We start from the raw sequence: 140,805 nt of genomic DNA, 5'->3' as shown, positions 1-140,805 counted from the left end.
CTGATCTCAGTCAGCATCCGTGCAGCACCTGGACCAAGGCAGGTTGGAGCTTGGTGCCTCTGGGGGCTACTGTGATGCAGATGATAATGCTAGGAATGGAGACTAGCGTCCAGCCAGCCAGGCCAAGATGCAGCAGGGAAGAAAAATCAGAGAGAGGCCAGTGTAATGGGGCTGGTTTCAGCACTTCAGCCTGCTAGGAGAGAGAGAGAGCAAGTGCTGCTCTTATCTCTCAGTTCCCTAAAAGGATGTAAATTGGAGGCCATTGTGCTCCTTTCAGCCACAATTGAGGGTAAAAGAATGTTCTAAAAGGGACACAAAAGGAAGGAGACTGCACTGAAGTGATCCCTGCGCCTCGATTAAGATTTTGAAGCAGGCTCTGGAGCTGACAAGGATCTTTGCAGAGGCCAAATGGGATCATTTGAAGAAGTGAGAAATTGGAAATAAGCTGTTAGTTTCTAGATCAGATGAGTCTGTTATATGACATTAGCACAGACACATCTGTACAGACAGCAAAGCAACTAGGGACCTTATCAATCCCCCACAACTCCCTCCGTGCCTGGCAAAGTAAACCACTTGCTGTATTCCAAAGGGAAAACATCCAAAACAGACCTTGCAGCCTCCAGATGCTGGAAAATAATTTGGGGGAAAGTGTTGTACGGACTCCTTGAGACAGAGTTGTATAAAGAATGAATGACACAGACGGCGCCATGTATACTGCATGAGAGATGAGACTGCAGAGTTGTTTGGGTGAAGAATAAATGCGTAGGAGGGCAGGAGTGTGTGATACTGAGGATGTGGTGCCAGAGAGTGAGGTTTCACATGCTGGCTGATCAAACCCTGCCAGCAGAGATGCGGGGGTCTAGAGTAATACAGACCAGGGCTCCCCTTTCAGATCTGTTCGGAAAACTCTAAGGCAGCGTGATAACAGAGTGGGGCTTGCTCACAGCTGGATTTGCCTCTGTCTCCAAATCTGCTGTTTGCCCAGGCACTGTGATAACTCTACAGACAGCCCCCCGCCCCTCTGCATTTCAATCCCTTTGAATTTCAGCATTCAGTGAAAATGCCCCATGTTCGGGGCCAACACCGAGTGACTTCAGAACAAGCTCCCGTCTTTCTTTAAGCTCAGCAATGCCATGGCTAGTGTTGGACACAGGTTGAGCTACACGTATTGTGCGCATGGCTCTGTAAGGCTGGGTGATGGTGCAGTAGAGTCCTCGGGAATAATATGTTACAGTAGCACATCCGGGCCCCAGCTGCGAGAAAGGCCCCTGGGTGCTGCACAGACAGGGAGAGCGTCCCGGCTCCAAAGAGCTGATAGTCGAAATAGCCAACGGAAGGACCATTACCCCCGTTTTACAGATGGGGAAGTGAAGGCCGGTGAGAGGAAGTGACTCCCCCAAGGCTACACAGGAAGTTGGAGTCAGGGATTGAAGGCAGAGTCCTATCCCCCTGCTTTAGCCACAAGGCCACCCTTCCTCTCAATGCTGCTCAATAGCTAGCGCAGGCTGGTGCAGCCCTTCAGGGACGCCTGTTAAAGAGTTCATTGGTCTCAGTTCCATTGCGAGGGAATGGGCATCCCAGCACTAACCAGCCCCTGCTAGGCAGCCCCAGCAGAGAGGCCCAGGGCTGCCTGGCCAGTCCAGACTGACTCCCCTGTCACTCCAGTGGGGTGGGGACGCTGTGCGTGTCTGCTGCGCTCTATGCTGACAGAGCCGGCTCCAGGCACCAGGGAAGGAAGCAGGTGCCTGGGGCGGCCAATAGAAAAGGGCGGCATGTCCAGGTCTTCGGCGGCGGGTCCTTCACTCCCCTTCTTCTTCTTCGGCGGCACTTCGGCGGCGGGTCCTTCACTCCCCTTCTTCTTCTTCGGCGGCACTTCGGCGGCAGCTCAACCGGGTTTTTCTTTTTCTTTTCTTTTCTTTTTTCTTCGCCGCTTGGGGCGGCAAAAAAGCTGGAGCCGGCCCTGATGCTGAGACTAACTCCAGGCCTGCGTTTTCTAGTGCTGCCAGCGTGGGACCGTTCACCAATATTAAAACCCGTCCTGAATTACTGGGAGCCTCTCCTCCCACTTTAATAGCCTTTTCCACAGTCAGGCCCTGATCTCCACATGGGGGTGGGAGAAAGGGAGAAACATGCATCTGCCATATTTTGCTGAAAGAGATTCCTGGTCTCTTGCAAGGTTTGCGAAAGGGCTTGCAAATGAGACCAGATGGTTTTGTAAGCATGCAAGGGAATGAGAGCAGACAGCAGGAGTCCCAGAAAACACCTTTCAGTGCCAGGAAGATGCTCAAGAGCTGGGGAGGGGAGGAATAAAAGGAAACTCATTCATTCTATGGAGCTAAATTATAGAAAACCTGATCTCCTGCTCCGCTACATTGTCTGTCATTATCCCTGGTTTAATTTTTAGCCATATGTTCCATGGAGGAGGTGAACATTGCCTGGCCCTAGAGTTCAGGTAATTCATAAATTTATCCCAAAAAATACCATAGCTGTTTTCTTCCCATTAAGGTTTCCCCTAAGGAGCACAACATGGCTCTAGCTTTGCTGATTTACAGCTGCTGGAGATGGATAAAAATGCTTCTTTTATGCCAAGTACTCCCGCTAGGAATCCTTGTTGTTGGGGTAATTTTGTTCTCTGTGCACCAAGGGCCCTTTTGCTGATGGCTCTTTCTTTTGGCTGGGAGCTTGCTTATTTACTGACTGCTGTATTTTACCCCTTCACTCTGAATGGATGCTTGCAACGCACTGGAACGGTGCAAAGCCAACAAGCAGTGCCCCATTCTTCTCATGGTTACAGTGGCACCCCCCTGCACTGAGTGCTGCTCAGACCTGTCCCTGCTCAAAGAGTTCACAATCTAGACAGACACAGGGTGGGCGAAAGGGAGCTTTATTCCGGTAGCGACTGGGAGCCACGCTCATGGACCAGGAACTCGCTGGGCGAGGCGCTGCACAAACACAGATCAAAACGACAGCCCCTGCGCCGAAGAGCTCACCTGCAGCACAGGCTGGACAAGAGCGTGGGTCTTCTGCCCCCCAGCCCGGTGCCCTATTCACTGGGCCACATTTCATCGCCTAATGGCAGGATGGCCTCTGAAGGTGAGCTATTCAGCAGGTGTCTTTGCACACTCATATTTGCACACCTGCTAGACTGCACATCCGAAAGGCTGTCACATGCCTGAGCACTCAGTGGTGTGCGGTAGGCGCACAAGCAGCTGGCAAGAGCACGCCGCCCCAGTGCTCGGCTCTCTGAATGCACAGTCTAGCTCAGGGGTCGGCAGCCTTTCAGAAGTGCTGGGCCGAGTCTTCATTTATTCACTCTAATTTAAGGTTTTGCGTGCCAGTCATACATTTTAACGTTTTTAGAAGGTCTCTTTCTAAGGTTTTAAAAATGTTTAAGAAGCTTCATTTAAAATTAAATTAAAATGCAGAGCCCCCCGGACCGGTGGCCAGGACCCGGGCAATGTGAGTGCCACTGAAAATCAGCTCGCGTGCCGCCTTCGGCACGTGTGCCATAGGTTGCCTACCCCTGGTCTAGCTCCTCACCCTCAAAGCTTTCCATGCACTTCTCCCCAGCAGCCAGAGGAACTGGCTTTCCCTGCACAATCAGCAGCTACGTCCCACCAGGGCCATGGAAGAATCAGACACCAGAGCGAGACTCCCATGCACAGCGCTTGTGACCAGCTGGAACGCACTCCCAGGAGAAACAAGACTGGCCCCGAAGCTCAGAGACTTTTCACATCAAAATGTGAAACCCCTTTTCATGAGTCAGGCTTCCTGCCATTCAAATATATAAGTAAGAAAAACCCACCTGGACTATGGCGAGTGGAGGATAAGACAGAGCGTGTCAGTGAGTTTGTCTTACCACGTATATAGAGCTGAACTAATGGGGTGATACTTACACGCAATATAAATGGTAGCTAGACAGTCACAAACCACCCCACTTCCTGCTCCAAGTGCCAGGTACACTTCTTCACACTTGCCTTCTCCAACATAAACACAGAGCAGTGTGGACTTATTTAAAAAAAAATCCCCCAATACAAAACCCTTCCAAAACAAAGGCTCCACTGAACATCTTGGGGGGAGGATGAGAGACAGAACAAACCTCATGTGACAAATGTTACGATGCTTAATGCACGACTGGAAGGCACTCAGAGTCATTACAGTGATTAGGATAATGTAAGAAGCTATACCCAATAGAATAGCACCGGGCAGGCTCAGTTCAGCAGGTAGATAAATAGATTGATTAGATGATGAATGCGTATGGAGTCAGTAGATCGACAGTGACAGTACTGTAGATAGATGTGTGACAGATATTGCAGCACCATGCAGTACCTCTGGGGGCCATTGTAGTCAATTTACAAATGGTTTATGTATGATTATGTTCTACTCCATGGAGGAGGGTTATCACAGCTCATATAAGACCTAAAAACAGTAAGGAGCGATTAAGGTGAATCACTGAGACTGCGCAGCTCGGGAGAGGTACCAGCGCCTGGAGTGGTTTGCATAAATTGGGTTTAAGTGGGTTTTCCGGGGACAAAGAAAGGGCTTTTGGTGTAAAAGGATGAGCTGGAATTGATGCATTGATCCAGCAAACAGACAGGCCCTTCTGTCCAAGGGGGCCCCTAATACTTGCAGAAGGATGAAAAGGCTGTGACGTTGTGCAGTCTATATGGTTTTATAAAAACTTGATAATAAGTCAATATAATGTAACTGGGATAGTTTTAGAGAAAATACGGTAATAAGTGAATGTAACGTAACTGAGATATGCTTCATGCAAAAGGTCTCTTGTAAGGTATCATTACAAAGCTTATAATCTACTGAGTATGATCATCTGATATGTATAAATGTATCACTCTTGTATCTAAAACTAGAACTATAAAATGTAACTCTGAGGGCCTATTGTAATTATGTAAAGTGTGGGCCATTAATGATGGTTTGGAATCTTGATGACTCCCATTGTCTGCAGATGGCTGTTTACCTGTGAGTCTCCCTGTATATGTGTGTGCTGGCAAGTGAGTAATGAAGTCTTGCAGTGACATGTGATCATGTCACCTGAACTGGAATCCATCTTTAACCTGGTGCTTTTCCAGTGAGGGGGGTGGAAACCCAGAGGGACAAAGGGTTCCCGCCTTATGCAAAAGATATATAAAGGGGTGGAACAGAAGAGAGGAGAGAGGAGCCATCATGGAGAATCCCCTAGCTAACACCTAAGCTGGACCAAGAGCTGTACCAGGGGAAAGAATTGTGCCCAGGCCTGGAAGGTGTCCAGTCTGAGAAAAACTTACTGAAGCATCTCTGAGGGTGAGATTATCTGTATTTAGTTTGATTAGACATAGTTTTGCGCATTTTATTTTATTTTGCTTGGTGACTTACTTTGTTCTGTCTGTTACTACTTGGAACCACTTAAATCCTACTGTCTGTATTTAATAAAATCACTTTTTATTTAGTAATTTACTCAGAGTATGTATTAATACCTGGGGGAGCAAACAACTGTGCATATCTCTCTATCAGTGTTATAGAGGGCGAACAATTTATGAGTTTGCCCTGCATAAACTTTATGCAGGGTAAAACGGATTTATCTGGGTTTAGACCCCATTGGGAGTTGGGCATCTGAGTGCTAAAGACAAGCACACTACTGAGAGCTGTTTTCAGGTAAACTTGCAGCTTTGGGACAAGTGATTCAGACCCTGGGTTTGTGTCTGGAGCCAGACGGGAGTGTTTGGTTCAGCAAGACAGGGTGCTGGAGTCCTGAGCTGGCAGGGAAAACAGAAGCAGGGGTAGTCTTTGCACACTGGGTGGCAGCTCCCAAGGAGGTTTCTGTGATCCAACCCGTCACAAAGGCTTTGGTCTACCTGGGCCCCATAAGACGGATGGGTGACTGCTGGTGTGTTTAGTGTGTGTTTGAATCTGTTTATTGTTTTTATATGTTTCCTCTGTGATGCTTTTGCCTTAAGAATAAAGGTGCTTGTTTAGAAGGAGCAGGGTGGTTACTGGTAACTGCTGACAATGCATTGTTCATAGTCCTGAGAGAGAAGGCAAAGCACTGACCATCAGGCAGACTGGCTGTAAGGCAGGGAGCTGTGCAGACTTTAAAAACCCCCAAGTCAGAAGGGAGCGGGACAAGGGTCCCTGCCCAGAGACAGGTGACAGCTGGAGACCTGACTGGGATCTCTAGAGGGGACCACGAAGCGGTGGCGGATACAGTGCATTTACCCTGAAGCTGTGACGAGACAGTTATGGCTTTTTGCACATGCAAAGTGTCTGTGCCTCTGTGTTTGCTGACACAATTAGATTGTTCAGTAATCCCATTCCTGAGGCTGAAAATTTGCCCCATGACTTTGTCTAAAAGGCACAAAATCGCAGCCTTTCCCTTTGAGCAGTGAGAGGGGCCAAGTGGAGCAACAAGAGAAAATACAATCCTGAGTTCCCAGGGATGCTGCTCTGGCCTGCACAGCCTGGAATCCAGAGCCCACATCCTGCCTTTCTCTAGAGCTCTCATTCTGCATGGACAGCGCACTCCCTGGCAGTGATAATAGCCCCACCGGTCATTAATATGGAAATGTATTCCTGCTCCATGGCAGCGAGATGCTCGAGATGCTCGTGCAGATTGGAAGCAGCTTGCTGAGATTTGCCTCTGAATGTGTGGACATTAAAGGCTCCCATTACAATGTGGATGATTTCTTCCCTTTTGATGAATAGCCTGCCATAAATAGACTCTGATTAATTACGGCTGCACTTGGTGGGCTGGAAATGCATCATATCATTTGCAGCTCGGATTGGGATAATGGTCGTCATTTGCCTTTGAGTGCCGCTCAGCAGGAAGGGGGCTCAGACTGCACCGGAAGCCAGGTGGCTGCTTCAAAGTTTTTGCTGCCAACTCCTCATCCCTCACAGCTTTGTGACAAAGGACACGGCCTCCTTGTTGCAGACTCTCTCTCTGAGCTAATTGCCTGCTATTTCCTCTGGCTGGTCGTTCCAGATCATCTATCGTCTCCAATTAGGCTGGAACAGCCAGTGTGAACCAGAGAGGGACCATGCATCCTAATGGGAATATAGAGGATTCTGAGACTGAAACTTGGGAGAGGTTTGGGGAGTGGGGAAAATCTGGCCTTATCACCTCCTACAATACACATCCCTGGGGCAGATCCTTGCCTGGTGGAAATGGGAACAGCTCCTCTGCCCTCGCTGGGGCTCGAAGTTGGTCTAGTGGTTAGGGCCCTGGCCAAAGATGCAGGAGACCAATGTTCTGTTTCCTGCTCTACCAGAATTTCCTTGGCCAGGTCATTTGGTCTCTCTGTGCCTCACTTCCCCATCTGTAAAGTGGGGGTTAATACTCCTGCCCTGCCTTGCAGGGAAGTTGTGAGGCTAACTCCATTAAAGATTGTGATGTACTTAGATACTGCAGTGACAAGAGCTGTGTAGGTATGACAGACACTGTGGTGGCCTTAATTCATCAGGAGAGCTGAACCGTGGCTAGAGCAGGCTAGGAAATTACCTTTTTCCCCCCTTCTGTAAAATTTCAACAAAAACATTTTGTTTTCATTGCAATTTTCCTTTGAACATTTTTGGGTTTTCATAAAAAAAACCCCAAAAGTTTCCATTTTGGGGGCAGCGTTCGACAATCATCTCCAAAAGTGGATGTTTTTCAAAACATGTTGTTATGTCGAAATAAAGAAAAAATCGTTTGCATGGACATTTTCTGAGCAGGTCTCATCATAACCCCTCCTGGGAAGTCTCCCATCCGAGTATGCACCAAAATGGCTGCTGCTTAGTTTGGGAGAACTAGCCAGAGTTAGCTAATGTCACCAGCATTAGGTGACAACTGTAGGCCACCCCCAAGACTCCTCATCCATGGGGAGGCAGGAAATGCAGATCTTTGCTGCAGGCCAGGGCAGTGTCTGGACCTAGGGCGAACCCTTGTCCCCGCTGCCATCTCTGCTCCCCCATCCCCATCCTTGTCGCAGAGAATGGCGGCCAAATGCTGTGGTGAGGCACAATACGGCAACTGCCCTTTGGCTGACAAGGTTCATCTGCAGCCACTCAAGATCCCTCATGCTCTTCCTCAAAACTAGACGCCTCCCACCTTGGAGGGATAAAAGGTGCCAGGGATGGTGCAAGCGACCAGAGCAAATCGGCGACTTGCAGTGAAAAGACAACCTTGCCGATTTGTCCCGTTCTCCACTTCCCCTTTGAACTCGGGGGCAGGGTCTGGGTGTGAGGGGGGAGCCTTTTGTGCGGAATCTCCTCCCCCTTGCTTCTCGAACAGCGGGAAGGAGCCAGGGCCATTGACACCATGGAAGTTGCTATGGAAACCACTGGGCCTGTCAGGACTTTGGGGAAGGACGGCGCCTTGGGCCGGGCTGAGTTAAATCAGTCTGTGCAGCAACGGGGAGAGTGTCTCCCAGCACAGGTAGACAGACATGCACCAGCTCTGCTCCAGCTGGCCTGTTAAAAACAGCCGTGTGGCCACGGCGGCATGGCCAGCAGCTTGAGCTAGCTATCCAAGCACTAACCTGCCCGACCTCCCGGGTGCGTCCCTGCGTGGCTAGCCCGAGCGGCTGCCCATGCTACTGTGGGCCACACGGCTGTTTTTCACACGCTAACTCTAGCGGAGCTAGTGCATGTCCATCTACCCACCCTGGGAAGCCCCTCCCAGCGTCTGTGTAGGCACAGCCTGAGCGTGGTTGGAACTGGTTTATGTGGCTCTCCATGAGGGTTTACACTGGCGCGTAACCGAGTCAATTCAGTTTTGCACATGCGCAGGCCAGCCCCAGTGCTAGCCCCCAGCTCTCTGCTGCCCTGACCCACACGCAAGCTGCCAGGAGGGGAGAGCTGGGCCCCTTTCCTGCTGATCAGATGGTTCGAAGGCACTCGCCATCTGTGTGGCCTCTGCCTTGTGCTCAGGCTGGGATGGCAGCTTCCTCACCTGCTGCGTTTATTTATTTCTTGTTTGTTTCCTCAGCTGAAATGCTCATTGCCTGATTCCACAGGGTTTGCATTTAGTGTATTAATAGCCGCCTGTATCCCTGGGAGACTGTGCTGAGATGCCAGCACAGGAAACTGCTGATGGGACCGGAGCAGGTTCACTTCCCAGCAGGTCAGCTGTGGGCAGGGCACCTGTCCTGTCCTGTCCTGGGGTGTTTGGGGAGGAGAGGGAATATATGGAGGGGTAGGATAGGTATAAAACCCTTTCATGACTCGGTGGGGGAATGCAGTGTTTCGATGATTAATCTATGAGGAGAGGCTAAGGCAGGAAGGTGCTGTGGGCTGGGACTGAGAGGGATCAGCTGAACGGGCGGGGAAGTTCTAGCATTGGGATAACAGAGGGGCTGCAGGTTGGGACTGAGGGACACTGGCAGAGTTGGGGTGGAGAGCCCAGGCCTGTGAGTCCAGACTGATGGAAATCAGCTGGGAGGGGACACCAAGGCTGGACCAGTAAGACGTATTGCGTGGCAGAGCACAGGGTGTGTGTAAAGCGTATCCAGTACCTGCCTTCTGTATACCAGGCTCAAGCTGGTGTTGCTAACTCAGTTCCACACTTTCACAAGCACTAAAATTCACTTTGACTTTTTTTCAAGAATGTAAGAATGGCCATACTGGAGCAGACCAATGGTCCATCTAGTCCAGAATCCTGTCTTCCAACAGTGGCTAGTGCCAGGTGCCCCAGAGGGAATGAACAGAACAGGGAATCATCAAGTGATCCAGCCCCTGTCGCCCAATCCCAGCTTCTGGCAAACAGAGGCTCGGGACACCATCCCTGCCCATCCTGGCTAGTAGCCATTGACGGACCTATCCTCCATGAACTGATCTAGTTCTTTTTTGAACCCTGTTATAGTCTTGGCCTTCACAATATCCTCTGGCAACAAGTTCCACAAGCTGACTGTGTGTTGTGTGAAAAAATACTTCCTTTTGTTTGTTTTAAAACTGCTGCCTATTAATTTCATTGGGTGACCCCTAGTTCTTCTGTTATATGAAGGAGTAAATAACATTTCCTTATTCACTTTCTCCACAATAGTCAAGATTTTATAGACTTCTATCATATCCCCTCTTAGTCATCTCTTTTCCAAGCTGAAAAGTCCCAGTCTTTTTAATCTCTACTCATACGGAAGCTGTTCCAGACCCTAATCATTTTTGTTGCCCTTCTCTGTACCTTTTGCAATTCTAATATATCTTTTTTGAGATGGGGTGACCAGATATGCATGCAGTATTCAAGAGGTGGGCGTCCCATGGATTTATATAGAGGCAATATGATATTTTCTGTCTTATTATCTATCCCTTTGCTAATGGTTCCTAACATCCTGTTACCTTTTTTGACTGCTGCTGCATTTTTAAAGGGGACTGAGGAAGCGAAAAGGCGAATGACCAGGACAGAGGCATGTATCAGAGACACCAGGAGGGCACGTGAGCAGAGGGCCTTGTACAGAAGCAGGCTCATTTATCTTCCAGGCATTGCTGACCTGAGAGAAAGCAACGTTGCGTTGTTTTCTGGGGCCTCTCATTTCTATAAAGCATCTCACAGAAACTTCCTGCTCTTTGTCTCATGCACACATAGGGTAGCCACTGACATCCCCAAAACCTTGGACGAGAACGGCGTGGGCCCGCCCCATCTGCATGACTCACACAGTCACGCTGGCAAGGGCAGAGTGGCATGCTCTTCAAAATGGCATCCTCCATCCCAGGTGGTGCGATACCGGACATACCACATCCTGTTTTATCATCTGCACCGGACAGGGGACGAACCTTGAAAAAACAGACCAGACAAATGGCCTGCCTCTGCACAGAACCTGCAGCCCACTGTAGACATATGCAGAGGGACCAGTGCAAAGCCCAGGGCTGATGCAGAACTTCATTATGTCTAGGCCTCGGGCTGGGACTCTGCACAGACCCTAGCACACAACTCAACAAGCCGCGGATGCCTCGCAGAACCACAGACTTTAAGGCCAGAAGGGACCATTGTAGTCTGACCTCCTGCATCACACAGACCAAGGCGTTTCACCCAATGATTCCTGCATCAGGCCCCGACATTCTGCCTGAGCTAGAGCGAACCTCTCAGAAAGAGACAACCACTCTCCATCCACAGGCACCAAGTGACGGAGAATCCACCACTACCCTTGGTACGCTGCGCCCATGGGTAATGATCCTCCTGTAACAAAACTGCCCCTTATTTACCATCTAGATTCAGCTTCTAACCATTCAATCTTGTTCTGCCTTTGTCTTCTAGAGCAGTGCTTCCCACGGGGGTGCTGTATGCACCGCTGGAGCGCCTCCTTGGGGCCACCCTGGGGATTAGTTCTGCCAATCTGATGCCCCTTCCTGCGGGTACTTACTCCATCCCTCTCTTGGGACTCAACGGCTCCCTCTTTGTGGCTTGGCCCTCTGGCCAGGTCACTGTAGTTTTCCCCTTCTGGGACGGGAGTGAGGGGCTGTGTACCAAAGTCTCACTGCACCAACCGTACCAGGCAGTCTTCCAATTCACTGCCCCTCAATGGTGCCACTTCCCCAGGGGCTGGTAGGGGAACCCAGACCCACCCTCTTCTCCAGGTTCCAGTCCAGGGACCCTACAACTAGCAGCTAAGAGCTGCACAGTCCTATGCCTTGCTGCTGGTTTCCCTGGTCTGCTTCCTACCTTGCCTCTGTCAGGCTCCTTCTTCACCCTCCTCCAGGTACACCCTGCCCTGCCCTCCGGGCCAAGCTGCCTTCTCTCTCTAGCCTCAGGGAGAGTGACTGTAGCCTCCTCCCTGCAGCTCCTTTCTGCCCTCAGCCACCTGGCTCTGTACAAGCCCCACCTGTCCTGTCCAGGTGAGCTTCATCTTTTAATTAGTCCTCCTCCAGGTGCAGCCTCGGGGGCTAATTGGCCCATCTGGCCACCTTTACCCCTTCAGGGCCGGTGTGGGGTGAATGCCCAACACAGGGGTTGCAAGGCATTGACCATGTATTACACTCTAAAGCAAAGATCCCTTCCCTCCGCACACCTTCCCCTTCAAGTACCCTCTGTCAGCCACTCACAACACACACATACACAAATAAATTATGTTGGCTGATCATTACTATCATCACCACATTTCTTACTCTGACTTTTATAGCCAATCTAAGGGGGTCCTGATCCGAAAAAGTGGAGAAACGCTGAGCTGGAGCATCTCTTTTAGAAAGCGACAGGATGGGATTTGGAATCCACCTAATCCCTTGGTAAATTGTTCCAGTGATTAACAGCCTCACTAGGTAAAAAACCTGCCTCTTATTTCCTGTTTGTCTCGCTTCTGTCTCCAGCCATTGGCTCCCGTTACGCCTGTGCCAGATTCAAAGATCTCATATGAGAATGACCACGCATGGAGTTTATACACAACTGCCAGAACATACCCGTTTCTAAAATCCCGTGTTTCCCTTTACATTCATTACCCAGCATAGCTCTTCATTAGCCACAAGGCAGGCAAGGCCTCTCACCAGCGTGCTTCTCCCCTTCCTGAGTTCTGCAAGGTCTCCAAGAGGATGCAGCGGTACAGAGCACAGATTCACCACGTCTCTGACAGGCAAGCAAAGCTGCAATCCACTCCGAAGGGAAGGACCCTTCCCAGTACGTTTTCATTGCCACAGACTTTGAATTATTTGTTTGAAGGCAGCAGGTTTAATGGGCCAATTGAAAACCATAAAAACAGGCACTAATTGGCTGAGTGAAAGGTAAAACAGCCAGAGTTCTGACGATGGAGGTTCCACATCACCCATCACTCTTATCAATTTACAGGAGCTGACAGGCAGGTATAATATGCAGAGTGAGCGGTGATTAATCACTACAGTCAGTACTTTGGAAATGATAAATAAATAAAAAACAGCTCGCCAGGCAAATCTGCTGGAAGCTGGAAAACTTTATGACTTATTTATCTGTAATGAACCAGGCACGTCTCGTTCTCTGCCTCCTGGCATGTGGGAAGGAAGGGAACTCACACAGTGCTCTGCCTCGCTGCCATTATGAATCGGCTGCTGCTGGGTAACCTGCATAGATCAAAGCTTGGGAGTCCCAGGCATTACACCACAGGGTCTGAGCCAGTCAGCAGCAGAGCCAGGAAGAGAGCCCAACAAGACAAGCCTCCTTGCAAGAAGCATGTCGTGTTTTAACGGCAAGGCGATGGTTTTAATATTAGTTTCTAATCCAGTGCTTCGTTCTGTCACGAAAAGAACGTTGCGCCTGGAGCCTGGCCTGGATCTCAGCCACTTACGGCACTGGCGCGGCAGCCAAGCAGCACTAATCTAAAGTAACTTTTCTATAATTAGCCAACACAAGCTGCATTCCAGACCTCAGCCCTTCTCAGCGCCTGCCCTGCTCCATGCCGCTGAGCTTGGGAACGTTTTGCTACAGAGAGCCTGGAGAAATCCTTCCCGGCAGAATGCAGTTTGGATGCGGGGCTGCATTTGTGAACATGCTTTGGACAATGTCATGGCAAGAGTATCTGCATCTGCCCAGGCACTGGTGGGGATCACAGCTCCAGCTTCAGGGGCAGGAGGGAATTACCCAACTGTCCAGGTGCATTATGGGTTTTTTTGGCTTTCCTCTGCAACATCAGGTGGGATACTGGGCTGGACTAATGCATCCTGCCAGCTCCCTTCTTTCTAACCCACATGGGGCAAAGCTCCAGCCCCTAAAATCTCCTCCTCTATAAGTTACACGGGGAGGGCTCTGTAACAAACCTGGATCCCACTGAGCACTTTTTGGCGCTCTCTTTGCTGCATACCGGGGCGATTCAGACCTTCACAGCAACAGAAGGGCCAGAGCTCAGATACTTCTGCTCCATTGGCACTGTCTCTACCACATGCACTAAAGCAGAATCTCCACTGGCTAGCAGCACTACAGAGCCTATGTCACACAGCAGAGGACAGTGGTGACACACATAAATCAGCGAGCTCCTTACTGTATTAAGGAAATTAAATGGAACAGAACTGCAGTAAAATGCCAACTCTATCACCTTCCACCCTCTCACTTTTCCTGTGGCCTGGAGACACCTGGTCAGTGGGCCAGGTACCGGAGACAGCAAGAACACTGAAGATGTGAGTATCCGGCTGTTCTGTTTCCTTGCCTGCATCCCCGGGGCATGGACGGGGAAGCGGCCACGAGACAAATCCTCGTGCCTGGAAGCAGAAATACACGAGGGGCAAGTGGCTGAGACCCAAACCCCTGTGTCAGGGAGCGAAAAGCCGCTGCTCAAAATCCATCTAAAAGCTAAATTGGCAGGTCCAATGGCCTCGTCTACCTAAAGCAACGGTCCTTAAGTGCAGCCTCTTGAAGCTGCCCCAGAGGCTGCATTCAGAGCTCTTTATTAGGCCTGACAACCTGCTCTGCCTGCCCCCCCCATCTCTGGATGACAACAAGGGGAGAGAGACCCCGGTGGAGAGGAGAGGGCCCTTACTCGGATGGAGAGAAACCCAGCAGAATCCCTGGCACTGCATCTCATTTAAACATTCTCCAAGCCCGAGACCTTTCACAGCAATGGTGACCTAAATACCAGCCTGCCCCAGCAACATGAATAAAGCATGTTCACCCATCTATTACAGAGGAACTGACAGGCACGGATGGCTGAGCCTCCCCTGCTCAGGTGGTCTCCCTTAGCGCTGACACACAGCCCGTTCCGGACCACTGGCTGGGTTCGGAGCCAGGGGACGTCCATGGGAATGATCCTTTAGCAGCGTTTTTAAGACCAAGTTTATTTCCCTGCTCAGGCATCCTGACACGTGAGAGCCCGCTCTGCAGTTCCCTCCAACTTACCTGTGCGCTAATACTTTGCTACTGCAGCCATGTGGCTAGAGACTGCAAAAGGAGGGCAGCCCATGTGGGGGCCTGGGGAAGTCACAATCACTTAGAATTTACTGTGACACTGATACCTGCCTCTCCACCTTTATATCAAGCGGAGGAAAAGCTTAACTCCCTTGGTACCGGGCTTCCAACACACTTGCTGCACTGCCAGGGCCCCAGCAATGTCTCAGGGAAAGACAATGGGACACTGGGCACCAGCACCGCAGGTGCCACCTATCTGGGCATCCCTGGGACATGGGGCAGCACAATGGGCCCGTTTTACACAGAGGCAGCAGGGAACCTCAGGCTGCTGTTTGTATACATGGGGGACACTGTCAGGATGAGAACAAGAGGGGGTGTCACTTACGGGTGGGGCAGGCTCGAGGGGCAAGGACTCCTGAGCCCTATTCCTGGCTCTGACACTGCTTTGCAGCATGCGACCTTGGGTGAGTCACTTCAACATTCCATATCTTTGCTTCTCCATCTGTAAAATGAGAATAAATGTTGCCTGTTTCCTGGGGGGGAAGGGGGAGGGCTGTAAGGCTCGGTGAAGTCTGAGACACTCAGATATAAGGTTTCAGAGTAGCAGCCGTGTTATAAGGGTCTCCAAAAGGACAATGATAATGATTACAGGTGTCTCCGTAAATGAGCAGATCAAATCATCTCCCACTTGACGTTACCTGCTCTGGATCAGCCAGTGAACATTGCTGGTTAGGAGCTTCCTCTGAGGTTTAGTCCTTTTAAAATAATGGACGTTTGCATTTCCCCAGGTAATTCTGTGGCCACGACCATTGCAACATCCAAACAGAGAGCACAGTCCTGTGGTATTAATGGGAGGGTAATTTGTGTTCCTGGTTCTTGTTCCAAACCTGGCCATCTCCAGACGTTGTCTTAATTATTATGATGAATGTCACAGTCAAGATCAGGGCCCCATTGTGATGGTGCTGCACAGACACATGGTGAGAGACTCTCCCTGCCCCAAATTAGACAGGATAGACAAAGAGTGGGAGGGGAAACAGAGGCACAGAGAGAGGAAGTTGTGGTGTGTTAAAACTGTGTTAAAATTGTAAGTTGTCACTTTAAATGTCAGGGGGTTTCCTGCTTGCAGGCTAGTGGGCGCTGCAGAGAAGCATGCGAGCTGGGCAGGCAGCCCACCTAAAGTGAGGCAGGTGAATTATGCCTCTCTGTTGTGGGGAGCAGCCTGCTTTGCCTCTCTTTTTTTTAATTTTGTGTCATTGTTCTGCATTCTAAGCTATAGTGTTAGGTTGCAACCTTCCAGCAAGAGTATTTATGTTTTTACCCAACTTTTCTGTGTGTACACCATGACCATAAGGGAGATGACTTTACAGCGGGACACAGGCAGAGCTGTGAATAGCACCGCAATCTCCTGAGTCCCAGCCCACTGCCCTACCCACTGGACCATGCTGTCTTGAAGAGCGATAAGAGCAAAGTGAATGGGGACAGTAACTGATGGAGCTGATTCCTCCCAGACTCAGCCCTGTAGAGGGGAAATGGTGCCAGAGATGATGCACTGCCTTGTACAAAAAATAAACTCTATGTCTAGAGTAGCCTGAAAGCAAACACCTCTCAGACACAGCACATTAGCAGCTCATTTATCCCCATTACTGGTTGCCGGACAGGGCCTCTGCCAGGATCGATAGGACAGACACTGGGAGCTGCCACTCTCCTTCATTCTTCATACTGAGTGAAAAGGAGCCCAGATTGGAGCGGCATGTTGGGAGTTAGTTTGCCACAGGAATCGAGGCTGAAAAGGAGACGGTGACCTTGACTTAGGGTTTGTCTGTGCTGAAGGCCTGATTCTCCGTCCCCGGGCACCACGCACGGTCGTTTATGTCAGTGCTGAGTGGGTGTAAATGCTGCTGTTCTGACTTTCACCCTCTTTGCTTTGGTGCAACAACTGCACGAGGACTACGAGGCCACACCTTGGGGTGTTCCAGGAGAATCAAGCCGCTCGTCTAGACATGCTGCATTGGGGTAAAAAGTGAATTGTCCCAGTGCAGTTTACCCCAGTTCCTAACGGTGTCGACGCAAGAAGTTTGCGCTGATGCAGTTATACCTCTGCAGCAGGCAGGGCTGTCGATTCCCCAGCTGAGGCCTGCAAAAGGGATTTGCATCCCGTTCCCATTAGTTTTATCCTCCCTGCCCTATGAAAACCTCAGCCTCCAGCATTTCCATACTCCGGTGACTGGGTGCTACAGAAACCCCGGCCTAAGGCAAAGAAACCACGAGGCAGCCCGGGAATAATTCTGGGATTTTCTTGCATTTCTGTCCCTGCAGAGCAAGGCGGAGTTCCCCATTTCCTACCACCACCACCACAGGTGGCAGAAATACCCCTGCTGCTCCGCCTGCCTGGATGTGGGGGTGGGGTCCTCTATATGGCAGAGAAACCAGGCTCAGAGGAATGAGGCATCAACCTTCTTAATGGGTCCTTTTGTACACCATCTTCCCGCCCCCCAAAACCCTCTTTCTGATCCAAAGGGGCCAGGACTGGGCACTAAGGGGCAATTTCATCCAGGGCCCAGCACCAGTCCTAGGCCTCATCCAACCTCGCACCCCTGGGCAGTGCCCAGCAGGAGGCCTAGCCCCCACCCAACCCCTCACCAAGGACCCCAGCACAGAACGCAGCTCCCTGGCCCCTCCCAGCCAGACTGATTTACAGTGCGAGATGGCTCTGATTAAACCCATCCGTGCACACAGACCATTAGCGGCAAAGTTCATTATGCCAGAGCTAAATGCTCTACAGTCCGTCCTCCAAAGCCGCCAGCCGCTCTGTCACAGCTGGCAGTGCCATGCCTGGTGCACAGCTGCCCAAACCATAATGAGGCATGGAGGGAGACGCATGCTCTGTAAAGTAGATCCAGTTATGATCCAATTAAGGCTATGTTTGCAGAACCACGGGAAGCAATAGGTAGTCCTGCAGTGAACAAGTGGTAAGATACTTATTATTATTGATTATTTGCATGGCGGTAGCGCCTAGAGGCCAGGGCCCCACTGAGCTAAGCGCTGTACAAACATGTGTGACAGAGACCGTCCCTTTCCCAGAGGTTTTACAAACTAAGGCCTGGTCTACACTATGACTTTAATTCGGATTTAGCTGCTTTAATTCGAATTAACGCTTGACCCGTCCACACAACGAAGCCATTTAATTCGAATTAAAGAGCCCTTTAATTTGATTTCTGTACTCCTCCTCGACGAGAGGAGTAGCGTCAAAATCGGTATTGTTAATCCGAATTAAGGTTAGTGTGGCCGCAATTCGAAGTTATTGGCAATTCAATGTTATTGGCTACCCACAATGCAACGCTCTGGAAATCGATGCTACTACGGTAGCTTGGACGCACACCACCGAATTAATGGTGCCTAGTGTGGCCGAATACATTCGAATTTATAAAATCGGTTTCGTAAATTCGAATTATATAAATTCGGATTAATCCTGTAGTGTAGACATACCCTAAGAGCCGTGCTCAGCCATCCCACACAGCTCTGCCTCCCACGCCCCCCAGCACTACGGGGCTCCAATCCTGGCCACTGTGTGTCTGGGCAGCACCTACCATAGTGGGGCTCCCATCTCATGGGAACCCCTGAGGTGCTGCCATAACACAAATAAGAATAACTGACTCTGGGAGCGGATGGGAAGGGGTTTGCTGGGTGCATGGGTGGGCATGTGAGACCCCCAATGAAAGGGCTTTTTGTACCATGTCTTCCTCCAGTATAAATCTCCCAGGTAGTGACAGAGTATGAGAGACAGCTATTTGGTGCAAGGAGAGAACAAGCATCAACTATTACATACAAGAGACTAGTCCGGCCAGTCAGCTTAGCCTAAGTGCTGTTTGAATTCAAATAGCTGTTAGGCAGTGAGATCAAGTGACGGGAGCAGGGCTTCTGCAAATGTGGAGTGAGTGCCCTTGTGAATGGACTTGCTGCGACCCTGGTATTTTATGACACATCCTGAGTTTAAACGTGATCTAAATGTACAAGAGGTTAGAGAGGCCACATGCTCTGAAACACGAGTGCAACAAGAATGAGAGAAAACCATATTCCCCCTCCCCCTCCCATAATAAAATCTCTGAGTGCATGACAGTTTCTGGCAAGGACAGCAGCATTCATCCCCCCCCCAATTCCAATTCAGGGAATTCCAGTTGCCCTCCCTAGAATCCCCCACATTATCAATAGGCTGAAGCTTTTCCCTTCACTTCCTGCCTGGGACTGTTCTACAGCTTTGCTGCACCCTGTTAAACACCCGCCACCCTCCCCTCAGACGCAGCTGCATTGCTGGGTGAAGTATTAGTTGTTATAATTATTGCAATGCAGGACCAGGGCTGGGCTGAGATATGGACCCTGGCCCGGAGAGAGATTAAATTGATATTGTCCTTCATGGCTTAGAAGCCAAAACCACCTTGCTTTGCCAGCGGGACGGCTCAGCTCTGCCCAGCATCTTGACTGAAGGACAGCCAGCCAGGCCTGTTATGTTTGCACAGCCAGGGGCTGGATTGTGCCTCACAAATAGGACTCAGAAGCCCCTGCGCCCATCATCAAATGTCTCTGCGAATAGCAGCGTGTTGCTTGAGAACACCTCACTGGATACTCCGCCCCCTCCCCGCAAACAGCTCTGAACCCCAACAATGCTTTCTTGGGTGGAGAAGACTTAGGGCAAGAGCGTCCCCAGCCTGGCAACTGAGGCAGAAGCCAGAAGCTCAGGGGCTGGCAGGGCCATAAAAGACACTTGCTGCATTGCCGGGTGCGGCCTGGTAGCAGGGCTGCATTTGCCACCTAATGGCTTATTTGTGTTTACCACACAGCTTATCCCAGAGAAAGGAAACCACCAGCTCTCTGGGGTTATAGGTGTCTATGGGGTCCTCACTACAGCAGTGGTTCTCAAACTTTTCTACTGGTGACCCCTTTCACATAGCAAGCCTCTGAGTGCGACCCCCCGTATACATTAAAAACACTTTTTTATATATTTAACACCATTATAAATGCTGGAGGCAAAGCGGGTTTAGGGTGGAGGCTGACAGCTCGCAACCCCCCATGTAATAACCACACGACCCCCTGAAGGGTCCCGACCCCCAGTTTGAGAACCCTGCACTACAGGATCTAGAACACATCAGCACTAGTGAATTTACAACACCCCCTGGGGGAGAGAAGTATCAATATTCCCATTTGTACTGAGAAGGGAGAGGAAGGGATGTTTCACAAGGCCATGGCAGAGAAGGAACAAAACCCAGGAGTACTGACTTCCCACCCCTATTCTAATGCACTAGGCCCCACTTCCCTCCCAGAGCTGGCTCTATCTCCCTGTTTGAACATGACAGAACTGGATTTTAATGGGACTCTGACAAGAATTTATTTCCCCACCTCCCCGTGCGGGCTGTGGGCTGGGCAGCTGCAGTGTTGCAGACCTGAGCGCAGGAGTCCTGAGGCTCACAGCCTCAGCTTAATAACGGCGCTGACAGAGATGGATGTGATCTCATGTAGCACAGCAGTATCCAGTCAGAGCGTGCTGCACCCTCAGTGGGTTTGCATAATCCAGAGCGGATTCACTAGGCATATAAAATGGAAAGGGCTAAAGCCAGCCCTGGGGTAGCTCCACATCCTGGGAAGAGCTTGGCCCAGTGAGCATGAGCGGTGTATGCCGGGAAATGTGTGTGTACATCTATAATGTGTGTGCACATTTGTCTATAGCTAGCAGGGAGTGCAGCATGACGCGGGGGATAAGAAACAAGGGTGCTAAGCAGCTTCGTTCCTCCACCTCGTAATGCTTGCTCAGACAACGGGGGCTGAGATTTATCCAGGTGTGACCATTTAATCAGAAGCACCCATCCCTGGTGACCAGGGCTACTTCATTGCTGCAGGTGAATTATTGCCATGAAACCCCAAGGGGAGGAAGCAAAGGGGGATTCATGGGATTAACCCTTCCTGTTCAGAGCCCCTGTTGCACCAGGGACCTCCAGAGCAGGAAAAGCCCAAGCAGCTATCGCTTGAGCGAAAGGGCCTGAACTTTGTTTGGGGGGGACTAGAACAACCCCTTGGCACAGAGGGGAACCTGTCATGCACCTTCGTCCATGGTTTACATATGCAAAGTGGCCCTCTTGATACAGCTAAGACCTGCCACACACCAAGCAGCTCCGAGGCAGCAACCAGCCAAAGGGAGGATGGTCTTGTGGTGAAGGAACCGGGCTGCAGGAATCACCTTGATTGCAGTCCTAGCTCTAGGAGAGGAAACAGGCACAGAGGGTAAAGTCACTGGGACAGCCTAAGAGCGGAGCACAGGTGTCCTCATGTGCGGTCCCGTGATCCCTCCACTGGCCTCTACTGCCTCTCAGGTCACTGCTGCTAACGCGGAGCTAGTCTGCTTTTGGTGGGCAAGCGGCCACACACAAGCTTCAGGATTCCAAAGTCTGTGTCATTCATGTGTGTTTCTCCCCCCTAAACAAGGGTCTCCCTTAGAGGCCTATGCGTTCCCTGCCCTGAGCCCTATTTCCCTCTCCCTGGAGAGGGCCCGTTTCATAGGTCTATGGCTTGGCATGTGAGCCCAAGCACCCCCTGCAGATGTGAGGGCCGGGCCCATCCTTACTCCCAGGAGAAGGAGGCAGAGTTTGCTTTCCTAATAGCCTGGGATCAGCCCTGACACTAGCCTCTGATCAGACGCCTGAGCGTTCCTGATGTGACAGCCGCCTCCTCCGGCCTGGAGAGAAACCAGAAGAAATCCCTTAAATGATTGGTCTGTAGAAGTGAAGGCTGCAGACATGATATGGTCAGAAGCAGTTACCGTCCCCGTCATCGCTTCACCTAGTCAGACTCCAGGGCCTTATACAGCCCCTGAATAAAAACCCAGGGTCCCCTGCAGGTCCAGCGCTGGCCTGGGATCTCCGTGCTACTAACCCACAACTCCCCTAGGGATGGCCCCCGGAAAGGCAAGAGACCCAGGCTAGGTCTACACTACAGCGGGGGGTCGACCTAAGATACGCAACTTCAGCTACGTGAATAGCGTAGCTGAAGTGGCGTATTTTAGGTCGACTTACCTGGCTGTGAGGACAGCGGCAAGTCGACCGCAGCTGCGCCGCCGTCGACTCCGCTACCGCCTCTTGCCGCGGTGGATTTCCGGAGTCGACGGCAGAGCCATCGGGGATCGATTTTATCGCGTCTTCACTAGATGCGATAAGTCGATCCCCGATAGACCGATTGCTACCCGCCGATCCGGCGGGTAGTGAAGACGTGCCCCCAGATGTAGGCTAGCAGGACTTACCGTGCCTCAGACGCTCCCTGCTCGGAGGGAGTTTTGCAGCAGTGAGCATGTTTTACCAGGTGCTAGGACAGGATACCGAACCCAGTTCTGAGCAAGGGGGGATTAAAAGAGATGGGGCCTGGGATCCGCACCCATTCAGAAGCACCGAGTGGCCCATGGTGCCAGGTGCATCACAGAAGAGAGATCATCACTAGAGAGGAAGGGTGGTGGCCTGGTAGCCTAAGGCCCTAGGCTAGGCCTCAGAAGATCTGGATTCAATGTCAGGCTGTCTGTGTGACATTGGACAAGTCATTAGTCCTCCCTTCCCTGTACGCTATAGCCCTTCGGTCAGGGTGGTCTAGGTAGCTCTCAGAGGACTGTCACTCGGTGCAGCGCCCTGAGCTCAGATAGGCGCTCTTATCGTAACTCCTACTCACGTGAGGGGAGGCTCTCTGGCTTCCCTCTTTGTGCTCAGCTCTTTTCCCAGGAGAGGAGAGCTCCCAAGAGTACCAAGAGCCAGCTGCTCTGGCTCTAGATTTCACCCTCAGGGGCCCAACGCTCCACCTGGGAACAGGAGTGTGGAGGTGTGGCTGAGGCGGGCAGCCGAGCCATGCTGAGGGCATACCCACTGTTTTCAGGCAGGTCTGTACTCTGCCTATTGAGCTACCATGAGTGTATACAAATAGGTGAATCATACCCCTAGTTCGTAGTGTAAATATGGCCTAAGTGAGCCCCTGGCACAGCTCAGCATGAGCTCACGCTACAGGTGCACCACCGTGCGAGGGCAGGGTTATGGTGAGGGACTCTGGCTGTAGTAGGCAATTGCTCTGCACTGGAGAGGGAGGAAAGGGAGCGCTGATCAAACCCCTGCATCCTGCTCGAATGACACTAGCTGAAGATCACTCATCGTGCACGTGAGCTGCTGTGGTGTGTGGGCCTTGCCCCATTAGGTGCTTTTCCCCTCTCAGCTGGGCCAGGACAACTGTTCCCCTCTGTAAAATCCTTATGAAAATGGAGCTGTTTGAATTCGGTGCAGCAGCTCCACTGCTGTAGATCCCACACTCCTAAAAGGCATGGGCCAAAGCTTTGCAGAAAGGAACAGTGATTCTGGATGGACACCTGAGAGGGGCCTGGTTTTGAGAGGGCAGGTGGCCCAGCACGTTTTAAAAACCTGGTCTTACTGTGCAAGTTTAGGCCCATATTCCTCAGACAGCCCCTGACCAGTAGATAGCCAGGGCACCCGAGGGTATGGTTTCCAGTCCCAGGGAGCCGGGAGCCATGCTGCCCGTTGAGAGGCAGATGCAGAGAGCTGAGGAGACTTCAGTGGAATAGGTACACGATGCTAGGCTATGGCAAAGGACAGGAGCAACATCAAATCTCTTTCCCTGCCAACAGAGATAGCAGATCCTTCAGCCGAGGGGCACGAACTCCCAGTCACTCCCTGTGCCCTTGCTCAATTAGCATCTCCCAGCCGGCTGTGCATCCTACACACACATCCCAAGCAAAAGACAGTGTGAGCAGGAACTGAGGAGACATGACAATTAACCACAGCTGAAGGACCGGCGCGCGGAAATGCTGTGCCTGCATGCAAAGGACTCTGGATTGCAGTGCCAAGATCCTGAGAGCACACTGCCATGAGAGTGAGTAGGGAAGGGATGTTAGCAATGGCTTACCTACCTCACCTGCACCCAAAACAGCTTCAGGATGTAACTGCAAAGCAGGGCATATTTACCCCACAATAAAATCCTTTCAGCAGAGCCCCACTGCATGCTAATGGAGGAGTCCCGCATGCAGAGGCAGCAGGAGTCCCAGGGCTTGAGTCACTGCTGCAGGTAGGGTAATGTCAGTGTGAAAGCTAATAGGGCTCCCTGCGGTTCAACACACCTCAGCTCTGTCCACAAAAACAAACTGGGCAAGGAGACTTTCACATTCACTCCGGCCACCACCACATGCTACAGCAAGGTTTCTAAGGACAGAGACTCAAACTCCAAGATAACAGACAGAACAGGCCCCCAGGCAGAACCCCACCACCACTGCCAGGGAAGAAATTTCTGTTCTCAGACACTTCAGAGCATTTGTTTTTGCTGCTAATGCCACAGCAGGGTCTCAGTGGCAGGAAAGGGGAAGGGCTGGGTCAGATGGTATTTCTGGCTATAGCACCAGGCAATTCAATGCTTCTGCTTTGGAGGCCATGTCTCAGAATTCCCTTCTCCACATACAGCTGAGATCCAGATCAGCAAGACATGAGGGCCCAGCTGGATGAACTCAAAGGAACAGCCAGAGCAGTTCAGGCCAGCAGATCATTTAGCTCAGTGGTTTGAGCATTGGCCTGCTAAACCCAGGGTTGTGAGTTCAATCCCTGAGGGGGCCACTTAGGGATCTGGGGCAAAATCAGTACTTGGTCCTGCTAATGAAGGCAGGGGGCTGGACTCGATGACCTTTCAAGGTCCCTTCCAGCTCTAGGAGATGGATATCTCTATCTCTAGGAGATGGCCATTACCAACTGCAAGAAACTCTGTAATGGACAAGTAGGGAATAATGTGCCTGGGGGGAGGCTTCACCCCAAACACCCACTCAGTTAGTAGTTGGTTTGGATAGCTGCCCTGAAGCACCCAGGTTCTTTATCCCTTCCCTGTATGGCTGGGAAGCTCTTTGGGGCAGGCCCTATGCATGCAGTATTCCTAGCACTAGGGGGGCAGAAACCCAATCATAACAAACAACCTCCTACCTACTTTACCTGTGGGTGTTCTCATTATCCATATAAAACCTCAAATGCTTTTTGGAACCCCACTAAACTCAATATCTTGTGGCAGAGTTCCACAGGTCAATACTATGTTTCAAATTCTTTACCAGCTTGCAATCCAGTGCGTGTGTTTCATTAACTATCCCCTCACTCCAATATTACCAAAAAGGGTGGGGGTTTTTTTAAATAAAAGAGCACCTGATTTGGCCTGCCCTCCTGCCCCCTCTTTTTGGTGTACTTTCTAAAACTGTCCTGATCTTTTCAGCCACTCCCACCTCCCAACTGCTGCTTTTGTTGCTCTATCTTTTGAAAAGGAGAGGACAGAGTTGAACTGAGTATTGAGACCATGTAATTCAGGCTTAAACCTATTACAATTTGGAAACAAAAATCATGACCAAGTCCAGCTTCCGAAAGCATTCAGCTGCCAATACTTCAGCTAGTTCACCACATTTTAAGAGGTATCTCCACTTCCCATTTACGTTTGATCCTGTTTTCATGATATTGCAGTGATTTGGGGTAATTTTCCTTTTCTAAGTTCTCACCTGATTGTCACCCCACAACAGGGAGGGTATTTTTTTAAATATGTTGCTATGGAGACTAACTGTCATCTGATACGCAAGAGCCTTCCATTTCCCCAGAATGACTAGCAAGGGAAAGAGCAGAGGCAGAAATGCAAGAAATATTCATTTTCAGATGCCTCTTGGTTTAGGTGATCATCTTAATTGGCTGGAGCTTTTGGGAGATGTTGCCTTTCGTCATTTTAAAACAAGATAGGAATCTTTAAATCACACCAAGGAGTCAGTGTCTGTAATGGCTGGTTTGATATAAAGAAAACCTCTGTAGATTTGCAGAACTGAGAGAATTTGGCAAACAGTTACTGAATTAGACACTACAGAGCCTGATGTAGCACTCTTACGCACATGGAGTCGCACCTAACTCCATGATTCCAACAGAACTATGCCCTGGGCAAGGCCCTACTCAACACAGCCACAAGTGGCAGAATCAGGGCCCCTGTTATTTGGCGGCTGTTTGATTTTCTTTCAAGACCCAGAAAGAACAGCTTTGTTTAATATCACCGGCGTTATATTTCCATTTTAAGATCAAACTGGCCAAAGCTGCCTTTACACATGCTGCACAGGGATTTAAAAGAGACCAAAGAGATCTGTACAATCCAGGGAGGAAGGGGAGAAATAATCAATGCCAGAGCTTTGGAAATGTTCAACTGGAGAGGGCTTTATTTTCTGCTTAAGAGAACTGGAACTATACAGCATCTTTGCACTGGACCGAAGCTGGGAACTTTATCTGGTTTTGTTTGGTCTAAACATAAGCAATGCAGTGTAACTGGAAACAGTGACATACAAACGATTAAACCACAAGTGGATAAAGAGAAGCTCTGAGAAAACAGCACTCTCTCCACACTGCAGTCCCTCCTACTGAATGGCACCGTCATGTCTTAACGGAGTGACCTCATGCTGGAATAGTTAACACACAGTATTCTACATACCGCTACACAGCTTAATTGGCTACTGATCTTTCTGTACTGGGAACTACTGCCCATTAACCCCCCTTTGTTTATACTCATCACAAACCAAAAGGCATCTTCAAGTTTTAAGTCCATGCAACGGCAGAGGTGGAAGCTCCAGTTACCATTGTCTGGCAGGACCAACAACCAACAATCTGCACTGAGCCAGCTACATGAAGGGAAGTTACACACAGGCACCAGTGACAGGCCTTATCAGCATGGCTCTTTATGTGGTATCTTAACATCAGTTTATAAATGGCGTTGACAGATCGGTTCTACAAACAAACAAACTGGGGTGCAGACCGAATGCTGTTTATTCTAGATAAAACCTTTTTTTTTTTTTTAAAGCAGTGCAGGGATGCGGGGGTGGGACAGAGATTCATTCCATCTTAAACACCAGAGCTCACGAGTCATTTTCACCATCAGTGCAGTTCTGTAATAAATACTCTATCTTTAATAAGGTGGATGTGGGAAGCATTGAAGTGTGACCTTTAGCATCGACACGTCTCCTAAACGGAGGAATTGTCAATATAAAACTCAAGCGGCTGGGGCATGCCTGAGAATTTTAACATTCTCTCTGCTTATGGAAGATGCTACCGTCTGTTAGTTTGATTGCATTCTCATCCTTGGCTAACCATGCATCTCTACAGGTGGAAAACGTGTCAGGTGCCACGGAAGGTATTGAAATATGAAATGAGGTTTTTTAACTAGATCTATGAAGTTCATTCGGGAGAGTGCAGGGCTGGAGTAGGGTTTTTCCCCCCCTTTCTTCCCCTCGCCCTTTCCTTTCTACAGGTCACCAGGCACTTCACTCCGTACGTAGAATGATGTGGATCCCTGAATCTGTGAAAACTGGTCCGCTCATCTCACCAGCCCGCAGCGCAAAGGAGGCATCTTCAAAAGGTTTCTGCATCTGACCTGCAGAAAGCAGCAATGAGAGAGAGTTCAATTAAGTCAGCAGAGAGTGGAAGACCTTTCTGAGCGCGCCAGCCTCAAACAAAGGCAGCCTCCAGGCAAGCAACGAAGTCACCAATTAATAGCTTGCAGGGGGTGTTTGTTTTCATCTGTTCCCAGCAGACACTCCACCAACACACATGACTCAGATTCAGAGCTTTCACTCACACCTCATAAACATCACTGCTGCCAGGAAAAGTGTTTCAGCAAGCCGGGAATTCAAAGGGCAGAGGAAATCTCCTCAGCAGCTTCACTGGCACAAGAGGGTGTTAGTCTTTCAGTCTCAGATGCCCTTAAGGCACAGAGAGGGGAGAGATGCGGTGTGCATTACAAGCTGCACTAAATAATTTACAGGATGCATCTGGGTAATGTCATGACCTAGATAGTCAGCATGCTTAATGCTCTGGTCTCCATGTCACCAAGCTCCTGATGGTTTATCAATGGAGACCTAAGAAAGCCACAGGTGACGCTGGGATGGCCCCTGCATGAGACAGAATGAGCGGGCGGCCTAGGGCAGTTCTGCAGTGGGCTACAAAGGTTCGGTTAGAAGGATTTCAGCCGTGAGGGGAGTTACCGGTTCAAGAGGGAACAGGATTTTTGCCCAATTTCCTGTGACAGTTTGGAAGTTATAGCAGAGAAACTGCATCTCCCAGCTGAAATAACGAGGCTCCACTCTGCCAGCAAATCACAGTCTCACTGTGGGACTTGCACACCAGATGCCTGCAAAAGGGCAGAGAGCCTCCTGGCACGTAAGGAAGCTTCATTCCCTGCACTTAGCACTTTGCAGTGTTTGCCTTGAGATGCCTGAAGAGGGATAGATCATCTGCTCGCCAGGAACACAACATAAATCTCCTGTAAGTTTATGACCCTTGTCTCAGAGTTTCAAGACAATGCTGTAGCTTTGGACTCCTCAGCACATTAGGAGATGGCTGCAGAAAGCATTAGACAGCATGACAGATGGATCATCAGCAGGCGCTTTCTTCCCCTAAAGAGACATTTCGGTGATATACTAATCTCTCTGGGAACTAAAGCTTTCCAGCCCCACATAGGCCATACATCGTGGATGCATCACATGTAGCTGAGGAGCTGCTACAGAATTCATATATTTTACTTTCGGGTCTAAATCCATCCATAGTCATTGCTCTAGCAAGGCAGCAAGATGCCATGAAGGCTAGATTCCTCCTTTCAGGATTAGTCATAATCGCTTCAGCCTGATGTCTTACCCTTCAGAAGAACACTGGTTTTATTACTGAAGTAACTTGATACATAGGACTTCTCAGAGTTCTGCTTCTCTCAATTTAGTGTTTAGAATTTAGATTAATTGGTAGGAGAGGCAAACTGTTCGCCTGTCTCACTAATTCTTATTCTAACGACACATTCACACAGGATTCAAACAGCATTATCTCGCCTAGAACTGCGTACTGAAAACCCTTCATCTTAGATTTTAGTTAATTCTGCTACTAGCACAGGACCTTTACTTCAGACGAGGAAAGAGCCCTTGTGTGCCACACCAGAATAATTTTCCTAAAGCAAAAAGCATCAATTACTTGCAGTTTTTCAAGAAGATAAATTGGAATGTTTTAGCAGTTTCACCTCTGAAGTAACCAGTATTCACAGTTCTAATAAATTATGTTTGCAGCCCAAATGACAGCAAGAGACAAAGATGGAGACTAAGTGTGGCATCTCGAGAGTGCAGCAGCCACTTGCAGTTCTACTGTCATCTAGTGGAGACAGAGTCTTGCAACATTTCTTTACTTTCTGATTAAACCAGGAGAAATCTTTTTCTGTAAGTCACCAAGAACTACAATGAACGGACGGTCTCCAAATGAGCCAAAACTAGCAATCACAGCATCCCAAGATTCATGGGTATTTCACGGACTCCATAAAATGCCAGTGTTATGCACTAAAAGGAAATATTTGTCTGAGGAAGGAGGAATAACTGGAATTCTTTGAGATGCGTGCCCCTGTGGGTGCTCCACTTTAGCGGTGCATGAGCCCTACATCTTTGATCAGAGATTTTTGGTAACCGTGCCTGTTCTGCTTGCACATGCGCCCTACACACCCCATGCCCTGTACCAAGGCTATATAAATAGGGGCCTACCAAATTCACAGCCATGAAAAACGCATCACAGACCATGAAATCTGGTCTCCCCCTGTGAAATCTGGTCTTTCATATGCTTTTACTCTATACTATACAGATTTCATGGGGGAGATGAGTGTTTCTCAAATTGGGGGTCTTGACCCAAAAGGGAATTGCAGGGGGGGGTCGCAAGGTTATTTTAGGGGAGGGGGGTCGCGGTATTGCCACCCTTACTTCTGCACTGCCTTCAGAGCTGGGTGGTTGGAGAACGGTGGCTGTTGACCTGGCAGCCAGCTCTGAAGGCGGCGCCCCGCCAGCGCAGTGCAGAAGTAAGGGTAGCAGTACCGTACAATGCCACCCTTATTTCTGGGCTGCTGATTTCAGAGCTGGGCGGCCGGACAGCGGTGGCTGCTGACTGAGAGCCCAGCTCTACAAGCAGTAGTACAGAAGTAAGGGTGGCAATACCATACCATGCCATCCTATCCTATCCTATCCTTTCTTCTGCACTGCAGCTCATGGCGGCTCTGCCGTCAGAGCTCGGCTCCCGGCTTGCAGCCGCAGCTCTCCAGCCGCCCAGCGCCACCGCCAGCACCAGCAGTGCAGAAGTAAGGGTAGCAGCACCCCCCCACACACAATAACCTTGCAACCCCCACACAACTCCTTTTAGGGTCATGACCCCTACAATTACAACACCATGAAATTTCAGATCTAAGCTGAAATCATGAAATTTACAATTTTTTAAATCCTGTGACCGTAAAATTGACCAAAATGGAAAGTGAATTTGGTAGGGCCCTATATATAAGGCTGTGGGGGAGAACCATCCTCAGTTCCTTCTCTACTGGAAAGCCCACAGAGGCAGCTCTGATGCAGAGGGGAGGAGGGAGGGTAGCGAAGCACCCACAGGGCACACATCTTAAAGAACTCCAGTTACTGCTCAAGGTGAGTAATTTCTTCTTTGAGTAGCGTCCCTGTGGGTGCTCCATTTCAGGTGACCCCCTAGCACAGTGGTCCCCAACCTTTTTCGTCTGGCGGGCACCAGATGACGAGCCACGGAGGACCGCCAACGTCAATAGGCGTCGCCGCCGCCGAAATGCCGCCAACATCAATAGGCGTCGCCGCCGCCGAAATGCCGCCAACAAGCAGTATCATCCAGAGGCGTCGCCGCAGAAATGCCACCGATTTTCAGCGGCGACGCCTCTGGATGCTGCTGCTTGTCGGTGGCATTTCAGCGGATGCTCATCCGCCAGCCAGTACGCGGGCACACTTAGACGCCCTGGCGCCCACGGGCACCGCGTTGGGGACCCCTGCCCTAGCAGTAACACTTCTGGGAGATGGGAATTTTGGAAAAGAGTCCATCACTAAAGAAAGAACTGCACTGCCTACTGCGGCATTCATTAGGGAACGGTGGTTGGAAAAATGTGTGCCCTGAGGACCATATCGCAGCCCCGCAGATTTCAGCAACCGGAATGTCTTTGAGTAGAGCTACAGATGTAGAACGTAGTAGAGCATGCAGTCACTCTCAGAAGAGGTATAACCTCAGCGAAACCGTAACAGGCAATAATACATCCAGAGATCCATTTAGAAAGTCAGATACTCCCTTAGCCGTGGTCACAATAGAAACAAAGAGTCTAGGGAGTCTGCCTGAATAGTTTCCTCTTAACATCTAATGTAGGAGAAGCCGACTCCTCTGTAGACTGATGCAGCTTAGAAACAAAACGAAAGGTGAGTAATTTGGTGGATATAAAATTCAGGACACCATAAGAACGTTGGCTGAGGTCCTAAAGATCCCTTGTTTTCCACAGAGAAGGTAAAGCCCGTCTCCCCAACCTTTCAAGCAGAAGTGTTGACCACTGAGGCAGCCATCTTCAGACAGATGTCGCACGTAGCTAATGGCACAAAGGATTGTTTCATGAGACAGTTAAGAACCAGGCTGAGATCCCAAAGCAGTGTAGGGGCTCTAATCTGCAGAAAAAGATTGATAAGTCCTTTCAGGAATCTCGCTGCACTCAGATGTGCAAATACCAAGAAACCACCTATTTGCACACAGAAAGCTGTTATTGCCACTAAATGAACCTTGATGGAACTCATAGAAAGGCCAGAATTTTTCAATTCCAACAAGTAATCCAAGACTGAGGAAAGAGGCGACTGGATGGAGAAAGATGGCGCTGGTTACACCAAAGGTTGTAATCTTCTGGGAATGGACAATCATCACTTGACAATTACTTGCTCTGTTCATTCCCTCTGGGGCACCTGGCATTGGCCACTGTCGGAAGACAGGATACTGGGCTTGATGGACCTTTGGTCTGACCCAGTATGGCCACTCTTATGTACTTCTCAATTTCTGAAGGGAAGTATGTTGAGTAGATTCCTTTTGGCTATTTAACCAATCTTTTGTACTTCTGTGACGAAGTGGGACTGTTCTTAATGTCTCCTCTCAATACTGTGTGGGTGCCTCAGTTTCCCCTATGCATGTCTCAAGTCTCTAGGGGTGGGATAAAGGCCAGTATGCATAAATGGCCGACACTCTGTCTCCTAGAAACAAATGGCCGGGGCCCTTCCCCCCGCTGCAAGGGGATAGCTAAAGGTGAACAAAAAGATCAGGTGACCTCCTGGCCCGGGAAAGAGACAAAGGCCAGAGGAGGGGCTGGAGGAGGTTTCAGTTTGGGGCTGGTTGGGGACGGGAAGTGAGTGCAGACGGGGTTGTCTGGCTCGCTGGGCCCCAGAATGGACCCGGCTGAGGGGTCCCGTTCTCTGTACCTACAAGCTCTGTTTTAGACCGTGTTCCTGTCATTTAATAAACCTCTATTTTACTGGCTGGCTAAGAGTCACATCTGACTGCAAAGTGGGGGGTGCGTGCAGGACCTCTGGCTTCCCCAGGACCCCGCCTGGGTGGACCCACTGTGGGAAGCGCACGGAGGGGCATATGCTGAATGCTCCAAGGTCAGACCCAGGAAGGTGAAGCCGTGTGAGCTTCTTGCCCTGAAGACAGTCTGCTCCAAGGGAGAGGAGGCTCCCCGAAGTCCTGACTGGCTTTGTGGGGAGCAGTTCCAGAGCATCGCCCAGGGACTCCGTGACAACTTCCAATGAACGTGTGGTCTCTTGTCCAGAGAATCATTGAGGAGCCAAGCTTGTCATTGCAGAATGTTCAGATTAGGGTGAAGCGTCTGACCCGCATCCTGAGACAATGGTCGAGGTTTGATTGGGAGCCGCCGCGGAGGATGAGAGAGGAGTTCGATGAGGTAAGGAAACCAAACTTGTCTTGGCCAAGTTGGTGCAAAACAATTTTGGCTTGGTCCTCTCTGATCTTGATAAGGACCTTTAACAGCAATGAAGTTGAAAGATATACATAAAAAAGACCCCCAAGTTAGGAATATTTTGTTGAGGATTTGAGAGTCCAGCTCCCATTCATAATTTAGGGAGAAATGTCTGCTCAGGTCATCCACCACGGTGTTTTGTATACACGGGAGGTAAGCCACCGAGATGACTATCCGATTGGGTACACATGAGTTTCAAAGCTTTATCACTTTGCTACAGACGGAGGGGGAAAAAGCACTCCACCCTGACAATTGATAGAATACATACATGCTATGTTGTCCATCATGATCTTGATGGAGTTGTTTTTGAGTAGGGGAAGAAAGTGAAAGCAAGCGTTTCTGACCCCTTTAATGCCAACAGATTGATGTGCAAACACTGTTCCTGTTGTGACCATTTTCCTTGGACTATGTGAGGACCCAAATATGCTCGCCATCCCAAGAGGGAAGCATCCAATGTTAACATGACTGCAGGAGGATTCTGGCTGAACAGGATTTCTGCACAAACTTTGGGTGGATCCATCTACCAGGTGAGTGACTGTAGGACCTGACTGGATACAGATACCTGCTTATTGAGACTGCATTTATTGGATACCTAAACAGTCCTGAGCCACCCCTAGAGACACTGAAGATGGCATTGTGTGTCACAAAAACACAAGCTGCCATGTGCTCCAGCAGTTGTAGACACGTCTGTGCTACAGCTTGAGGTGCACTCTTTGTATAAGGGTTGTTTTTTTTTTTTTTTATAAACACAGCAAGGAACCTGTTGAGAGAGAGAGAGATCAATCCTCTGCCGGTTATCAAATCCAGAAGCGCTCCTATAAAAATCAATTTACTGAGATGTGTCAGTGACGCAACCGACCTCAGCACCAAGTGACATCCAGAGGTTGCAAGGAGCAGAGACCTTGGCTCATTCAGTACCAGAATTCCTGCAGTACCAACAGAACTCAGTACCATCACCAATGATGTTGAAGAGGCTGTTGTGCGAGGCACTGATGTTGATACTGAGTGGGGTCACGGATTCCATTGAAGCTGGTCTCTCGGTGCTAGCAGTCTTTGTTACCAAGCCCTGTATCACTGAGGTATTGGACTTAGTTGAAGCCTTAACGTGCTTCATGGTATCTGAAGTACTTGGCGCGTCACTAGCTCTCTTCTTGGGACCGGTGACTGGGTCTTCTTTGATGAGGAACTCTGTTGTTTTGCTTCCCTTATACTTTGAACGGGAAGCTCTTGGTACCAGCGGTGCAGTTATAGGTACCTCAGTCAACGAGAATGCCAGAAACTGGGGTTTTGGTGCCATCTTCCTTTTGGAAGCTCTCGGTGACGGTGCTCTCGATGATGATGATGAGGCACTGACAGATGCGGAGGGTACCTGTACAGCGGAGTTCTCTGTACCCAGTTCTCTGAAGCTGGTCGTAAGGCTTTCTCCATCGTTAACTGTCTATGCTTAACTTCCCTGTTCTTACAGGACTTTCCCTTAAAAGAAGAGCATATTTCACAGGTGCTGGGAAAGGGCTGGGACCACGAGAGTCTCCGAGGCAACGAATGCAGTGGGAGTGCCCATCACCAATAGGTCTCAACAAGAGAATCACCTTTTAAATCTTAGGGAGACTGGCATCCCCGACAAAAGAAAAAGTTGTTCAAACCCTTCACTGGGGGGTTATATATATATATTTTCTTAAATAAAAAAAAAAAAAGGGAGGGGAGAACAGAAGTTCCAACTATAAGATGCTAAAGCTACTACTACGAAGCACTAATTATGTAGCTAAAAGACTAACAAGGGGGGTAAATAGTCAGACACCAAACAGGCACATACTAGACTCCATCTCTGGCCGAAGGCAGCTGAGAAGGAACTGAGGGCGGTTCACCCGCACAGCCCTTTATAGCCTTGGTACAAGGATGTGTAGGGCACATGCACAGACAGAACGGGCACTGCTACCAAAAATCTCCAATCAAAGGCACAGTGGCGCATGCGTGCCTGGAGTGGAGCACTCACAGGGACAATACTTGAAGAATCTCTGATTTAACTGCAATATTAATTAGATCCGTATGTGGATATAAAACAATACTTTTTTATTCTGATACAACTATGCAGACTGTCCTGTGCACTATCTGCTCTCTAACATACCCTTGCAGCATTGTGCATCAGCATAGATTTCTGCTGCAAAATTTGTATAGTTGCAGCAGGGCAAAAATTCAAAGTGTTCAGGAACTTGCCTTAAGAATACTGACTCCTCATCCTGCTATCCTCACCAATGAGCTTAAGAAAAATGTGGGATTTCCATTGACTGTGACACATGATTCCACCTCACTGTTTCAGCTGTAGGCAGTTCTCACTAGACTTCTTCCTTTTGGGTTTGTTCAAGTTTGTGACTTTGGAGAACATGTTTTAAAGCCAAAGACAGAAAATGCTGCATTTGCCAGCACCAATTTCCTGATTTACTCCAGCTACAATATTCAACATGGGCACATATCTTTTATGTGCTCCTGGCATTTAGGTGGCGGTTTTTTTTGTTTGTTTGTTTTTTAAATACAGCTTTTACAGGATTTCATTGTTTTGCACTTTGTTCTATTCAGTGGAAACAATAGATGAGCAACTCCAAACACGATTAAAAATTAAGTGATCATAGATAGGACAATGAATCTCAGCTGGTTCAGTTTCACTTCTAAATTTCAAAGGATCTTCCTTATTAATGGGATTTATTAGGACACTTGAAATAAGTGATCTGAGAGCAGCTTCTTGTATTTACTCCCTCACCACACATCAATATTTCTGAAATGAATTCCCTCACCAGCAGCATTATTTTTGGTTGGCTGAAAATTGCACCCATTTCGCCAATTTGCTATTAACACCCCCCCCCCCCCCCCCCCCGAGATTAGTGCTTAATTATCTGCCTGGCTTGTCATTAGTTCCATTTGCTCATTTCCTCCTTGTTCACGGTTTGTTACGCTAAACAACTGGATTCCCATTCAGCGTGGCTGAAAAAAATCTCTCTCAAAGCGAAAGCCAATTTCATAAGGAGCGTTTGTGTAACATCCTCTCCTCCTAGAATAATATCATAGCTGTATTCCTAACTGGTTTAATGTCTAAGCAGCAAACTACATTTCATGTGCAGCAAGCTCTCCTAGCACACCAATCCACTGGGGGGTGGGAGGGATTATTAATTCTCACCCCCTACTGAGGAATTTCAATGTCAATTGTGTAATCTCAGTATTGAATTCATGTCACCTACCTCTCCCAAAAGCACCCAGGTCTCCTCCCGCCTTTGCAGAGCTGCAGTCACTAAACTGGGAAGCAAGGGATTCGAAATCTTCCTCTCCAGATTTAATCTTCTGGATGTATCCTGTTGACACATGATAATTCATAGTCAGAGGCAAGAGCCAAGTCAGAGAGCATGCTGGGGAGCGGAAATATTCATAATGAAAATGGGTAGATAAATCTGAGCTTTTGTTAGTTACTGAGGAGCATTTCAAGGGACCTGCTTTTCCCCTGTGCCATTTCAAAGAGGTGCTTCAGTCTTAGCATCCCCTAATGGTAAGTGTGAGCCATTGCAGAAGGTCCATAACTCCCAAGAAACTAGCACAGCACCTCAGGACTTCGCTTCGTGTTCTTTGTGCCAAACATCAGTGGCCATTTGCTGCACTGAATCCTGGAAGTTCAGGTTGCACTTGCAAGCATGACTGCCACTTTGGCCATGTCTACACTACTGGCATTTACTGAGGCACTGTTATGTCACGATAGCACCATAGGGTCAAAGTTTCCTACAATGACAGGAGGCGTTTTCCATCACTGTAGAAATTCCACCTTCCTGAGCAACAGCGGCATTCTTCCGTTCACCTTCATGTGTTTGTATTACAATGTAGTTGATCATGTAAATAACGTTTCATGCTTTTCTACAACCTCAGATGCTCTCGCAGGATCTTTTACTACTGTGTGCTGTTCTGTGCATACTAGAAAAGAATCCATGACAGTGACTTACACAAGATGTGCAACAAATGGGGAAGCAGCTCCTGTGAAGCCCTAACCTCACTCACTATTCACCAATCAGTCTATAAACTACAAGTACTGGGTTCCTACAGAACCTGTCTCAGCAATTCACACATCTCAGACGCCTTTTCACCACCCAGCTAAGACAGACAGTCATGCACTTTCCAAAGTGCTCTGCATGTAAGAAGTGAGGTTTGCAAACCTTCTTAAATGTAAATCAAGTCAAAACTATAAACTTTCCCCACCACACTCAGAAGCACTTCTTACCCAAGGCTATTTCCAACCACCTTTCAATCTTCCTTGTGCATCCTAAGCCGTTTCATCTCTAGTTGCTAACAAGGGTGGTGGGGAGAGAGGGGTTGAAATGCAGAAACTCACCACCACCCAACCAAGACAAGAACTTTGTACTTAAATCTACAAAAGTTTACCCTTGGTAAAAGGCCAAACATGGAACATTTCAGCCAAATAGGTGGAAGATTTGGAAAGTTATGGGTGTCCGAAAATGGGCTTATAATGGAAATACTCAGAGCCTTAACTGGAAGCTGTGTCTTACAACTCCAGCACATGTACTACCCTGCCCTCCTATCTGTGTAACAAGAAATAACAGAATGTAACTCACCTTTTAGATTGTTCCTTCACATCAGCCACTCAACATTTGACTTGTATTTTGGAGAGTAGAAGGGGGTATCTAACTACTCAGGCATTGAAAACATTTAAATCAGAGACAAGCAAAACCGTGTCACACGCAGGTATCTGAATTATGCCATGACAGACAGTTCTTGGTGGTTCATTGAGATCAGTTAGTCTCTTGAGTAAAGGGCTATGCAGGATTTTGGGTTCAAAAAAGAGAAGTTCATGGAGGATACGTCCATCAACGACTATTAGCCAAGATGGTCAGGGATGCAACCCTCATGTCCCGGGTGTCCCTAGCCTGTAACAGACAAAAGCTGGGAGTGGACAACAGGGGACGGACCACTCGATAATTGCCCATTCTGTTCATTCCCTCTGAAGCATCTACCATTGGCCACTGTCAGAAGACAGGATTCTGGGCTCGATGGACCATTGGTTTGACCCAGCATGGCCATTCTTATATCTTAATGCAACTGAATGGGCCATTTTGAAGAGCATCTCTGGCATACAGAGTACTACATCACTGCTAAATCAACCAGCACTGGCCTTGCTTTACTTTTTAATTAGAAGCCATTAGCATTAAGATTAACAAAGGCACCCAATGCCCACCAGCTATTTTTGCGAGAGGCACTCCACAAAAGCCGTGAATGGTATAGAAATTTGTTTCAGTGTTTGTTTAGTTTCACTGGAATGAAGGAGAAATTCCCTCCTAGGCCCAGTCTAGCATTTCCCTCCACCCAGGGCAGAGACCGTGCCCTGCACTGCATTCTCCCAGGCTCTGCACAAGTTCCAGTGGCTCAAGGAAACGGGCTGCCATCATTTCCATTACTGCACAAGCTGACAGAAGGATGGTCCAGGCGTTAGGGTGCTAGCCCAGAAGACCTGGGTTCAACTGTCTGCTCCGCCCCAGCTCCCTGCATGACCCTGGATAAGTCACTCAGGCCCAATCTTCAAAAGGTATTTAGGTATGCAACTCCCACTGAAGTCAATGGCTGTTAGGTGCCTAAATACTAGTCTCTGTGCCTCAGTTTCCATCTGTGAAATGGGGACAACAACACTGCCCTGCCTCTCACGGGGCTTGCAAGGATAAGTACTGTAAAGCTTGTGAGGTGCTCGAACACAATGGGACTGCGAGTCCATACCAGTACCATAGAATATGTACATCTCAGCCATTAGGAAATGCCACCTCTTCTCCCTTTGTCTCCTAGTTCTCTTTTATCCCCTGGTTTCACACTCCTGCACCTCCCTAGTCAGTTTCTGTCTCCCCTTCGCATTTACACCCGTCACAGAAATGTTGCAGCCACCCCAGTTGTGATTTGGTGTCTGAGAAAATAAGCATGTGCTTTTTTTTTTTTTAAACAATAATAGCCTAAGCTTAATAGCAGTACTATTAACAGTCAAGGAGTACTGGGGTATTATTAATCTTACAACAGCATCTAGAACCCCAAATCAGGGCCCCCCCTTGAGCTACGCACTGTGCCATGTAGTGAGAGGGGCCCTGCTGCAAAATGCTTACAGCCTAAATAGACAAAAGAGCATGAGGGGAAGTCACAGAGGGGAAGTGACTTCCCCAAGGTCACCCAGGTCAGCAGCAGAGCTCGGAGTAGAGCACCGATCTCCCAAGTCCCAGTCCAGTGCTTTTCCCTCTGGACCACAGGATGTTATGTCACGTTAACAGCATCATACCTGTGTGTGCTTTAAAGAGAGAAACCGTGGCACATCCCTAAAGAGGGGGAAGTTGAAGGAGGATTAATCAACAGAAGTGTGCCCTCGTCCCAGGAGACCTGTGAAGTGATCATGGTAGAAAGACTAGCACTACCAGCTTGTAGCATTTCAAAACTCAGGAGGTGGTTCTCTCCTCTAGCTGTGAAGGACAACAGCAGGGGACCGGAACAAGTCAGTCTTCAGATTATTTATAATTAGGGAAGGCAAGGTCCTAATGCTCTTTCAGATAATACAGGAGAACACAGATGTTAGAGGGAGAGATTCGGATCTCGTGTGCCCGTTTCTCCACTTTTGTTTTCTCTGCGTGCCTCTCCTGAGGCACCCTGTAGGTGCACATGCCTCAAAGGTGGTGTTGGTACCTACTTAACTTCAAGGGCTCATGTCCGGGGGGAACTTCAGCACCCCAAACAAAGGTGAGGGAGAGCTTCTTACTTCTTTCAAAGTAAGTCAAGCTTTGCTGCCTTCTGGACACCCAGTCTTCCATCTCCAAAGAGAAATGCTGGACACAGCAATTGCTATGAAAAGGGAAAGACTGTGCTTAGTCCAGCCATTATCAGCATGAGCATCCTACCAGTGAAACCCTGCAAGATCTTGGGACCATAAGGCAGGGTAGGTGTGGCAGTTGGACTTTCAATAAGCAATGGCTGCTGGTTCTCCTGAAGCATTCAGGGAGAAGCACACAGGAAAAGGAAGTTGTTTAGCCTGAAGTCAATAAATCTCCTGGTTTCAGAAGCTGAAGAGCTTAACTGAGGTAACTTACCATTTGGGCACTGTAAGCCAGGGGAGAGCACTCATGCTCTGAAAGATGGGCATCTGGACACTAGAGGTCAAGCTGTAGTTCACTGCTGTAGGAGGGTCAGTGGAAGAGCCTTATTTCAGAGTGTGTGTGTGTGCGCGCGCATGAATAAGAGAGCGTGAGAGAGTGTGTTAAATTCTTTTTAGTAGTTTGGGGCAGGGGTCCCCAACACGGTACTCGTGGGTGCCATGGTGCCCATCGGGGCATCCACGTGCACCTGCCTACTGGCCGCCGGACAAGCAGCCGCCGAAATTCAGCGGCAACGCCTCTTGATGACGCTGCTTGTCCGGCGGCCAGTCGTCCGGTGCCCACCCCACAGGAAAGGTTGGGGACCACTGGTTTGGGGGAATGCTCAGGGACAGAAGAGGGCAACATCAGATGCAAAAGTTTGAGGGGATAAAAGAACTTTTGCTACCACATACTCCAAATATGGCTCCAGAAATGCTCCCTCATTAGCAAATATTTTACAGATGAACTGCATCTGCACAGGAAGCAAATGCCACTCTGACATCTTGGATTTATAGCATTATACAGGTGCAAATGGCGCTTTAAGCCCCTTTTCTCTCTGCGTGCGCTATAAAGACCAACTCAGTCAAGCCACAGGTACAGGAATTCAGGTGCAAGAAGCCCCGGAGACTCTCAGCGAGATCAGCACAGGTAGCTCATGGAAGAAGTGGGCTCTGAAGTTAGGAAAGTAAGGCCACTTAGCACAGAGGGAATCAGAAGCCGTGGGTGGCAAGAAAACGAGCAAGAGTGGGAGAGGACAAAGCAACTAGAGGGGAAATAGAGGCGCTTAAGAACAGCAGCAGCTCATGCAGCAACAAGAGCGAAGATGTTAGCAGTAATGGAGACCTGTAGAGCCATGTTGACAGCACTACGCATGAAGAGAGACCATGAAGCGAATTGCAAAAATCCAAGTGTCACTAGAAGGAGTGAGCTTGTGGAAAGAGACACCACATTCCTATTGGAGGTGTAGTGATTCCTGCCTTGCACTGATGGTCCAGTGGAGTTTAGAGATGTCTCAGTGCTTGTTGGAATTTTAAGTGTTCGCCATTACATGCAACATTCACATTTCATAGCAAGGAGATAGGAGCCTGTCGATATTCAGAGAGGGGAAGGAAATGAGCTTCCTCCTCAAGACCCCAGAACTACCCACAAAAGCTTGTGGCAGCCCTTGCCTTGGATGAGACATTGCAGTAAGCTGCCATGTCATGAAGAAACTAGAGGGGAAAAAAATTCACTGACAGCAAGCTAACCAGTCACTGCCAAACAGCTACACCTCAATGATTCTCCAAAAGACTGTCTGGTTTTGGTGACCCAGCCAGTGACAAAAATATATGGTTGATTTTTGTCTTAAGCCAGTATGACTCAGTCTTCTGCTTGGCTAAGTTTTGTCTATTTTTAGGGACTGAAAGAGGATAGAGCTTGGTTTTTAAGTAAAATAAATCTGTCAAACTACATCAGATTTCATTCAAGCAGTTCCCAGTACAAGAGTCTTCCACTGACTGAAACAGAGCATAAAACACTATTCTTTATTGCTTCAAGTCCTTGGGATTTCCCCAACAATGGCACATTTCCGCCCTCACACCCCAAAGTTCAATCAATTGGATCCCTTCAGCTGAAGTAATTGCCAGTACCCTACATCTGTGTAATTATGCAAGGAATTTAATTGAGTAGAGAATTGTTTCTGTATCTTTAGCTGGACTAGTACTAACCTCAGAACCAGGCCTGTAGGAAAGCTGCCAGAGAGGAAGAATGGGAGACTGACTTCTGACTACAGCCCTGTGACTATATTTGAGAGCCATGGTAGTTTATATTCCTTCTGAGGAATGAATGCGATGATGTGCTTTAACACAAAGACGCTAGCAGTAATAGGAGTGGTGTTGCTAAATTAAAGGGGTATGCATATTTATCCCACCTTCTACTTTGTTTAATATGTATTCCTTAGAGGTGGAGTGGGAGAAGTGAGAGTGAGCACACAACGGGAGCGGTGTATCAGTTCAGAATCTGTTCTGTATTTTATTTAAGGAAGATTAATGCAAGATTATGAGTAAGTCATTTACCCCAGAGAGGCTTGTTGTGTCTCTTGTGCCTCTGGGCAGAAGACCATTTGTTTTCATAGCATTTATGTAGGCACATTTCAGAGGGGAAAATGAATATTGTTGATCTAATTAAGCTAAGCTGCTCCAGCCTATTGTAAACAGTATATTTGCACAATACATTTGCTATCAAAATACAGCATTCTTCCAAAATACATGTTTGCATCACCCTAAGTGCATGTTTACTTCCAAGCATCATTCTAACCCTGCTGGTAAATGTGTCATATTACCTCCCGTTGCACCAACACACATACAAGAAGGTTCAGCCTTAATTTGCACACTCATGCTAAAAAAAGGAAAGGCACCTGAGTTAAGAAAGGATCATAAGCTTTAATGTTAAAGTCCCTGAGTAGTCAGTTTGTACCATGACCTTCATGCTGTTAAAAGCTTCTGGAGAATGAAGTTGTTACAGTGAATTTCACAAGCCTGCAAAGTGAAACTAAATTTGGTTATCACAGCTCTGCTAAATGTAGGACAGTTTATTAGTCCAAGCACAAAACGTACTTGCCAACTGATGATCTTGAGGTTAAAGCACTAAACTGGGGGTCAACTTGTTCTGCCATGGACACCCTGTGCAGCTCTGGGCAAGACACTTACTCCCTGTGCCTCAGCTCCCCTGTCTCCAATGGGATTAATAAGCCTTCCTTTCACCAACTCTGCCTTGTCTATTTCAATCAGAAGCTCTTCAAGACAGGTACTGTCTCTCACTATGTATTTGTGCAGAGCCTGGCACAATGGGGCCCTCTAAACACTGCTAGAATACAAATCAAAATATCAGGATTACAGTGAAAACTAGTTTAACCTACAGACATTTTATTCACCCATTGTAACTTTCGTAATGGTATAAGATTTTGCAATGCTGGTTTATTCACAAATACATCACCTCTAGCTGTCTTCAATCTATTTTCCTTATTACTCGGAAGAGAATCACAAGCAAGTAAAGTGTCCAAAACTAACCAAAGTTCATCTATCTAAAACGCTAACCTTTAGCAGGTTCCCTGAGGACAGGAGACTAACGAAGCATTTTCTTTAAACAAATTCCAATCACAGGTTTATATTGCATAAAATTTTAATTCCAGAGTTAAAGATTCTGAAGGAAATAGAGACTTAACTGCTCTCTAAACAAAACGTAAGACTGGTGTGCTTTGTCTGTCGAACAAACGCCTCCCAAGAGATCTACTTAAACAATTCTGTGCTATAATTACGTTAATCAGGTACAATACATCTGCACAAAGAAATTCAATGATGCCTGACTATTTGTCAGAAATTGTAGTGGAGTTAAGCTGTGCATTCATGCAGTACATTCTCTAGTGGGGTTTTTTGGTTTGCTTTTTTAAAACTTTATAATTTTCTGTCATTTTCAGGAGGACAATACCAGATTGATACTGTTGACCTGGAAAGAGCCAATGTGTCATCTCACCTTCCTGGAGCAAGGAAAATGCAGAAACAACCTACATAAAATAATTATGAGTGGATGTTCCCTATGACCTTTGCAGGGAATAGCGTTTATCAAGCACAGATGGGAGTGTTGACAGAAATAGATTTTTTGATCATGCCATTTCATTCTCAGGAGACAAAAATACAATGATAATAAACATGATGAATGAAAGAATCCCTAATGGCCTTTATCAAGAACACAGCAGGACATTTACATCAAATAAGTTTTAATCACATCTCTCTTGTCCTCAGGCGCCACACAGTGAAAAAGATTGCTAAACATAAAAATTATCTGAGAGTGAGGAGACTTCAGTCTCCAGGGCTGTCAATCCTGCACTTTAGTCTAGCACTAAAAATCACTTTAAAATAAAAATTACATCCGGATCTCATACAGAACAAGATTAAAAAAAAGTCTCTCTCCATAACCTTATCAGATGTTGAAGACCTGCTGTGTCTGAGATAAAGGAGGGCACCCAAACAAAGTTATAAAGAAGACTGATTCATTTATTCAGAATAATGTTATTCGGGCTTCTAAGGGGGCGATAATTTGCGTGCAGATCTTCTAACAGCAGAAAGCCTAACTGGCTGTAAGGTTCTGAAATACCACTTAGTTAACACAGCTCAAGAGAACTTTTCCCTCTAAAATTCATTCTCTCTCACTTGGACCTAAGTTTATGAACACTTGCTCTGTACCATGACAAAAGCACTCTTGCTTCTAGTACAGTAAAACCCCATTTATCCGACCCTCCATTTTCCAGCTCTCCATAGGAAACAACCAGCGCACACAGGTCCAAAACGGGCAATCTCTCCTGTGACCACTAGATGGTGCTGCAGGCCCGCATTTTCCCATTCTCTGGATTATTCCAATTTTTGATTATCTAATCAGGCCCTAATCCCAATTAGATCAGATAAATGGGGTTCTGCTGTATCAGTATAGGACAGCAAACTTTGCTGTACTACAAAGTGTCAATTGTCAGTTATTTGGTATGGTGTGAAATTCCCCCCATGCAAAGAGCAAACAAGACCCACCTAAATCCTCACCTCTATGCAGGGGGGCAGCATGAGGCCTAGATACTACTGCAGTCTTGTGCTAGCTCTTTGCACAGAGGAGAGTTTCACCCTAAGATACAAGTGAATCTACTAGGATTAATTACTGTTTATGACAGTCAGGCTGCAAATATTTCAAATTATTTTTATTTATAAAATTCTCAACTCCATGTGCACAGTTCTAATAAACTTTGTTGTAGCACTCCTCACACCCTGCAGTACACAACAGCTTCTTTATTATGCCAGTTATAACTAATTAATTAAGCTAACTCACAAAGGAGATTTTCCTGAAAAGGTGCTAGCATTCTTGGCAGTTAATTCCGCATCTCTTTCAAAACACACTGGGCACCACCGCTTGGTTAGTACCCTGGCGAGCCTTCACGGCTAAACAGAGTTTGCTGGGGGTGATTTTCTTCTCCCCCAGATGCTGTCAAATTGTTGGTTTTTTTAATTGAAGCAGGGTCAAGGTTGTTGCGAGTAAAACCTCATTGCTGAGCCCTCCAAAAGCAACAAGAAACTTTACAGTCACATAACAGCATGCAGCAATAACCGTGCTTTACAGCTTCAAAGCACTTTACAAAATGTTAGTCCTCACAACACCCCTGTGAGGTAGGTCAGACTATAATGGGAAAAAGGTTAAGGCGCTGATCCAAAGTCAGTAGGAAGACTCCACACTGACTTCACCCAGACCCTGACTAACTTGGCCCCAAAGCAATAGGAGAGTCAATGGAGAAGCTGGGATGAGAATCCAGTCTCTAAATGCCAATCCCATGCTCAGTTCATAAGTCCAAACCTCACTGCCTAAGCAGCATCCCAATTAAAAGCTACTGCCAGCATTGCAAGGGACAATACGTACGGTGACTTGTCACAACAGGCCTTAGGAAAGACACAGGATTCCATCCCTCCTGGACCAGTTTAAGGCCACCGCACACTGGGAAACTTACTGTGTTGGGAAATGTACATTTTGTGGCTCATCTAAGCAGGATATTTGACTATCCCTGTGCAAATGTTTATGCATATCTCAGGCACAGATTCATCAGAATTTATAGAAACTGCATTAGGGCAAATGAAATCTTAAACGTAGAAAAAGGAAGATGTTAAAGGAACATTTGTTTTAGCTTCAAATAATTATTTTATTTTTAATATAAAAATAATATACACATTTACAAAGAAAATACAAATACACCTGTCTGACATGACATTACAAAAACACAAAAGGGGACGGGGAAGGGATGAATCCTGTTCTTACTTCATTTAATCAGGGTCAGTGAATCGCACAGCAAAATTGATTCCCCAAGTGGCTGTGCTACACGAAAGTCCATGTTCAAGCCACTTGGCTCAAAAACTTTGCCTTAGAGGGTTCATGCCACTAATAAACCATTTCTCTGTGTGTGTGTTTGTTTTAGGCCCTAACATGACTTTCCCCTTTTCTACCATCAACCTCTCCTGCTTTTACTTGCCATTTATAAGCTCCAGTGCCTCATCTTTGCTCCGTGTGATCTTTTCCTGCCTCCACGATGAGGGCCTTCTGGATTGGTTGTGCTTCACCAAGAGGTGCGAACAGCGCACTTTGGCGGGCTCTCCTTGGCCGTTCTTCCCGCCACCACTGGGGCGCTCCCACTGGCTGGCATTCGTAATGTGATTGAAGTAGTACACACGGCCTACAAATAAAAGGGAGGAGAGGATTAGATTTTAAAAGTTCCTTTCAGACTCATGGCACTAGCTTCTTGCTTATCTCATCAGAAATACAAGACTGAATTTCTGCAAGTGGGTGAGAATGTGTGGATGTCAGCTCAAATCAGGAACTGGAAACACTCAATATCCCATAATAAGGGAATGCTGCAGCATTGCAGATGTCAATCCCATCTGTTAAGATTCTGGTCTCTAACAAACATTCCTAATAAGAAATAAAGGAAGGGGTGGTGTGAGCACAACAGCTCATCCAGCCTCTTTCCAGCTCTGGCAAGTCACTTCAGTCCTGATCCAGTTCTCATTGAAGTCCATGTCAAAACTCCCACTGATTTCTATACAAGAAGGCCCTTAAACCTTCACCACAGGTGAACTGGATAGTTCATATTTGTAAAGTACTAATTATTCTTATGAAAGCAGAAAGTGTGTCTGCAGCCTTCCGGCATCACACAAAAGCAACACACCTTCTGAAGAAGTGCACTCACACAGCAGAACTCTGCCTGTATTATCCCTGAAGAGAAAGTGAAAGGTTCTGGGTTTCTGGCAAAGAACAAGGAGATTATGTATCGCTTTACCCCAGCATATATGTGAAGATAAAGCATGGTGAAATCCCTACCACAGGAAGGATGAAAGGCCTACATATATATCAGTGACTCATACCTTACAAACGCATCATAATTTACAGATTTCAGAAAAGATGTGGACAAACTGGAGAAAGTCTAGAAAAGCACAACAAAAATGATTAGCCATCTAAAAACCGTGACCTATGAGGGAAGATTGAAAAAATTGGGTTTGTCTGGGGACATAACAGTTTTCAAGTATATAAAAGGCTGTTACAAGATGGAGGGAGAAAACTTGTTCTCCTTAACTTCTGAGGATAAGACAAGAAGCAATGGGTGGTTTAGGCTGGACATTAGGAAAAACTTCCTAACTGTCAGGGTGACTAAGCACTGAAACAAATTGCCTAGAGAGGCCGTGGAATCTCCATCATTGGATTTTTAAGAGCAGTTTAGACAAACACCTGTCAGGGATGGTCTAGAAAATACTTAGTCCTGCCAGGAGTGCAGGGGACTGAAATAGAGAACCTTGCAGGGTCCATTCCAGTCCTACAATTCTATGATCTTGCAGTTGGAAGACTAAGCAAGAAATCATGTCTGTGTGTGCCGGGCACTGCACAAACAATGGGGCCTTGATCCTGGGTGTGTCTTTGGGTGCTACCACTAACAAAAAACACACCCCAACCAAAACCAACTGCTCTTTAGAATAAGCAGCAAAATTCTCCAGAAGCAAGCAATCAAGAGGACAGGGGACACTCAGCTGTGAAGCCAAGCCAACTAATACTGTAACTTGGAGATGCTGCAAGCTCCTGCCCTCCAAGCTGGCAGCAGCTCATTCCTGCACGAGCAGGAATTCACATGGGCCAGGCTGATTTTCTCCATCATTAACCTCCCGCTCTATAACCCCTTTCAGCCCAAAGGATTTTGAACCAGCAAACCAAGTACTCAAAGCTCTTAAGGAGTGTGACTGTCACGCACAGAGCACTGCATGGAAGGCAACAAGGGGGAAGAGGGAAAGGGAAATTCCAGCCCAAAGATACAGGGACCAAACCTCCAATTATAAAACAACTACCATGGGCTTGTCAGCATCCTGGCAAAACTATCTGGAACACATGATTCATGTCATGATCCTGTGCAAGTGCTTTGCCTCTAAACTGCACATGGAGTGTGTCATGGCCTTGCTCCAGACTTGACCCTACCCCATAGCAGAACACGCCCCAGTATCCACTCCATCCACTCTGGGACCAGCATCCAAGAAAGGCACCTTTCCAACTTCCACTTCCCCTCCCCACATAGGGACACTCCAGAGCTTCATTCCAGACTTGCCCATCCACCCCAAGGTGAACGAACATGGGCCCTCCAGAGCTTGCTCTCTGGTCTCATATCATGGGGAAAGCTTATCCCCAAGCAAAGACATAGCGAGACCCCCGGCCTGCCACACTAGAGCCTCCCCCACCACAGGGAATCACTGATAAAGTCACTTCAACCCTGGCTCTACTCTGTGTATGCAGCAGGGCACCCACCAAATAAAACCCACACCCCATCCCCAACCCTCCCCCGCAAGGCCCTCCCCATGGGAACCAATCACCCACCTCAATAAGGAGGGCTAACCACCCCCACAGACAAGCCCATGGGGACCAAGCAACCACCCCCCCCCCGCCCCCCAGGACCTACACCTGTGGGACCAGCCCTCTCGCCTCCGGGCCCAAACGCTCTGCACCCCAACCCCTCTGGGGCCAGCCCCCATTCCCCACCCGGCCCTCCCACGCCCAAGCCCAACCCCGGCCCGCGTCCGTCCACCCACCCACCCGGCACGGCCCCCCAGGCCCAACCCGCCCCCCTCCGCCAGGCCCCGCCTCCAGCCCCAACACCCCCCCCCCCATTCCCCGCCAGGCCAGGCCCCCCCCACCCCAGCCCGAGTCCGCCTCCTACCCACCCGGCCCGGCCCCAGGCTCGGCCCCCACCGGCCCAACCCGCCCCCCTCCGCCAGGCCCCGCCTCCAGACCCAACACCCACCCCCCCATTCCCCGCCAGGTCAGGCCAGGCCCCCCCCACCCCAGCCCGAGTCCGCCTCCTACCCACCCGGCCCGGCCCCAGGCTCGGCCCCCACCGGCCCAACCCGCCCCCCTCCGCCAGGCCCCCAACCGGCCCCGCCTCCAGCCCCAACCCCGGCCCCTCCATTCCCGGCCCGACCCCAGTCCGCCTCCTACCCACCCGGCTCGGCTCGGCCCCCAGCCCGCAGACCAGCCCCCACCCCGCAGACCAGCCCACCCCCCCATCGGCCCCGGCCCCACCTCCAGCCCCAGCGCCTGGGCCCCCGCTCGGCCGCGGTACCTGAGCTGCGGCTCATGCGCTTCTCCCAGCCCGAGGGCAGCTTCTCCTCCTCCGCCATCTTCCCTCCGCCGCGCCCACTCCGCCTTCCCGCGCCCAACCCCGCCCGCCTGGCGCCACCGCCTCCCGTTGGCGCAGGGGAGACCGAGGCCCCACCCCCGCCGGCTCCCATTGGTTCAAAAAAGCTGAAGTCCCGCCCCCTCGCTAGACCCTGTCTCATTGGCGCAGAAGATCAGTGATTGGCTACGGGCGAAAGGCCGCAATGATCCCGGAAGCGATTCCGGAGTCTCAGGACCACGTGACGGGGATGGAAACCGGGAAGGGACAAGGAGCGAACGCCACGGCCAGCTGCTGTCGGGGGTTCCTGTACCGAGCCATGTGGGGATGTAGTAGTAGTTTGTAGTGCAAACTAAAGATGAAATGTTGCTGTTTGGTGTTAGAAGGGGTATCACATGACTATTAGCAAGCACGTGTTTCCCCCCCAAATACACCAGGAAGCATTATCTATCTAAAATTTTAAACAAATTTCTAGTCTTAAAAACATCTTGGATTCACGATTAAAAGGATCACGGGACAAGAGTTACATGTTTGTTTGGTCATTAACTTGCTTTCCATTTTTGTTTTGTGAACTGCTGAGTGATCTTTGATTGTTTCATATTTTCAAGGTTTCTCACAGAGAGCAGCAGGAAGGAACTCCATTGATGCATAATTAAAAATAGCTCAAAAGGATGAATAACCAAAATTTAGAAGACAGGGGAGAAGTCACTGCAGGTAAAATAGAGGAAAGTGAAGCACAGGTGTCTGAGAAAGTAAGTCACCAAAAGTCCAGCAGATGGAGCAGCAACAGGCAATGAGATAGGAATTCAAGAAGATATTTCACAGTTTGTGCTGCTGAGAATGCAACTAGTTCCTTATTCCAGTAGAGGTACAAGGACGTACAGGGTGGATCTGGAGAAAGGGGTAAACAGTGAGGTGGCAAAGTTTGCAGATGATACTAAACTACTCAAGATAGTTAAGACCAAAGCAGATTGTGAAGAACTTCAAAAAGATCTCACAAAACTAAGTGATTGGGCAGCAAAATGGCAAATGAAATTTAATGTGGATAAATGTAAAGTAATGCACATTGGAAAAAATAACCTCAACTATACATACAACATGATGGGGGCTAATTTAGCTACAACGAGTCAGGAAAAAGATCTTGGCGTCATCGTGGATAGTTCTCTAAAGATGTCCACGCAGTGTGCAGAGGCGGTCAAAAAAGCAAACAGGATGTTAGGAATCATTAAAAAGGGGATAGAGAATAAGACTGAGAATATATTATTGCCCTTATATAAATCCATGGTACGCCCACATCTCGAATACTGTGTACAGATGTGGTCTCCTCACCTCAAAAAAGATATTCTAGCACTAGAAAAGGTTCAGAAAAGAGCAACTAAAATGATTAAGGGTTTAGAGAGGGTCCCATATGAGGAAAGATTAAAGAGGCTAGGACTCTTCAGTTTGGAAAAGAGAAGACTAAGGGGGGACATGATAGAGGTATATAAAATCATGAGTGATGTTGAGAAAGTGGATAAGGAAAAGTTATTTACTTATTCCCATAATACAAGAACTAGGGGTCACCAAATGAAATTAATAGGCAGCAGGTTTAAAACAAATAAAAGGAAGTTCTTCTTCACGCAGCGCACAGTCAACTTGTGGAACTCCTTACCTGAGGAGGTTGTGAAGGCTAGGACTATAACAATGTTTAAAAGGGGACTGGATAAATTCATGGTGGCTAAGTCCATAAATGGCTATTAGCCAGGATGGGTAAGAATGGTGTCCCTAGCCTCTGTTCGTCAGAGGATGGAGATGGATGGCAGGAGAGAGATCACTTGATCATTGCCTGTTAGGTTCACTCCCTCTGGGGCACCTGGCATTGGCCACTGGCGGTAGACAGATACTGGGCTAGATGGACCTTTGGTCTGACCCAGTACGGCCTTTCTTATGTTCTTATGATCTAGTTAAAAATTATGCTAAAGGAGCCAGGAAAAGGGTTACAAGGGGATAAATACAACAGCTGTGACAGAAGTCGTACCAGACAGACTTTACCATGGAAACCAGGAGATGGCCTGGGTTAAGAATGAAGGTATTCAGAAATCTATTATTACTATTGCGGTTATTTGTTAAAGTGCTTTTTAATCAATTGCTCTCCTCTCACTGCCAATCATGTCTCATTGATGTAAATTCTCAGGATCCTAGCCAATCATTTACACTTACAGAGCTGAATGAACAGTTTAGAGAGTTTTTTGGGGAGTGGGATTTTGGAGGGGCGGAGGAGGTTGTGTTTGAAGGTTCAATGAGAATGATAGGGCAGAGCATATACAAGGTTATAGTACCTACCAACACAGGATGCCTATAGCTTGGGCAGAGGCTGTTATAGAAACAAACGTGATGGGAGTTGCTGTTTGCATGTTCCTGCCTGGATCGTAGCTTAACCACAGAACTACTGCAAAGTTTCTTTTAAAAAAGAGAAAAATCTAAATTTTAAATGACAGATACATTTGCTTGTGTTTGTGCTGCTTAAGCTAACTAGAAGAGAGTCCCTCTCAGCAGATGCATGGAGAGTGCTATAGTATTCATCTTATTCCAGAAAGCTAAATGGCCTAGAACACCACCACTGCTGAATAATGCTGTATTCATTAGGGCTGCTGTGGCAGTTACTGAGGAAGAGAGATTTCTTCTAACTTAAAAAGCCAGGAGTAGGACACTGAAGTTGTCAGGAGACCTTTATTACAAACAATTTTTTAAAACAAAATCTACCTTCTTACAAGTTTGCAGCTAGTTTTATTGCCATCAAAGCTAAAGACATCTGATAAAACTACATACACAACTTGAGCTTTTAATTTTTACCTTACATGAAATAAAGTTTATAGACAAGTTTTATATTAGAAAAAAAATAGAAAAGTGATGCCTGCCATGTGCAACTGCAGCTAGAGTCAAGGCTACTGATAATATAACTCCAGGTTCATGCCATCATGGATTTCATCTGGAAGGAATGAGTTAAGGGGAATTCCACAGGAAATGCTCAAACTCAAATGGAAGAAGGCATTAAGTTTCTACCAGCTCAATAATTCAAAATAAACTACAGCAGCAAATTTATTCTTTGATACATTGTACAAATTCTTAACAGAATTCTCCTTCCCACTTTACTACTGGTGTGTGTTTCTGTCCCAAATGGACAAACTAAACTGCTAGTGTTATGGAAGGGAACATGGGTCATATGAGACATTGTAAGCATCAACATTAGAAGCAGCAGCATCTTAACTCCGCATATTAGTCCCCGTCATATGCTACCCCACTCAGTTTAGTAAGGGACTTTTTCCTGTAGATTCACCAGTTATCTTATGATGGCCTGTCAATACCATCAGTCACCAGTACCCAAGGGGATAAGCAAGACCTCTGGTTTGTGACAAGCAACTATGTCAGATTAGGAAGGGTCTCTGTCTAGCTATGTATTTATAATGTGCCTGTCACTCCACTACTTAGGTTGTGGATCTTGTAAGTGACCGTTATTTTAACTAGACAAAGGGTTTCTCCAGAAGCTGCAGTTTACTTGGACTATTCTAATGTTTAAGGATACAGTCTCCCAGTGATACATGGTCCTTGAAGATTGTGTACCTGCACAAACGTTTTAAAAAGGAAGTTAGTCAAGAACAGAAGTGTAATACAAGAATTAACAAAAGGAAGTGCAGTCAATAAGAATGGAACAATTGTGATAATACCCAGAGGTTTGCTGGTATCAGTTATTACATTAGAAAATCAATCATTGAAATGTTACAACAGGTTTCTGAAACAGTGTTTTTTTAACAAATGCCAATCATGAATTCCATGAGGAAAGGGAAGAGACTGCCTATGTGCAGTTACAGTGTTAAATATATAACTTCACATATAGAAGTTAGAATGGCCATACTGGGTCAGACCAAAGGTCCATCTAGCCCAGTATCCTGTCTTCCGACAGTGGTCAAGGCCAGGTGCTTCAGAGGGAATGAACAGAACATGTAATCATCAAGTGATCCATCCCCTGTTAGGGCAACAACAGGAAATTCTGAAAAAAAGATGGAGAACCAAGTAAAAATCTTGAGTCGAATGTCACTGCAGGTGAGAATATGAAGGCAAACTCACTCAGCAGCATTCATCCAGAATAATTTGTAGTTATTTATACTTTTGTTTTATAAAGTTTAGAGCCGCTGGCCTGCCTCTGAGACTTTAAGTGAGAGGTTTGTCAGTGGAGCCCCCAGGAACATTGGACAATGGGGAAGGTACAGAACGTGAAACATCTGAGAATTAAAAAATTGAGAACCTAAAAAGAAATCTTAAATGAACACTCACTGAAAGTCTGCACCACATGCCTCCTCTCCCTAGGATCACCCTTTCTGTTGCATTCTTTAAGATTTTGCATTCATATGCAGCTTACCATCCCAGAGTGCATCAGAAACTAGCCATCTCTGGGTATGTGTGGTGGGAGGGGTGTGGATTGTAGCTGAAGACTGCATCAGACACACCCACATGCAGGGAAGTGCACAGAATTCAGTTTACCTGCCTTGGGAGGATGAAGAGCTAAAATGACCCTGCTTGGGATTGAAATCTGTAGCTCCAGGGAGTCCCAGTGCATCAAGCCTGCTAAGGTAGGGGTGCCCAACATGCGTCTCTTTAGAAGTTAATATGTGGCTCCTTGTATAGGCACCAACTCCAGGGCTGGAGCTACAGGCACCAACTTTCCAATGTGCCCAGGGGTGCTCATTGCTCAACCCCTGGCTCTGCCACAGGCCCTGCCCCCACTCCACCCCCTCCCCTGAGCCTGCTGTGCCCTCACTCCTCTCCCCCAGAGCCTCTTGCACACCACGAAACAGCAGGGAGGGAGGAGGAGAGCTGATCAACGGGGCTGCCAGTGGGCAGGAGGTGCTGGGAGCAGGGTGGGGGAGCTGATGTGGGGCTGCTGACGTGTTACTGTGGCTCTTTGGCAATGTACATTGGTAAATTCTGGCTCCTCAGGCTGGCCACTTCTGTGCTAAGGTGTTTCCTTCCCTCGCCCCTGCGTTTAATTCACCCACTTACCATTTCTTCAGTACAATTTTGTCCCAGCGGGTCCCAGTCTGAGCTGCAATGAGTTTTTTCAGGTCGCCGATTGTGTCCTCAGTGCTGAGCAACACGGTTAAGGAAACTACATTCGCACCCACGTACCGAGCGCCTGGACAAAGCGGCATTGACCAGGGCCAGAATCCCCCTCCTCCCCAAGGGGCTAGAGTCAGGGGTCGGCAGCCTTTCAGAAGGGGTGTGCCGAGTCTTCATTTATTCACTCTAATTTAAGGTTTTGTGTGCCAGTCATACATTTTAATGTTTTTAGAAGGTCTCTTTCTATAGGTCTATAATATATAACTAAACTATTGCTGTATGTAAAGTAAATAAGGTTTTTAAAATGTTTAAGAAGCTACATTAAATGCAGAGCTCCCTGGACCGGTAGCCAGGACCCAGGCAGTGTGAGTGCCACTGAAAATCAGCTTGCATGCCATAGGTTGCCTACCCCTGGAGACATTTATAGTCACCTTTCCCACCTGTCACGTTACAGACACCCACCACCACGGCATCTCCCAGCGGGTAGGGTGCTCTTGCTAGGAGAGGAAGAGGCACTGATGGAAGCTCCCATTCCCAAACGCCCCAAGGCTCCCGTAAGCCGTACCCCCAGCATCCCCTCCGGAGGATACTTGCATTTGACTCGCACTTTCTTGCCCAGCCGGTCGTTGCAGACAACTTCAATCATCCTGCCTGCCTGGGGGGAGGCGAAAGGCGTTAGGGGTGGGGAAAGGGGTGACCCCCAGAGCTGGGGAGAATTGGGGCTGAGAGCAGGGAGGGCAGGCCTGGCTGGCGGGAGGCATTAGGGGTAGGGAGGGAGCGAGAGGTTGGGGGGCGGGGTGACCCCCCCGAACTGGGGAGAATTGGGGCTGAGAGCGGGTGGTGGGGCCTGGCCGGGGGAGCAGAGCGGAGGGGGGAGGGGGCCGGGCCTGGCCGGGGGAGCAGAGCGGGGGGGGGAGGGGGCCGGGCCAGGCCGGGGGAGCAGAGCGGGGGGGGGGGAGGGGGGCCGGGGCAGGCCGGGGGAGCAGAGCGGGGGGGGGGGAGGGGGGCCGGGGCAGGCCGGGGGAGCAGAGCGGGGGGGGGGGAGGGGGGCCGGGGCAGGCCGGGGGAGCAGAGCCGGGGGGGAGGGGGGCCGGGGCAGGCCGGGGGAGCAGAGCGGGGGGGGGGAGGGGGCCGGGCCTGGCCGGGGGAGCAGAGCGGGGGGGGGGAGGGGGCCGGGCCTGGCCGGGGGAGCAGAGCGGGGGGGAGGGGGAGGGGGCCGGGCCTGGCCGGGGGAGAGAGGGGGCCGGGCCTGGCCGGGGGAGCAGAGCGGGGGGGGGGGGGGGAGGGGACCGGGCCTGGCCGGGGGAGCAGAGCGGGGGGGGGGGGAGGGGGCCGGGCCGAGGGAGCAGAGCGCGGGGGGGGGGGGTGATGGGGCCGGGCCGAGGGAGCAGAGCGCGGGGGGGGCGGGGGCCGGGCCTGGCCGAGGGAGCAGAGCGGGGGGGGGGGGCGGGCCTGGCCGAGGGAGCGGAGCGGGGGGGGCCGGCCCGGGCCTGGCTGGGGGGCGGAGGACTCTGGCGGGAGGGTCCCTTCCCGGGGCGAGGGCGGAGCCGGCCCTGCCGGGGAGCCGAAGGAGGCCGGGGGGAGACCCAGGCCCGGTAACGGCTGGGGGGGGGGGTGGCCCCACCGACCCCGCTCCCGGGCCACTGAGCCGCCCCGCCCCCCGGCACCTACCGCCGATGCCCGTAAGCGCCGAGGAGATGCTGGGGAGACTGACCCGGAAGCGGAAGTGCTCTGCTAGCGGCAGGAAGTCGGTGGGGCCGGGGCCGGGCGGAACCGGAAGCGGAAGTGTCTGGCGATGGCGGCGGCCGCGGGTCTGGGGGCGCTGCCCGACTCCCTCCTGCTGGAGATTCTGTGGCTGCTGCCGCTGCACGAGCGGCTGCGCGGGGCCAGGTGCGGCGCGGCCCCCCCGGTCCAGCTCCTCCCCTCCTCTTCCTCCCCCTCCCCGGGGCGGCTCGGTCCAGCCCCCCCCCATCTTCTCCTCTTCCCCTGCCCCCCCCTCCTCCTCCCCCCCCCCCGGGCGGCTCGTTCCAGCCCCCTGCCCCCCCCCCCCCCCGCGGCTCGGCCCAGCCCCCTGGAAAGGGGGCTCCTCCATGCCGCCCCCCCCGGTGGATGAGCTCGTTCCCTGTGCCCCCCACAAAATTGAGCATGGATGCTGCCGCCGGGATCGTAACTTGCCCTGCTGCTGTTCCCACAGGGTCTGCAGACGCTGGCACAGGCTGGTACAGGACAAGATGCTCTGGAGATTTGTGGATTTAAGGCCCTACAAGGTACCAGCCCAGCTGTGTCCCTGCAGCGTGTCTCCCACTCGAGACCACTCCAAGGGGCTGATAAATGCTGTCCCGGGGAAGGGGCAGAGGGGCCTATGGGGACCAGACGCCTGCATCTGGGATTCAACATGAGCTGGTGAATGAGAGAAGAGAAGGAAGAGAAGAGGCACAGTGAGGCTATCCTAGGGGCAGATCTTGCACATATGGGGCATTGGGGGAGGGAGCTGCGTATGGGAGGCTAGTGTTACATGGGCAGAGAGGCCATGAGATCAGCTGGACCAGTTTCTGAAGAGCATTTAAAACCAGGAGGGTTGTTTTAAGCAGCTCCCTGAAGTCAGGGATGGTGTCTGAGGACAGAGACTGTGTATGTGGAGGAGAAGGCAGCCACAGCATCTGACACGTGCTGGAGTGTGGAGAGCAGAGACTGAGGTTGCTCATAGGGAAAGGAGCTGCAGCAGTCAGGGTAAGAGGAGATCTACTGCAGGGTCGTGCCTGTGGCTTATCCTACGGGTGTGGAGTAACTTCCTTAAAGATGAATGGGAAAGAGGTATATGAAGAAGAGCGGGGATGGGCCTTTCCTTGCTCGTTTACTGCTTCTGTTGGGTTTGTTGCGTGTCTTGTCAAGGTGCTAAGTGCTTTGTTGCTTGCTCTCTTGTGCTCAGCTCAGCTCCAGGATCCTGTGGCACCTGCTAAGGCAGTACCTGCGCAATAGCCTGAGAGTACTGAAAGTGAGAGGAGCTCTCTACTCTATGAGAAAGCATGAGTTCCTTTCCCCAGCGCTGTTGCAGGCACTCGGGAAGCAGTGTCCCAGCCTCTATCATCTTTGCCTGACCCAGGCTGACCTCCGTCGGCTCCCATATGACTGTATACCGTCTTCTCTAAAGAGCATGAAGCTGAGCCAGTGTGAGATCCCAGTTGTGTGGTTCCAAAAATCTGCATCTCCAGAGACTCCCAGAGTCCTGCCACAACTGCAGCATCTCATGATCCATAACGTCTCTGCCTTTTCTGATCAGCATCTGCTTAACATATCATCTCAGACCAGCCTAAGGACACTGACCCTCTCTGGAACCTACCGGCTGACGGACGCTGGAATTCAGAGAGCAGCCCCATATCTGGAGGACCTGGAATGCCTGGTCCTGCGCAAATGTGTCATTACAGATGCTGCTGTTCACTTCATCGGGCGTCACATGAAACAGCTCCGCTCTTTGGAATTCAGCAATACTTGTTCCCTAACAGATGCGGGCCTGGCTTGTTTAGCAGCCTTGAAGTGCTTGGAAACCCTCCGCCTCGAGTCCAGGTTTAAGCTTTCCCCCGATGCCATTGTTGCTATGTGCCAGGCACTCCCCCAGTTAAGGAATCTCAATTTAGATGGGATTGACTTTGAAGACCAGACAATACATAAAATTCAGGCAAGTTTGCCCAACTGCCGTTTCTAATGTGCTCCCTGACACACATTCTGAGGCGAAATGTTAACAGTGGGGAGTTGTATGGAACACATGAGGGTGAGCTGTGGGGTGTTCACCCCCCTGAAATAACTCCCAGAATTGCTTCTTCTGGGCAGGGTTGTACTCCCAGTGGCAGTTGCATTTATCTGCCTGGAGGCAGAATTTTCTCTGGCTAAAACAATGAGGTGAGCAGTGTAGGACAAGGACCATCCTGACAGCTTGTATCACCTGAAAACAGGCCAGCAGAAATTCAGTTCTGCAGTCTGCTTGGCTGGGCTCCTGAAGTGACCTCTCTCCTTCTCCTACTAAGAAAATAGCAAGACCCGGTGAATAGGTGGCATAGGAGGACCAGTGACCCTATGAGCTTATTTAAATTAGAGGCAGTTTGGCAGCAGGGGGTTTCTCTTTTAAGTTTAACCCCATCTCACATTAAACATCAGGCAACAGGTGAATTATCCCCAAGAACAAGGGAGTAAGTCAGCTGTCGTCCTGACGCACAGAAGGGTTTGGCTACCCAAAGGACTCTAGATAAAATTTAACTCAGGTCAAAAGGCATTAGCCACATTGCTGTGCTATGAGCATACTCCAAAACATGCTTAGTAGGAAGTGGACAAAGGATTGTGCAAACACACATTTTAATTGCAGGGAACAGAACCTTTAAGGGGAAAGAACCCATCATGTCCATTTCACAAACACAGACACCACACAGGTCGGTGCATGTGCGGCTGTGATTGTGTCCTGTCCCGCAGGGTGGAGTGGTGGGGGTTCTGCTGCGACCCCAAGGATATGTGGAATGTGGGGGAGGGGGAAGTATAAGGAAGTCCCAGAATGCATTTGTCTGTGTGCTGCAGGGGGAGGCAAGCACGCACCTGTTCAGCCTGAAGTTCAGTCAGAGATCACAGCATGTCTGTTTGCTCCTTGAGCAGCACCATCATCTCTACCTGTCCGTTTTTCCTGTCATTGCTATCGCTCTGCATTCTGTCCTTGAGCGTCACCCTCCAAGCCTGGAATCTGACACAGCAGAACCTTACAGGACCTCCTGCAACATGTCTTCCCATGTCCTCTTCTTTCTCCTGCTTATCTGGCCCAGCTGCTCTTTCAGGGTGGATGGAGAGACTGTCAAGGCCACGCTTGCAGCTGCAAAAGAAACAGTGGACAGAGGTACTATTGTGAATGCATTCACAGCCCCACAAGTTACAAGCACAACATTCTCCCTTCTCCTTGGGATCCATAGAGCTGGGCAGCAGTCCTAGGCATGATGAGTTCATCCTGGGGGGCGGAGCGAGTTTGGTCAATAACTTGGGGTAGCTCACAGGCATCAGTATAAGCAGATGGGGCAGTTGAGCTGAATACTGTCACCGTTTCCCACAGGCAATGGAGACTTTAGCGTATATCTTGCTCCTGAGGGTAATGGAGGCAGAAAGGAAACGGCCCTTCTCCACCTTGTCCCAAGCCATCTGTCTGTAGATATCTACATTTCTATGGCTGGATTGGAGCTGTGCCGGCACAGCTTCTCCCCAGAGACCCAGGAGATCCACCACCTCCTGTGTACTCAAGGCAGGAGTGTGTTTGCTGCGTGGAACCACCATGGTCAATTGGGCAGATGCTAGGTGAGCTCTCCATGCTGAGCAAACAGGAAATGAATTTAAAAGGTATGTGGTGAGTACCTGGCCAACGGACAGTGGAGTTCAAAACAGTGACTAGAGCGGTAGTGGTGTGGCATTGTGGGACACCTCCTGGAGGCCATTAAAGTTGATGTAATTAACACAGTGTCTACACTGACACTGCATCATCATAACTATGTTGACTTAAGTGCTACGCCTCTTGTGGAGGTGGAATTATTAAGTTCACGTAGCGGGTGATTTACTTTGTCAGGAGCATCATTATAGGGTAGATGCTGACCGAATAAGATTGACGTAAGCCACCTTGCGTTGACCTAACTGTAGCATAGACCAGACCCAAATGTATGCGAATAACTAGAGCATAGATCTCAGGTATTATATTTGAGTAATATTAGCAGGCTGCCAGCAGCCAGATCCTGCACCTGGTTTGTTGGGTTACATTGCTGTGCATGGCTGCTTGTGCCTTCTATTGTTTAAATACTCCCTCATCTTTACCTGCTGTTACAAAGCCCTGAGTTCGTGTTAGCAAGCTTTGGCTGACATTAAAATGGTAGCTGTTATGAAGTTTCCATTCTAGGACACACTGAGGTTTTGAATCTGCTGAGTTATCTGTAATCAAATGTAAAATTTATTTATAAAATAAAAATGCTTTTAGATCTGTAAAGTCGTCTCATGCTGTCAGGTTTTGACTGAAATGTGGCAATAGTCGACTTGTGGTTTTTAACAGATCAGTGATACTGCTTGTGTTGTATGGAGAAACCCACCTCTTTCCCCTTTGCCTGGGGCCTCACCCTTTTCTCCCCCTTCCCTGGGGCCCTGCTCCTGTTCTACCTAGTGTCCCCCCATTCCACCCCCCCGTGCAGCCCCACAACCCGTTTGCTACTTCCTGCGCACGCGCCCCCCCCTTCCCATGGCCCCAAGACCAGAGAAGCTCTGTCTCTTCCCCCCCCCCCCCCACCAGGGCCCCAGGCCACAGCAAGGAGTGAGAGCTCCCCCAGCCCTGAGGCTGCGGCAGGTAACAAGAGCTCCTCCAGTTCTGGGGCCACAGCGGGGGTCCCAGTGCAAGGGCTTCCCCTTCCCCCCCCTCCCCCCAGCTTCCCCTGCCGTGCCCACCCTGCCCGCCCAGTGCTGCTGCCAGGGAGCGGGGTCGGGGCGTGGGGTCTCTAGGGCCCCCCAGTTGGCCGGGGCCCCTGAGTACAGGCCCCATAGGCCCAGTGACTAATCCGCCACTGCCCCTTTTCTTGACTGAAAGCATCTTGCCTAATAGGCGTTATCCAGGTGTAACTACATTTGAAATACAGCTACATAGTCAATATTCACAATTTCAGATACAAAATCACATCACGTCAACACCCACCACGGGCCTTCGCGATGCTTTCTTTTAATTAAACAGTCGGATTCTCCTGATCCGCACCAGTTCTAAGTCAGCTGCTAGGCACCGGCCAAGGCAGAATACCGCCCCCCCCCCCCCATCCCCGCCGAGGGGGAGAGGCGAGCGACGCCCACCACAGCTGGGGCGATCCACAGGAAGGGCCCAGCTTGCGTCCAGAGTTGCACCCAGCCCCACTTCACGCCCCAGCCCTTAGAGCCAATTCTTATCCCGAAGTTACGATCCGGCTTGCCAACTTCCCTTACCTACATTGTTCTAACGTGCCAGAGACTGTTCACCTTGAGACCTGCTGCAGATATGGGTATGGCCTGGCGTGAGATTTACACCATCTCCCCCGGATTTTCAAGGGCCAGTGAGAGCTCACCGCACGCCGCTGAAACCGTGACGCTTTCCAGGGCTCGAGCCCCTCTCTCGGGGTGAGCCCATTCCAGGGCGCCCTGCCCTTCACAAAGAAAAGAGAACTCTCCCTGGGGCTCCCGCCGGCTTCTCCAGGATCGGTTGCGTTACCGCACTGGACGCCTCGCGGCACCGATCTCTACCACTCCGGATTTGGGGATCTGAACCCGACTCCCTTTCGATCGGCTGAGGGCAACGGAGGCCATCGCCCGTCCCTTCGGAATGGCACTCGCCTATCTCTTAGGACCAACTGACCCCGTTCAACTGCTGTTCACATGGAACCCTTCTCCACTTTGGCCTTCAAAGTTCTCGTTTGAATATTTGCTACTACCACCAAGATCTACACCTGCGGCGGCTCCACTCGGGCCCACACCCTAGGCTTCAAGGCGCACCATAGCGGCCCTCCTACTCGTCGTGGCGTAGCCCCCACGGCTCTCATTGCCGGCGACGGCCGGGTATGGGCCCGACGCTCCAGTGCCATCCATTTTCAGGGCTAGTTGATTCGGCAGGTGAGTTGTCACACATTCCTTAGCGGATTCCAACTTCCATGGCCACCATCCTGCTGTCTATAACAACCAACACCTTTTCTGGGGTCTGAGAGCACTAAGTTGTCATGGGATAAGAGGGAAGATCCTTTCATGGACTGAGAACTGGTTAAAAGACAGGGAACAAAGGGTAGGAATAAATGGTAAATTTTCAGAATGGAGAGGAGTAACTAGTGGTGTTCCCCAAGGGTCAGTCCTAGGACCAATCCTATTCAACTTATTCATAAATGATCTGGAGAAAGGGGTAAAAAGTGAGGTGGCAAAGTTTGCAGATGATACTAAACTGCTCAAGACAGTTAAGACCAAAGCAGACTATGAAGAACTTCAAAAAGATCTCACAAAACTAAGTGATTGGGCAACAAAATGTCAAATGAAATTTAATGTGGATAAATGTAAAGTAATGCACATTGGAAAAAATAACCCCAACTATACATACAATATGATGGGGGCTAATATAGCTACAACTAATCAGGAAAGAGATCTTGGAGTCATCGTGGATAGTTCTCTGAAGACGTCCATGCAGTGTGCAGCGGCAGTCAAAAAAGCAAACAGGATGTTAGGAATCATTCAAAAAGGGATAGCGAATATGACGTAGAATACCTTATTGCCCTTATATAAATCCATGGTACGCCCACAACTTGGATACTGCGTACAGATGTGGTCTCCTCATCTCAAAAAAGATATACTGGCATTAGAAAAGATTCAGAGATGGGTAACTAAATGATTAGGGGTTTGGAACGGGTCCCATATGAGGAGAGATTAAAGAGGCTAGGACTTTTCAGCTTGGAAAAAAGGAGACTAAGGGAGGATATGATAGAGGTCTATAAAATCATGATGTCAAGTATCAGAGGGGTAGCCGTGTTAGTCTGAAACTGTAAAAAGCAACAGAGGGTCCTGTGGCACCTTTAAGACTAACAGAAGTATTGGGAGCATAAGCTTTCGTGCAAGTGCATCTGAAGAAGTGAGGTTCTTACCCACGAAAGCTTATGCTCCCAATACTTCTGTTAGTCTTAAAGGTGCCACAGGACCCTCTGTTGCTTTTTATAAAATCATGAGTGATGTGGAGAAAGTGAATAAGGAGAAGTTACTTGTTCCCATAATATAAGAACTAGGGGCCACCAAATGAAATTAATGGGCAGCAGGTTTAAAACAAATAAAAGGAAGTTCTTCACACAGCGCACAGTCAACCTGTGGAACTCCTTGCCTGAGGAGGTTGTGAAGACTAGGACTATAACAGGGTTTAAAAGAGAACTAGATAAATTCGTGGAGGTTAAGTCCATTAATGGCTATTAGCCAGGATGGGTAAGGAATGGTGTCCCTAGCCTCTGTCTGTCAGAGGGTGGAGATGGATGGCAGGAGAGAGATCACTTGATCATTACCTGTTAGTTTCACTCCCTTTGGGGCACCTGGCATTGGCCACTGTCGGTAGACAGGATACTGGGCTGGATGGACCTTTGCTCTGACCCAGTATGGCCATTCTCAGTAAGGCTGAGGGGGGATATGATTGCTCTCTTTAAATATATCAGAGGGATAAATACCAGGGAGGGAGAGGAATTATTTCAGCTCAGTACTAATGTGGACACGAGAACAAATGGATATAAACTGGCCGTCGGGAAGTTTAGGCTTGAAATTAGACGACGATTTCTAACCGTCAGAGGGGTGAAGTTCTGGAACAGCCTTCCGAGGGAAACAGTGGGGGCGAAAGACCTCTCTGGCTTTAAGATTAAGCTTGATACGTTTATGGAGGGGATGGTTTGATGGGATAACGTGATTTTAGTCAATAACATGCCATTGCTGGTAATTAGTATCAATGGTCAATGTGGGTCTGGCTGGAGAATCTTGCCCGCATGCTCGGGGTTCTGCTGATCGCCATATTTGGGGTCGGGAAGGAATTTTCCTCCAGGATAGATTGGCAGAGGCCCTGGAGGTTTTTCGCCTTCCTCCGCAGCATGGGGCAGGGGTCGCTTGCTGGAGGATTCTCTGCGACTTGAAGTCTTTAAATCATGATTTGGGGACTTCAACAGCTGAGTCAAGGGAGAGAATTATTCCAGGAGTGGGTGGGTCAGCTTTTGTGGCCTGCATCATGCGGGAGGTCAGACTAGATGATCATAATGGTCCCTTCTGACCTTAAAGTCTATGAGTCTATGAGTCTATGTTCTTATGGCTAACTTCTCAGTTAAGCCTCCCATTGCAGGCCTGTGTTTTTATATAAACAACAAATTTGTCTAATCGGCTGTTTTCCTCCTTTCCAAGTATAGGTTGTGCAAGAAGCTTTCAGATCAAACAACAAACCTGGAAGGCACTGAACCCATGTGGTGAAATCTACTGTGCATCTTGGCAACAACTGCCCTGTTTGCCCTGGGCTGACATTGTGTCTTTGTGGTCATACAAAAGTAAGACCAGTGCAAAATTCAGGGAAATAAACAGTGGTGAGAGCCCCAGCCTTGCATTGGGAATGGTTTCAGGCCTGTTTGTTTAATACCTACTGTGACCCCTTGGTGCCAAGTGGCAGAGGGCACAGAGGGGGTGCATAGGGTTTCAAGGATTCCCTGGGTCAGACATATGCATAATAATTCACCAAAGGATGGCATGTGAGGTCTCCCCTGAAAGCTCACTGGTCATAATCATGGTGAAATGTATGTAATCATATTATATACAAAGTTATGTATTTATACTGAAATGTGTGTTCTTCAAGTATGTAAGTTAAGACAGGTCACTAGAAGGCAATAAACAAGTTCTGGTCAGGCAGGGGATAGTAGACATTTATCTCCCTAAGTGGTCATTGAATATTGCATATCTTGCATATCTTACAATACAAATCTGTTTGCATACGGAGCTACCAGCTAATCAAGATTTCAAAGTCTACAGGAAATCTCAAAATCTACAAGAGGGAACACAGTGAAGTGTGTCGTGTTTATGACTAAAATCAAAGAATTAGTCTGGTATATCAGGAGAATGCAAGGAAACACAAGGAGGTATTCACAGAGTAGGCAAGCTGAGTGTGTGGCTTGTTTAATTGAAAAGGGATTACAGCCTACTGGCTGAAAAATGCTGGTGAGCAATACTAGCAGACATGATAGTAACTAGCTAAGTAAGTCATCTAGGTTCTAGAATGCGTGTTATAATTTTATTTTACTTGTCACCATTTGTTTCTAATACCTCTGCTTGTGATCATTGAAATCTCTGCTCTTTATTTCATAAACTGTTACCTGTTGTCACTATTAACATACCTCTGTGCTGAATGTTAAGCAGAGTGTGATCTGAAGGGAAATGGGTAAGCTGGTGTTGGTAGCATCGGATCTGTGAATTCTGCAGGTGTCCAGTGGACCAGGGGCTGGTCGCTCCAGAGTGACACACAGGGGTTAGAGTGTCTCTATCACTAAACGAGAGAGAGCAGGGCCTGCGTAGGCCTGGAGGGGAGTGCCTCCGTTGCCCATGGCTGGGGGGGGGGGGGTTGTGGAGCTCACTCTGAGCTGGCACAGACAAGGCTTCCTCATGCTAAGCAGAGGTGGTAGCGAGGGGCCTCACAACCCGGGCACCCTGGGAAGCGTCACACCTACTGATACATGTTTATCACAAACACAAAGGTTTAAGATAGAGTAAAGGCTGCAAGGAACTATGTTGCCTTCCGTAGCATCTGCCACTGGGGCATCTGGTCCCTTTTTAGCTACAGACATGAAAACAAATTGGCAAAAATGAAAATCAAAAGCACAGCAAAATCAGTCAGTCAAGCTCTTACCACAGTTCGATGGGGCCAGGCTGGGACTCTGGAATCTGTAAGTGCGGTAACTAGGGGCGCTGCCACACCCCCAGCTTGAAGTGGTTTCCATTATATACAGGGTTTACAGTTTGGTTCAATGTCTCTCAGTACCCCCGCTATAAACATTGTTCCAGCCCCCCTGCTGGAATCAAAATGTTCTCTACGGTTGTTAGCACTGGGATGTTTGCAGTCCGCCAGCACTGTGTGCTGAACAGTGTAATTTAATATTTGTAAGTCCCAACTTGCCAGTTTCTGAACTGAGATTTTTTTATCCCAGGGCACCTGCGGAACATGCACGTACGAAGCATGGAATGGCAAGGGAACAGCAATTCTACTTTTCATGTACTAACTATCATGTACTAACCGTTCAGCTGCATTAATGTATGGAGTCTGGGTATCACAGGAGTCCTAGGGCTGTGATGGCAACTTGCTGAGACTGTAGATACCACTGTTTAGTCTATGTGAGCATTATATGACTTTGGGCAAGTCAGTTCTCCTTCTCTCTGCCTCTGTTTCCCCTCCCACCTGTTGTGTGCCTTGTCTGTTTAGAACGAAAGCTATGAGGGCAAGTTACTGTGCATGTCTGTACGTCACCTGGCATAGAAAGGTTCCTATTTCAGACTGGATCTTTGAGTGCTATCATAGTACAAATAATGGCTAATATAAACAGCACAAATATAGCCATATGTTAATGAGCATTACATCAATAATTGTGTTTGGACAGCAACATTAAATGAATATAAAACATTCACCAGATGAATTGTGACTTAGCTGGAAGCAGTTAAATTTTACAGTGAGATACAGCACAGAAAAAAATGGAAGAATTCAAACAAACCTCCCAAGATTTCTCAAGGGGCGAGATTATTAAAGGCACAAGTGATGGGTAGACAAATAACTCCTCCTATTGCAGGGGTTCTCAAACTGGGGGTTGGGACCCCTCAGGGGGTCACAAGGTTATTACATGGGGGGTCGCGAGCTGTCAGCCTCCACCCCAAACCCCGCTTTGCCTCCAGCATTTATAATGGTGTTAAATATATTAAAAAGTGTTTTTAATTTATTAGGGGGAGTCACACTCCGAGGCTTGCCATGTGAAAGGGGTCACCAGTACAGAAGTTTGAGAACCACTGTCCTATTGCCTGTGCAAGGCATTTAGGCACCTAACTGCCATTTGTGCCTTAGTTCTATCAGTAAAGATTTATTTAAAAATTATTCCGGAAAGATGACCTGAGGCCCATGTGTGTTTGTACTGGACACCGAGGTGTAAAATAAACCCAACGTCTTTGCAACAAGATGTCTTGGAGTTAGGAGACAAGTGACAGTTGAGACCTCACAGTGAAAAGCTACTTGTTTTTCCAAGTTCCATCATTCGAAAACATTGCGTGACCTCAAACATTACAAATTACCATGAGACTCTTACTAAGCACGTGAGATTTTGGGCTCAAATGAAGCTTTTTTGAGAGTTGGAAAAGGGGTTGAAAGAGCACTTAGGACTTGATTCTCCTTTATCCTGCCCCTTTGTGCAGGCTTTTATACCAGTGCAAAGGGAGTGCAAAACACTACCGTTCTGATCTGATTGCATGTTGCACCAAATTAAATGACTGCACAAGGGGCAGGGGAATTGGGTACCTAGAACTGAAAACGCTTTAATTACAAAGTAAGGACTATAGCTCCATAATACATATATTTGTAGGACAATGATCAGCCTGGGATCCATTTTATCTTCTTGTGTAAGCATATCCACTGGGACACCGCCGGTTCTGTGTGGAACAATTCTGTGAGTGCTTAGCAACTGCTTTCCAAAGTCAAGAGTGCTGTGATTTTCTTCCAGAAAGACGGTTCTGAGCTGTTGCTTTCCAAACCCTGCTTTTGTGACCAAGCTGGGGTTTTTCTTACCTGCATGAGGGGAGCAGCTTCAGGAACCAGGCATCTTGTATTTTTGCTCTTGCACAACTTAAAATTGACCAAGAGAGTTTTGAATAGAAAGAATGAGCTGGTTGGCCAGCCGAGACCTTTTAATCTGTTTGAGCAGAGAAGTTATCAGGACCACGTTTGAAATGGAAGCAGTCCAAACGGCCAGGGCTAGAGGGCAAGTTGCCTGGGACATGGTGTGAGCACTGCAGGTTATACATTAACCTCTGGATTTAACATTCCCAGTGGAATTGTGAATTCTCTATTCTAGATATTCCAGTGAGCAGGGTTCCACTTTGCCATGTTCTAATGCCATTTCAAGTCACCTCTGCCTCTCAGGCATCATTGACAGCATGGACAAGGACAGGCTTCAAGATGAGCTGCACATTTTTAGAGGTAAGCCCTCTTCCTTCCCTTCCATCCAATATCTCAGGAACGGGAGGAAACAGAGAAACGGGTCTCAAGACCAGATGAATGGGCAGTCATGGGATAAGAGGGAAGGTCTTCTCACGGATCAGTAGCCAGTTAAAAGATAGGAAACAAAAGGTAGGAATAAATGGTCAATTTTCAAAGTGGAAAGCAGTAAATAACGGGGTCCCCCAGGGATCTGTACTGGGGCCAGTGCTGTGCAACATATCCATAAATGCTCTGGAAAAGGAGGTAAACAGTGAGGTGGCAAAGTTTGCAGAGGATACAAAATTACTCAAGATAGGTCAAAAACTGGGAAGAGACACAAAGGGATCTCACAAAACGGGGTGACTGGGCAGGAAAATGGCAGATGAAATTCAATGTTGAGAAGTGCAAAGTGTAATGCACGTGGCAAAACAGAATCCCAACTATCCATAAAAAATGATGAGGTCTAAATTAGCTCTTACTATTCAGGAATGAGATCTTGGAGTCACTGTGGGGAGTTCTCTGAAAACATCTGCTCAATGTACAGCAGCAGTCAAAAAAGATAACAGGATGTTAGGAACCATTAGCAAAGGGATATACACCTCAACCTCGATATAACGCTGTCCTCGGGAGCCAAAAAATCTTAGCGCGTTATAAGTGAAACTGCGTTATATCGAACTTGCTTTGATCCACCGGAGTGCACAGCCCCGCCCCCCCGGAGCACCGCTTTACCCCCCGCAGCACTGCTTTATATCCGAATTTGTCTTATATCGGGTCGCGTTATATCGGGGTAGAGGTGTATAATAGGGCAGAAAATATCATAATGCCACTCTATAAATCCATAGTATGTCCAGACCTTGAATACTGCATGCAGTTTTGGTTGCCCCATCTCAAAAAGGATATATTAGAATTCTTAAAAGTACAGAGAAGAGCAACAAAAATGATTAGGAATATGGAACAGCTTTCATATGAAAACAGCTTAAAAAGAGTGGGACTGTTCGGCTTAGAAAATAAATGACTAATAGGGGGATATGATAGAGGTCTATCCAGTCATGAATGGTGTGAAGAAAATGAGAAAGTGTTATTTATCCCTTCATGTAACACAAGAACTAGGGCTCACCCAATGAAATGAACAGGCAGCAGGTTTAAAACAAACATAAGGAAGTACTGCTTCATACAACACACAGTCAACTGTGGAATTCATTGTCAGGGGGTGTTGTGAAGGCCAAATGTATAACTGGGTTAAAAAAGAATTAGATAAGTTCATGGAGGATAGGTCCATCAGTGGCTATTAGGCAAGATGGCCAGGGGACAACCCCAGTGTTCTGGGTGTCCCTAAACCTCTGACTGCCAGAAGCTGGGGCTGGACAATGGGATGGGTCACTTGATAATTGTCCTGTTCTGTTCACTCCTTCTGAAGCATCTGGCACTGGCTGCCATCGGAAGGCAGGACACTGGGCTAGCTGGACCATTGGTCTGACTCAACGTGGCCATTCTTAGGAGTCTGCTCTCTCTGCTGCTGCTGGACGGATGCAGCAGAGAAGTCTTTCCTTACCCTGACCTGTGAGAAGGGAGATGAGCATCTCTGGCCAATTCAGTCTTTGGCCTCTCTGCTCTGACAGGCAGGCTAATTAGTGCTAATTGTGCTGGGCTGTTTGGGATGAGGATGCTGGCCCTGCTGGGAGCTGTATTTTATGCTTTTCAATGAAAGGGAAATAGTTTGTTGGCAGGTGACAGAAGGAAGTGGCCTTTCTCCCACTGTAGAGATGTTATTGCTTTGAATTAAGACTCGTGGGCCCTGGTATTGTGAAAGGTCTGCGAGTGTCCAACTCGAGACGCCTCAGAGGGGCTGAGTTGTTTAGCGGGGCTGGGTTGTTTAGGCACTCAGCATTGTCTGACAACCGGAGTCCCCCTTAAGTTGTCTTAAACCGGACATGACGACCAGAATGTGCAGCCACTCTCCAAAGGCTGAGTGACAGGCCTAATTTCCCTGGGATGAAATTGGAATGTTTGTTAAACATCACTTAATGATGGGGGGGAAATAATCCTCTAGAGGGCACGTGCGAAACAAAACTGTAACCCTAGATACTTGGTCACAGTCTGAATGGAAGCTTAAACCCTTCCATTGTTTGTGATTATTACCAGCCATTACAAGCACATTACAGTCATGAGAGGAGTGTCTCGTGGATGGTGAGACGCTTGTAAGCTGTTTGGGGCAGGGCCCGTCTCTGTTCTGGGTTTGTACGGTGCCCAGCACGCTGGGGTCCTGATCCAGGATCAGGGCTCCCAGGCACTACCGCAGTGAGGCTAAGAAGAAAAACCTGATAGATAGCTGTAAGTTGTAGTTATAAATGCCCTATCGACCTCTACACCAAGCAATTAACCATCTAATTTAGGGTTAATCATGTATTAACCCTTTATAAATGGGACCTTCCTGCAAAGCCGCTGCCAAACCTGTCAATCTGTGACCCTTCACAGTCTTTCTTCTGTTCTAAAGACAGGAACTACCTCCGGCAGAAGCTGAGATCCTCCCGCCCAGTCTACGTGCTGCTGGCGCTTTCTTACCTGCTGATCCTCATCCTGTTTGCGGTGTCGCTCTCCAGAGGTACCGTGCGTGGGGCCTTCGGGAGATGAAACGTTTCACGTCATTAATGAGGAAGGAAGTTGGGGGGACTCAGAGAGACCCCGTGGGGTCTGTGTGCTCAGAAGCCCTGGGGTCAAACCCTGATACTGTCTCCTTCTGGGTCCTTGTTCTTCTTTGTCTTGCCAGCGGCAGAGAGCTCATCCAAGAGCCCCACTGCGCTGGGTGCTGCGCGGACTCACGGAGCCAGCCCCTGCCTGTCAGAGCTCGCAGTTAAACTGACACAGGGTGGGAGAGGAAGCAGCTGCCCAGGCCCCCCCAGCAGGCCAGGGGTAGAGCAGGGAATAGAATCCAGTCTCCTGAGTGCCAACCGTGTCCCCTGCCTGTCCACCTCGGGAGCAGGGCCCTCGCCCTCTCGGTGTGTCCCTTTCTCTCCAGCTGCAAAGTGGGGGTGGTATTGTATGTTGTTCTCTACCTGGTGAGGGAGGCAGGTGAAGGTGAAGGTGTGATGCTCTAGCATTGTTACAGAATGTGCTCTATTGATTATCTTCATCAATCAGGTAAATGAAAGCCTTGCTCAAAGGGAGCCTGCTGGGCTGAGAGGGGGCGGAGGGTGATAAATTAGGTCAAACTTGTTTAACCCTTCCACTGCCTCACACTGAGGTCTTGTTGCTGGTGCTGGGGATGTTCTGCCGGACGTAGCTGGCAGCTTGAGCACTAGCAAGAGGGTTACTTCGTCAGCACTCACCAACCCAAAAGGGAGCCACGTCCTAGCCTCCTTGTGGCCATAACCCCAGGGCCAGGCGGATCCTCAGAGCTTCATGTTAGGACTTTTCTGTGCTTGGATTTTTGCACTGATGTTATGCAAATCTCTAGTCACCTTTCACGCCAGCACCGCTACGACAGCATAGCTACCCTAGTGCACCAACGCTTACTCTGGGGGACAAACCCTTGGAAACACCCACCGCAGCCTTTGCAAAGCCGCCCGCCCCTTTCTCCCCTGGTGCCTTTGGTTCAGGTCACGGTTGCTTGGAATTTCTGGTGCCCAGTGGGGATTGTCTAATGGCAGTTTTTTCCTTTGTGTATCCCAAGGTGTTTTTGTTTCCCACCAAACCTGTTAAATCCTGCTTCCTATTCCAGGCTGAACCAGGTTGTAAACCCGGGAGAATTAGTGCATTAAGGTGCCCAGATCACCTTGCCCTGTGATTGGCTGTAAGGGCATGGTTTTGGCTTTCCCCATGGATTAAATAAGCCTCTTTGGAAGGCGTTTCTAGCACACACAAGTGCTGGTGAGCTCACTGGGTAAAGGGTGTTGAAACCCAAAGATGACTCAATGCCTCTCAGACATAACAGGGTGGCAGCAGGGTCAGATAACCTGGCATGTGTGTGCTCTCTCTCTCTCTCTCCCTCCCCCCCACCCCCCGATTTTAGTTTCAATGCTCTCTTCACAACTTAATGAAATGCGCAATGAAGTGAAACGGAATAATTCCAGCAACGATTTCAAACGTAAGTACAGGGCACTGCCCTATGCCCCCCTCAGCTCCTGGCTCCTGCTGCCTCTGCTGTGCCCTCCCCATTATACGAGCCTCTTCCTTCCCAGTTCCTCTTCCCTCCCCTGCCCTCTGCTCTGCCCACCTCCCTGGGTTGCCCTCGCTCCTTCTGGCCACAGCTGCTGCTCCCTGCTGTGATCATTTCGTTGCAGGGTATCTGTTCAGTCTCTAGCACCAGGGATCCTAGCAGCAATTTGGGGGCATTACCTCTTCTGATTTTCCTTGGCTCACTTCATGCTGCACACAGGGGATCCCGGCTTCTGAACTATTTATTTGCTTTGGAGCCTGGGCCCCAGCTTTCTTCTATTTGTTAGGCAGAAGCAAACCCCTGTAGTATTGTGACTGGACAGTTCCAGCAATAACCGCTGCCTTGGAAGTCAGGTCCTTGCAGAGCTGGGGTTGTGCTGTCATTTCTACACGGGACAGGGTAGACCTACCCCACTTGGTGTCTCTGACTGCTGGTCCCTCCCTTTCCCAGTGTTCCCGTGCGGACCTGAGGCCCGGGAATGGGAATACTTCAGTGGGAAATGTTACTACTTCTCCTTGCGTGAGACATCTTGGCAGAGGGCGAAGGTGCTGTGCGAGGAGGAGCATTCACGCCTGGCCATCATTAACAGCCACACCAAGCAGGTAAAGACGAGAGAGTCTGGATGGAAAACCTCTGAGCTTCTTTCTCATGGCTTGCCTTCTCTCAAGGCCTCTCTGTCATTCCCGCATTCTTAGCACCCACAGGAACTAGCTGCTTCCCCCAGCTACCTCTGCATCACCCTTCTGTGGGTTCCCAATGCTACACGTGTAACAACTCTCTGTTGTGGGTGGCCGGTGGGAATTGAACATGGCAGCACCACCTCTGAAAGGACAGGCTTCTACCAGTTGAGCTGAAGGAGCAACTCCATTAGCAGTCCTAGGCTTTTGTGCTCTTTGTGCCAGCCACATAAAGGGGATGTGAGGCCCTGGCCCTGTGTGGTACATGCTCTGTTATGGGTCCCTGGATGTATGTAGTGACAGAGCCCTGTGGGGTGTGTTACACATCGCATAGACACGGCTCCACCAGCCCCGCTTCTGTTGTGATGCAAATGAAGAGTAAAATGGTGCTGATCCTGGTAAAGGAGATGACTCTGTGCTTCCTCCCCCACCCCACTTCCGGCCGCAGAATTTTATCATGTACAGGACACGCAACCAGCGCTTCTGGATCGGCCTCTCAGACCAGAACTCAGAAGGGGAGTGGAAATGGATCGACGGGAGCGACTCCACAACTGGTTTTACGTGAGTGCGGGGCCGACCCCTGCTGGCTATTGCTCTCCCTCTTCCTTAATGCCGCAGGCCTCCTGCTGCAGAAACAGCCTCTGTGTCTGTGGAGAGAGCCCGAAGGCATGGGGCTGGGCCACAGCGGGGTAAGATCAGGTCATGGGAAGCCGCATGGGGCGTTGATGTCCAACTTTCCATGGTGTGTAAGGCTGATGGTTTTCACCAGCAATGGGCCTACGCTTCAGTTTCTGAGCCGAGCGTCCCCCTAACTCCAGGACACGCCGGCTTCAAATCCCCATTATGTGCAGCTCAGGACCACCTCCAGCTTTGACCCCGCTCTGTCCCCTGCACCCCGTTCCTGCCCCTCCAACTGTAGCACCACTGTGTTTAGGTACTGGAAGGAGGGGGAGCCCAACGACAGCGACCAGAATGAGGACTGTGCACACGTCTGGACCTACGGGGAGTGGAATGACGTGCATTGCACATACGAGTGCTACTACATCTGTGAAAAGCCTGCACCTCCGTGAGCAGACCGGACCAAAGCCACCTCCCAGCCACACTGCCTGGACCTGCAGGTCAGTGCAGAGAGCCAGCGCTGCCTCCTGGTGGTGACAGAGATGCAAGCCAAGGTCCAGTACTTTGAGGCTGTCAACATCATACTAATCTTTTTACTTTTCCCCCCACTCTTCTGTTCTTAATTTATATTCCCTTTCTCTGTGTGTCCATTTCCGGTCAGTTCCTCCATGGGTCTCTCTCAGCCATTGGGTCCGTATCCTGGGGAGGACCCAGAATGGACCTCCGATGCTAAAAGTCTGCACTTCTACAGCGTGAGCCTAGGGCTGATCCAAAAAAATGTTTTCAAACAAAGACATTGTTGAAAAGTTGCCTTCTTGAAACCAAATTTTAAAAATGAGTTTTCAAAATGGTCTGGGGTTTTTACTCCCCATCTCCATGCCACTAAATGAAAAAAAGAGGGTGAAAGGGTGAAAATGGGAAAAATTTGAAACCAAAAATTTTGGGTAAAAAAATTTTTTTTTTAAATGAAAAGTTGTGAAGTTTTCAAAAATAACCAAATTTTCAAAATCCATTCCAACCCCCCCCACCCCCAAATTGCATCTGTTTTCATTTTTCAATCAACTCTGGCTGTAACAGACTCGTGTCCTCTGTGGGTTGGGCACCTCGGTAACATCCGCAGACTTGTGGGTCACGCGTGGATGCACGTAGAAAGTTACAGGAAAATAATGTGCCGTGTCTGCTGAAAACCACAAGAGGCCGCAGTGCGATCTGAGCCCTCCCTCTTTTTAGCAGGTGGCATAATGAGAGCACAGGGCAAAGTTTGATGCAATCAGGGGGCAAGTAGCCAATTTAGGATCGATAAGAGCAAACACAGATTTATCCAATGTGTGATTCCCTGCCCTCAGGGAGTCAGGCACAGTCCCTAGGAACGGGGTGTGCCCGTTAATAGCATTTATAGCCATCTCTGCAAGCTCTGATCGTGGAGTTAGAGGAATCATAGTGGGGATTAGGAAGAAATTCTTTCCCTCTGTAGCGCTAGTTATATTGGCAGAGGGGAGGGTCAGTTTTTCCTCTGAAGCAATGAGCCGTGGCCACTAACGGAATAGATGGACCCTTGGTATGAGATGGGGGTGATCCCAGACTAGCTGGGGCAGTGGCCCTCTCGGATGTGAATCCTCTAATGCTCCTATATAAATTCAGAGTTAATGGCCGCCTCTGCAGCTCTGTTAGCTTCTGTGGATTTGTTAACTCCACAGCTCCATAGGTGCTGGGACAAGGGGTGCTCCCACACCCCCTGGCTTACTGCGGTTTCCATTATATGCAGGTTGGCAGTTGGGTTCAATGGCTCTAAGCACCCCACAATACACATTGTTCCAGCCCCCCTGCACAACTCTGAGGTCTCTTCCCCCACCCTCCAAACCCTGGTGCTGTTTCCCCTATGAATTCTCTCTCTGTGGCATGTGACTCTTATATTCCCTACACGGGGAAAGCTCCTGGGGTCAGATAATTCTGGTGGTCGGAAAAGTCTCCTGCGAGGGACGGTGACAGATACATCTCTCTAAATCAGATATGGTTTGGTTCAGCTGCAGCTGGTCTGGAAATTAGTTCCCTGTGAAAAACTTCATTTTTGTCAACATTTGTTTTTGAAAAATATGGGGGAAGTTATTGAAACCACCCTCCCCCCCCAATAATTGTTTTTCAGCCAACAAAAACCAAACACTTTCCATTTATAACCAAACGATTTTACCTGCACATCCCTCCCCCCAAAAAAATATTGAAAAAGATATCTTGGAAGATAATGTCCATTTTGTCAAAAAATACATTTTCCATCCAAAAATAAAACTCTTGATGGAAAATTTACAGCCAGCTGTAGTTACAACCTGTATGCACCAGATGGTGCACTTCAGCCCACAGCAGAGCGCTCTAAATGGAAAGTGGCACTCAGCATAAAGCCAGCTTCCTTTGCTGTCTCCTGCGCTTTCTGTCCTTTCTTCATTGTACACTAAAAAAAGAAATTGAACAGGCTGCAAATTACGGGCCTAACAGTAAAACTATTTGGCTGGGGGGCTGTTGCTGCCCTGCCACCCTTGAGCACTGTGGTGATAATAAATAATTAATACTACCTAGCTCCTCTCATCAATCAGTCTACAAAGGAGGTGACTCGTTAGTCCCATTTTACAGACCTGCATTGTACATCCCCTTAGTTCTCAGCACTCTCAGCAGCTTACATGGGGTTATTACGTTCCTAATAAAAACAGCCGAGTTGGAAGTGAAATGGGTGATGTTGAATTCGGAGCCCCTGGTGCTCTGAGCACCCACCAGTCCCATTGACCTTGCAAATCAGACATCCCCTGTCTGGATTAGGAGGACGCACATGAGGTAAGAGTGACGCTAACACGGTTTATTAGGGGTGTTACGGGAGCCCCACGCATGGAGCAGGACTCCCATGTGCTGGGCGCTGTACAAAAGGTTCTTGTATACAAAACTAATTAATAACCTCTGATGTACAAAGACACCTAGGGCCCAAGCCTGTTTTCCTGGTGAAGGTCTGGGGCTGGATTCTCCAGTCATGTACCCTGGCATAAATCAGGGCCTGCCCCTTACAGCAGCACCTCGAGACCCATTGTGCTAGGTGCGGTACAAGCACAGAGTGAGAGAAAGCCTTAGAGGCAGGCTGGGGTGGTGTCCCGCTCTTCTGTGTACCATAGTAGCAGGGCCCCATCGCGCTGCGCCTGACACAGTCCCTGCTCTGCAGAGCTTGAAGTCTAAAGAGGTGAGACAGAAACCAAGGCCCAGAGAGAGGATGCAACGTCACGCAGGAGGTCAGAGGCAGAGCTGGGAATTGAACCCAGGTGTCCTGGCTCTGCCCAGTGCCCCAGTTGTGAAGGCTCAAGTGCCAGCGCGAAGGATTTGAGTCGGATCCTTCTCCTGGAGTAAGAATATCTTGCAGACAAGTCTGTCACCCTTGTTCCAGTTGGAGTTTGAGGGTAAAAGCGACCAGTGGGCTGTGCCTTGCCATGCCCCGACCCTGAGAGCACGGAGAACCACCCCATCAAAGGGATGTTTAGCATACACAATAGCTGGGAGGGATATGAAGGTGACAGCCACTTTCTACATCTCTTAGTTTGGTTAGGGTTGGAGAGGATGCACACTTGGGGGGCTCTGTGCACATGTTAAATAGCCAGGCAGCTGCTCTACCCCATGGGGCCGATACGCTCTTCCTCTGCGTTTCATTGGTGGACAGCGTTCGCCAGAGAGTTATACGGGTGAGTCCCCCGAAGGCTGGGGATTGGGAGTGGTTGGCAGGTGCCATTGGCGGAGTCACCAAGCAGAACAGTGCATCGCCCTGCCTGTACACAGGTGGGACCTCGCTGTGAGGTCTCCACCCCCTAATGTGCTGCAGCCTTCAGAGGGTCAGTCTGTCTCTTCAAGGTGGAGTGAGGCCGTCTGGGAAGCCGGGGCCCGTTGTTGTTCTGGCAGGGGCTAGCATGAGTAGGTGGGACTGGCTGGAGAATGCTGAGGTTTCCCCACACGCTTCATCACTCACAGAGCGGAGAGGGTCCTGCTCAGTGACGGGAAGTGGGCTGCGCTTCCCCAGAATCTCCTCCGGCAGCAGGGCCTTCCACGGTGCCGCCATTACACGAGATTGATCACATGTTAGAAACCTCAGCTCCTTCATCTGTAGCGGCTGCCTGGGGAAAGATTTTGCCAAGAAGCTGCTGCACTCCAAGGCCTGGCAACAGCATGCATTGCAACTGCCAGGGGACGCGTACTCGAAAAGGCCATGGCTGGAACGGCGAGCTCTAGCCAGGGGGACTAGAAAAGTACCTGGGGGCTAGAGCGGGCCAGAGAATGGGCAGGATCAGCTGTGACAAGTTAAAAAAGAAACTGCAAATTTCACCCAAACCTTTTGGGAAAATTTTCAACACAACAAAACTCAAAACAATTCCGGTTTGGGGTTTTGGGTCCTCCTCCACCCTGCCTCCCTTCTTCCCCATTCAAAACAGGAGGGAGAGAATGAAAACAAACAAACACACACGTTTGCTGCCAAAATATCTAAACTTTTAGTTAAACCAAACATATTTGTTTTTAGATTTAATTTAAAAACGGGGTGAAAATGTCTGATGAGGGCAGCAGAGGCCTCGCAGCGCGAGCCGTGGCTGAGCACAGGTCGGGGGGCGGGGGGGAGGCAGGAAATGGTGGGCTGGGGTCGCTGCTACACCCTGGCCAATGCTGCCCAGGCTGCGGGGGGAGGGGGGCAGTGCGGCCTAAGGGACATTTCAGGGCCTTGGTCCCAGGGGTGGAGAGCCCCTAGCCAGAGTCACACACCTGCTGCACATGGGCAGCCTCAGGTCCCCCAGCCCGGCCTGCGCAGCAGGCTGGGGCAGAGACCCAGGGCTGTGTGGTTACTTCTGTACCAGAAATAAGGGCTCCAGTAAGGGGGCCCTGTGCACCCTGGTGCATCTGACACCCTCCCCCAGGCCAGTTTCAGCCCCGCCACCACCTACCTGCTCCCCTGAGAGGGTCCCAGGGCCCCCAGTTATATCCCAGGTAAAACCCCAATCCATGAAACAGAGAAAAGGGTCTGGGGGGGGGGGAATCTGAGGGGTCACGATGGGGCAAGGTCCAGGGGGCATAAAGAGGGGTCCCAGGGAGCAGGGTGGGGGTGGTTCTGGGCTTTCTCGCTGTTGAGAATTTTCTTCAGTTTTTTTGTGTGTGAAAATGTTGGCAAGAAAAACCCTAGAGCCTCCCAGCCACTTCTCTGCACACCCCCCTTCATCCCCCCCACCCCCAACCGCTAGGGGATAAAAGCAGGTGGGGGTGGAGGGTGCGAGGGGATAAAAGCGGGTGGGGGTGAAGGCGGGTGGGGGCTGGGCATAGGGGCTGCAGGGGATGAAGGGGGTGGAGGGTGCGAGGGGATAAAAGCGGGTGGGGGATGAAGGGGATAAGGGCGCGGAGGGTGGGAGGGAATAAACACACTCCCCAACCCTTTCATCCCCCCGAACTACCCACCCCCCTTCATCCCCCTGCAGCCCCTATGCCCAGCCTCCACACCCCTTTCATCCCCCACCTGCTTTTATCCCCTCGCACCCTCCACCCCCCTTCATCCCCCTGCAGCCCCCACCCCTTCATCCCCCCACCCTCTTATTCCCCCCCACGCCTTTCATCCCCCCGAACCTCCCGCACCCCTTCATCCCCCCACCCCCTATGCCCAGCCCCCACCCCCTTCATCCCCTACACCCCCTCGCCCCCCGCCTTCACTGCTCAGCCCCCCAGCCCAGGCACCAGGGCGGGGCGGTGCCCCCTGCAGCCCCAAAGGGTCCGCAGCCCCCCGCCCTCCTCCAGTTCGGGTCTGAGCCCAGCCGGGCCTGGGCTGCTAATTGCGATGAACGGACCGTGGGGATTAATGTGGCTGCGCCTTAAACACCCCGGAGCCAAGACGGGGGGACGCGTCCCTGGGCGCCCCTGACCCCCCTTGCCGGGCTGCCCCGGTCCCCCCGCCCTTCCCGGCTCCGACCCTCCCCCCAAGGAGGGGGTCCCTGGACCCGCTGCGGGGTCGGTTCGTGTCTCTGCCCTGTGAAGAATAGATCCGGTTTGGGGCAGTTAATGGCGGGGAGGGAGTGAGTGTAGATTCGGTTTGGGGCACTTTCACGCTTTACCCAGCTTCGGTTTGTTACACAAATCGGATTAACCCGAGCCCAGCGGATCCGGCCTGTAACGACCGTCGCAAATCGCCCGGTCGCTGTGCTCGGGCCCTATCCATTCCGGGGGGGGGGGGGGGGGGATCCTGCCCTTTGCCCCGCCAGCAGCTCGGTGAGAGCCAGCCACGTCTGTGTCCTGAGCTGACCGGTCACTGCCTCGCGGTCTCGCGTGGAGTCTGTCACAGACACTCAGACCCCTCACCCCCGCTGGCCGGACTCTCCACAGGTCCCGGCTCTTAGCCCCAGGCCCGGCCCGCTCCACTGCCTGCTCGCTGCGGGTGACCCCCCGGGCCGGGATATGGCCCTGTCGCACTATAACGCCTGGCAGGAGCTGGGGCAGTGGCATCGCGGTGACTCCACAATCCGACGGGGACCGCAGCGCGGCCCCTGGCCCGGGACTCCCCGCGTCTTTCCCCTGGAACAGGCAACTAAACGCCTGGTCTGGGCCTGCCCCGGTCTCTATAGACTGACTGCCGGTCTGTATAACCCGACCCCAGGCTTCTCCCGCTGGGCCTGGCCAGAGCCCCACTTCCACCGCGGACCCTTCACCCTCCTGCCCGCCCCGGAGCAGATCTGCGCTCGGGTCTCCCGCCATGAACCCCGCTCGCTCCGGCTCGGAGACACCGGAGCTGGCTTCACTTCGAATTGATGCGTGTGATCGATCCCCTCGGGCCGATAGGAAACGCCCCGCCCCGGAACAGCCCTTTAAAAACTCCTCGAATTCGGGTCTCCCTGTTGCCCCCTGCGGAGCCCGGGCCCTGGGGGCTGCAGAGGCGGGTGGGCGAGGCTCGCCGGGGACCCAGGCGCTGGCCTCTGAAGCTCGCTCGCTCTGGGGGTGGGGGCGAGGCGGAGGCGGACGGGGCCCGGGGAAGCCCTGGCAGCCTGAGCCGGGCGTTGGCATGGACTTGTTGTGCCTGGGAGCAGCAGCGCTACTTTCTCCCCCGGATCCTGGCCTCAGACAATAGGAGCCCCCCGCCCCCCGTTAGCAGCTGGAGCGGCCGGGGAAGTCTCTGGCTCTGACATCGCAGCCTGCGCTGGCCCAGCCGCCAAGCCTGGTAGGTGTCGAGATTTTTGTCTGTTCTCCTGCCCGCGTCGCTGCGCCCGGGGATGGATGCACGGGCCGGGGGGGCACCCATGGGGCGGGGGTCTCAGCTCAGAGGTACCAACTTATCCATGGTGTATGGAGACCCTGGGACCCAGCTCCCCTCCTGGCCGGGCTCATCCGCCCCCCAATTTCCCTGGCGCTGCGTGGGCGTCCCTGGCACTGATTGGGGATTGAAAATCCCCAAAGGCTGCAACCCCCGCCCCAGCGGTGAGGGGCGCTAGCCAGCTCCCTGCTCTGCCCGTCCATCCCAGGCAGGTTCTGGGCTCTCCGCGGAGCCGGGGGGAGAAATCTCTGCTGGGGGGCGGGGGTGCTGCCCCGCAGGAGAACCGGGTGTAAATCCCCACGCGCGGGCGGAGCAGCCCCGAACTCCCGGCTCCACGGAAGCCAAGAACAGAAACTCCCCTGGACGTGGGGGGAGCCAGGCTCTCACCCCCCGCTATTAGCGCTCGGGGGCCCCCCGCGCCCGGAAAGCGGGGACAAAGCCGGGCTCGCATGCGGGACCCGGACCCGCCGCGCAGCCAGAGCCCCCGCCAGCAGGCAGCGACCCGCCCCCGTCTGCGGGCAAGTCCCAAAGAAACGAACGGAGCCGAGCCGGGAGCGAACCGGGGGTTCGGCCGCTGGAACCGGGCGGGCTCGCTAGCGCGGGGAGCCCGGCGCTCGCCCCGGAATTCCTGCGGCGCAAAGCGAACCCCGCGGGCCCGGGAACCTCCGCACGAAGGACACCGAAGCGCCGGGGATTGGGACAACGAGCCCGAGACACGAGCGAAATTTCGTTGGTTCCGATTCCGCGGCCCCGGCCCGGCCCCGTTGTCCGGCGAGCGGCGGCTGCGGGGCCGAAGGGAAGGACGCGCTGCAGGTGACTGCGGCTCGCCGGAGCGGGGCTGGGGGCCGGGGGGCGGCCGGGGGGCTGCGGGGAATTTGCCCGGCCGGGGCCGGCAGGGGCGAGCGGGCTCCGGGGCGCAGGGGCGGAGAATTCGTTGTGGTTCCATCCAAGCGGCTCCGCGGGGCTCGCTCGACCCAGCGGCGCCGGGCGGGTCGCGAACCAGAACCGCGGGCATCAAGCCGACCCCAGCGAGACCCGGCGGGGGAAGGAGGCGCCTGCGGGGCGCTGCCCGCCCAGGATCGGGGCGGGTAAAAACCCACCTCGGCCCGGGGATTAAAGCAACAGGCGCAAACGGGGGGTGGGTTTCTCCCCTTCCCAGGGCTGGGGGCAGAGAACCCCATGTCCGACCCCGTTATCCGCCCCATTCCCCACCCCACATTTAGCCCATCTTATTCCCCCATTATCCGCCCCATAACGAACCCATCCTGCCCCATAACTTGCCCCTGTAACCTACCCCACCAGCCACCCCGTCTTTCCCCCCGCCCCCCAATCTGCCCCACCCCGGTTACTCCGCTATCTCCGGGGACGATCCATAGCTCGCGGGGGGCGGGGGCTGAGCCGGGGTAACCTCTGGGGGCTCTTCCCCCACACGGCTCGAGGATCCCGGAGGTCGATAATGGTGGCGGGGGATGTTCTTTATTGCCCAGAGTAACGTAAAGATTCGTGGGTTAATTTGTGCGGTGGGAGAAGGGGCGGACGAACAGGGGGACATGGTGAGCTGTGGGGGACAGACGGGGAACAGGAGGCGCTGTGGGGATGGACAGACGGGGGCCATGGGGGGGGAGTGGGACGGGTTGCTCTGTTGCAAAGGCCGGGGAAGGTTGGGGCGGCCCAGGACTCCGGGGCTGGGCTCCGCGGTCTCCTTTCCTGGGGGTGTCTCCCCCTCCAGCTCAGCTCCCATCCCCGGAGGTTCCGCTGAGAAACCCCTTCCCCTCCAGTTCAGAGGATCTTCCTTCCCTGCCCCCCGGTTACCTGACCCCTGCCGGTACTAACCCATCCTCTCCCCCACCAGGTTCCCCCCAGCCCGGCTGGAGCATGAAGACAGAGGAGGCACCATCCTGCTTGCAGCAGGCCACCCCGGTGCTGGGCTTCGGTGAGTGTCCGTCTGTCCTGGGGCAGCCGAGAGACAGACTCTCCCTCCCGTAGGGAGTGGGCTGGCTGGGTCACACCCCATCACTGCTGTCTGTCCGGCGTCCCCCCTCTCAACCCAGAGCTGTAGCATAGAGCCGGGGCTTGTCTACACGGTGCTGCTGATGGATTCGGTGTTTGTTGTCACTGCTCCAGGCCTGGGGGTGCGGCAGCCCCCCTCGTTCCAGCGCCGCTGCTTGTCTACACACTCCATGGCTTTGAGTTCACACAGCCGGTTAGTTTGGTGTGAGTCCGGGTGTGGGGCCTGAGCGTTTTCCACACGAATTGAGGGATGCTGATAAATGGGAGCGGGCTCGGAGAAGGGACAGGAGAGCGAGTAAAGGGTTAGAAAACCGGCCAGGGGCAGATCTGTGATGCCAGTAGCATGCGGCTGACTAACCTAAGCGATGTCTGAGCTCCAAGCAGCTCCAGGCCAGGGATTTAGTATCCCCCCCCCCCCCCCCCCATACAGCTCGCTATGTAATGTGGAGTGTTTAACAAATGTCCATGGCTTGTGTTGGTGGATTTGGTGGTTTGTGGAAATAATGCAATTCATATTGGTTACGGTGTGGTGGAGGGGCAAGGGGAGCCCCAAAATATTCCTGCTGTGGGCCCCAAAGGAGCGAATGCTGCCTCTGGATAGACTCCTCTAGGCAGCTTAGCAAAGCGAAGGTTAAGGGGTGACTTGATCCGAGTGCACAAGTATCTACTGGAGGGCAGAGATTGGCTAATAGAAGGCGTTTCACTCTGGTTGTAACCAAAACTAATGGCTGGAAGTTGGGGCTAGACAAATTCAGATGAAACCAGGTGCATACTTTTAACAGTGAGGGTAATTACCCATTGGAGCAACTTGCCAAGGGTTGTGGGGGTCTTTCCCTCACTGGCCATCTTTAAATTGAGATGGGATTTTTCTAAAAGATCTACTCTAGGTCAAGCCCAGTGATTGGACCTTAAGCAGGAAATAATACAGGAAACTCCTGTGGCCTGTTACACAGAAGGTGAGACCAGATGACCACGTCCCTTCTGGCCTTAGAATCTATGAATTAATTTGGTAAGGAATCAACAAACTTACATTGCAATGGGACTCTTGAAAGCAGTTTGCCCTTTAAATTAATGCTGCACATTTTTCTGATTGGAACTCATTAGCCATCTCACCAGTGCCCCCCTCGGAACAGGAACAAAATTTCTAAAATCTCATGTTTTTAAACTCAAACTGCTGCATTTTTCTAACCTTTAATTTTAAAGCCTTGCAGTCCGTAGGATCCAAAATGTCAGAGGCTTGTTTACTTCCAGTTTCAAGTCCAGCCCCTTCTGAGGAGGTTGTGACTCTACCAGGGATTAGATATTCTACAGACAAGCAGCATTCCCACTTACATCCTTTGCATCGTTTATCCTCCATCCCGCGATTGGATTGTTCTCTCTACGTTTTCTTAAGTTATTGCTGGGTGCTTGGCCTTGTGCCTAACAAAACTCCAGGTGTGAATTACCGACCGTGCCCTCAGCCCTCCTGCTCACACGGCCAGTGTCAGTGAATCACAATACAGGCTGGCCATGGGCAGGGCTATGTGGCATTCCACATGGCGTAATCCTTGGCAACAGGCTCACTTGGTCATTTAATAATATAACGTAAAGTGTGTTTTGAACAAGGAGGGGGAACCTCGCAGCATCTGAAGTTTTGTGACTCTTTAGTTCTCAGAGCTAGCTCAAGTTCACATACCTTTGTTCTCCATTTAAATATCTGTTCCTACTCCCTCCCCCCAAAAGCTAAGTATTAAAGAATCCCCCCAAATCCCCTAATGGGGAAGCTTATGCTTTTTGTAAGGTGTTGCAGTCACCGCAAAACCCAACCACAGAAAGTGACACACCAGTGGTTCTCAAACTTCTGTACTGGTGACCCCTTTCACATAGCAAGCCTTTGAGTGCGACCCCCCCTTATAAATTAAAAACACTTTTTTTTTACATATTTAACAACATTATAAATGCTGGATGCAAAGTGGGGTTTGGGGAGGAGGCTGACAGCTCGTGACCCCACATATAATAACCTTGTGACCCCCTGAGGGGTCCCGACCCCCAGTTTGAGAACCCCTGTTACACACTGTACAGCCAATGGGATGAAAACAGAGCTGGTTTGAAATCTTCCATTGAAACCGTTATTGGACAGAAAACTGGGTTTTTGACTAAATGAAAATGTATGTGGACAGCGTCTCCTTTCCACAGAAAACTTTTGCTTTTTGTCAAAACAAGCAAAACAAACAAAAACACCAACCACCACCAACAGTTTTTGGAGTTTTGATGAGAAGTCAAATATTTCCATGGGAACAAAAAAATCCATTTTTTTCAACCAGTTCCAGACAAAGACCATGGGCCACATTTTCCGAGAAACCCAGCCTGGGCACTCCTGGAGCTGGGCACTCTAGAAAATCTGATCTTTATTTAGGTGCCTTGGTGGGAAATGAGCTCTCTTGAAAATCTGTCCCCCGCTGTGGGTGCTGAGCCCTTGGGAATCTAACCCTGGCAGCTTCCCCCCCCCCCCCCCGCTGAAAACTTTTCTTTCTCCCCCCTAATTGGGACACGAACCCTTGGGTACATCTTCACTTTAGACTTATCTAAACCTGAGTTAATTCTGCTCCTAGCCTAGCATGAGTGAGAGCAGCCACACAGCAATCTGACAGTGGAACTGTGTGATTAGCAGGTGAGGAGCTGACAGGCCAGCCAATTTGAGTTAAAGTCGTGCCACACTTGAGTTAAGGGGGTTTTGTGTGTGGACAGGACTCAAGGTAGGGGCAACTCTTGAGCTAATTCTGCAGTGAAGACAAGCCCCTACTGTCCTCTGTGTTTGAGTCAAGCTTTCAAATCCACAGTGTCTGTCAGTTCCAAGTTAGGCAAAACAAGATCCCCCAGCCCTAGTGACAGGTGAGTGTGGCTAACAGCCTGGCACATGCCCCTCCACAAAACAAGAGGGAATCTCCCCTGACACCCCATCCTGACTCCTGCTGCGCAAGCACCAAAACTAGCACCACAGCCTCACCCTTTCTGCTTTAAATGGACCTTCCTTGTTCGTGTGGGTTTAGACCTGAGCCTGACCTGCTCCTGCAGAGTGTTGTCTAGGCTATCTCCATTCCCTTCGGTGTCTCTTTGAATATTTAGGGATAAGCAGCATTGGGCCCTGATTCAACAAAGCATGTACTTAATTTTAGGCACCTGCTTAAATCCATCCCTATTCAGCAATGTAGTTATGCACATGCTTAACTCTTTGGCACATGCTTAGGTCTCACGGAAGTCAGATGGAACTTAAGCATATGCCTACATTAAGCATGCGCTTTAGAGCTCTGCTGAATTGAGGCCTTAATGCTTCTCGGTGTGCATAGTGCAGTTTCACTGCGCTCTTGCAATTGGTCTGGTACTGAAGTGCTGCCGCTCCATCCTACATGACTGGCAGTAGCAGATCCAGCAGCTCAGAGGTAAGAACAGAGAGCTTTGTGGCTGCATTTCATTTGTTTTTCTTCTAAAGGGGCATCAGGTCCTCTCTTCTGAGCTGGTCGAGTGTTTTGAATAAGAAAAAGGTGTCTTCAAGTTAGACAAACACAAAGCAAACAATTTTAAAGATTTTTTTTTTAAACTTATTTGATCATTCAAAAAATGAGCTCCTCTCCCCAAATCATAGCGCCCCCCCCAACATTATTTCCAGCTGCTCGGGCTCAGCCATTGCAACCTGGAGTGAATGTGTCCCGACTGAATTTACTTACTTGTGATGACCGTGCTGGCAGGGGAGTGTTAGCAACAATGACTTGGAGGGGGAGGGACCATTATTAATTAATTGGATTACAGCAGCAGCCCCCACTGTGTTCTAGACCCCTTCCATACAGCGTGGGCCCCGGCTCTGAGAGTTTATACTCTCTCATCCCAGTCATGCCACGCCAGGGTGCCAGTGCTTAATCTGTGCCAGGGCTGAGCCCGGCACCTCTAGGCTTGGCAGTTCATAGTCCTACCTCTGGGCTTGCCGTGTCAGTTATGAATGTAAAAAAACTGTTTGAGCCCCAGCACCTCTTTCATTACAAATTAAGCACGGCAGGGGTCTGCTCGCATAGTGCTTCGTGCCGCATCAGAGACAGTGAGTTCAGGCAACAAAGGTCATGGGACAAACCATGCGCTCATACTTCATTGCCATGCTCTAGAGCCATTATTAAGTGGCTACGTTCTTACAGGCTTTACGGTAGAACTGGATGACCTTTATAGAGAATCATTTTCAGGATGGGTATTACGGTAGTGCTGAAAGGTCCCAGCTGACATTGGGACTCCATGTGCTGGGGGCGGCACAGGCAGGTAAGTGCTGCTTTGTCTATCCTGGATTAGCTGAAGCAGCACAACCCCCCTACTGGATGCCGTTCGAACAATGTAAATGTGCGTACACAGGTGTAGCCGGGTATAGGTCCATGGTTGCTGGCAGAGCAGCACTCGGGCAGCCCTGCTCAGGAATGGATCCTACAGGCAGCTTGTTTGCAGGAGCAGAGGCAGCAGTTCAGCTGGGGGGGCTGGCTCAGGTCCTAGTGAGTCTGAACGCAAAATCTAGCAGGGGCTAGAAAGTGGGGTGAGTAGCCACCCTCACTCATGATGCTCGGTCTCCCAAGGTGCCAACTCCGGTAACAAGCCCTGATGAACCCAATTAATGTCACTGACGGCGAATGATTTCTCCTGCTTTTATGCACCAATGATAAGGGTGCCCTTAAAGGCTAGTGATGGGCTAGTAGCTTAGCCCTAAAGAGGATCCTAGCAGCTGCCTTTTCTGAGCTTGCTCAGAACTGGGCTGGGCTGAGCTCAAGAAAGTGCCTTGCACCATTTTGCTGTTGTATGTGGGGTTGGTACAAAATCAGTACTTGGTCCTGCTAGTGAAGGCAGGGGACTGGACTGGACTCGATGACCTTCAAGGTCCCTTCCAGTTCTAGGAGATAGGATATCTCCATTAAAGACTAGCTCTTGCTACAACTAGACATAAAGAAGGCAGGCACTTTGCAAATTGCCCCTCCGCAGATTCCGAATGGCTACACTTTGCTCCACTATTCCAGTCCTGCGCTTCCCACACACAGCTGTTCCACTGCCCCTGAATCCTGACCTACAGTCCCCTGTTATTCCAGCCTTGGGCTCCTCCCCCAACTCTTCAGATGCCCCTCAATCCTGACCCACAGCTCTCCTGCTATTCCAGCCCTGGACTCTCCAACCATGCACAGAGCTCTGTAGGGTTATGCTGCTGAAATGCAATGAATGCTTATCTGTAATCACTTCTAGGGTCCCCTCATGGGGAGTCTGGTGACAGGAAAGGGGGGAAGGATGAAGGAAAAAGCAGAGGCAGTGGGAGGGGCAAGAAATTGGGGTAAGAAGAGCTGGAGGCAGAAGAGAGAGAAACGTAAGAGAAAACATCAAGATTAAAGCAGGGGAGAGAACAGAGACAAAACCCAAGCAGAGCAAGCCTGAGTGAGTAACACTTCAGGAGAAACCTGAGGCAGGAGATACTGCTTCCCAGAACCCTGATTCATGCCCCCAGCAGCGGCAGAAGCATTGGGGCAGTGTTTAAAGTGTATGTGGGAGGAATTCTCCAGGGGGCACAGACCTGGCAAAAATAAATACATACAAATAAATCAAGCCAGGTCACTTAGTGGAAAATTGTTGCAAATTAACTAAAGGTGTTAAACTGAAATGGATTAGCAAAAAAAAAATGAGGAGTCCTTGTGGCACCTTAGAGACTAACAAATTTATTTGGGCATAAGCTTTCGTGGGTTACAGCCCACTTCTTCGGATGTATGAAGTAAAAAATACAATTAAACCCCTGTGTGGATGCTGGTATTCAGAGTTAAAGTGATCTTAACTCACTTCACTTCGCTAAACCAAATTAAGGCCAGTTTCATTCTGAATAACAGCATCCACACAGGGATTCAATGTGGTTTAACTAAGCCACTTCAAATTCACACCATTAGTTAATTTAGATTAATTTTCCTGGATGTCTGTGTAGACAAGCCCTCGTCAAAGCTACTGCTCCTAGGTTATGGTTAGACTTCCCACGCACTGAACTGCTGGACTCCAACATACTGGCAGTAAAAGAGCTCAGGAGGCCAGGGAGAGGAACAGGGCTGCGTTTCTGTGAGCTGCTGCTTTTCCCAAACCATCCCAGCACTGATATTCCTCCATCAAATTCAGTGGCTTCCCCTGCTCTAACTTCCCTCTCCCAGGCCACAAGAATATCTGCCCATCTTCTTCCATATTGGCAAGTGGGTGGCTTGGTGAGCGCCTGGTGGGGAGGCAGCTCCTGTTGGCAGAGGTTGTTGCTGTCGTAGTAAAGAATGCTGCTTAAGCAGTGAGATGCAGCAGGAAATGATTGTCTAACGGCAGAGTCTGGGACAGAGCCAAGGCAGAGCCAGGCCACGCAGGGTTAGGGCTCTCCTGGCACCTGCGTTTGAATCACAACTACGGTTTGTTTCTATTGCAGTAACACCTAAGGGCCCCATTGTACAAACAAATAACATAGACCAGGCTGGGCCCCAGAGACTTCCCAGTCTAAGATATGATGTAAAATCTGTAAAGCACAGAGCCTGATTCTCCATTACCCTGCATCGGGTACTGTGATTTACCCCAGTGCAAGGACGTGAGTGTAGACCGCTACCATACTGGGAGAGTAACTTTTTACACTCACTTTACACTGCAGAAAGTGAATGCATGAGGTGTGAGGGGCCAAGGAATCAGGCCTCTGGATTCTAGCCTGGCTCATACATCATCAGAATTGTTAGTCAGTCAGTTGCTCGGGCAGGCTCTGTCCTCTGTGACACCTGTTGCAGATAACTGAATTGTGACACTCTGCTGAGTGCGAGGTGCCTGCACAGGTGTTGCTGAGGGGCTGATTTGGCCCACAGAACCTTTATTATTGGAGGGTGCGTGACCAGGGCTGCCTACTGTCCCCACTTGCCTCTCAGATCCCCTAGGTAGTGAGTTTTGCAAGGCTGGAAAATCAACTCTTCCCTTCTATCTTTGCAGACTGCCTAGAAATCACACAGCCCATTTCCCCCAATGCTGTACACAGGGCCGCCGAGAGCGGGTTCGGGCCCCGGTGAAAATTTTTTTTCGGGCCCCCCAGCAAGGGCAGACCGGCTAAACAGGGCCGACGAGAGGGGGGGGAAGCCGGGCCCCAGGCCCCCTTCCGGACCGCTGGGCTTTTGTACCGGCTTCCCCACCCTCTTGTCGGGCCTGGCTGTGCCCATAGCGCCCCTTTCCAAAGCAGGGCTGCTTCGTGTCCCCAGATGAGGGGCACAGAGCATCTCTGAGGAGGGAATCTTATGGCCTTTCTTTGTTGGACACTCCAGTTCTCTCAAGACTGCGACACCCCTAGTGCTCACATGGGGTAAAACTGACCAGGGCCCAGCGGGAGGCCACGCAGGCCCCAACAGAAGTCCTAGCTCCCACCCCTTGCCCTTGGAGAGGGCCCACCATCAGGCCTGTCTCAGCCCGGCAGGCCCCAGCACCAGGCCCTAGCCCCACCCCTACCCCTGGGCAGGGCCCAGCTTGCGGCCTAGGCCCCACTTAAGCCCTTACAAAAGGGGTAAATGTCACCTATGTGACTAGCTGGCACCTCTCGCACCCCCGCAGCGGGCTCTGGGTGAGCTCTGCCCCAGGAGCCTGCCCAAAGGAAGATAAAAGAACAAGGGGCTGGTGAAGGGAGAGGACAAATTAAGGGTTTAAGAAACCTGAGCAGCTCACCATGATGGGGGGGGAGACAGTGCACTCGGCTAAGGTACCTAGTACCTGCCTGGCTCGGCCTAGCGCCCAGATCCAATGCGCCAGGTAGCGTATTTATTACCCACGTGCACTCCTCTACCTTGGAGTTATCGCGGGGAAGCCTTTGAAGGGTAGCCATAGATTTATGTGATGATAACGTCCAGGGAAAAAATCCCAAGTCTCTGGAGCTCTCGCTATTTTAACTGGTTTAGCACCGCGTCCCCCTGATGGGGATGGATCTGGCATGCACCCAGGAGGCACAGGCTGGCTGTTCAAACCTAAATCTGACCTCCTTCCAAACTCTTATTGTAGATTGTCAAAAGTACTCAGCATCCAACAGCTCCTCTTGAGAGCAGCAGGGCGCATCCACACACGCATCCCTGAGAACAACAGAGTGCATGTCCTGCACCATTGAGAACTGTGAAGAACAGAGATACACACACACACACACACACACTTTGGAAAATCTTGCTGATGGTGCAAGTGACACTCGGGGCATGTTTTCAGCCCCCAATGTGCTGATATTATGTGAATACCGAGTCCCAAGTGTAGGTGCTGGGTATTCTTGAAGATCTAGCTATTAGAGTCCAAAGGGGATGGTCTCCTGCATTCTATATTTCCCTTTAGTGATGGATTTGGGGGGGAGGGGAGAGGATTTTTTAAAACGTACTACCTGAAAATTAGAAACCAATCCTGAAGATGCCATATATTTTTGTGGGACAAACATTTTTATTTATTTATAAGATTGTAAAAATATGTGGCCAATACAATGTTTCTCTCTCTCTCTCTCTGGGTGCAGGTATAGCAATTAACACTAGTAACACATGGCTTTAAAAACAGATTTAGCACAAACATGAGGCCTAGGCCTTGTGCCCTTGAAGCCGGATTTAAGCAGCACCCAGGCCTTGTGCCGGGTCTCCTCCCCTGGGGTGAATTCCACCTTAGCAGCACACATCCCCATTTGAAAACCAGTCCTCCCTAGTGTAGCTCATTTGCCTTTTTCTCTGTTGCCAGGGTCGGACACCAAAATGCGGGAGGTTTGTGCCGGCTGCGACACGCCCATCTCTGACCGGTTCCTCCTGCGAGTCAATGAGCGTTCCTGGCACGAAGGCTGCGTGAAGTGTGCCGCCTGCCTGCAGGCGCTGTCGGGCACCTGCTACTGTCGCAACCGGCAGCTATACTGCAAGCACGACTACGAGAAGTAAGTGCCTCTGGCTTTGAGTTTTGGTTCCCCCCACCTCACAAGCTCTGGCTATTGTGATTGAGGCTGCCATTAAGGGGGAAGCCAAGCAGAGAGAACAGGTGTGAGATGGATTCCTGGAGATGGACTGTGAAGAAGAGATGACTGTAATCATATGCAGCAGGGGATACGAAGCATAGGGTCAGGTTATGTATATTGCAGTCGTATCTAGAGGCCCGTTGTTCTGGGTGCTGCACAGATTCAAACAACCGAACCCCTGTTTTACCAAGTAATTGGAGATAATAAAATCGAACATATCATTACAGCAGGTTCAGTGCATAAGCTGCAGTATGGAGCACTGCTTCACTTTCTGCTTGCCCTTCAAACCACTGCAAAGCACTTTCCAATGCACTGAAGGTATCGGACTGTGAAGGGATGTCGACTTCTTCACCATGACTTTCACTATGTCATTTATTTATTTTCCACAAGGGAAGAATGGTTGGTGTAACTTATTGTTTGTAAGATTGGGGTGCATAAAATCGAGGTTCTGTAGTAGTGAGAGACCGTCCCTTCCCTAAATAGAGTCGAGCTTGTCAAAAAATTTTCAGTGGGACAGTTTTCCATTGGAAAATGCAAATTCAACAAAATTGAAACACTCCACGGCAACATACAGTATCAACTTTGTCAAAATGTTTATAGAAAAACTATCAGAGCACTTCCTTTTGATGTTATTGTTTCTAAAATAGAATGGCTGAAATGAAGCACTTTGATAAGGTCATTTGGATCTTTCCAAAACGTTTCCAAAATGGAAATTTTTCGCAGTGAATTTTGAAATCTTGATGTTTTGTTCCAATTTAGGATGAAAGGCCATTTTAAAATGTCAGAATTTCCTGAGAAATGGAACTTCTGAGTTTCGACCAGCTCTAAGATAGACAAGGTAGGAGGGGAACAGAGGCAGGTCGTGATTTGACCAGGATCATGGAGCTGGGACTAGATCCCAGGAGTCCCAACTCCCTACCAACTGGACTGAGATGCCTGGGCTTACACTGGTGCAATGCCCTTCAATCAGTGGGCGTGCACCAGTGTAACTGGAGGCAGAACTTTGCCAGTGCCACTCTGCTGTAGGCCCGTTGCTGAGTTGCAAATGCACAGAGAGAGAGAGAGAGATGTGACTGCGTACTAGAGCAGCTGGCTCTCCATGGCGCTCGGCCCGGTTCCAGATTGGAACAGAAGCATTTTGCATAGAAGTGATAGCATGAGGTCCCAGAGCAACAGAGACCCAGGCCCTGCCTACCTGAGCAGAGACAGCTACTAACAAAGACCTGGAACGTTCTGCACCTAAGGGGAAAGTTAGGCCTTCCGAAGAGCCAGGAGGGACAGGGATGCGTGCAGCTGTGCCATCCCGCTGGAGCTGAAGTGTATGGCGTTCCCTTGGTTTAAAAAGGAGGGAGCTGCCACGGGGGAGAGCATGTTCTGGTTCGGAATTTACTCCCCCACTTGGTGGTGCAAAATGGCACAATTCTATTGACATTCCAGGCAGGCTGCTAGATCTGTCTGTTTGCACAGGCTCCTTGTGAGGGCAGTGGAGCTTGGAGAGGGCACTGAGCTGTGTTTGTGCTCTGCTTGGCTGGTGGTAGTTGGTTTGTCTCCCCCCTATGGGGGCGAGGGGGTAGAGCCAGCTGGACTGTTACTCATAGACTCTATTTTGAGTGGCTGGCGAGGGCTCCAGGAGCACAGAATGGGTCTTCTCTGCTAGGCTGGTTATGGTTTTTTAAAATTTTGTGGATTAAAGTAAGTACCAGAGTAGGAACCAATTCGGGCAGGGGCTGTATTGTGTGTAGCTGGAAGCAGAGATGGTGTTTCTGCCAAACAAAAGCGCATTTGTTGTTGTCACAAATGTGGAGTTAAAATGTTACAGGTTCCCTCAAGGAAACACAGGTAGCTGGTGAAACAGCCTTCCCGTCTGTCTGCGGGTTACTGCTCATGCTGTGTGTTGCAGTCCCAAATAGCCACTTCTGCATGTTACATCCCCAAACAAATCTGGGGTGAGAGAGACACTGTGTTTTTGAAATTGAATTTGTACATTTGTAATGGAGACAGAAGCCCAAACATGGCAATAAGGGATTTGCACTTTGGCCCACCTGCGAACTCCCATATTTTTTGCAGCTCCTTCCCCAAGAGCTCCTGCTCCCACCATCCAGCCCAGAGACACTAGGGGTAGAACCTGAGCTCCATTTAATAGAGCCATTGAAATATTTTACTCTCCTAATATTAAATAAACCTGGAAACCGAAAAGAGGAAAATGGAGACAAAAAAAGTGAATACATTTGGCAATTGGCACCAAGAGGAATCCAGCTATTAGTTGGCTCAGAAATGTCTGTAGGGGAGTATTTACCTCCGATCCACCTTTGTCAGCAAGACCCAAACTCTAGGGTTGTTGGCAGCCTCTAGAGCAGTGGTTCTTAACCTTTACTGCAGCCTGCACTCCTTTGGTTCTCAAAATATGTTCTCGCACCCCTTATCAAAAATCGTTGAAGTAGGTCAGTTCTTTAAACCTAGATATATATTTTGTTTGTATATTACAGTAATCGTTAAAAAATGTATAATGTTAATAAATACATAGGTTTGATGAAACAAAGTAGTTGTACTTGCGTGCCTGTGCTTAATTTGTGTTTTCGATGATTTACCTTCTAAAAAAATCTGGCATATTTCGCACCCCCAGAAAGGGCATCTCGCACCCCTAGGGTGTGCGTACACCCCAGGTTAAGAACCTCTGCTCTAGAGATACGATTGTCCTGTATTTGTACAGTGTTTAGCACAGTGATGTCGTGGTCCATGGCTGGAGCTCCTAGGTACTACCGTAATACACCTAATAAATAATTTACAGCCCCTAGCACAGTGGAGTCTTGGTCCATGACTGGGGCTACTAGAAGCTGCCACTATATAAATGAACATTACCAATACCTGAATGGCAAAGCTCTTCTTCCTTGTCTTTTAAAAATAGTAACTCAATAATACGTTGAAGCCGTCCAGAGGCTTCTGGTGACTTTCCTAACAGAGAAGAAAGATAGTGTTGTGGTGTAAGCACAGGACTGGGAGTCAGGTCTCTGGGTCCAATTCTCAGCTCTGCCACTGACTCGCTGTGTGACCCCCACCTGGTGCCTCAGTTTACCCATTTGTAAAATGGAAAGGAGGATCCTGATGTCTTGCCTGGCTCCATTCAGATGGACCGAATTCCTCTATAGCAGGGGTAGTTGGAAAGCAAGGTGGCACCTGCTCTCTCTTCCCCCAGGGAGACCCCTGGATCCCTGGTGGTCTCTGATGTGATGGTTTCAGGCTGAGCTCCAGATTATTAGCAATTTGTGCATTTAAATTTCTTGAAGTCTGGAAGAACTTTGGGGCTGGGCAGGCTGATGTGTTGGGAGCTGGCTGGAAAGGAATAGGGTATGTGAGCATGTGAGGGCACAGGGCGGGGTTATTCCTGAATTGCCAACCAAGAGCAGCACAGAGGTAGGAAGGGGATGCAGGGGACTCTGCTCCTTGCCCTTAAACACACCGGTCCAGCTGGGACGCAGCCGTCTGTAGCCATGTCCACTCTGCAAACAGACAAGCCCTGAGGTTTTGGGCCCTGTGGACATTGGTAGGGCCCCCACCTTCCTCAAACTAGGGCTCTGCTCCAGGGGCTGCCAGCCCTGCATGGCACGAACGGTGTGCTGAGCTCCTGCACAGGGAGTGCCCCCCCCATACATACCAACCCCACCCCAGAATACCCCTCTCTCCCCATCCCCACATGGGCCCCCAAATGGCCCTCCAACCTCACGTATACCCCAACAACCCTCCACCAGCCCCCACCTATCCTGACAGCCCCCACACACATCCCAGCGGCACTGAATACATTCCACTCACCACAGCCCCCAATATCTCATCCCCCGATCCCAACATCCCCCCTAGCTCCCAATCCCTCACCCCGCAGCCCCCCAACACTCCTCACTCATCCCATAACCCCCCTACAACTCACCCCCACCCATCACTTCTGGGACATTCCTGGCCACTCATCAGCACGCCCGTCCTGCTTCCCGGCTCAGCGCTCCTCTCCTGTCCCAACCTAGGGCAGCTCCCCCGGACCCTGACTGCCCAGCGCAGCGTGGTCCCATCCCCTGCCCCTGCGATTGCCTGGCTCCACGCCACTCAGGCCAGGCTGCCCTCTCTCGTGACGGGGGCAGGGGAGGCAGCCGGTCCGAATCTGAGTGAGTGGCTGTTGCGACCTGGCGCATGGGGTTGCAGTGCTGCGCAGTTGGTTTTTTCCCCTAGTGGTCGGGCCCCCCCCCCAAGATGGGGGCCCTGTGAAAGTGCACTAAGGGCACATGGGTTACTCTGGGCCTACAAAGAGGCGTGCTGTTGCATTACTTTAGCAAGCTCCATGTTAAATCCTAGAGGAGACGAGGCACAGGTAGTCCTAATCCTGATGCTGCCAGTCGAGGCCAGTCCATTACCCACCACCTGGCAGGCACCGTGCATGCAACTTGCAAAATGTATTATTCTTTTGGGGAAGGGGGAGTGAAAGGCCATTGGTTCTGTTAGGTCCTGGCTCTTGAAGGAGGGTGACTTTGGGGAGCTGGTGCATGGGATGTTCCCAGTCCTGCTGCCCCTACCTCCCTTTCCCTCAACACGTCTGGAACATCGATAAACTGGAAGAGCCTGATGGGAGGAGAGGGGCTGCTCATCCCGAACGGGGCTTTGAATGATTAACCAAAGCTGCAGCCTTATGACTCCTCACGCTGGCCAAGTGGCAAAGCTCCATGGAGCGGGTCAGGGGAGATCCTGCAGGAGGTTATCTCCCTGCGCGGAGCACTTTGATCACAGCCATAAGCATCGCAGCTGCTTTGGGCGGACACTTGGCTCTCCCCTCCCTTGCAGCGTGGGGATGATTCAGAGCTTACAGAGGTTCCTTATTTCCTGAGGCCAGAGTTGAAATAACTATGGTAACATTTGGGCAAACTTTAAGAACCCAATCAGTGACCAAAATGCCTTTGAACTCTCCCTCGGCCCCTTTCCTCGGCCACACTGTCAAGACTTGGGGTATCTGTGTAAACCGCAGCTTCTCCTTTGGAATTAGCCTGAACGTACCAGCTGAACCAGGCATCTGTGACGTCAGCAACCTCGCAGCTCGGCCTGGAATTTGTGACATCAGCTAGTGTCGCCATGGCAGCTAGTGATGTCACAAAGACCGGCCTGCAACACCACTGAATGAATCAGCAGGAGAAACAGGCCAAATGCAAGGTGGAGAAGCAGTGGGGTCTGGTGGCTAGAGCAGGGACAGGCCTGGGAGTCAGGACTCCTGGGTTCTCTTCCTGGCTCTGGGAGTGGAGTGGGTGCTAGTGGTTAGGTTAGAGGGGGGGCTGGGAGTCAGGACTCCTGGGTTCTCTTCCTGGCTCTGGGAGTGGAGTGGGTGCTAGTGGTTAGGTTAGAGGGGGGGCTGGGAGTCAGGACTCCTGGGTTCTCTTCCTGGCTCTGGGAGTGGAGTGGGTGCTAGTGGTTAGGTTAGAGGGGGGGCTGGGAGTCAGGACTCCTGGGTTCTCTTCCTGGCTCTGGGAGTGGAGTGGGTGCTAGTGGTTAGGTTAGAGGGTGGCCTGGGAGTCAGGACTCCTGGGTTCTCTTCCTGGCTCTGGGAGTGGAGTGGGTGCTAGTGGTTAGGTTAGAGGGTGGCCTGGGAGTCAGGACTCCTGGGTTCTCTTCCTGGCTCTGGGAGTGGAGTGGGTGCTAGTGGTTAGGTTAGAGGGTGGGCTGGGAGTCAGGACTCCTGGGTTCTCTTCCTGGCTCTGGGAGTGGAGTGGGTGCTAGTGGCTAGGTTAGAGGGTGGGCTGGGAGTCAGGACTCCTGGGTTCTCTTCCTGGCTCTGGGAGTGGAGTGGGTGCTAGTGGTTAGGTTAGAGGGTGGGCTGGGAGTCAGGACTCCTGGGTTCTCTGTGCTCTGGGGATAAGAGCGGTCACCTGGACAATGGCAGGGTGCGCTTAGTCTTGGGGCGTTTGCGATCCGCAGCCGGGGGGAGCGCGGTGCTGCGGTGAAAGATGAGCGCGTCTGTCTCTGCACAGATGGGTCTTTGGCAGCCGGCGGTGCTGGGAAAAGAAATACAGAGACGGCACATGAGGGTTTGGGGAGGCTGCTGGGAAGGAGACATCATGCTTCGTAAAGTTTCCTGGAGTTTGGCAGCCGCCTTTAAAGATTTTTCTTAACGGTCCAATCTTATCTCCTCCGCGCTTCAGAAGAGAGAACACAGCCGCCTCCCTGCCGGTGACGCAGACGCTTGGCAGCAAGCAGGGAGAGTAATAAAAATACCAGGGCTTGCCCACTTCCCAGGGTTGGTGAGTCGTCCGACACGAGCCAGAAACTGCTGCAGCTGGCCATTCCTCGGTGTAAAGGGACTCTGTTAACATCAGCATCTCCCAATTTGTGCCACCCATTCTCCATCACCTCCTCTGGCTGGCTGCTGTTACTGCTTTATTTCACAGTGCCCACAGCTCTGCTGGATGCTTCACAGGCTGGTCCCTGCTCCAAAGAGCTTGCAGTCTGTGACCCTGAACTTGCACTGGAATCCAGGGCGGGACTTCAGAGGTATTTAGGCCTGATGTTGCTCCTCTGCACTGGGGTGAAATTCACCTGGAGGCCAAGATAGGCTCCTAGAGGTGCCTGGACACGGAGGCTGACTTTCCAAAGGCCTGAGCTCCTTGGAAGTTGCTAAGCGCAGTTGTTGCAACCAGGTGACAGGGGCTCTGTGTAAGTTAAGAAAAATGGTACTTGCTTAAACCACATTAGCTCAGGGCTTCTCTGCACGCACAAGTTGTGCATTTTTAACTGTAGTGGTCCAGTTAGACTGGAACAACCCGCTCACCCAGTGTGGCTGCCATGATACTGGTAAAGTTGCTTCTACTGGTGTAGCTTATTCTTATACCAGAAAGGAAGGGAGTTATACAGGTGTGAGGTACCTTTATCACTGCATTTACACTTGGGTTAGTACCGGTCTGACTCTCTAGGTCAAAATCACACCCCTAGCTGACCTAATTACACCAGTACAGACACTCTGTGTGGATCAGGGCCTAGGCTACACCAGGACCAGCACATTCAAGGTGTTTAATACACCTTTTTTCATCCTCTAGAAGACAGAGACTGAGTTAGGTGCCTGAATACGGGGTGTTTTCAAATGCATGTTTGGGGCACCAAAGTCATAGCTGCCTTTGAAAATCCCATCTGTAAATCGTTATTTAGGCAGTGAAATAAGCCTGTAAGGGTAAAATTTTCAAATGCTCCCAAGTTCCTTTTCAAGAGCTTTGGGCACTTAGGAGCGTTGGCTTTCAAGGAAACAGAGACTTTTTGAAAATGGGACTTAGGTGCTTTTGAAAAATTCACCCTTAGAGGCTTATTTGGGTGCCTATATAATGGTTCACATATGGGATTTTCAAAGGCATCTATGGGAGTTTGGTGCCCCAAGTCACTTTTGAAAATGAGACTTAGGCTTCTTAGTCACTAAGTGTTTTTGAAACCCTTCAGCACTCTTGAAGATTTTACCCAATCACCCCTAGGCTCCCAGGTTGCTATTTTCAAAGGAGTCTAACTTCCAACCCTCATTTTTTTTAAATCTTGTCCTCCCGTGTTTGCATTCTCAGCCTTCTTACATGTACTCACACGCACAACCCCAACCCCAGTGTTTTGGCCAGGGACTGATCTGGGTTTGCAGAATCCAACGTCACTATGGGCAGCGGTTTAGACCATGGCTGTAGCGTGTTGACCCAGAGGGGAGACCCGTCTGGCACGTATCCCTCCTCATGTGAACTGTGCAATAAGAGGAAAATGCTTTAATGGAAAGATAAGCCAACAGCTGCAGCTGAATGTGGGGGAAGGAACGGGCTGTTGATCTAGAGATGAAATGTTAAGCCCGAAGATGGATGTTGCTCTCCGGTCCCTATCATATAAAACCACAATCTGAAGGCTTTTGTAAAACTCTCTCTTCCCCTTTTGCTTGGGGCCCCGCCAGCTATCCCGGTGCTTCGTTTGGGCACCTGCCCTGTAAATCCCGCTCTGTGCAGCTCGTGTAAATGGTATCAAACAGCAACAGTTCGGGGGGGAGGAAAATACTCTCCACTGATGATAAAGTGGCTGCAACGGCCCGGTCCCGGGCGCCTTGTTTACTTTGAAGTTTGTTTTGTGGGATGACAGGCGATGCGGGGGCTGCTGGGGAGCTGTCAGGAGGGATCTGAACCGCAGCCTCACTCTGGCAGGCATCCTTCTCTCCTCCGCACTCTCCCGCTGCCCATGTGGAGATGATTTGCTTGTCCTCTTCAGAGATACCGGCTGAACTCGGCTCGAACCTGCTTTGCCAGGCACTCCATCGCCGGGCTGCTCTCACGTGACCGGTGCAGCTGAGCACAGAGACAGAACCCCTGAAACGCTGCCTCGGCCCCTGGTCTTGGCTCTGGCCTCTGGGTCCAGAGAAGTCTGTTTGGAGTTTCTCTGATGTCGGCTCTGAAGGCAGAGAGCCAGGGACAGCCGACCAGCCGGCACGTCCCAGTGGGTGCCTTTGTCCAAGTCCCCTCTAGGTGCCTAGATTCCTCCCTTTGCATGTTCTCAGAGTTGCAGAGTATCACACGACTGGCCTGGTGCAGTTCTTAGGGCTGGGGTTACCCATCTCTGAGGCGTCCAGAGCCGAGCCCCAGCCAGAGGCAGGACGCTGGGCTTGAGGGGCCAGTGGACTCTTCAAGGAGGGCAGTGAATCCTTCATGTTGTCACTTTACAAACCTCCTGAAGGTCACCATAGAGTTCCTCTCCTTTCCTAGCGGGCTACGTAGGCAGAGCTGGGGCTGGGATAGCAGGGGGCCTGCGGGTCGGGATTGGGGGGCATTGGCAGAGCTGGGGTGGGGATCCCAGTTTCCTTTGCCTTTCCTCATGATGGATTCTTTGGGCCTGCACCTCCCCTCCCAGGCCTTTGTTAGCTCTTGCACAGGGACACTTTGTGCTGGGCTGGCCCAGCACCTGTAAAGGGGGCGGGTGGGAACAACCTGACACAGAGACTAGCAGGGATCTTTCTAAGCTCGGAATGAAAGGGAGCAGCAAACTCTTATTCTTCTTGTTGAACCCTGGCTGAAAAATACTGAGAATCCCCAGGAGCCTCAGGGAGAGGTGGGCCTGGGATGCAGGAATAGCACCCAAATGCCTGGCGTTCATCATCTGCAGCGTGTACGGTTTGGTTCAGTGGCTTTCAGCACCCCTGGACGGGAACTTCTCATACTCCAGTATGGTGCAGTGAGGTGGAGAGACTAGGCAGGGGGAGGAGGGACCCTTGATATAAAACACTCCGGGGCTCTGCGGTAATGCCCCACGCTGCATTCGTGCTGCAGCCATTGGGGTCTGTGCTGTACAATTGTGCAATAGTTTTAATCGGGGGAACCAGGAGGCCCAGATGCCAGCTGGGGAAAAGGGAACTGGAGGCTGTGATGTGTGTGAACAGGGAATGAAAGTGCAAGTGAGCCAATCCCCATCCATCACAGGCTAACCGGGTCACTGGCATCTTCAGTCTCCTACACTTGGGAGGGTGCTGGCATGCAGGGGCCAGGGAGCCATTGTGCATCCAGGGCCGTGTAGGCGAGGGGTGAGCCAGCAGCACACACCCTTCCAACCACTCCTCCCTGCAGAACAGGCTCCGAGCAACACAATGACCCTCCCCGCTCGGCTCTAGGTGACTGATCCGGGTTCACACGCCTTGGCAAGCCACTCCATGAGGGCAAGTTAATGTTTAAAGACCGTGTGGGAAGGCTTGGTTTAAAGCCCATGTGTACCCATTGGAGCAGAGGAGAGAAGATCGCCAGGGTAGGAGAAGCCACTGGCTCTGGGGTTGTGAGGATAGGGATTCAGCAGTTTACCTGCTAAAGGAGACCAAAGATTGTTTTAATAATCGATTATTATTATTTGTCACAATATCCCATGACCAAGGTCCAGGCCGGATTACGCCAGGCACTGCAGACACACACACTGAGAGACAGTCCCTATAAAGAACAAAGGCACAGCAAAAAGAAGTAACTTGCCCAAGGTCAGCACAGGGAGTCTGGGTCAGAGCCAGGAATAGAACCCAGGTCTCCTGATTCCTACCCCTGTGCCCTAGCCAGTGGGCGGGAGGCGTCGGGTCGGAGTCTATTGCCCTGCAGCCTGTGTCCTTGTTTAGGCCAGTGCACAGTGGATGTAAAATGCCACCCAGTTGAGTGGCATAAAAGCCAGCGGAGAGAGATGAGAGGTTCTTTATTCGCCTGCGGCGCGGAGACGGGCAGAGCTCCGAGACTGACACTTCAAGATAAGTTTGTGACATAAGCATTAAAAACAATCCTCGTTTGAGACAATAAGCATCCTCTGCCTCAAGAAGAGCAGGGCTGGGAGAGCCGGGGAGGCTGCAACCTGAGGGGCTCTGAGAACTGTGGTGGAGAGTGGAGCCCAGAGCTGGGGGAGCAGAGGGGGCTGCAGGTCAGGATTGAGGGGGGACACGAGAGGTAATATCTTTTATTGGACCAGCATCTGTTGGCGAGAGACACAAGCATTCAGGTTTACACAGAGCTTTTTCTTGGGTCTTCTTTGGATTGAAGGGGACTGGGGGTGGGGGCAGGGGATAGCAGGAGGTCTGCAGGTTGGGACTGGGGGGCACCAGCAGACCTGGAGGCGGGGCTGGGAGCCGAGGGCTGCGGATCAGGACTGAGGAGCATCAGCAGAGCTGTGTGTTGAGTGCGGGGTACAGGAGGGGTTAGCTGCAGGTCAGGATTAAGTTGGTTCACCCACAACGTGCTGCCTGTTGCTTACCCAGCCTTGCTTCGTGACTAGGGTCACTGATGCTCACAGGCCTGTCCCACGCTGTGGCTGCTCGTATGGTTATTAATGGTTTATTACTCCCTGCAGGCTGCACAGACATAGCAGGAGGCATGGTCCCTGCCCTGTGGAGCTGCGTCCCCACCCCGCTACCCTGGCAGCCTTCGCGGCCAAGTGTTGATTCTTGTTCTGCAGCACAGGAGGGTCCCTTCTCCCCACCTCTTTGGGGCTGGAAGGAGGTAATGAGAAGTGACTTTGTGCTGAGGAGCAAGCAGACAAAGGACATAATGAGTGGCCTGGATGAGGCAGTGATGAATGGAGCCCCATCCCCTGCCTCTCAAAGTCCCTGCGGGTGCTGCACCAAGCCCAAAGGGAGGGCCAGGTGGCTGGGGAAGCAGGGAGAAGATAAGGAAGTGCCCTGCACCTCCCGACCCCTGCCACTTAAATCTGAGTGGCAGCTGGTTTGGGAGAAGGTGCGGGAGCCATCTCTATCTGCGGTAATAATCATAGTAATAATTTATATCTACTGAGCACCTGGCACCTGAGGCTTGAAAACTCTAAGTCTTATTCCCCTTTTCCCCCCACATGCCCTCAGAGGCCAGGGTTGCTGTCTCCATTTAACAGGTGGGGAAACTGCACCACCGAGAGAAGTGACTTTGGTCACGCAGCAAGTCAGTGGCAATGGCCAGAAGAGAACCCAGGAGTCCTGGCTCCCCCTCCTCTAACCCACTAGGCCCCACTCCCCTTCCAGAACCAGGACTAAACCCAGGAGTCCTGGCTGCCCCTCCTCTAACCCACTAGACCCCACTCCCCTTCCAGAACCAGGACTAGACCCAGGCGTCCTGGCTCCCAGGTCCAATGTGAAAACCCAGGATGGCACTATGTGCTTATGATCCTGTGTTCATAGTTTACATCCGTCTTTGCCTTTGCTGTTAATAAGAGCTGAGTTCCTCATGGCAAGTGAGCATTCCCCCACTCAGGTTTCTGTCCACAGTAGAGACCCAAACTCTGACTGGATTCTCCCCTTGTCCCGAGCATTTTGCTTTCCCCAGTGATGTGAGGGTGGGGAAGATGGGCCCTGTCTCCCGCTGAGAGTGAAGTATGCGCTGTGATTAATGATGTTAATTACACAAAGCTATTCCTCGCCCCGTTCACACTGTTCCCTGCACTGGTGGATTCACAGAGCCCAGGAAATTAAACAGTAACTTCATAATCGCTGCAAAATGAAAGAAATATGCAGATGTGCCTTGAACGTGATTAAGAAACACGCCACCATACGCTGTCCATTCCCAACTGCGGTTGGTTTGTTTTCTTCTAACAGAGGGATGGGAGGGGGCATTCTTGTCATGGCAAATTATCTTTCTAGTTTAATTAAATGTAATTGATAGCTCTCTCCCCCTTTTGGGCTGTTTTTTCCCACCCCACTTTGTGTTCTCTTGGTCTGAGATTTTCTGGATAAGGTGGTCGTCCATTCAGGGCCGATGGCCTTTTCTGTCTGTCCATCTGCTTGTCTCCTCTGTCAGATCACAGCAAAGTCTCTGCAAATGGCCCCAGCCTTCCAGTTACTTTGTTGGGATTGCGCTGTGGGGACTGGGGCCAGATGGACAAAGAGGAATCCAAGAGAAACCAGTGTTGCCAACTCTCACAATATTATTTGGCATCCTTCTTAAAGCTCCGACCCCATGGAGTCCTGTGATGAAGGGAGAAACCCAGGGAAACCAGGACCCAATCCTTTGGGTTTTCTATGTGCTTCAGTAATGCTAGCCTCTGGCAAGTCCTGAGGAGTGGGGCCGGGGTGGGTAATTATAATGAGATGCTACAGGTGAAGTCAGTCCCAGCAGCGGAGGGGTTCTACCACCGTACGTGCCAGACACAAGCTTTTGTCCCACTCAGGTAGGGACATTTTCCATAGCCAGCTGGCATTCTCTGTGGGTGAAATTCAGCCCTGTGCAGAGGGACCAGGACAAGACCGAGGCCCTGCTTTGACTCCTCCCTACCCCCCCTTAGCCCTCCCGGAGGCCTAGGTTGCAGGGCTGAAGCAGCGCCTCGGTCTCGTGCCTAGGTCTCATGCGGAGGCTCCTCACGGGGGTGACTTTCGCCCTGTTTGAAGATCTCACTGTGTTCTCTCTCGTGTCTCTCAGACAGTACTGGGTCCCTGCTGATTGGAGTAGCTCTGAGTGCCTGTAAACTCTCATCTACTCCCAGGGCAACTTATTGGAACAGTTCACCAAGGGTCATGGAGGATTCTCCATCCCTGGCAATTTTAAAATCAAGCTTGGATGTTTTTCTAAAATATCCTGTCTAGGAATAAATGGGGGAACTTCTCTGGCCTGTGTTATCCAGGAGATCAGACGAGATCATCACAGTGGTGTCTTCTGGCCTTTGAATCTATGAATCTACACCTTGGCTGGCTCAGTTCTGTTCAACTATCTCCACCCACCCACCCATTCTGTACTTCCCTTAGAAAAAGCAAACGGGTGCCTGCTTTTCAGTTCAGTCACCAGTCAGCATCTTTGTAGGCAAATAGACTTTAAGGCCAGAAAGGGACCAGGATGGTTGTTATCTGACCTCCTGCGTAGCACAGAACCTCACCCAGTAATTTCTGCAGTGAGCCTGTAACTCCTGTTTGAGCTACAGCAGATTGGTTAGAAAGACATCCACGCCTGACTTAGAGACTTCCACTGATGGAGAATCCACCCCTTAGTAAGGAGCTCTTCATTGTGAGGTGATTTAACTAGCTTATAAAGAGGGAGTGAGAAAGACTGGGATGACTATAACCTTTGGCCTTCTTGACCTACACAAGTGACACCCCTTTATCCAGAATGGCACAGTTAAAATGGCACAGCCCCCCGTAATAGCCAGCCCCTTCAAAGGCCCAGAGCCAGCCAGCCCTGTTCTCTGATCAGATGCAGGTGAGAAGGGGACAAGCGTTCCTTATAAAGAACTGCAGGACGCTGGTGCATGCGGGGGTTGTAGAGAGGAGCTTCTGGAAGGGACAGGTTCCTGCAGGAGTCCCTGGAAGAGGGGGATTCCCGGTGGGAGAAACACCCAGCTGGAAGTATTGTTTTCCTTTTGCGAATTTGTTAGTTGTTCGGACCATAAATGGAGCCTGGAGACAAGGGCTAAAGATTGACTTTGGGTGTGGCTGGTAAATCCACAGGTCCCCGAACCCCACAGTGTGGATGCGGTTATACCAGTGTAGCTAATCCTGTTTGGGAAGGGGAATAGTCTATACCAGTGCAAGGCACCTTTGTACCAGTTTAACTTCATCCATACTGGATTGGGTTGTATTGGAATAAATCTTTTGATTACAAAAAAAAGCACACCTTTAATTGAAATAATTGTACTGGTACAAACACTGTATGCAGAGCAGGCCTCAGAGAGGAGAAAAATAAGAGGGATGTGAAAAAGGTATCCAGATTAATGAAGAGGAGAAAGGAGGTAGCTCAGGAACTTCTATTCACCCTGCCTCTGAGAACACGAAGAAAGGGGCAATCAATGAAACAGAAAGGCGTCAGAGTCCAAACTGGTAAAAGGAAATGCTTTTCCAAACAACCCATGATTAGCCAGGGGAACTCACTACCACAAGATGTCAGTGTGGCCAAGTGCTCTGCCGGGTCCCTAGAAGGCACCGAGGGCGTGTCGACACAGAGAAATTAATGGGCATAGCTCTTCTAGAATAAGAATGCCCACACAGGGAGCTAGTCTAGAATAGCTATATTGCTTTACATTCACATCCTGCCTTATTTCAGACTAACTTTCCCCATGTAGACAAACCCTAATTTGGAGAACAGGAATATCCACAGTTAGAATAGCGAGGATTAAAAAACCACCAGGCATTCTGGGATGGCTAGAACCCTGCCCGCCTCAGCACACCAGCCTGGACTTCTGACTACCAGGGGTCAGGAGGGAACTTCCCCTAGGGCAGGTTATCCCATTGCTGCCTCCTGCAGGATTTCTTGCTCCTGCCTCTGGAGCAGCTGGTGCTGCCCCTGTTAGAGATGGGATGCCAGGCCAGATGGGCCCCTGGTCTGATCCAGACGATAAATCCTGTGTCACAAATCAGTGGAGACCCCTTTACAGCTGCAAGAGGGATCTGGTTATTTAGGGCCTGATCCAAAGCCCATTGACTGCAGTGGGCTTTGGATCAGGCCCCACAGCCCTGTGAGCAGGTTGGTTTGGTGGCTTCCCTCCAGGAGTAACAGAGTGAGCTTTTCTGCAGATGGATGGGAGGGGCTGTCCGGACCAGCCGGACGCTCTGCTTCACACGCTCAGCATGGGTGGCGTAGTCCCTTCAGGAGCTCTCCCCTGCAGTTCCAACGGGGTAGGAATTGCTCCGCTCGGATGGATGAGGCATCCGTTCCCCGCGGAGAGAGGCTCCGGGTGGACCTGGCAGCTGTATGTCTGGGAGCTGCCCTGGTCCAGCAGGGAAGTAGCCTAGCATCTCTTGGGGATATTGAGACGGCATCCTGCTGATGGACACTCTGTGTCCCACTTCCGCTGGGCTCGGGTTTTGGCGGCGAGCTCCCAACACCCAGTTCCAGGGCTGGTGCAAGAGGAGAGGCCAGGGAGCTGTTCCATCGGGGGTGTTTCACCCATCTCCAAGGGGCTTTATGTCAGTGTCCCCAGGACAGCGTTTTGTGAGCTGCAGGGGGAAGAATTTCCCTTTATACACAGGTGTGCCCAGCTGTGTTTGAAAAGCCCCGCTGACAGCATTTCCCTACAATAGCTGGGTTTAGGGTTTTATACAGGCCTGATCCTGCCAACCTGGTTTGCAGCAAGGGTTCGGCAGGATCGGGGCACAGCCCCTGTCCTGGGCACCATGCTGAGGCCTAGATCTCTCTCTCTCTCTCTCTCTCTCTCTCTCTCTCTCTCACACACACACACACACACACACATACACACACACTCTCTCTCTCTCTCTCTCTCTCTCTGTCTCCATTATAGCCCATCCCTTCCTTGCTCATCAGCTGAGTCCATCGCAGGGAGTATGAGCTCTTTGGCGCAGGGTCCCGTCTCTGAGGTCTTTTCTGAGCACAGCCCCGTGCACTCAGAGATATTATGAAATAATAATAACGTTCAATGAGAAGGCGATGCCGGCTGCTGAGTCACCTCCCTTTGCAGAGACTGCAGGGGCCACTCCTGCCTCGTAGATAATCAGATTAAACCCCGGCGCTGACCTGAAGCAGAATCTCTCACGGGCTCCACCCTCTCGGGCAGTTCTTTCCTTGCAGGGTTCTGCTTTTCAGGGTTCTGTGTTTTTGCTATTTGGTGTGGAGGCTACTTAGCAATAGTGGGGGCTTCAGACTTGCCAGAGGCATGAGCCCCTGTGCCATGGAATGGTACGCTACCGGGACTGGCCGCTCGTACTGCAGGGTAATCAATCCAAACAGGAGTCCGAGATGGAATCCGTGCACAGACAGACACGCTGTAGTTCCTGGCCCCTGCGGACTACCAGCTGAAGTCCTGGAGCATGGGAGTTATTGTCTGCTGAGGGCAATGCAGAGCTTCCTGTTCTCCTGATGGCCCATAAGGGAAGGGGATGAATGGGGATTCATAGATTCCAAGGCCAGAAGAGGCCACTATGAGCATCAAGAGCGAGAGCTCCTCCCCCACCCCCACCCCAGCACACACAGGCCACAGAATTTCTCCAGAGCTGGTTTAAATCCTATATTTGAAAAAGACATCTGACTCCGCTCCCCAGCATTGCCTGTTCGGACTGAGCTTGTTGGGACTGTGGATACAGTGTGTGAACAGCACCATGGGGTCAGGAGCTCGGGGAGGTCCGCTAGGTGTCATATTGCTATCTCAACCCTTCCCAAGGCAGCTCCTCGAGAACCACGCGCTGCTTGCCAGCTCTGTTGCGCGAGGCTGCTGGCCAGGCTGAATGGAGGGCAATGGGAGTCTGTCGCGGGGCATCAGTGTCGTCCCATTGCCAGAGGCTGACTCTCAATCAGACACATATCAGCAACCACCAGAGGGCACCAGTGAGGGCAAAGGTGCTGGAGAAACAAAGGTCCGAGGTGCCTGAGGTGAGAGCTGGTGTCTAGCAGCGTGTAAGTGCCCAGGTGCTTGGAGAATGATGCAGCCGAAAGGCGCTGTAGAAATTCCATGGTGCAGACAGCCAGGAGCTGCTCCAAACGGGGTGAAATCTGCACACGCATCCCGACGTACAAAGAGTTATTCTGCGCTAACAGCGCATCCACCAGTGCTTTGTTTGTAATGAAAGAGGTGCCGGGGCGGAAGCAGTTTTTTTACTTTCATAACTGACGTGGTAAGCCCAGAGGTGCTGGGGCTCTGAACTGCTAAGCCCAGCGGTGCCGGGCTCTGAACTGCCAGGCCCAGTGGTGCCGGGCTCTGAACTGCCAGGCCCAGAGGTGCCAGGCTCTGAACTGCCAGGCCCAGCGGTGCCGGGGTCTGAACTGCCAAGCCCAGCGGTGCCGGGCTCTGAACTGCCAGGCCCAGAGGTGCCAGGCTCTGAACTGCCAGGCCCGGAGGTGCCGGGGCTCTGAACTGCCAGGCCCGGAGGTGCCGGGGCTCTGAACTGCCCGGCCCAGAGGTGCCGGGGCTCTAAACTGCCAGGCCCAGAGGTGCCGGGCTATGAACTGCCAGGCCCAGAGGTGCCGGGCTCTGAACTGCCAGGTCCAGAGGTGCCGGGGCTCTGAACTGCCCAGCCCAGAGGTGCCGGGGCTCTGAACTGCCCAGCCCAGAGGTGCCGGGCTATGAACTGCCAAGCCCAGCGGTGCCGGGGCTCAGCTCTGGCAAGCCCTGGCACAAACTAAGCACTGGCTTCCTCCTTTTGAGAAACCAGATTCCTCCGTGACCTGAAAATCCCACAGCTGCAGCTGAATTCACCAAGGGAAGCTACGTCAGTCCCTGCTGTTCTCTGTTGCACCATGTCCTGCTCTATTAGCGTTGGTGGTGAATAGAAAAGGATAGTGGTTCTCAAACTTTTGTAGTGGTGACCCCTTTCACACAGCAAGCCTCAGAGGGCGACCCCCCCCTTATAAATTAAAAACACTTTTTAAAATATGCTGGAGGTGAAGCGGGGTTTTGGGTGGAGGCTGACAGCGCGCGACCACCCAGGTAATAATCTCGCGACCCCCTGAGGGGTCACGACCCCCAGTTTGAGAACCCCTGCATTAGAAGATAGTTAGCAGAGGTACTGTGACGGAGTTGCATTGACCTTTCACCTCAGAAGAGCAAATCCTGTCTTCGTTTATAAGTGACTTTGGTGAGTCTTGTACCAGTTTCCTTTTGTGCCTGTTACAGAATCACAGTTCTGCACGTGGATTGGGATTGAGGGGCATCAGAGCAGTGGGTGGGGGGAGCCCAGAGCTGGGAAAGCAGGAGGCTGGAGGTGAGAATTGAGGGGCATCCGCACATCTGGAGGGGGGAGCCCAGGGCTGGCGTAGCAGCAGGAATTAGGTCAGGATTGAGGGATACTGGCAGTGGTGGGGAGCCCAAGGCTGGGATAGCAGGAGGGCTAGAGGTGGGACTGAGTGGCAGAGCTCAAGGGAAGCAGGTTTATAAAGGTCGAGATGCTACAATCGTTGCATTATAACTTGCTGAAAATCTTTCTGTTCATAAACTTGGTTGTAATTACAAAAAACAAACAAAATGAAACAAAACCAAAAGACCTCAAAGTGTAACACCTGAAACATACGGGGGCCTCATCATCAAGTATTTCCTTCATTTAGAAACCGGTCTAAAGTCTCAAATGCTATTAAGAAATACGAACGATTAATTCAGTATTTTAAAACAAAACCTGCTTCCTCATGTATTTGTCGGAGGGGAGATGGATAATAATCAATATTCCCCTCGCTGAAGTGCCCTGGGACATGGGCCTCTTTGCCTTCTCAGTGCTCCTTGCTGTCTAGGAAACAGCCTGTCCCTTGTTTCCCGGGTGGGTTTTGCTCCAGGAGTAGAATCTGTGGCTCCCTTTTGGGAACACGTATTACGGTTAAATTGGAACAGGAAGAAAATGAAAACAGGGAATGTAACACATAAGGAAAGTCTGCCGGGTCTAATGCCAGCCTCCCTGCTGGGTCACTAGAGCTTGCTCGGCCCAGCTGCTTCAGAAATGCTTTACGCTCCCTTGCCTATTTTTATCTTTGCTCCACTCTCCTTCCCTGGTACCTTATTCCCTGTGTTTATTACCCTTCGAAGATGAGAGCTCCCAGCTTGGTTTCCCTGTTTCATCTTCATTTCCTGGATTTAATTTTTCCTACGGGGCTTAATGCTTATTCATAGCATCAGAAGCCAAACAGCTGATAGCAGTTCATGGCTCCAGCAATCCCTAAAGGTGTGAGTGCAGCCAGATCCCTGAGAATTATGCCATAAAGCCTGAAATAATGGTCCCAGGCCAGCATGGTGAGGACCAGCCAGGGCAGTTAAATCTCCCAGGTAGCAGTGAGAGGTGGTCTCTGCCCTGAAGAGGTTACAATCTAAACAGACAAAGACAAAATTATTATCTGAGGACCAGAGAGATAAAGGGCCTTATCCTACAGATTGGACCCCTGGACCCCCACAGAACAACCCGCAGGGTCATGGCTTAAGTAACTTGCCCGAGTTCGCACAGGAACCTCTAAAAGAGCCAGAAACTGAAAGCAGGTGGTCTGAGTCACAGCCCCGTTCCTCAACCCCTCAGCCTGCCTTTCTGTGGCCTCCCGGACTCTCTCCTCTCACACGTGTTTTGAGAACAGCCAGTTCAGGTTTGGCTGAGGCGGAAGCAGGACGCTGCATCCCTCCTGCCTGAGCGGTCTCTGCCCAGAGTCTCAGGGGGCGTTTTCTCAAGCACAGATTCCTAGTTGCAGACATCCAGCCTCAACATGCCTGTTTCCGCTGGTCGCTGAGGCTCCTCCTCTCTCATCCTGGCCTCTCCCCTGCGGCCTGTCGGATCCGAGTCCCGCACGGCGAAGCGTCAGTCTGGAGGAGGCGCTATTGCCAACCCTAGCCATTTGAAAACGATGAGTCAGCCCCCTGTTGCGATTTAAAAAAACAATAAGTGAGGGGTTCTTTGGATTTGCCGTGTCGTTTCTCAGGCATTAGGCGGCTCATTCTCCAGCTTTTCTCCATAATGGAGGGGGCCAGAAACTGATTGCTTTATGGAAGCTGAGATTGTCACCTAATCACCTGAGTCCAGGAGCTGGGACTTTAAGAAAACTATTGTGAGACTTATGATAAAATGGTGAGAGTTGGCAACACTGAACAAGTTTTCCTGTTACCAGGGCCGGCTCCAGGCACCAGCATTCCAAGCAGGTGCTTGGGGCGGCAATCTGCAAGGGGCAGTAATCCGTGTGTTTTTGCTGCCCCAAGCAGTGTGCCGAATTGCCGCCACGGACGGCGGGGGCAGTCCGTGTGCTGTTAGGGCGGCACGCGCGTTTCCACGGCGGCGGCAATTTGGCGGCAGCTTCTATGTTCAGCTGCCCGCGGCGGCAATTCGGCGGCTTCTGTCTTTCGGCTGAAGACAGAAGCTGCCGCCGAATTGTTGCCACTGCAGAAACACGCGTGCCGCCCTAACGGCACATGGACTGCCCCCACCGTCCGCGGCGGCAATTCGGCGCACTGCTTGGGGCGGCAAAAACAGTAGAGCCGGCCCTGCCTGTTACTCACCAGGAGCAAACCACAGCCCACTTTCCTGGATGGCTGCTGATTAGCTGAGCACGGCAGTAGTTCCCACTGGATGCTAAGCATCTTAGGAAATCAGACCCCCAATCTCTTCCAGGGCCGCCCAGAGGATTCCGGGGGTCTGGGGGCCCCCCGCCGCTGAAAAACAGGCACTTTGGCGGCGTGTCCCGGGGCGGAAGGACCCCCCGCCGCGGGTCTTCGGGGCACTTCGGCAGTGGGTCCTGGAGTGGAGGGACCCCCCGCCGCCGAATTGCTGCCGAAGACCCGGAGCGGAAGAAGCTCCGGGGGCCCGGGCCCCGCAAGAGTTTTCTGGGGCCCCCGGAGCGAGTGAAGGACCCCGCTCCAGGGGCCCCAAAAAACTCTCGTGGGGGCCCCTGCGGGGCCCGGGGCCTGGGGCAAATTGCCCCACTTGCCCCCCCCCTCTGGGCGGCCCTGATCTCTTCTCCCCAAGGTTCACAGCAATCTTTCCCCTCGCTGTCCAGCTCCCCAACTGTGCCACTGCCCCAGAGACTGAACCGGGGACCTCCAGAGCTCAAAGCACCAGCGGTGACAGCTTCAGCCAGAGCTCCCTAGCTAGGGCTCCGGGGGCACCTTAAAGACTAACAGATTGATTTGGGCCTAAGCTTTCGTGGGTAAAAAAACTCATTTCTCCATCAGACGAAGGTTTTTTACCCACGAAAGCTTAGGCCCAAATAAATCTGTTAGTCTTTAAGGTGCCACCGGACTCCTTGTTGTTTTTGTGGATTCAGACTAACACGGCTACCCCCTGATACTAGCTAGGGCTGTAACAGACTCTTGCCCTATGTAGATGGTGCACAGAGGGGGATCTGTAGCACACAACCTTTGGGTTGTTAACATGCTTTGGTGGTAGCAGAACAGGGGCCTTTCCTTCTAGCTGATGCACAAATTGCATTATAAACCAGATCCATAAAGCGCTTCCAGCTTTCACTCCCCCCTTGTAATGTAATTAACCCTAAGTGTGGTTAATGAAAGTGTCCCCTACCTAGCTAGGTGGCAGCGTCATGTGTCTTTGGCTATTATATAGCTTTCCCTTTATCAGGGTGTTTCAGATACAGCTGGAAGAACATCCCAGTCACCCAGGGCCACTCCCAATGGCTCCATCTAAAAATCTTTCCCCAATTTCCTCCATAATGTCCCCCCTCCTTTTAGCATGACCACTTTCTTCCCTAGCCTGCACAGAACTCACTCCTGCTTCTGTGTGCACCAGCCTGTTGCTTCTAGGGACTGTCTCCCTTTCTCCAGAATCCCATGTCACACTCCAGGATGTACATGCTACACTCAGTATTTTGTTGTTCCAAAGCGCACAGTTCTTCGTCTCCCATGATTTCTGTGCTAGAGGGAGACTTAAGCTTCGTGCCATAAAGCATTCCCTTATCTCATAAACCCATCAATAAATCCAGGTTCTATGTCTGGGAATTGTTTCCCCACCAATAATGCGTGCTTTAAAAAGTCCTAAAATTTAAATAAAAGTTTCATTAGGTCACATCGAGTCCCTAGCCAGAGCAAGGAACCACTCACCTAGGGAAAGGGTGGATTCTCCCTCACATGCAGTCTTTAATTCAAGATGGGACTAGCTTTTTAAAAGAGATGCTCTAGCTCAGTGGTTCTCAACTAGGGGTTCACGTACACCTTGAGATATGAAGAGGTCTTCCAGGGGGTACATCAACTCATCTAGATATTTGGCTAGTTTTACAACAGGCTACATAAAAGCACTAACAAACTAGAATTTCATACAGACAACGACTTGTTTATACTGCTCTATGTCCTATACACTGAAATGGAAGTACAATATTTATATTCCAGTTGATTTATTTTATAATTATATGGTAAAAATGAGAAAGGGGGCCATTTTTTAGTCATAGTGGGATGTGACACTTTTGGATTTTTATGTCTGATTTTGTAAACAAGTAGTTTTTAAGTGAGGTGAAACTCGGGGGTAGACAAGACAAATCAGACTCCTGAAAGGGGCACAGTAGTCTGGAAAGGTTGAGAGCCACTGCTCAAGCTCATTCAGGAGTGATGGCCTTGATGCAGAAATTATTGGGTGATGTTCTTCGGCCTGTGCAAAGCAGGAGATCAGACTAGATGAGCATAACGGTCCCTTCTGGCCTTACTGTGAATTTCCTCCCATGACTATGTGTACTGAATAGAGTTAATGTCTGAAAAGCCACTTCAGGCAGGTGTTTTCATTGCGACCTTTACAAAATGTAAGGATCATGGGTGGGCAAAAAAATTGAACAGCTGATACAGGACACGTTTAATAAAGGAGGGGAACATAATGACAATCAACATGGGTTTATGGAAAATAGGGTCTTGTCAAACTAACTTGATATCACTTTTGACACAGTTACAAGTGTGGTTTATAAAGGAAACAGTGTTGATACACTTAAACTTCTGTAAGGCATTTTATTTGGTATTGCATGGGAACTTGATTAATAAAGTAGAATGATACAAAATCAACATGACACACATGAAATAGATTAAAAATTGGTTAAATGAGAACATAAGAACGGTCGTACCGGGTCAGACCAAAGGTTCATCTAGCCCAGTATCCTGTCTACCGACAGTGGCCAATGCCAGGTGCCCCAGAGGGAGTGGACCAACAGGCAATGATCAAGTGATCTCTCTCCTGCCATCCATCTCCATCCTCTGACAAACAGAGGCTAGGGACACCATTCCTTACCCATCCTGGCTAATAGCCATTAATGGACGTAACCACCATGAATTTATCCAGTTCTCTTTTAAACGCTGTTATAGTCCTAGCCTTCACAACCTCCTCAGGTAAGGAGTTCCACAAGTTGACTGTGCGCTGCGTGAAGAAGAACTTCCTTGTATTTGTTTTAAACCTGCTGCCTATTAATTTCATTTGGTGACCCCTAGTTCTTGTATTATGGGAATAAGTAAATAACTTTTACTTATCCACTTTCTCCACATCACTCATGATTTTATATACCTCTATCATATTCCCCCTTAGTCTCCTCTTTTCCAAGCTGAAGAGTCCTAGCCTCTTTAATCTCTCCTCATATGGGACCCGTTCCAAACCCCTAATCATTTTAGTTGCCCTTTTCTGAACCTTTTCTAGTGCCAGTATATCTTTTTTTAGATGAGGAGACCACATCTGTACGCAGTATTCGAGATGTGGACGTACCATCGATTTATATAAGGGCAATAATATATTCTCAGTCTTATACTCTATCCCCTTTTTAATGATCCCTAACATCCTGTTTGCTTTTTTGACCGCCTCTGCACACTGCGCAGACATCTTCAGAGAACTATCCACGATGACTCCAAGATCCTTTTCCTGACTTGTTGTAGCTAAATTAGCCCCCATCATATTGTATGTATAGTTGGGGTTATTTTTTCCAATGTGCATTACTTTACATTTATCCACATTAAATTTCATTTGCCATTTTGTTGCCCAATCACTTAGTTTTGTGAGATCTTTTTGAAGTTCATCACAGTCTGCTTTGGTCTTAACTATCTTGAGCAGTTTAGTATCATCTGCAAACTTTGCCACCTCACTGTTTACCCCTTTCTCCAGATCATTTATAAATAAGTTGAATAGGATTGGTCCGAGGACTGACCCTTGGGGAACACCACTAGTTACCCCTCTCCATTCTGAGAACTTACCATTAATTCCTACCCTTTGTTCCCGGTCTTTTAACCAGTTCTCAATCCATGAAAGGACCTTCCCTTTTATCCCATGACAACTTACTTTACTTAAGAGCCTTTGGTGAGGGACCTTGTCAAAGGCTTTCTGGAAATCTAAGTACACTATGTCCACTGGATCCCTCTTGTCCACATGTTTGTTGACCCCTTCAAAGAACTCTAATAGATTAGTAAAACACGATTTCCCTTTACAGAAACCATGTTGACTATTGCTCAACAGTTTATGTTTTTCTATGTGTCTGACAATTTTATTCTTAACTATTGTTTCGACTAATTTGCCCGGTACCGACGTTAGACTTACCGGTCTGTAATTGCCGGGATCACCTCTAGAGCCCTTTTTAAATATTGGCGTTACATTAGCTAACTTCCAGTCATTGGGTACAGAAGCCGATTTAAAGGACAGATTACAAACCTTAGTTAATAGTTCCGCAACTTCACATTTGAGTTCTTTCAGAACTCTTGGGTGAATGCCATCTGGTCCCGGTGACTTATTAATGTTAAGTTTATCAATTAATTCCAAAACCTCCTCTAGTGATACTTCAATCTGTGACAGTTCCTCAGATTTGTCACCTACAAAAGCCGGCTCAGGTTTGGGAATCTCCCTAACATCCTCAGCCGTGAAGACTGAAGCAAAGAATCCATTTAGTTTCTCCGCAATGACTTTATCGTCTTTAAGCGCTCCTTTTGTATCTCGATCATCAAGGGGCCCCACTGGTTCTTTAGCAGGCTTCCTGCTTCTGATATACTTAAAAAACATTTTGTTTATTACCTTTGGAGTTTTTGGCTAGCCGTTCTTCAAACTCCTCTTTGGCTTTTCTTATTATATTCTTGCACTTAATTTGGCAGCGTTTATGCTCCTTTCTATTTGCCTCACTAGGATTTGACTTCCACTTTTTAAAGGAAGTCTTTTTATCTCTCACTGCTTCTTTTACATGGTTGTTAAGCCACGGTGGCTCTTTTTTAGTTCTTTTACTGTGTTTCTTATTTTGGGGTATACATTGAAGTTGGGCCTCTATTATGGTGGGTGAGCTCCCACTGCACCACTGTGGCCAAAGGGCTAATGTGATCCGTGGATGTACAAACGGGGGAATATCAAGTAGGAGTGAGAGGTTGTATTACCTCTGTGTTTGGCACTGGCACAACCACTACTGGAATCCTGTGTGCAGTTCTCTTGTCCACAGTTAAAGAAGGATGTTGATAATTGGAGAAGGTTCAGAGAAGAGCCACAAGAATGATTAAAGGATTGGAAAACATGCCTTATAGTGAAAGACTTAAGGAGCTCAATCTGTTTAGCTTATCAAAGAGAAGGTTAAGGGGTGACTTGGTCACACTGTAGAAGTACACAGGGAACAGAATTTTGATAATAGAGTGAATTTGATAATAGAGAGAAGTTGAAGTCAGAGAAATTCAGCCTGGAAATAAGGCACAAATTTTGAGCAGTGAGGCCATTTAACCATGGGAACAATTGACTGAGGGTTGTGATAGATTCTTCGTCATTGGAAATGTGTAAATCAAGAGGGGGGGTTTTGCTCAAAGATCTGCTCTGGAATTTTGTGGCCTACGTTACACAGGAGGTCAGACTAGGTCATGCTAATGGTCTCTTCTGGCCTCACAGGAAGGGAGGTGCAAATAAACAGGGGCTTGGTCCACACACAAAGCTGCACCCTTTTGGTGTGATTTAAAATTAATTGCATGTAACCAGTGAAAACTCCTGTGTGGACGCTCTTAATTCAGTTTAGACCTGGGATTTAGAAACTGTTTGAGTTTAAATTAAGATGAGTTCTGGTGTAGACCCATCCTTACAGCAGCTTTAAGTTAAAAACCTCATCTAGCTAATATGGCCGCCTCTATTTACCACAGTATCTGCGCACCTCACAATCTGTCATGTAGTCAGCCTCGCACGCTCCCATAAGTAGGATTGCCACCTCTGAGGTAAAAACAAAAAAGGGGGAGACATCAAGGGTGGTCCTGGGCCCATAAAACGGGACAGCTGGCAGTGTGTACCAAGCACCCGTCCTGATTTCCTGGGGCAGCTACCTCAAAAAAGAGACAATCCTGGGAAAAGTTGGACAGGTGGCAGCCTACCTGTGAGGCAGGGCAGTGCGATGACTCCTCTTGTGCCGATGGAAACTGAGACACAGAGAGGCTAAGGCCAGATCCTCAAAGGTATTTAGGCTGAAATCACTGGGGGTTAGGAGTCTGGATACCCCTTTGAGGATCTAGGCCTAAGTGACCGGGCTGAGGCCACACAGGGAGTCTGTGGTAGACCTGGGAATTGAATCAGGTCTCCCAAGTCCCAGGCTAGCAGCCCTAACCACTGTACCTTCTTTCCTCTCTAGTTTATCCCCTTAGCTTATCCTGGGCACCAGGTAAAGGGCCCTTCAACCATCAAGAACTGGTTGTGGCATTTCCCCAGGAAAGATGGTTCATTGGTTAGAGTTAGGGTGACCAGATGTCCCGATTTTATAGGGACAGTCCCGATTTTTGGGTCTTTTTCTTATATAGGCTCCTATTACCCCCCCAGCCCCGTCCCAATTTTTCACACTTGCTGTCTGGTCACCCTAGTTACAGTTGTCATGTTAGGGTGAAATGTAGCCAAATGGTTTCCCAGGTGACTGGAAAAGGCTCCAGCCCCGGCAAGCTGACGGTCAGACGTGGGGAGGGACAGTGCCTGTTATTACTGGTCACTACTGACTCTTCCTTTGCGGCTGCTCTACCCACTTCCCAGCACCTCACCGCTTTAAAAGAAAGAGAGAGAGAGAGCCCAGAGTTTAATTTAAATCACGTCTCCCAAGCTTGTTCTTTTCTCAATCAATATTGCTTTTTGCATCATATCTAATCTCTTTTTTCTCCAAAGTAAAATTTAATTAAATAATTCTAATGAATGTTTAATGATGTTCTTTTGTCATTATTAAATCTGTAATAAAAAAGAGTCTGCAGCCCCTCTGCCTCTCTCCCCCTCGTATCCACCCCCCTCCACGTCCCCCCTTTCTGTCTCCCCTCCACTCTGACATACGCCGTCCTGCTCACGCGCTCGCGCTCCCCCCACACTCTGACAGGGCTGGCATTCAGACCTGCAAACAGGAAATGAGAAAGGGAGAAACAGGATATTGAGTTTGGATACTATCTGGATCGGTAATATCACCCCTAGCTACTGTGGGAGGGAAGGAACGCTTCCCCACACTGAGAATACTAATCTAACCCACCAAGGCTTTACAGAGGCGGCCAACAAGGCACCACAAAATCAATATGAATTGATAACTCCAGCTCGAAATTCAAATACCTGGAGCAAGCGGCTTGGCTGGCTGGTGCTTTGCGGACTGGAAAGTGAGCAGGCGGGCGGAGGGAGAGCAGAATGCCGGCAGGGGATTCGTCTAAAGGGATGAGAGAGGGGGAACGCCAGCAGGAGCATTCTATCTGGGATGTAAGATTGGGACCAAGTCTCCAAAGGCCCTTTCCGGAGAGAATTGGCTTCCTTGTATCAGAAGTGCTCGTCTCAGTTTTTAATCAGAATCTGGAGTTTTCTCGGTGAACTGGGATGGGGTAAATAGGAGCCATAACAAGAAAAAGCCCCAAAGTCAAGATTCTCAAAAGTAGCTGGTGATTTTGGGTGTCCAACTTGACACCATAAAGTGGCTTGATTCTCAGAGAGTGCTGAGCACCCATCCTCTGGAAACTAGGCCCCTTTAACGTGCCTCCCGTTGGGCGCCCTAAATCACTAGTCACTGAAAATCTCCAGCTAAGCTGCCCAGATCTCTACGAGTGGTGACAGGGTGCATGAATCTATTGTTTCTACAGACAGTGCCATCTCCCTGGGAACTTCCCCACAAACTGAGATCTAGAGATGTTCACAAAAATGTCCTGACAGAAAATGTGGTTTCTTCAAAATAGACATTTCCCACGGTGGAAAATGTCTATTTTGACAACAGTTTAAATTTTCCAATCAGGGGAAATATAACGTCAAATCCAAATTTTGAAATGAAACCACATTTATTTCCTTTATAAATCGTATCATTTGACATGTTAAATTGTTTTGTTTAGACTGAACATACTGCAATTTTCCATTTTGACATTTACAATGAGAAACTTTTTGGGATTTCTTTGCTTCCCGAAAATTTCCAGTATTTCAACTTTTTGTTCTGATTCAGAATGGAAAGTAACTTCAAAGTGGGTGAGATTTCCTGTAAAAGGACAAATCCATTTTTCAAAGAGCTCTTCTAAGATTACTGTGGACAGACAGGTCTCATCTCTGCTCCTCCACACTGCTCTGGTGACCGATGCGAGCTCTGCTCTTTCTTGCTCCTCAATCCTACAGCTCTATCGGCTGGGCTCACTCACCTGTGGCCTGTTTGAGAACCAAATGCAGGGCCAACAAAGTGCACCTAAGCTACAACTAGATCTGTAAGTGGAGAGGACAATGCGTCTCAACCGTGACGCTGCTTCCGCGGGCCCAAATGCCCTGTCCTAGGGCACGTCAGAGCTCCGCTCCTCTCACAATTTCCCCTGCTTGAAAGTAGTTTTTTAAAAAACCTCGAAGAACTTACACTGAGCTGCATGCTGGTGGGAATCCAGGCCAGGCCAGCAGAGATGCAGGGCCTGAATCTCCCATCGCCATGCTCCCTGGGCAGCCACGTGCCCCAGTGAAAAGTGGGCATAAAGCGGTATTGAATCAGAGCTGTAGCATTTTGCACCCTCTCTGCACCGGCATGAATGATGGTCGGTCTCAGTGGACAGGTGAAACCACCAGTGCCATTGACTGGATTCTCAGTGCTGAGCGTGTTTGAAAATCTGGCCTCCTTATTGGCAGCCTCAGCAAAGAGGCCAAGAGATGAATGAGCTTTGGAGACTCACTTCCTCTCTGTGGCTCAGAGAGGGTCTCTCTCAGGTGGTGCAGGGGGGATGTTTTGGACACCTGCCCATGCTGCACTGCTCTGAAGGGAGGGCAGCGCACTTCACCAGCCCTAGGCTCGCGTAGCGACAAATAATAAAATGCCCATTTGGGCTACAAGGCCTTCACGGGTCAGAGCAAGCACTCGCCTTGACAGTTCTCTCCAGAGCATGGAATGAAAACCCCCTTGTGTCTTTACACTGGGTCCTCTTTAAACAGCATGTGTGATAGCTCCATTTTCTGCCTTTACAATACTTGGCAAAAGTCATAGCCCAAGTGTGGAAGAAAACATGTCAGTGGGAGATTCCTGGGTAATTTTCACTTCTCCATCAAAAACATTGATTGTGGGGAATAAAATAATCCTACTGAGCACTTACCATCTTGGAACATAAGCTGTCCATTCTGCTGACGTTAAGTATTTCTGCGGCGCTGCGGCTGTAGCATTGCAGAGCAGTTTTAATCGAATCATCTCGTCACCTCCATGTGAAATAGGCAAATGGTTATTATCAGCATCCCCCATTCACTGAGGGGGAGATTGAGGCAAAGGGAGGGACCGTGACTTGCCCAGAGCCCTAGAGGGGCTCGGTGTCAGAACATAACAGTTCCTGCTTTGTTCCTACATCTTTGCTCAGAGCTCTCGATGGGGACCTGAAGTTCTGTTGCCATGCAATCATGCACCCCGAAGCAAAGTGCTTGCACCTGTGCCAAGATAACTGCACACGATGCAGGGTCCCTGGCCTCTCTCCTTCTTCTGCACCAACAGTGAGGTTAGCTCCGTGTTGCACGGGGCGAGAGTCCCTGCCCTGAAGAGCTTGCGGTATAGATCAGAATGATTTCTCCCTGACTGGGAATGGAACCCACTCAGCTGCAGCAAGAACACTGTCTCCTGGCCACCAGGGAGGGTGAAGGGGGACACGCTGGTTTTCCAGTATAGCTTTTCCTACAATATATTGATGGTTTAAACTCTGCGCCCACAAATATGTCTCCTTGTATCAGGGGGTGTTGCATTCAGCAGCACAGGGGAGACCAGGAAGACTGGCAGGAGCAGACAGGCAGATGGCCTCTGTCCTGCCTGAGTGGAGAGTTTGTATGAAAGGGGCTGTATTGCAGCCGCTGGTCATTCGTAGTAGTTAAAAATAAATATGTAAGAAATTCCAGTAGTTCCCTTTGGCAGAGCCCAGCGCCCCTTGCTGTCTGAGATGCTGTTTGAAAGAAGCAGTGGACTGCTCTTCTCCAACCAAGATGAAAGTTTGGGAAGGGCTATAAATCCGCCTGCTTCAGGGCAAGAACCCTAACCCCTAATTAATGAGGGTCAGGAGGGAACTTCCCCTGGGGCCTGGTTATCCCATTTCTGCCTTCTGTGGGGTTTTCTTTGGAGCAACAGGTGCTGGCCACTCTTGGAGATGGGAGGCTGGGCTAGACGGGACCCTTGTCTGATCCAGCCTGGCAATGCCTCTGTGTCTGTGGCTGAAGATCCACAAGTGACAGTGAAGACAACATGCTGTGAGCATGCTGTGAGGGCATTGTTACCATCTGCATCACAATGACATCTGCACATCCCATGCACCAGCATCCTTCAGCCGTCACGTTGCCATTGTGGGCCTCTTTCTACCCATACAATTCCAGTGAAACCTCTCAGGGCCACCAGAGGGATTGGAAAGGTTCGTCTCCTTGAGCCCCTTCTCTCCATCCCTGGTCTGTGTCCAGAATGACTGGCTCTGGGATGGGGAGAGAAGAGGAGGTGTTGATGCTTATCCACAGGGAAAGGCATCTTTCCCATTTTGCCCGCTGCACCTTTTCTGGCAGCATCCCTCCCTCCCCTGCACCTGACAGAGACACTCGCTGAAATGCAGCCTCTCGCTGGCCGTACCCAGAGAAAAACAAATTTTTTTGTTAGCATTCTGCAGCGATATGACAGGCGCCCTATGAATTCTGGGAGATTTTAATAAAGAAGACAGGACTGTGAAATTTAATAAAAGAGTTCATCAGATTATATGGTGATGGCTCAGTGCCACAGAACTGGCGGTAATATCCTCGCAGTAGGGGGCTTAACCCCTTGAGGCACGGAGCAGAAGCATTGTATTAAATCTTTCAGTAGCGCTTCACTCGTGTCACTTTAATATTTATGAATCTCCGCGGCTTTGGGAACTAGTCGGGTGTTTTGTTTGTTGTTCGTTTTTTTATTTAAGGACCAATTTTCATCCCCGGCATTAACAGACTCAAGCCCAGACACTAACTATCAGGGTTATAACAACTATTCTCTTCAGAACTGATATCAAGGGTACTGCAGGGCCCAGCCAGTCAGACCTGCTCTTGCGAGGTTCAGAATTTGGTGCTTTAATCACCAAATGGCAATCACAGTAAATGTTGCTAGCGATCGATTTAGGGGTCTTCGCAAACCTCTCCAGTATCCCCCATTCCAGGCCCAAAGTTCCCTCTGTTCAACACAAATGTGGAGTCTCCTTCCTTTTAATGAAGAAAATTTTTTACATTGGGTAAAAAGAATCATCACTGAGTTCTGTGTCGCTGTAAGTTCCCTGCTGGAATAATGTTACGGGGTCCTACTCTAGTCTAGTCTATACAGGTTCTTTTACCACCCTCATCACCTTAATAACTTGGGCACCTGTTAATTGTGCATTAAGCGACATAACTAACACCTGTCACGTGAGGTCGTTCTTTCTGTCCTCCTTCCCCAAGGGGAGAATTGTCTGTGGTGTTTTGGTAGGGTTTTGTTTTTGAGGAGTTTATTGTTTGTTTTTTAGTGTACATGGTGCTTCGTGTTTATGTTAGAGAAAGCAGGACTGAAGAAGTGGGTCTGGCCCTGGGAGCAGAAGGTGGGGAGGTTTGTGACAGTCTTAGTCCCTGGGCTAGTTTGTTCTCTGTCTCCTGCACAGACGAGCTTTGGTAGAAAGTTCCATGGCTCCTGAGGAGAAGAGTTGTAGCCATAGTCTTCATCCCAGAGCTTTAGGGCCTTTTAGTTACCCTGGGCCCAGGCCATTGGGTACCGTGAAGATAAGTGCCAAGGCCTTTGGACTTGACTCGATTTTCTATGGGAAGCCAATGCAGAGAGCAGAGGACAAGCATGACGTGCTGGCAGGAGCCCTGGTGGGGGCACCTGTCCAGGAAGCATATTGCGTGATGTTCTTTTCTGAGCGAAGCTGTAAAGGATTCTCTGTAATAACGCAGCTGCTTGCTAAGTGCTTGGAGAGCCCTGGATGGAAGGTGCTCGAGATGGGGCACGGGGCAATGGTCACCAAGTGCTGTGTGGGTTTATGGTGCTACATCAATCCAGTATGTGATTCGTGTCACAGAGTCAGTGCTTAACTAGCAGCACTTAGTACTCAGGACGATACCTCTGCATTCTCTCGCTCACACAGGCCTCAGTCCCACCAGTCCTTGCACCCTCATGATGCTCAGGGATAGGGTTAACCTGGCAGGCATTCAGCGCTTCCCCATCCTGCCCATCACACTTATCCACCCTTGCCCCAGCCCCTGTGCAGGATCCTGACTGGAATGCGAGAGTCTGCAGCATGTCCAGACATTGTTGCAATCTAGCCCCTGAGCAGCTCCTTCAGGAAAGCCCGTTCCCTCCCCATCCAGCCCGTGTGGTTTCCCCATGGGCCCCTCCTTGTAGTAGGCCAAACTCAGTCCTGGGAGCTCATTGATGTCCACTGCTTTGGGCTTCAGTTGCCCCCTGAGAAATGATCCATTTCAGAGAGAAGGACAGATGGTTTGGACTTCCAGGGACTGGCAGGTTAAGCAGAAAGTTTCCCGTCACCAAAGAGTATAGATCTCCCATCCTGCTGGTGACTGTGCATGGAGGACGGTGGAGCATGCTCTGCTCCTGAGATTGTGCTGCCAGGGGTTTCCCCTGAAGCGGGGAGTGTTTGCTGCACAGATCCCGACAGGAAGAGGGGCTGTATGGGGCCTGCTGCGCTGAAATTTTCACCAGTGAGAGAACTGGCTTAATTAACTGTGGCTTGGGTGTGAACAGGACCCGAGGGCCCCTTTCTAGAGGAGAACCCCTGCGTGTCCCTTCCAGAGAGGCCGACAAATGCCCTGGGGGGAAAGATCCGTGAGGAAATGAGAGTCTCCCCCAAACTGCTCCTTCATTCTGGCCTAGGCGTTGCTAACATGACATCGAAATGAAGCAGAGGGGAATTTTGCCCCTTAACCCCTCCCCACCCACCCCATATCATTGAGGGAAGACCCTGCTATTGTGGTGTGAGTGAAATAAACTCTTTGTAATGAAAGAGCATATTGTATTTCCAGCGCCGCCTTATTCCACCCCGTGTGTCCCACCCCCCTGCTCCTAGCCCGGCGTGAAATCTGGAAAGGGGCTTTACAAGTTCCACTTCAATATTTCAGACGGCTACGATGGATTTTGCAGCTCAGCGTTAAGTAAACAGACCTTGCTTAAGCCAGGACTGCTTCATTTTGACTAAACCCTAACTAAATAAGCCGGCTTCATGAAGCACAGGCCTTGTGGCTTTCAAGGCCGCCTTAGCCCTTGCTTCATTAACACCTTTTAATCCCACTGGTACAATCTTATACGCTCCAAATTACCCTTCCCAGGCCTGGGTCAGGGCCCTCCGTGCTGCCACACAACAGGTCAGAGAACTGCTCAATAACTTGCTGCTCAGCTCAGCCCCATCTGGAGTCGCTTTGAGGGGCAGAGCCCTCGCTCTGACTGTGATTCCTTCTCCAAAGCAGTCTGCAAGGAGAACGGTACCCCCAAGAGCGACAGGTCTGGCTCTGTAGGGATTAATGGGCTGCTTAGGGAGTTGCGGTATTTTACTAGCACTTGAATCTGATAGATGATGGAGTCTATTAAATATCTGAAAACAGTTGGTCTCTGTAAACCCTTCCCAAATATTCTGTTGAAGAGGCAAACCGTATCAATGACCTGCCGTAGAAGGAAATAGAAACAAGATATCAGACTTTTCTGGGACTTATGCAGTTCAAAAGAGATGAATAGAGGGAACTCGGACCAAATACCCAAACAAAAGCACCCCTGAACTCTAGGGTGTGTGAAATCTGGCACTGAATTTTGCAGCTGAGGGGTTCTCTCTCTAGCATCCAACTTCCATGCTTTTTTGCAACAGTCACCTCTCTCCCCTACCATGGCATGGTTAGAAATTTTTGCTAAACTTCCTAGGGAAAATTAGTTAAACTCCAAGTCTCTCTCAGCTGTTTTAGTGACTGAACAGTTTGCCTGTCATTCAAAAGCAAATTGTAAAGGGTGGGGATAGGAGCAGCTCAGCGCTGCAGAAGAGGATGTTGATTGTTTGTTTGAAGGAAAATGGGAATGTAGAATGTAGCCAGATCTGCACCTTACGGTGAGCAAAATCCATCTCTGCACCAGTTAAGTGCCATTTCAGTCCAGTGCGTAGGCCCTCTGTAAAGGAGTGTATTGCACCCACTGTGAGGGTAGGTGACAGCAGCAGGTCGGGGATGCTGGGTCTCAGGGTTCTAATTTCTTGTAAATGACACACAACATAGCTTCATGGAGGATTTTACTTTGGGAACAGAGGCAGAAAGATAACGGCATGTGGGGAAGATGATGCCCCTCCAAAGGGGTCTCTGGAGTTCCACCCAGTGATCATATACACTGCACACTTTGGTAACGGAAGCCTGAGCCATGGTTGGCCAATCCACAACTGATGAAAGGAAATCATTTGTCATACAGTGTGTAATTAGGCTGCGGAACCCATTGCCACAAGATGTAGTTGAGGCCAAGAACTGAGCAGTGGGCATTTCTAAGGATAACAAGAATATCCAGACTTACAATAATTAATGCTAACAGGTATTTTCATAGGGATACAAAACCTCAGGCATGAAATCTTAGGCCAATCTCTAACGATTAGTGGTCAGGATGAGACCTTAATGGGGAGCAGATTACCCACACTGTAGCTCCTGAAGGGTTTCCTGCACCTTCCTCTGAAGCAAGTGGTGCTGGCCGTTACTGGAGACAGGACTCTGGGCTAGATGGGTCTGATCCCGTCTGGCAATTCCTATGGTCCTGCAGTGGGACTCAGCGCTGCATTGTAGTATGTTAGTAGGTGACTCGGCCACACATGCTTTCCCAGGGGGCTGCTCTCTCGGTGATAGCTCTCAACTACACAGTGACAGCTCGCTCAGCCACTGATGTCTGCCCTGACCACAAAGTGGAGGGTCGAGCTGTCGGACAGCAGCCTTCCAGCGTGGGCCTGATGTGTCTTTGTCCTTGTCTGGATGGTACAGCTGCTGCCTATGAGCAAATGCCTTGGTACAGGTGTACCTTCTAAGAGGCAATTTATCAACCTCCTGTTCTGTCAGCAAGCACCGGCCCCTGTCTGGGCTGCTGCTCCCCGTAGAGTGTTGCAGAGTAGGTGTGAGGAAAGGGCTGACAAGGGTCAGGCCAACCATCCCAGGTCTGCCTCTCTTGCCGCTAAACTTTGAGCAGACACTCTGCCTGACCCAGATGCTTGTTCCATGTAGCTCTTCAGAGCAGATTTTCCCAAGTGTGAGCCGGCTTCCCTGCCCACCATCCACAGACACTTGTTCCACAGAGCAGTCTCTCCTCCATGCCCCTTTAACACAGCTCCTTTTCCAGCAGGAAACACAAATTCCACCATTTGTAGAATTAATGAATTTGATGCAGGCTGAGCAGGTATGAAAAAGGTGATCGATATCTGTATTAACTTTACAAATGTTATGTGCCTCTGTCTACTGGATTACTACCATTCTGTCTGCTACATGTTTGCAGAGTTAATTCAGTCCCGGGTGGCTTTTGCACACTGTAGGAACCGAGATCAATGGCTGTAGATAGCCTAGTTGCTGGTGGTTAATGGACAAGACAGGTGTCAAGGTCTTTTGTTTTGTCTCCAAGTGGGAAAGGGACAGGGCCCTTCAAGCAGGAAACCTTAAATAAAGAACTTGGAAACTGTTAAGACAGCAACCCTGATGCACAGAGGCAAGGTCTGCAGTGATGCAGCTGGTAACCCAGTCCCTAGGGTATCAGAGCTAATTCGAGCCCACCTCAGCCTGTAGCCCTTTTGTTGTTTAAATCCTTTTCTCTCTGGTTGCTATATTCCTATGGATAAAATAAATAATGCTTTGTTGTGGGTGTCACTGCATTTACCTCCTGGACACAGCTCCCAAAGGGGAGTCTATAGAAGGGGCCAAACTCAGTTGGACCTGCCAAGGAAACATGGTTGGTAAACAAGGGTGCTGTGCCCTGGAGACCCAGCCTAAAAGTGGGGTGAATCACTGAGAGAAATGCAGGCACTGGGCCTGTCACTGGAAAGGGTGCCTATGAAGAGTCTGAAGGGTATGTCTACACTGCAATCAGGAGATGTGATTGTAGCATGTATAGACATACCTGAGCTAGCTAGCTCAAAGCTAGGTCAAGTACGTCTAAACATGCTACAGTCGCACTTATAATTGCTGTGTAGACATACTCTGACTGAGGGATCAAAGGTACAGCTCACTCTGAACTGTGACAGCTGGTGAATGAATACACCTGCTCAAACTACCTAAACAGTTAGCAGTGACTGCCTCTGTCTCTGTCTCTCACTCTCCCCACACAGGCCCATCACTCAATGGAGAGGGGGCATTATGGAGTTTAGAGAGGAAAGTTGAGGTTTGGGTCCAAATTTGAAGACACCACGTTTTTCTTCTCAAACTTTTGGCCTCTGATTCCAGCTGAGACCTAAGCTGCAGTGAAATGTTTGACTTGAAAAACTTCAGTTCCCTGCTAGTGACCAAATGCAGCAGGAGCAACGCTTTTGTCTGCTAAGCAACATGCAAACATAATCCAACGTTTAATTCCTTTATGCGTTTTCAACAAGTGCAGCAAAGCGTGAGGTTTATGTAGCTGCTTGATCCTGTCATGGGCGTTTCACACAAACACACAACCTCATGCCAATTGTCAGTTCAATTAATTATTGTTATTTATTATTTGTATTGTTGTAGCACGGACCAGGACCCCATTGTGCCTAGGTGCTGTACAAACAGAGAACAAAAAGACTGTTCCTGCCCCAAGGAACTTACAATATAAGATAAGAAACAATAGGTGAATACAGGCAGGGAGTACAAAGAAACAGTGAGACAACATTGGTCGGCATGATGGGCAGTGATCTCTGCACACCAACTACCTACCCGGCATCACAGTTATACTTCTTCAATGAGACTTTTTGGCATGACTAGCTGCATGAGCATTGCCAAAGTGTGAGAAAAAGACCGACCTCTCAGGTATCTGTCAAGGGTGGGTAAGACCCATCTAACACATCGGCCTTCTTTCTGGGAGTTTGATTGTAGTACAGCCTCAATGGCTAATGCACCTGTCCCCGTAGTTTGTCAGTGCCAGGATAGCTTAGAGGATTGGAAATGGGACATCGAGCCTTTGGCCTGTAGGTGACTAATCCAAATGTGGTCGCAGATCAGTAGTGGATGAAAGCTATTATGATCTGAATGCTGGTTTGTGCCCTAGGGCATGTGAAACAATTTGGTTGTTGAACAAGTGGCCACTACCACAGTTAGCATCACACTGCTTCCTCATTGGCTGCCTCAGCAGAGAGCCCAAGGACTGACTGGAGCATGGGGTCTAAACTCACTCCTCGCACTGGGTGCGTTCTTCCAAAGGAGGTGGGAGATGTTCGTGGTGGATGGGAAGCTCTCCCTGCAGTTGCCTGGGCTGTCCCCTCTCTGTGGACACACCCAGGGCTGTCAATCCAGCACCTTTGCTGGCGCTAAATTCACTTCAAGTAATGAACCTGGAAGCCCAATTAGTATCTGCAACATCCCCCCATGTGGCTTCCCGGGGCAGCTGCATTCAGACGCCATGCAACCATGTTCCCACCGCAGCCGCCCTTCCCTCCTCTCAGAATACTGGCTGCAACGGAGATGTATTCTGTTCCTATGACAACCCAAACAATATTACCTTGACTTAAATGGATTCAGGCGATATTAAAACCGGCCTCTTTAGGAATTCCTAGTGTTGGAGGGGCTGAGAATTTTAATTTTGTGTAATGCGAGCTGACACCGTGTTTATGAGCTGCTTGCTGAATGTTTTCTTCAATTAGTACAAAGCAGAGCAGATTTGTTTTCAGGGCTTAGCTTGGGAGAGGGAGGGTGTGGGGCTCATAGTGCCTATGTGAGATTGAGTTATGTTACAGCAGCTGTGCATCCCTCAACTGATCACAGCTGGGAAGCCCATCCTATGAAATCCAGGTGAGATGGCCAGCACCTGAAGGGGTCTTTAGACAAGACTCGCTGACTGCCTCGTTCTAATAGGAGTAGGGTAAAGGAGCTAGTTAGCTTGCACCTATAGGGAATCTGGGGATGGGCAGGCCTCTTCTCCCAGCCCTGACATCTGTTTCCAGGTATCTTTGCTCCACCTAGTATCTCTCACAGCTTTCACATTTAAAACCAGTGCACACACACAAACACGTGCATTTGCACACTCAGGACATTCACCTGACCTTGTGCTTATCTCTACCATACCCTGTCCCGTGCAGGATCAAGCCCAAAGCAAGTTTTATGTCGGGAAGTTTCTCTTTCCCTGCCCCTCCCAAGCAATACTCAACGATTAGCCTGCAGAACTCATTGCCACGGCATATCATTGAGGTCAAAGGCATGGATGGAATAAGGATTAAAAAATAGCTTGGATATTTCTCTGGATAATGGAAATTTCCATAGCTGTCATGGTAAGTATTTAAGGATTTGTACAAGAACTAAACCCTCTTTCAGGGCAGGATCCCTGCTTCGGACTAATGGGAGTCAGGAGGGAGAGCTATCCTGCAGAGTGGCTTGTATTCCTAATAATTCCTGAATTCCTAATATTTCAACTGTTATGTCTGTAGCCCTAGCCATATGCTGGACCCATCCCTCACCTTCTAAAAGCCCGCCTATCTGGATGCACAAGAATGGTAGGGTTGGGGTATGTTACAGGAGTGTGACTGGACCTGCTGCTCCTGGGAAGAACTAGCTGAGACTAAACATGATCCGTGGGACCAGTCTTGCTAAAGACCCAAGAATCTTCATGTCATGGAGATTTGGTCTCAAGTGTGGCACATACAAAAATAAGTCCCATGCCTAGGAGGGAAAGTCTGCAAACCAAGGAGACAGTGGAGAGCCTTTGCATTTAATAGTTAGGGTAGTTTGCATTGAGATCTAATTCCAGACGAGAGGATGGGAACGTTCAGTGACGCATGCTCTGCCTTTTTACAGTTACCACAACCAGTACTAGAGCACTCTTCTGCACACAAAGGCATAACAAGATCCAGTGGCTGGGCTCTGCCACTAGACAAACGCAAACTGGAAATAAGTAATTAGCTAGTAATTAGCCATTGGAACAGTGTCCAAAGGGATGTGGTGGATTCTCTATCACTTGGAGTCTATAAATGGAGACTGGGTGTCTTTCTAAGAGAGGTGCTCTAACCTAACCACAGACCATTGCAGGACACCCTGGGTGAAATTGTCTGGCCTGCAGGGCGTCAGACTACATCAACAATAAGGTCCCTTCTGGGCTTAAATTCTAGGACCATAAATAACTTGTTACTCGGTAATAAGTCACATGCTTGTAACTGATCACAGATCACAGTTAACACGGAAGGGTTTACTTTGTCTTTTCACCTCCGCCTGCCACACGGGGTGCTGGTGTCAGAGAGGAACAGATCTGTATGCAGCCCACCTCTGGGACTGTGCATGGAGCACGCATCCCACCTGCTCCTTCGGGGCAGTGTGTGGGTGTGGGTTTGGTTTTTAAACACGTGACTCAGTGGCAGCTTTTTTCTTTATACTGAACTTCTATTTAGGATGACCAGATAGCAAGTGTGAAAAATCGGGACAGGGGGTAGGGGGTAATAGGAGCCCATATAAAAAAAAGGCCCAAATATCGGGACTGTCCCTATAAAATCGGGACATCTGGTCACCCTTCTTCTATTTCAAACTCAATTTTTTAAAGTAAAACATGAATCACAAAAAGAACGGGGTGGGGTGGGGAGGGGGAAAGCAGAGAGAGATGGAGAGGAACACAGACAGAGAAGGAGAGAGAGCAAGAAATCCCACGTGGCTCCAGTTGGAATGTCCCAGCCACTTCAGGCGAAGGCCATCGCGCAGCACAGCTCCATGGTGGTATTTGGAAGGGATGAGCTCTCCCCTGTAATCCTCTCCATCCCGCTCCGCAGAGTTTGCCAGGAGGATTAACCCAGTCTTGTTCTCAATCCCAGTTTATGAGTTCCCTGCTGGTGGGGAAGATCCTGTGTGTTTAAACAACAGCCTAATTAATCCCCATTTTATTACTTTCTCTTGTCAAGTGGCTAAATAGAAGCTGTCAGCCGGCAGCCACCGTGCTCACATTTGTTTAGATCCCAAATTACTTCATCAGAACCATCTGCTCTGAACGCCGGGCACTCAGCGATTGTTTATTTCTTTCTCAGGATGCCGCAAGGGGCACAAACAGCCTCCTCCGGGGCTCCCCGGGCCGGATCCGTACAGTCCCCGGGGACTACGTTATTAAAATGAGTTTAGGGGTCTCGAAGGAAGCCCTACCTGCTGAGACCACACTAACAGACTGAGCCGGGCAGCATGGTCCCTGGGGGCTTCTCAGGCTGCATTCACTGACTCCACTGGCCTGAATAGAGTGAGATGGATCGGCCCTGAATGAGCCTCCAGCAAAGTTCATTCGAGAGCAGAAGAGGCACTCGGGACAGCCACACCAAGGAGGGCAGCGTGGGCGCTGACTCCACGGGGGTTGAAAGGCCGGGCAGGCCGTGTTCCTTGCAGAGCTGGCTGGGGAAGGCAGGGACAGCATGGGCCAGGAGCAGTGGACCTAGCCCAGAGAAACCACTACCCATCTAGGGGTTATTTATGATACCTGTAGGGCCGGATCCTTAGCGAAGGTCAGTGGGCACAGCTCCTTTGACTCCACCAACGGCCTTTTATACACGCTGATGACCTGGCCCCTGGTTTCCATATTCCACTTTGTGGTGCTTCCCTGGGCCCTTTCCCACACCCCGACCTCTCCCCCTCCCCAGGTCACTGAGCTGGTAACCCAAACTCACTTGCTCTCTGTCATCCTGTTCAGAACAGCCGCCTGGCAGGCCCAGCCGGACCCTGCCTCAGTGGCCTTGGGCCTGTGTCAGCCCCCAGAGCACCCGGTGCTGCTGTTTTTCTGTCCTCCCCGCCGCATGGGAGAACTGGAGCCTTTCCCAGCTGCCACGGAGCCCCCGAACTGGTGGGACTCCTGACGCCTCGTACATCTGCTCTACCCGCTCCAGTTATCAATGCAGGCATGTGCACCATGGCATCACAGCGCCTGTCCGTATCTAGAGGAGAACAACCTTCACCCTGAGCCGCTGCTCCGACTAGTGAAGCCCCAGTCATAACCGGGACCCCCTTAAACCATTCCCGTATCTAGGTGTTATCCCTATCAACCTAGGGTCCTGTGGCACCTTTAAGACTAACAGAAGTATTGGGAGCATAAGCTTTCGTGGGTAAGAACCTCACTTCTTCAGATGCAAGTCAAGTGAGGTTCTTACCCACGAAAGCTTATGCTCCCAATACTTCTGTTAGTCTTAAAGGTGCCACAGGACCCTCTGTTGCTTTTTACAGATTCAGACTAACACGGCTACCCCTCTGATACTATCAACCTAATACTTCCTATAGCTCCAATACCCCCCTGATTCCCTCCTAGCCCCACTGCCCCCTTAGCCCTAACTCCTAGGCCCTGTCTGACTGCTTTGTTCCCTCCCTGGCCACACAGGCTCTTCCAGACCAAGTGCAGCAGCTGCCTGAAGGCGATTGCCCCGTCTGAATTCATCATGCGGGTGCTGGAGAACGTCTACCACATCCACTGCTTCTTCTGTTGCGAGTGCGAGCGGCGTCTGCAGCGTGGGGACGAGTTTGTGCTCAAGGAGGGGCAGCTGCTATGTCGCAGCGACTATGAGAAGGAGAAGGAGATGCTGAGCGCCATCAGCCCTGCGCCCACTGAGTCTGGTGAGGGACCACAGGAGGCCTACATCCTTGGGGCCAATGGGGAAGGAGGGGATGGGGCGAGTGGACCCCCCCTCATAGGGCTGGGAATGAGGGGGTCAGGGGACCAGCCCCCTCAGCCCTGGGGTTCAGGGCACAGCTAATGTAGGGTGTTGCAGGGATGCTGCCTGGTCCCCAGGGGACAGGGCTGTAAGGTTGGGAGATGTGGGATGCCCATGAAGGGGTGCAGTCTGTGTCCTCTGAAGCATCTGTCCCCTGACCACTGTCTGAGCCAAGTCCTTGGACTAGACCGATGGTCCCTTGGTCTGATCCAGAGCGGCAGGGAGGGAGTGAATGGCGGGACACTGGTGGTCTGATCTGAAGGGTCGGGGTGGATGGATACTGGGCTAGAAAGGCCCATTGGTCTGATCTGGGGTGGCCAGTGGGGAATAATACTGGGCTAGATGGGCCTCTCTGGTCCTATGCACTGTGTCTCAGGACAGGAGCCCTTGTGGGCCTGGCCCTTGCTGAGGACGTAAGGGACCAAAGACCTGAAAGGGGAGGAAATTTCCTGGCTTCGCTGCTACAGCAGCTGAGCCAGAGAGGCCCCGGCCTGCCAGTGGCAGTAACAGCGAACGGTTCCCCTTCCAGTGAAAAGCGAGGATGAGGATGGCAGCCACTCCCACGGCAGAGGCAGCGAGGAAGGCAAGGACCACAAGCGCTCCAAGCGCCCACGTACCATCCTCACCACTCAGCAGCGACGGGCTTTCAAGGCCTCCTTTGAGGTTTCCTCCAAACCCTGCAGAAAGGTAGAGTGCAGGAGGGAGCTTCCTCACTGCCTGGGCCAGAGTCCCCGCCCGGCTCTTATGCCCGTAAACCCCCCTGTAGTCCTATGGCCTCGGAGCCCAGAGTCCTGCCTCCACACTCCCAGCTGGGCTGCAAAGCAAGCGCTTCCAGAACACACCCCAGGGGAGACCAGGTTCCCTTGTGACCGTGCGTCCGGCCCAGCAGCAGCGTGGCGCATATACCGTGGCTATCTGCCAGCTTTCTCTCTGCACTGCAGCTTTAAGCCTCAGCACAACTTGGCAGCCAGCTTGTTTTCATTTCAGTGCAGATGGTTAGAGAGGAGATGCACACACTGGGCCAGATGTTCCACTGCCTTGCATCTTGTGCTGTCACTTACGCCAGGGCAAAGTGGGTGCCTTCTGATCTGGGAGCGTTTCACACCCACTTTCCACTGGTGTGAATGATGGCACGAGGTGAATTAGGCCCACTCTGAGCCATTTCATAGACAGCAGCTTCCGTTGTTCTCTTTCTCCTCTAGATAGTGTCAGGTGTTTATAGTACTGTGCAGATGAATAGAAAGACAAGTTGCCTACCTTGGGGGGTTCAGAGTAATGACAGAAGTGATGTGGTAAACAGGAGCTAGGGAGTGAGAGATTCCTCCTCTTAGATACTTTTCTGTGCCGGTCGTTTTCTAAACTCTTGAGAAGGGACAGCTTCTCGGAGGAACTTACAACCCTAGGACAGCCAAAACCACAGAAGTTAGGAGTTCAAGTCAGCATGACTCATTGTAGGCAGCAGGGTAGATTTGCAGCTGGTGTGAGTTTCTAGGAAGGGCAGGGGACCGTCAGGTGCACTGTACAAGGTTAGGTAGGGACACTGTTCTAACCATCAGCTGAGCTGATCATTTTCCAATATAACAAAGCTCTAACTCACCTTTTCCGACTCCTCTCCCCTCTGCGGGTAGGTGAGAGAGACCCTCGCAGCTGAGACAGGCCTGACGGTCCGGGTGGTGCAGGTCTGGTTCCAGAATCAAAGAGCCAAGGTGAGTGACTGCTTCTCTCATCGGAACCAAGCTAGGTGGCCCGGATTCTCAGTTGCACTGAGGCCCTTTGCACCGTTCTGGCAGTCTAACAGGGCAGAAACAGCTCTCTGAGAATCCCCCCTACACAGGGGGCCTCCCCAACTGGTGTGGAGCTGGTGATAAGACCCTGCTCCCAGACTGCGGCACACAGGGGTGGATTGAGGCCATGGCTGGAGTGCACTTTGCTCTGATATTCTGTGCTTCCCAGGGCCTATTAGGGCAACAGTTCAGGTGGAGTTCCTGTTTCAGGTGCAGGTCAGTGCTGGGAGTGCACAGGGGCACCTAGTGAGGTTCTCTGCGCTTCAGGACGAGTGTCTGTGTGATATCTGCACTGCTCCTTCACTAGGGAGGGGAAAGGCAGCTGCCCAGCAGGGAGTTAACTGCAGCACATTACCCCAGCCAGACCCTTAATGCAAACTTAGGGCCTTGCTTGCTTCTCCTGGCAGATGAAGAAGATCGCTCGCAGGCAGCAGCAGCAGCAGCAACAGCAGGAGCAGGAGCAGCTGGGCAACCCGCGTTTAGGGACCGGCCGTGGAACTGGCCGCAGCAGCAGACAGAGCAATGATGACAGTGAAGGTGAGGCGTGGCAGAGCCTTGGGATCAGCTCCCTGCAACAGCACAGGGGGGAGGCAATCTGGGACTGAGGGGGCTCAGCAGAGCTGTGCTGAAAGAGCAGGGGCGCTGCAAGGCAGGACTGAGATACGCTGGCACAGCTGAGGGGAGAGGAAGTAAAGGGAAAAGTCTAGATTAGCTCCTGGCAGACGGTCGGGGGGACAACTGGTGTAATGCATATAGCACACGACTGGGACTTGGAATTCCAGAGTTTCAGTCCCTGCTCTACTAGCATCCCTTTGAGACCTGGGGCAAGGCACTTCCCCTCTCTCTGCCTCAGAATCTGTACAATGATGATAAACCTAGTTCATAGGGTGTCACAAGGATTTATAAATCTCTTTCAGTCCTCGGATTCATAGATTCATAGATTCTAGGACTGGAAGGGACCTCGAGAGGTCATCGAGTCCAGTCCCCTGCCCGCATGGCAGGACCAAATACTGTCTAGACCATCCCTGATAGACATTTATCTAACCTACTCTTAAATATCTCCAGAGATGGAGATTCCACAATGTAAGGATGTAAGGAAGGAGCAGTAGGAGAGTGAAAATTATCATTATTAAGTGTGACTTTTGAATGCTTCAGTACATCTGATGTCAGTGGTTTCTGACTACGCAACAGGAGCTCAGTTCTTTTACCAACTGGTGAATTCGGATTCTCTTCAGTTTAGCTTTTAAATAACAAAACCAATTTTTAATTTATGGCCATTTGACCTTTTACTCCAGGATTAAGGGTCCCATGTTCCCATACTAACAGCCCCTTCTCTTCACAGCACCTTAATGATAGTGAAAAGAATCCAACAGAGGTAGACTCAATCACTTGACAATATGGACCCGTCGTAAAAACCTTGTCACAAACCGTTTAGCCACACTCTGATGGCAGGACAAGATTTCCAGAAGTGACCTGTGATTTTGGATGCTCATCTTGAGATACCTAAAAAGGGCCCAATTTCCAGAGGGCAGGAACTCAGCCCTTTCCGGGTCTCTTTCACGTGTCTCAAGTTGGGCACCCAGAATTCACTAGTCACTTCTGAAAATCTTTGGCTTTGGTTCCACAGGTGTAAATCCAGAATAAATCCATGGATTTCAGTGGAGTCACTTTCAATTTACGCCAAAGTAACCGAACACAGAATCTGGCCCAAAGTAACAATCTTTTATTGCGTGTTTGTGCAGAGCCCCATGTGATCTGCAGGGCCCGTTACAATGGAGCCTGATCCTGACAGAGGCCTGTGGGCATTACTGCAGTATAACACATCATAACATATCACCAGGATGGATTTTACTCTGTTCATATTCTGTACCCACTGCTTCCACCTGTTCCATTGATTCCACATTAGATGGAGCAAGTGTTCACGGACTAGATGGGCTCATGGTCCCCTATCCCAGGATTCCCCAGCAGCAGCTGCTGCCACTGGATCAGAACAGCTACAGCACAGACTTGTACCGACAAGGGCTCACGCCGCCCCAGCTGCCGGGAGACCATCTGCATCCCTACGGTAAGCGGGTGGCGAGGAGGCTGATGTGACTCAGCACCAGAGCTGAGCTCAAACCGCAGCCTGGAGTGGTTGGACCCAGTCCCACTGTTATTACTGTCTGACACATGCCCACCACAACCAGCGCAGAAAGAGACACCAGGCAGGACGTGGCCGCTGTACAGATGACGGAGTATTTAAGGGGTAATTTGTGTCTCATGCCTCTTTGGTTCAAAGCTGAGAAGGTCCCCATGAAGGAGGGAACCCCCCCAACTCCATTCTTCACCTACCAGATTGGGGGGGAGCTCAGGGCTTCTGCCCTGCGGCGGGGTGGTGGGGCTAGGGCCTTCTGCCAGAGACGGCTGGTGCCTGCTGGGGGGGGGGGGGGGACACACAATTTAAAGGTACGCAAATCCTGGAAAAAATCTGAGGGGGGGAAAGTGATCCCATGTGTCCCCCTCATGTATCACCTCTGGCTTCTGCCCAGCGGGGAGGGGGCGACTCAGGGCTTCAGCCCCACGGGAGGCATCTGCTGGGGCTTCAGCCCTGCAGGGCACATGTGCCAGGGCTCAGGGCTTCAGCAGGAATGGGGCTTGAAACCCCAAGCCCAGTCAAGGGCCTCCCGCGGGGCTGAAGTTCCAAGACCCCCCTCCCTGCAGGGCTCAAACCTCACCACCCCTCCATCCCCGCAGAGCTGAAGCCTCGAGCCCAGTCCGGCGCCTCCTGCAGGGTTGAAGCCCTGAGCCCCGGCAGACATGTCCTGTAGGATGGCAGGGTGTCGGGACCCTGGTAGCTCTGGTCAACACTACTGACTGGGCTGTTAAAAATCTGGTTGGTGGGGCTGGCAGGCTCCCTACCTGGGTCCGCACAGCTCCCGGAAGCAGCCAGCATGTCCCTCTGGCTCCAGCCAGGGGGGCTCCGCTCGCTGCCCCCACCCCATGCCCCATGGAGCCGGTGCTCCACAGCTCCAATTGGCCAGGAACCACCTCCAATAGGAGCTGCGGGGGGCAGCGCCTGCGCACGGAGGCAGCACAGAGCCGCCTGGCTGCCCCTATGCCTAGGAGCCGAGGGACATGCTGGCTGCATCCCGGGAGCCACCTGAGGTAAGTGCTGCCCGCACCCCGCACCCTCTCCCGCATCCCAACCCCCAGCCCTGAGCCCCCCTGCCACACCCAAACTCCCTCCCGGAGCCGGCACCCCCTGCCCCAGTCCTGAGCCCCCCCACACACCCAAACTCCCTCCCAGAGCCTGCACCCCACACCCCCTTCCGCACCCCAGTCCTGAGCCCCCCCCACACCATAACTCCCTCCTGGAGCCTGCACCCCACATCCCAACCCCCTGCCCCAGTCTTGAGCCCCCTCCCACACTCAAACTCTGTCCCAGAGCCTGCCCTCCGCACCCCCTCCCACAACCCTGCCCCAGCCCTCAGTCCCCTTCCCACACCCCCTCCCAGAGCCCCCACTCCACAGCCCGGAGCTGCCTCCCTCACCCTGAACCCCTCATTTCTGGCCCCACCCTGGAGCCCGCAACCCCAGCCGGGACCCTCACCCCCTCCTGCACCCCAACCCCCTGCCCCAGCCCGGTAAAAATGAGTGAGTGAGTAAGGGTGGGGGAGAGCGAGCAACAGGGGGGGGGATGGAGTGAGCAGGGGGTGAGGCCTCAGAGAAGGGACAGGTCAGGGTGGCGGTGGGGCCTTGGAGAAGGGGCGGTCAGGGGCGGGGCCTTAGAGAAGGGGCGGGGCAGGAGTGGGGCCTCAGAGAAGGGGTGGTCAGGGGCGGGGCCTTGGAGACGGGGCGGGGCAGGAGTGGGGCCTCGGAGAAGGGGCGGTCGGGGCGGGGCCTTGGAGAAGGGGCGGGGCAGGAGTGGGGCACAGGTGTTCGGTTTTGTGCGGTTAGAAAGTTGTCCACCCTAGTGCCCCGGCCCTTGAACTTCTGAAAACTGTCGTATGTGGCTCGGAGGGTCAGTAATTTTGGCCATCCCGGGACATAGGGTGACATTCATGGCCAGCACAAGTCCTAGCTCACTGCCCGCCAACCCCTCCCCCTTGGGCAGTGCACATCACAAGACTTAGACACCATTCAAGTGCCACTTACGTCCTAATTTGAAGATTTAAGCAGGACTTAAAGAGTGCATAGGTATGGTGCCAGGCCCTGCCCATGGGTGAGGGGCTGGGGTAGTGGGGGCTCAAGCGAGGCCTTGCCCAGAGGTGAGGAGTCACACGGGGGCTAGACTTCATGTTGGACTCTGCCCAGGGGTAAATTTCACCCAATGTGAAGAATTGCCCTGTTTTTATTGTCCCCTTTTTTCTGTGCTGAGTCAGGCAGAGGTGATACAGGAGCCCCTGGTGGGACGTGCTCATGTCTTTCTCCAGTGGTGCAAATAGATTTTAACTTTTACCGGTACGGTACCGACCCCCCGACCCTGCCCCCCCTCACAAAAAATGTTCCATGACTAGAGTCCTGCGTGGATACAAATGTATACCTGCGGATGCGGCTATCTGTGGATAGAAATCAGTATCCGCTGAACCACAGGGCTGTCCCGGGAACTGCAGAGGCAAAAGGAACAGAATGTGGGGCTGCCGCTCCCAGGAGCCAGCGCCCCCTGTTGGCAGCTCCCCCAGCCCACCCTCAGCCCTTCCACGCAACCGCGTCTCCTGTCTGGGGTCTGTACAGCCCCGTTGGAGGACAGGGCTGGGGGTGGTACAGCCACACCGGAGGAGCTGCCGGCGCGGGCCACTGGCTCCTGGGAGCGGCGGCCCCACATTCTGCTCCTTTCGCCACTGAGGTTCCCAGGAGAGCCCTGCGGTTCAGCGAATATCCACAGATATCCACATCCGAGGAGAAATATTTGTATCCGCGCAGGGCTCTACAATTCATTCTTGACAATGTGTCTTTCCGGTACAGTGTACTGGCAATAAATGTCTTAAGTGTACAGCGTACCTGTCCGTACCGGCTTACTTGTACCATTGTCTTTCTCTCACTTTCCTTTTCTTCCTCCCCTAGACTCGGAAGGCGTTTTCCATGACATGGACAGCGACAGCATCAGCCATTTGGGAGACTGCCTGCTGTCAACAGCCGAAGCCAACCTCCTCCAAGCCCGAGTGGGTAACCCCATTGACCGACTCTACTCAATGCAGAGCTCCTACTTCACCTCCTGACCGTGGAAAAGGTCCTGGTCCTTTTGTGAGTGTCTTGGACAGACGTTGTTCTGAATTCAGAATGAGGAGTGGGGAGGAGAAACAGCCCTTCAGAGAAACTTTTTGAACCCTGCACAATGGAAGAGGCAGCTGGGTTTGCCAAGCACATAAGCACTAATTCATGAGGACCTTCCACAGCCCAGAGGACTCAACTGCGTTGCCTCTCCCCTCCTTTTCTCTAGCCACAAGTAGATGGGTGACA

The 140,805-nt window shown here is 50.4% G+C and overlaps 5 protein-coding genes across 8 annotated transcripts; 3 read left to right on the top strand and 2 right to left on the bottom strand.

Moving 5' to 3' along the window:
* Nucleotides 1-25,975: 25,975 nt before the first annotated feature.
* Nucleotides 25,976-49,014, bottom strand: PIN1 (peptidylprolyl cis/trans isomerase, NIMA-interacting 1). Its single transcript, XM_065419287.1, has 4 exons — nucleotides 48,932-49,014; nucleotides 45,812-46,012; nucleotides 35,863-35,973; nucleotides 25,976-27,202 (listed from the first exon to the last, which is right to left on the bottom strand). The coding sequence occupies exons 1-4, from the start codon at nucleotides 48,987-48,989 to the stop codon at nucleotides 27,093-27,095; spliced, it is 480 nt and encodes a 159-aa protein (XP_065275359.1). The 5' UTR covers nucleotides 48,990-49,014; the 3' UTR covers nucleotides 25,976-27,092.
* Nucleotides 49,015-51,677: 2,663 nt separating this feature from the next.
* UBL5 (ubiquitin like 5) lies at nucleotides 51,678-55,810 on the bottom strand. 4 transcript variants are annotated; one of them, XM_065419487.1, is made up of 5 exons: nucleotides 55,751-55,810; nucleotides 54,670-54,734; nucleotides 54,023-54,106; nucleotides 52,548-52,585; nucleotides 51,678-51,953 (listed from the first exon to the last, which is right to left on the bottom strand). In XM_065419487.1, the coding sequence occupies exons 2-5, from the start codon at nucleotides 54,723-54,725 to the stop codon at nucleotides 51,910-51,912; spliced, it is 222 nt and encodes a 73-aa protein (XP_065275559.1). In that variant the 5' UTR covers nucleotides 54,726-54,734; nucleotides 55,751-55,810; the 3' UTR covers nucleotides 51,678-51,909. The 4 variants fall into 4 exon arrangements, with proteins under 4 accessions (XP_065275559.1, XP_065275561.1, XP_065275562.1 ...); XM_065419489.1 differs by having other exon boundaries at nucleotides 55,747-55,806; XM_065419490.1 differs by having other exon boundaries at nucleotides 54,670-54,730; nucleotides 55,747-55,806.
* Nucleotides 55,811-55,874: 64 nt separating this feature from the next.
* Nucleotides 55,875-57,782, top strand: FBXL12 (F-box and leucine rich repeat protein 12). Its single transcript, XM_065419777.1, has 3 exons — nucleotides 55,875-55,969; nucleotides 56,274-56,346; nucleotides 57,009-57,782. Exons 1-3 carry the CDS (start codon nucleotides 55,875-55,877, stop codon nucleotides 57,780-57,782), a joined length of 942 nt encoding a protein of 313 aa, XP_065275849.1.
* Nucleotides 57,783-67,765: 9,983 nt separating this feature from the next.
* LOC135891502 (hepatic lectin-like) lies at nucleotides 67,766-73,711 on the top strand. The gene is made up of 6 exons (XM_065419044.1): nucleotides 67,766-67,808; nucleotides 70,303-70,410; nucleotides 71,818-71,892; nucleotides 72,415-72,566; nucleotides 73,090-73,202; nucleotides 73,576-73,711. Exons 1-6 carry the CDS (start codon nucleotides 67,766-67,768, stop codon nucleotides 73,709-73,711), a joined length of 627 nt encoding a protein of 208 aa, XP_065275116.1.
* An 8,714-nt stretch (nucleotides 73,712-82,425) lies between these two features.
* On the top strand, nucleotides 82,426-140,564 carry LOC135891823 (LIM homeobox transcription factor 1-alpha-like). The gene is made up of 8 exons (XM_065419493.1): nucleotides 82,426-82,483; nucleotides 91,291-91,477; nucleotides 133,252-133,484; nucleotides 134,112-134,269; nucleotides 135,211-135,288; nucleotides 135,774-135,903; nucleotides 137,273-137,431; nucleotides 140,410-140,564. The coding sequence occupies exons 1-8, from the start codon at nucleotides 82,426-82,428 to the stop codon at nucleotides 140,562-140,564; spliced, it is 1,158 nt and encodes a 385-aa protein (XP_065275565.1).
* The last annotated feature ends 241 nt before the right edge of the window (nucleotides 140,565-140,805 follow it).

Source organism: Emys orbicularis, chromosome 19, assembly GCF_028017835.1.
Source record: "Emys orbicularis isolate rEmyOrb1 chromosome 19, rEmyOrb1.hap1, whole genome shotgun sequence".
NCBI lineage: Eukaryota > Metazoa > Chordata > Testudines > Emydidae > Emys > Emys orbicularis.
The sequence above is the reverse complement of the archived record's forward strand: the minus strand, read 5'-3'. Positions and strand labels throughout refer to the sequence as shown.

What these genes read in the sequence shown, in the direction of transcription:
- LOC135891502 (XM_065419044.1), top strand. Translation starts at nt 67,766, where the DNA reads ATGGACAAGGACAGGCTTCAAGATGAGCTGCACATTTTTAGAG. An exon ending in TGAGCTGCACATTTTTAGAG is followed by an intron (nt 67,809 to 70,302) that starts GTAAGCCCTCTT and finishes TCTGTTCTAAAG; the next exon opens with ACAGGAACTACCTCCGGCAG. An exon ending in TGCGGTGTCGCTCTCCAGAG is followed by an intron (nt 70,411 to 71,817) that starts GTACCGTGCGTG and finishes CCCCGATTTTAG; the next exon opens with TTTCAATGCTCTCTTCACAA.
- PIN1 (XM_065419287.1), bottom strand. Translation starts at nt 48,989, where the DNA reads ATGGCGGAGGAGGAGAAGCTGCCCTCGGGCTGGGAGAAGCGCATGAGC. An exon ending in GCGCATGAGCCGCAGCTCAG is followed by an intron (nt 46,013 to 48,931) that starts GTACCGCGGCCG and finishes TTTTATTTGTAG; the next exon opens with GCCGTGTGTACTACTTCAAT. An exon ending in GGCACTGGAGCTTATAAATG is followed by an intron (nt 35,974 to 45,811) that starts GCAAGTAAAAGC and finishes ATGTGTCAACAG; the next exon opens with GATACATCCAGAAGATTAAA.
- LOC135891823 (XM_065419493.1), top strand. Translation starts at nt 82,426, where the DNA reads ATGAAGACAGAGGAGGCACCATCCTGCTTGCAGCAGGCCACCCCGGTG. An exon ending in CCTCCAAACCCTGCAGAAAG is followed by an intron (nt 134,270 to 135,210) that starts GTAGAGTGCAGG and finishes CTCTGCGGGTAG; the next exon opens with GTGAGAGAGACCCTCGCAGC. An exon ending in TCCAGAATCAAAGAGCCAAG is followed by an intron (nt 135,289 to 135,773) that starts GTGAGTGACTGC and finishes TTCTCCTGGCAG; the next exon opens with ATGAAGAAGATCGCTCGCAG.
- UBL5 (XM_065419487.1), bottom strand. Translation starts at nt 54,725, where the DNA reads ATGATTGAAGTTGTCTGCAACGACCGGCTGGGCAAGAAAGTGCGAGTC. An exon ending in AAAGTGCGAGTCAAATGCAA is followed by an intron (nt 54,107 to 54,669) that starts GTATCCTCCGGA and finishes CGTGTTGCTCAG; the next exon opens with CACTGAGGACACAATCGGCG. An exon ending in AAAATTGTACTGAAGAAATG is followed by an intron (nt 52,586 to 54,022) that starts GTAAGTGGGTGA and finishes ACGTTTGTGCAG; the next exon opens with GTACACAATCTTCAAGGACC.
- FBXL12 (XM_065419777.1), top strand. Translation starts at nt 55,875, where the DNA reads ATGGCGGCGGCCGCGGGTCTGGGGGCGCTGCCCGACTCCCTCCTGCTG. An exon ending in GAGCGGCTGCGCGGGGCCAG is followed by an intron (nt 55,970 to 56,273) that starts GTGCGGCGCGGC and finishes CTGTTCCCACAG; the next exon opens with GGTCTGCAGACGCTGGCACA. An exon ending in TGGATTTAAGGCCCTACAAG is followed by an intron (nt 56,347 to 57,008) that starts GTACCAGCCCAG and finishes TCTTGTGCTCAG; the next exon opens with CTCAGCTCCAGGATCCTGTG.